At 45.4% G+C, this 143071-nt stretch overlaps 3 protein-coding genes, 1 long non-coding RNA gene and 2 other non-coding genes across 12 annotated transcripts; 2 read left to right on the top strand and 4 right to left on the bottom strand.

Annotated features, from left to right (window-relative positions):
• Positions 1 to 5291: 5291 nt before the first annotated feature.
• On the bottom strand, positions 5292 to 33187 carry EAPP (E2F associated phosphoprotein). Of its 2 annotated transcripts, XM_055291543.2 has the most exons (6): positions 32983 to 33187; positions 28943 to 29124; positions 27293 to 27388; positions 22639 to 22756; positions 17989 to 18099; positions 5292 to 5937 (listed from the first exon to the last, which is right to left on the bottom strand). In XM_055291543.2, exons 1-6 carry the CDS (start codon positions 33054 to 33056, stop codon positions 5661 to 5663), a joined length of 858 nt encoding a protein of 285 aa, XP_055147518.1. In that variant the 5' UTR covers positions 33057 to 33187; the 3' UTR covers positions 5292 to 5660. The 2 variants fall into 2 exon arrangements, with proteins under 2 accessions (XP_055147518.1, XP_055147520.1); XM_055291545.2 differs by lacking the exon at positions 22639 to 22756 and having other exon boundaries at positions 5794 to 5937; positions 32983 to 33168.
• A 6743-nt stretch (positions 33188 to 39930) lies between these two features.
• Positions 39931 to 40094, top strand: LOC129490924 (U1 spliceosomal RNA). Its single transcript, XR_008660393.1, has one exon. It is a non-coding gene; the product is annotated as a U1 spliceosomal RNA (small nuclear RNA).
• Positions 40095 to 41837: 1743 nt separating this feature from the next.
• Positions 41838 to 44589, top strand: LOC134737492 (uncharacterized). Its single transcript, XR_010122462.1, has 2 exons — positions 41838 to 42043; positions 44478 to 44589. It is a non-coding gene; the product is annotated as an uncharacterized lncRNA (long non-coding RNA).
• Positions 44590 to 47828: 3239 nt separating this feature from the next.
• LOC129490912 (U1 spliceosomal RNA) lies at positions 47829 to 47992 on the bottom strand. Its single transcript, XR_008660382.1, has one exon. It is a non-coding gene; the product is annotated as a U1 spliceosomal RNA (small nuclear RNA).
• A 5122-nt stretch (positions 47993 to 53114) lies between these two features.
• SNX6 (sorting nexin 6) lies at positions 53115 to 122275 on the bottom strand. 6 transcript variants are annotated; one of them, XM_055291540.2, is made up of 14 exons: positions 122146 to 122275; positions 121942 to 121989; positions 101474 to 101578; positions 100171 to 100281; positions 97724 to 97845; positions 95469 to 95592; positions 90020 to 90115; positions 84919 to 85024; positions 78199 to 78274; positions 73540 to 73579; positions 68132 to 68218; positions 60190 to 60349; positions 60022 to 60107; positions 53115 to 54878 (listed from the first exon to the last, which is right to left on the bottom strand). In XM_055291540.2, the coding sequence occupies exons 1-14, from the start codon at positions 122185 to 122187 to the stop codon at positions 54825 to 54827; spliced, it is 1257 nt and encodes a 418-aa protein (XP_055147515.1). In that variant the 5' UTR covers positions 122188 to 122275; the 3' UTR covers positions 53115 to 54824. The 6 variants fall into 6 exon arrangements, with proteins under 6 accessions (XP_055147515.1, XP_063502009.1, XP_055147517.1 ...); XM_063645939.1 differs by having other exon boundaries at positions 68132 to 68236; positions 122146 to 122231; XM_055291542.2 differs by lacking the exon at positions 100171 to 100281 and having other exon boundaries at positions 122146 to 122226.
• Positions 60997 to 62990, bottom strand: LOC129489229 (small ribosomal subunit protein eS19-like). Its single transcript, XM_055291551.2, has one exon. It carries the CDS (start codon positions 61492 to 61494, stop codon positions 61054 to 61056), a length of 441 nt encoding a protein of 146 aa, XP_055147526.1. The 5' UTR covers positions 61495 to 62990; the 3' UTR covers positions 60997 to 61053.
• Positions 122276 to 143071: the final 20796 nt, after the last annotated feature.

The raw sequence follows: 143071 nt of genomic DNA, 5'->3' as shown, positions 1-143071 counted from the left end.
TCAGCCTCTCTGAGTAGCTGGGACTACAGGCGCCCGCCACCACGCCCGGCTAATTTTTTTATATTTTTAGTAGAGACGGGGTTTCACCGTGGTCTCGATCTCCTGACCTCGTGATCCGCCCGCCTTGGCCTCCCAAAGTGCTGGGATTACAAGTGTGAGCCACCGCGCCCGGCCGAAACCTCGTCTTTACTAAAAATAAAAAAATTAGCTGTGCCTGGTGGCGAGCACCTGTAATCCCAGCTAATTGGGAGGTTGAGGCCGAAGAATCGCTTGAACCCACAAGGCAGAGGTTGCAGTGAGGTGAGATTGCACCACTGCACTCCAGCCTAGGCAACAAGAGGGAGACTCTGTCTCAAGAAGAAAAAAAAAGAAGATTGGAAAAGAACAACAGAATAAATGCAAGTTGACTAGAATGAAGGAGATGATACAGCTAAGATTAAAAATTAATGAAATAAGACTGAAATTCAATCAAGGAAGAAAAGAGAAGACATAAATAATAGAAAGGGAAAACGAAGGCACAACTACATATCCAGCAGATATTAAAGATAATGAGATAAAGGTATGAACGACTTTATTCAATAAATTTGAAAACATAGAAGAAATGAACAAATTCCTTTAAAATCCCGATAAATTGGCTAGGTGCGATGGCTCACACCTGTAATCTCAGCACTTTGGGAGGCTGAGGCAGGCTGATCACTTAAGGTCAGGAGTTCGAGACCAGCGTGGCCAACATGGTGAAACCCCGTCTCTACCAAAAAATACAAAAAATAGCCAGGCATGGTGGCACATGCCTGTGGTCCCAGCTCCTCGGGAGGCTGAGACAGGAGAATCATTTGAACCTGGAAAGCAGAGGTTACAGTGAGCCAAGATGTCACCACTGCACTCCAGCCTGGGCAACAGAATGAGACTCTGTCTCAAAAAAATTAATATTAATTACATAAAATCCTGATAAATCATCCTGATAAATGGTCATTTATCAAAATGAATTCAGAAAGAAAGAGAAATCTTTTTTTTTTTTTTTTTGAGACAGCTCTCGCTGTGTCACCCAAACTGGAGTGACACTGTGATTTGCTGCCTCACTTTTTTGTTTCTTTTTTTTCTTTTGAGATGGGCTCTGTTGCCCAGGCTGGAGTGCAGTGGTATGATCTCAGCTCACGGCAACCCCTACCTCCCGGGTTCAAGCCATTCTCCTGCCTCAGCCTCCCTGAGTAGCTGGGATTACAGGCAACTGCCACCACACCCGACTAATTTTTTTTGTTGTTGTTGTTTTTTTCTGAGATGGAGGCTTCCTCTGCTGCCCAGGCTGGAGTGCAGTGGTGTGATCTCAGTTCACTGCAACCTCCACCTCCCGGGTTCAAGTGATTCTCCTGCCTCAGCCTCCTGAGTAGCTGGGATTATAGGCACGTGCCACCATGGCCAGCTAATTTTTGCATTTTAGTAGAAACAAGGTTTCCCCATGTTGCTCAGGCTGGTCTCGAACTCCTGACCTCAGGTAATCCACCCGCCTTGGCCTTCCAAAGTGCTGGGATTACAGGTGTGAGCCACTGCACGTGGTCTGCTCCAGGTGATTTTTTTTTTTTTTGAGACGGAGTCTCACTCTGTCGCCCAGGCTGGAGTGCAGTGGCGCAATCTTGGCTCACTGCACGCTCCACTTCCCAGGTTCACGCCATTCTCCTGCCTCAGCCTCCTGAGTAGCTGGGACTACAGGCGCCCACTATCATGCCTGGCTAATTTTTTGCATTTTTAGTAGAGACTGGATTTCACCGTATTAGCCAGGATGGTCTCTATCTCCTGACCTCGTGATCTGCCCGCCTCAGCCTCCCGAAGTGCTGGGATTACAGGCGTGAGCCACTGTGCCCGGCCCAGGTGATTTTTTATTTGTGTTTGTATTATATAGAGATAGGGTCTCCCTGTTGCCCAGGCTGGCCTCAAACTCCTGGGCTCAAGGGATCCTCCTGCCTCAGCCTCCCAAAGTGCTACGATTATAGACATGAGCCACTGTGCTGGTCCAAAGTGATGTTATGGGTAAAACCACTGAGAACTTTCCAGTAGAAGTGGGATGAGGGTGCGATGGAGGACTGGTTGTTGGTTGGGGGGGACCTGGAATGGAAGTAAGGCTTGCCATGACAGTAATACAGAAGATCTTGCAAAGTATGACATGGCAAACACAGATTACAAGTAATAGACTGGTAGTGCTATTCTGCAGTGTATTACCTGGCTATAAATGGAAACATTTAAAGAATGTATAAAAAATAAAAATAGGCCGGGCAAGGTGGCTCATGCCTGTAATCCCAGCATTTTGGGAGGCCAAGGCAGGTGAATCACCTGAGGTCAGGAGTTGCAGACCAGCCTGGCCAACATGGTGAAACCCCATCTCTACTAAAAATACAAAATTAGCTCGGTGAGGTAGTGCATGCCTGTAATCTCAGCTACTTGAGAGGCTGAGGCAGGAGAATCACTTGAACCCAGGAGGCAGAAGTTGCAGTGAGCCGAGATCGTGCCATTGCACTCCAGCCTGGGCCACAAGGGCAAAACTCTGTCTCAAAAAATATAGATAAATAAAAAATAAAATAAAAAAATAAAAATAGAGGCCGGGTGCCGTCACGCCTGTAATCTCAGCACTTTGGGAGGCCGAGGCAGGTGGATCACTTGGGGCCAGGAGTTCAAGACCAGCCTGGCCAACATGGTGAAACCCCATCTCTACTAAAAATACAAAAATTAGCCAGGTGTCCCAGCTACCCAGGAGGTGGAGGTTGCAGTGAGCTGAGAGCTGAGATCACGCCACTGCACTCCAGCCTGGGCGACAGATCAAGATTCTGTCAAAAAAAAAAAAAAAAAAAAGGGCCAGGTGCAGTGGCTCACGCCTGTAATTCCAGCACTTTGGGAGGCTGAGGCAGGCAGATCATGAGGTCAAGAGATCGGGACTATCCTGGTTAACACAGTGAAACCCCATCTCTACTAAAAATACAAAAATTAGCCGGATGTGGTGGCATGTGCCTGTAGTACCAGCTGTTCGGGAGGCTGAGGCAGGAAAATCACTTGAACCTGGGAGGCAGAGGTTGCAGTGAGCTGAGATCATGCCACTGCACTCCAGCCTGGCAACAGAGCGAGACTCCATCTCAAAAAAAAAATTAATTAAATAAAATAAAAAATAAAAATGAAAAAATAAAGTATATATATTGCTTCCAATCAAATAGATATCAGTATATTATAAAAATTATGAAGTACAATAGCTATTTTTTTTTTTTCTGAGACAGAGACTCGCTCTGTCGTCCAGGCTGGAGTGCAGTGATGCAATATCAGCTCACTGCAAGTTCCGCCTCCTGGGTTCAAGCAATTCTCCTGCCTCAGCCTCCCAAGTAGCTGGGATTACAGGCACGTGCCACCAAGCCCGGCTAATTTTTGTATATTTAGCAGAGACGGGGTTTCACCATGTTGGCCAGGCTGGTCTCGAACTCCTGACCTCAGGTGATCTGCCCACTTCGGCCTCCCAAAGTGCTGGGATTACAGGCATGAGCCACCATGCCTGGCCTAAGTACAATAGGTATAAGACGTTGGAGATTCCTTAGAAACTATCAGTTTTCTGTCCCTACCTCATTCATACAAACACTCCATAACTGGTTCCAGCTCTCTTTACACATAGCTTGTAGAAAGCATAGAAGGGTAGGAGGTGAGGAAAACATCTTTTCTCTTATGGAATATGCAGAGGTCCCCCTCAAGCTTTGTTGACACCTGATCTCTGTAGGAGACTACTGCTCTTTTCTAGTATTTTCATTTTATAGATGAGAAAACTGGGCCTCAAAGGGACAGACTTGTCCAAGATTAGCATAGCAGAGCCTGAGTTAAAACACATTTTCTGGCTGGGCGTGGTGGCTCATGCCTATAATCCCAGCATTTTGGGATGCCGAGGCGGGAGGATCACCTGAGGTTGGGAGAAACAGCCCAAATCATATCATTCTTTCATTTTTAAGAGAGGGCCTCAATCTGTTACCCAGGCTAGAATGCAGTGGCATCATCAAAGCTCAAGTCAGCCTTGGTCTCCCAAGCTTGTGATCCTCCCACCTCAGCCTCCCAAGTAGCTGAGACTATAGGCACACACCACCACGTTCAGCTAATTTTTAATTTTTTTTTTTTTTTGTAGAGACAGGGCCTTGCTATGTTGCCCAGGCTGGTCTTGAACTCCTGGGCTCAAGTGATCCTCCCTCCTCAGCCTCCCAAAGTGCTGGAATTATAGTCATGAGCCACTGCATTCAGCCATATCATTCTTTTAAAGACTGAAAATACACAGACGCCTACAATGCAATTTCCCCTCAAGCTGCCACTGATGGTTTTTATATTAATACCCCAAAAAATTATATCTTGGTTGTTTGCAACAGAAGTAATAAATAGTAGGCACAAGAGGTGGCAGCAGAATTATTTTTCTCTTTTTTTCTTTTTTTGAGACAGGGTCTTGCTCTGTCACCCAGGCGGGAGTGGAGCGGCAAGATCTCGGCTCACTGCAACCTCCACCTCCCAGGTTCAAGTGATTCTCCTGCCTCAGCTTCCTAAGTAGCTAGGATTACAGGCGCCCACCACCAGACCTGGCTAATTTTTGTATATTTAGTAGAAATGGGGTTTCACCATGTTAGCCAGGCTGCCCTGGAACTCCTGACCTCAAGCGATCAGCCCAGCTAGGTCTCCCAAAATGCTGGAATTACAGGGGTGAGCCACCACGCCCGGCCAGAATTTTTAAGTCTAGTCAGAAAGGGAGGTTGCTTTCCCTTACCATAAATTTACATTTTAAAACGTGCATTCATTAAGTTTAGAATACTGGTAAGTGTACTCCTTTTCAGAAAAGGACCTTTATTACTGAAAGCATCTGACAGTACCTACTCCATGTAATTGTTTGTTTCTTTGTTGTTTTAAGACAAAGTCTTACTCTCTCACCCAGGCTGGAGTACAGTGGTATGATCTCAGCTCACTGCAACCTCAGCCGCCCAGGTTCAAGGAATTCTCCTGCCTCAGCCTCCCGAGTAGCTGGAATTACAGGTGCACACCACCACGCCCAGTTGGTTTTTCTATTTTTAGTAGAAACAGACAGGGTTTCACCATGTTGGCCAGGCTGGTCTCAAACTCCTAAACTCTTGAACTCCTGATCCACCCGCCTTGACCTCCCAAAGTGCTGGGATTACAGGCAGGAACCAAGGCTACTGGCCTACTCCACGCAATTGTTAACAGTTACTAAATACTGTCATTCATCATGTGGGGTGGGGGTGAATAAAGATACATCTTAGCAAAAACAATACAGACAATTCAGGAAAGAGTTTCCAGTTTAATTACATCAAAGCTATATCCAAAATAAAAATAACACTCAGAAACAAAGATTGCTTATAATTCTAGAACATTTTAATTCTAAAGAGCTTTAACAAAAAGCCCCAGTTTCCAAATGTTCATCAAAAACAGAATGAATATCAGTCCCATCAATAAGGGGGAAAATCAAAGAAAAAAAAAGGAGAGGGTGAGAGATGTAAGAGATGAATGAAGGTTGACAACTATTCTCCTTTAAAAAGAGAAACACTGCTTCCTCAGTGTCACTTAAGGATATGAACAGGCAGGAGGAAAGTAACTGTCCATATTTGCCTTATATACAGTATTGGGTAATTAAATGCCAGTTGGGCTGTTTAGGAATGGCTTGCTAAAACATTGAAAAAATGAAAGACTTCATCCTTGTCATAGACTGCCACTTCAGTGGAACATTCAGTGCACATGACTGGGTGATAGATTTCTTCTACATCTGTCTCTGCCTTCTCGGCAGCATCTTCCTGGTTAGACCTCATCTTCTTATGGACCCGCCTTTTCTTCCTGTTCTCTGAGGCTTTATATCTCAGAACCTCCTCTTTGTTAACAGAACAATTCATCACAAACATTGCTCTATACTGAGTTTTGTATGATTCATGCCTAAGAGAAAAATGAAATGGAGAATTGGGGTTTATGTTCTGTGTTAATAGTTTATCCATTTAGATAAAATTTGAGAATACCAAAAACTTACTGAAATACGAACCAAAGAAGACATAGGAACAAAACAGCCAAGTATAAAGAAATTTTAAACAGTTGTTTTAAGAATAATTAAAACTTGTGAACACAGCTCACTGCAGCCTTGAACTCTTAGCCTCAAGTGATCCTCCTGCCTCAGGCTCCCTGGTAGCTGGGATTACAGGCACAAGCCACTGCACCAGGCAGAAGAAACATTTTAGTATATAACAGTATAAAGAAGAAATGTATCCTCTTTCCTTCTGCTTTTTGAAAGTAACTTTTGGCTGGCGCGGTGGCTCACGCCTGTAATCCCAGCACTTTGGGAGGCCGAGGTGGGTGGATCACAAGGTCAGGAGATCGAGACCACGGTGAAACCCCGTCTCTACTAAAAAAAAAAAATACAAAAAATTAGCCGGGCGCGGTGACGGGCGCCTGTAGTCCCAGCTACTCCAGAGGCTGAGGCAGGAGAATGGCGTGAACCCGGGAGGCGGAGCTTGCAGTGAGCCGAGATTGCGCCACTGCACTCCAGCCTGGGCAGTCTCAAAAAAAAAAAAAAAGTAACTTTTATCTCAGGGGGAAAAAAATATTTGCTCTTCAAACTTAGACAAAAGTTGTTGGAAACTTGCCAGGTAATGTACAATAATCTTTGACTACTGTCTTTTCACATTGTGGCCTGAGACTCTGCCCTCTTCTCATTATAGATGGTGCCATTGTGGTCAACATTTTAGTAAAAACTACAGGTTTAAAAGCTTGAGGAGCTTCTGACTTTATAATGTCTACTCTTAGCTATTATATATTTAATCAGTCTAACGTAGGGGTCCCCAAAGCCCGGGCCACAGACCAGTACCAGCCTGTGGCCTGTTAGGAACTGGGCAGCACAGCAGCAGGTGAGCAGCGGGCAAGCAAGCATTACCAACTGAGCTCTGCCTCCTGTCAGATCAGCGGCAGCATTAGATTCTTCTAAGTGTGAACCCTATCGTGAACTGCGCATGCAAGGGATCTAGGTTGCATGTTACTTATGAGAATCTAACTAATGCTTGATGATCCAAGGTAGAACAGTTTCATCCAGAAACCATTCCCCCACTTTGTTCACCTCATATACGTAATATTTTCCTACTTATTTTCCCACTTAGTAAGTTGTTTTTTTTCCCCTTAGACCTCATGCAACAAAAATATCTATCTGGCTAAAAACAGTGAGCTCAAACTGTGCACTCACTAGCTCCCAATATTAATCTTCACCTTCACTACCACCATAACCACCAGGAAGTAAGAATGTGCAAGTGGGCACTTCTCAGGGAAAAATAATCTAAACTTTCAGAAATATCTTCAAACATAAATAGTTCTAGTTTCCTGTGTATGTGCTTGCATGACTATATCTGTCTCAGATCTCTAAGAATCCCTTATCACATGTTTATATTTTTCCCTTTCTCTGTATCTCTTGTGCATCAGAACAAATCATTTTTTCTAAATTTTTCCTTTTTTTTTTTTTTTTGAGACAAGGTCTCACTCTCTTGCCCAGAGCAAGAGTGCTGGAGTGCAGTGGCACAATCATGACTTACTGCAGGCTCTACCTCATGGATTCAAGTGATCCTCCCACTTCAACTTCTCAATTAGCTAAGACTACAAGCATACACCACCATGCGTGGCTAATTTTTTTCTTTTTGTAGAGAGGGGGGTCTCCCTATGTTGCCCAAGCTGGTCTCAAACTCCTGGCCTCAAGCGATCCTTCCACCTCAGCCTCCCAAAGTGCTGGGATTACAGGTGTGAGCCACCAGGCCCAGCCTAAACTGTTTTCTTAAAGAACACTCACCAGGCCAGGTGCGGTGGCTCACGCTTGTAATCCTAGCACTTTGGAAGGCCAAGGCAGGCAGATCACGAGGTCAGGAGATCGAGACCACGGTGAAACCCCATCTCTACTAAAAATACAAAAAATTAGCCGGGCATGGTGGTGGGCACCTGCAGTTCCAGCTACTCGGAGAGGCTGAGGCAGGAGAATGGCGTGAACCCGGGAGGCAGAGCTTGCAGTGAGCTGAGATCGCGCCACTGCACGCACTCCAGCCTGGGTAACAGAGCGAGACTCCGTCTCAAAAAAAAAAAAAAAAAAAAAAAGAACACTCACCAAGGAAGGCCGGGTGTGGTGGCTCACGCCTGTAATCCCAGCACTTTGGGAGGCTGAAGCAGGCGGATCACGAGGTCAAGAATTCAAGACCAGCCTGACCAACATGGTGAAACCTCATCGCTACTAAAAATGCAAAGATTAGCCAGGCATGGTGGCACATGCCTGTAATCCCAGCTACTCAGGAGGCTGAGGCAGGAGAATTGTTTGAACCCGGGAGGCGGAGATTGCAGTAAGTGGAGATCACACCACTGCACTCCAGCCTGGGCGACAGAGCGAGACTCCATCTCAAAAAAAAAAAAAAAAACACTCTAAGAAGTCTTAAATCATTTCCCCAAACTTTAAATAAAATTTTCATTAAAAAAAAAAATTACTCCATTGTATTGAAACCTTGCATTAATATGGAACATAATTTTCACCAAGGCCAATTAGATCATGAAGAAACTTTTGAATATAGGCACCCTGTGTTATGGTTTAACTGGAAGACAGGCAGCTTAAGTACAAAGACCTCATCTCATAAACATAGTCTGTGTTAACTTATATGCAAAACGCTTAAGGCTCATATGTACAGTAAAAAATTGTTGCAAATCATCATAAACCTCAAGCCAGCTAATAAGAATAAACTACAACTGGTTACTCATTAGTTCCTAAAACAAATCGACCACCCGTATCATTATTTATTTTCAGTTAATTTGATTCAGAACATGTACTAAGCCAGCCACTTATAAGGCTACTAATACAAGAAAAAATCATGCCTATAATCCCAGCACTTTGGGAGGCCGAGGTGGACAGATAGCTTCACACCAGGAGTTTGAAACCAGCCTGGCCAACATGGTGAAACCCCATCTCTACTAAAAATACAAAAATTAACCGGTGTGGTGGCACATGCCTGTAGTCCCAGCTACTCCAGAAGCTGAGGCACGGGGAGGCGGAGGTTGCAGTGAGCAGAGATGGTGCCACTGTACTCCAGCCTGGGCAACAGAGCGAGACCCTGTCTCAAAAAAAAAAAAAAAAAGGAACCCCTAATTTACAGGCCAATCAGATAAGAGGCATGGGTAACCTGGGGACCTCCTACTTACAATGGCATCTGAAGTGGTGGGGGCAGTCTTGTTAAGACTGATCTCTCAACCTGTGGGTTCTGCACTAACTCCAGGTGGTGTCAGAATTATATTGTAGGACACTCAGTGTCCATAGAAAATTGAAGATTGCTTGATATGGGGGGAGAAGCCCCACACATTTGGTGTCAGAAGTGCTGTGAGTAGAAATATAGTTTTTCTTTTAAGGTGTTATATCATTGTACAACACATATGCAGTTTCACCAAATCCTTATTAGCACTGGCAAGTGCTTTATTAAAAAAGCTACTAATAAAAATTTTTATCGATATATCATAGATGCACGTATTTTCAGGGGGTACATGTGATAATTTAACATATTCATATAATTTGTAAAGACCAAATCAGTGTAATTGAGAGATCCATCACCTTAAATATTTATTATTATTTCTTGAGACAAAGTCTCACTCTTACCCAGGCTGGAGTACAATGGTGTGATCTCAGCTCACTGCAACCCCTGCCTCTCAGGTTCAAGCGATTCTCCTGCCTCAGCCTCCCAAGTAGCTGGAATTACAGGCGCATGCTACTACACCCAGCTAATTTTTGTATTTTTAGTAGAGACAGGGTTTCATCATGTTGGCCAGGCTGGTCTCGAACTCCTGACCTCAGGTGATCCGCCCGCCTCAGCCTCCCAAAGTTCTGGGATTACAGGCATGAGCCACCATGCCCAGCCAATATTTATCTTTTCTTTATGCCAGAAACATTTGAATTACTCTCTTCTAGCTATTTTGAAATATACAATAACTTTCTTTACAATAGATTATTTTAAACTATAATTCATCCTGCTGATCAATGGGCACTTAGGTAGATATTTTGGCTCTTATAAATAGTGCTACAATAAACATGAGAGCACAGATATTGCTTTGATATATTGATTTCCTTTCTTTTGGATATATACTCAGTAGCAGAATTGCTGGATCATATGGTAGTTCTATTTTTAGTTTTTTGAGGAACTTCCATACAGTTTTCCATAGTGGCTATACTAATTTACACTCCCACCAACAGTGTTCAGGGGTTCCCCTTTCTCCGCTTCCTCACCAGCATCCCATATTCCCTGTCTTTTTGATAAAAGCCATTCTAAACAGGGTGAGATATCTCATTGTAATTTTGATCTCCATTTCCATGACTTCCATTTCCATCCATGATTAGTGATGTTGCACATTTTTTCATATACTTGTTGGCCATTTCTGTGTCTTCTTTTGAGAAAGAAGTTTTTTTTTTGAAGTTTGAGTAAAATTGGTATTTTGGTATTTGCTGGGATTACAGGTGTGAGCCACCGCGCCCGGCCAATTGTATTTCTTTTCTTTTTTCTTTTTTTGAGATGGAGTTTTGCTCTTGTTGTCCAGGCTGGAGTGCAATGGCGTGATCTCAGCTCACCACAACCTCTGTCCCCCGGGTTCAAGTGATTCTCCTGCCTCAGCCTCCCAAGTAGCTGGGATTACAGGAATGCACCACCACACCTGGCTAATTTTGTATTTTTTAGTAGAGACAAGGTTTCACTATGTTGGTCAGTTTTGTCTTGAACTCCTGACCTCAGGTAATCTGCCCACCTTGGCCTCCCAAAGTTCTGGGATTACAGGCATGAGCTACCGTGCCTAGCCTGATTCCTTGTATTTCAATGGTCTCAGTTGTTATGCCTTCTTTTCTATTTCTAATTTATTTGGGCCTTCTCTCTTTTTTTCTAAGAGGTTTGTCGATTCTATCTTTTAAAATTATCAACTTTTAATTTCATTAATCTTCTGGCTTGTTTGTTTGGGTTTTTTGGGGTCTCAATTTCATTCATTCCTGCCTTGATCTTTATTATTTCTTTCCTTTTATTTTATTTAAGTAATTTTTTTTTTGAGACACAGTCTCACTCTGTCGCCTAGGCTGGAGTGCAATGGTGTGATCTCGGCTCACTGCAACCTCTGTCTCTCAGGTTCAAGCGATTCTCCCGCCTCAGCCTCCTGAGTAGCTGGGATTAAAGGTGTGCGCCACCACACTTGGCTCATTTTTGTATTTTTAGTAGAGACAGGGTTTCACCAGGTTGGTCAGGCTGGTCTCAAACTCCTGACCTCGTGATCTGCCTGCTTTAGCCTCCCAAAGTGCTGGGATTACAGGTGTGAGCCACCATGCCCAGCCTCTTTCCTTCTATTAATGTTGGATTTGGTCTGTCCTTGCTTTTCTAGTTCCTTGAGGTGTACCATTAGATTATTTGGGTGAAATGTTCTGTAAATGTCAGTTAGGCTTCTTTGGTCTACTGTGTAGTTTAGCTCTGATGTTTCTTTATGGTTTTCTATCTGGATGATCTGTTCATTACTGACAGTGGAGTGCTGAAGTCCCCTACTATTATTGTATTGCAATACTAATACTGTATTGTATCTCTCCCTGTAGAATTTTTTTTTTTTTTTTTTTGAGATGGAGTCTCACTCTGTCACCCAGGCTGCAGTGCAATAGCATGATCTCGGCTCAATGCAACCTTCGCCTCCCAGCTTCAAGTGATTCTCCCACCTCAGCCTCCTGAGAAGCTGGATTACAGGTACCCACCATCATGCCCAGGTAATTTTGGTATTTTTGTGGAGATGGGGTTTCATCATGTTGGCCAGGCTGGTCTCAATCTCCTGACCTCGTGATCCACCAACCTCAGCCTCCCGAAGTGTTGGGATTATAGGCGTGAACCACTGCGCCCAGCCCCTTTGGATCTATTAATGTTTATATACCTGGGAGTTCCAATGTTGGCTGCATAGGTATTTATACTGTTATATAAATTCCTCTTGCTGAATTGACCCCTTTATATAGTAAACTTCTTTGTTTCCTTTTTACAGTCCTTGATTGTAGTCTGTCTTAAGGACAGCTATTCCTATACTGGTTTCCAGTTGCATGAAATATCTTTTCCCATTCGTGTTCAGTCCATGTGTCCTTACAAGTGAAGCAAGTTTCTTCTGGGCAGCATATAGTTGAGTCTTGTTTGTTGATCCATTCAGCCACTATCTACCTTTTAATTGGAGAAGTGAGTCCATTTACATTGTGTTACTACTGGTAAGTAAGCATTTGCTACTGATATGGCTTGGGTCTGTGTCCCTGCCCCAATCTCATGTCAAATTATAATCTCCAACATTGGAAGTAGGACCTGGTGGGAGGTGACTAGATCTTTGGGGCAGATTTCCCCCTCATGCTGCTCGTGATATTGAGTACTCACAAGATTTGATTGTTTAAAAGTATGCGGCACCTCCCCTCTCTCTCTTCCTCTTGCTCTGGCCATGTAAGATGTGCCTGCTTCCCCTTTGCCTTCTGCCATCATTAAAAGTTTCCTGGCCAGGCGCACTGGCTCACACCTGTAATCCCAGCACTTTGGGAGGTCAAGGCGGGTGGATCACCTGAAGTCAGGTGTTCAAGACCAGCCTGACCAATATGGTGAAATTCCACCTCTACTAAAAATACAAAAATTAGCCAGGAGTGGTGGTGTGTGCCTGTAGTCCCAGCTACTTGGGAGACTGAGACAGGAGAATTGCGTGAACCTGGGAGGTAGAGGTTGCAGTGAGCCAAGATCGTGCCACTGCACTAAAGCCTGGGTGACAAGCAAGACTCCCTCTCAAAAAAAAAAAAAAAAAAGTTTCCTGAGGCCTCCCCAGCCATGCTTCCTATACAGCCTGTGGAACTGTGAGCCAATTAAATTTCTTTCTTTATAAATTATCCAGTCTCAGGTATTTCCTTATAGCAGTGCAAGAGCAGACTAATACAACTACTGGCATTTTGCTGCTTTTTTTCTGGTTGTTTTGTAACTCTTCCCTTCTTTACTGTCTTCCTTTGTGATTAAGTGATTTTCTCTGGTAGTATGTTTTAATCCATTGCTTTTTGATTTTGGTGAATCTATTATAGGTTTTTGTATTATGGTTATCATGAAATCACAAAAAAAAAACTTACAGATATAACAAGGTTCTTTCTTTTCTTCTTTTTTTTTGAAACAGAGTTTTGCCCTTGTTACCCAGGCTGAAGTGCAGTGGCGCAATCTTGGCTCACTGCAATCTCCACCTCCCTGGTTCAAGTGATTCTCCTGCCTCAGGCTGCTGAGTAAGCTTGGATTACAGGTATCTGCCACGACTCCCAGCTAATTTTTTATGTTTTTAGTAGAGATGGGGTTTCACCATGTTGGCCAGGCTAGTCTCGAACTCCTGACCGCAGGTATCCACCTACCTCAGCCTCCCAAAGTGCTAGGATTACAGGCATGAGCCACCACGTCTGGCCCAGTTCTTTCTTTTCTCTATTTTTTTCTTCTTTTTTTGAGACAGAGTCTCACTCTGTCACTCAGGCTGGAGTGAAGTGGCATGATCTTGGCTCACTGCGACCTCCACCTCCTTGGTTCAAGCAATTCTCCTGCCTCAGCCTCCCCAGTAGCTGGGATTATAGGCACGCGCCACCACGCCCAGCTAATTTTTGTATTTTTAGTAGAGACAGAGTTTCACCATGTTGGCCAGGCTGGTCTTGAACTCCTGACCTCAGGTGATCCGCCCACCCCAGCCTCCCAAAGTGCTAGGATTACAGGCATGAGCCACCACACCTGGCCCTTTATTTCTGAGACAGTCTCACTCTGCCCCCAGGCTGGAATGCAGTGGTGCAATCTCAGCTCACTGCAACCTGTGCCTCCCAGGTTCAAACAATTCTCGTGCCTCAGCCTCCCAAATAGCTGGGATTATAGGCAAATGCCACGCTCAGCTAATTTTTTAATATTTTTAGGACAGAGGGGTTTCACCACGTTGGCCAGGCTTGTCTCAAACTCCTGGCCTCAAGTGATCCGCCCACTTTGGCCTCTCAAAGTGCTGGGATTACAGGATGAGCCACCACACCCAGCCTGGCATTTTTTTTTTTCATTCCAGTCCCTCCTGATATGTATGGTTTCCACTGAGAAGTCTGTTGCCAGATGAACTGTAGCTACTTTATATGTTATTTGCTTCATTTCTCTCGCTCTTTTCAAGATCTTCTCTTTGTCCATAATCTTTGGACAGTTTTATTGTTTTATTGTTATATGCCTGGGGGTGGTTTTATTTGAGTCAAATGTGTTTGGTGTTCTCTGGCCATAAATATCTCCTTCTCAAGTTTTGGAACATTTTCTGCTATTATTATTATAATTATTATTTTTGAGACCAAGTTTTGCTCTTGTTGCCCAGGCTGTTGTGCAATGGTGTGATCTCAGCTCACTGCAACCTCCGCCTCCTGGGTTCAAGCCATTCTCCTGCCTCAGCCTCCCGAGTAGCTTGGATTACAGGCATGCACCACCATGCCCAGCTAATTTGTTTACATTTTTAGTAGAGACAGGGTTTTACCATGTTGGCCAGGCTGGTCTCGAACTGCTGACCTCAGGTGATGCACCCACCTTCACCTCCCAGAGTGCTGGGATTACAAGTGTCAGCCACCATCCCCAGCTACTGCTATTATTTTTTTGAATAAGCTTTCTACCCCTTGCTTTTGCTCTACTCCCTACTGAGTACCAATTCTTAGATTTAATCTTTTGAGATAATATTTTATATCTTGTAGGAGATCTTCATCCCTTTTCTTTCTCCTCTGATTGTGCATTTTCAAACAGTCTATCTTTAAGCTCACTGATTCTTTCTTTTGCTGATCCTTTCTGCTGTTGAGAGCCTCTAATGAATTTTTTAGTTCAGCAAATGTATTTCTCAGAGTTCCCAGATTTCTTTTTTTTTTTTTTGAGATGGAGTCTCACTCCGTTGCGCAGGCTGGAATGCAGTGGCATGATCTCGGCTCACTGCAACCTCCGCCTCCTGGGTTCAAGCGATTCTCATGCCTCAGCCTCCCAAGTAGCTGGGACTATAGGCGCGTGCCACCATGCCCAGCTTATTGTTTGTATTTTTAGTAGAGACGGGGTTTCACCGTGTTAGCCAGGATGGTCTCAATCTCCTGACCTCGTGATCCGCCCGCCTCGGCCTCCCAAAGTGCTGGGATGACAGGCATGAGCCACTGTGCCTGGCCGAGTTCCCAGATTTCTGTTGTATTTTATTTTGTTCTTCTTTTAGAGACAGAGTCTGACTCTGCCACCCATTCTGGAGTACAGTGGCACAATCATGGCTCACTGCAGCCTTGACTTCCGAGACTCAAGTGATCCTCCTACCTCAGCCTCCAAAGTAGCTGGGTCTATAAGCGTATGCCAAGACACCAACTAAGTTTTTTTCGTTTTCTGTAGAGACAGAGTCTTACTACGTTGCCCAGACTGGTCTCAAACTCCTGGTCTCAAGCCATCCTCCCAGCTTGGCCTCCCAAAGTACTGGGATTACAGGTATGAGCCACTGTGCCCATAATTTTTTTTTAAAATTATTTCGATCTCTTTGTTAAATTTCTCTGATAAATTTCTGAATTGCCTGTTCTGTCTTGGAGATCACTCAGTTTTTTTAAAACTGCTATTTTGAATTCTTGGTCAGAGAGTTAACATATCACAGTATTGTGATATGTGATAAGGGGTCAGTCACTGACTCCTTGTTTTGTCCATTTGAAGAGGTCATGGTTCCATTTGCTACTGTGTCTTGTGGATGTAAATGTACGTCTTTGTATTGAAGGATTAGTTATTTATTCTAGTCTTCTCTGCTTTGCTTTTTTTGATTATTAGATATGTTCACCTAGAGATTCTTTGTAATTTGCAATTTGCATGTTGATATTCTTTTTCCTTTCTTCCCACTACGTCATTGCTTCCTTTTTGGCACCAGATGGCACTTTAAGCCTCAGTTCTAGTAAACACTGAGCATGCTGCCTGTTCCAAATGAAGCGGGGGGGTGGGTCCCAAAGAGGATAAGGATATCCCAGTAGGATGGGAATGCTGGCTAGGGGTTCACACTTGGGACCTGGCTTTGTCTCTGGCTATCCTTCTTTGTCTCTGGCTGTCCTCAGGGATATTTTTTCCTCCAGGCACTCTCAGTGTTTCCTATGGGTTGAGGCAGGGACAGATCTCTTACCAGAGAACTCGAAAAGGTAAAGAAGCTAGTTGTACACTTCAATCTTACTTTTTCTAATGTAGAAATCATGAGCTCAGGGAATTTTTCTGCTCACTTGGTGGCAGAGAGATTGTGGAGAAGGATAAGCAGATATGGAAGAACAATTCTCTTACTGTCTGCTTTAAGTTTTTTTCACTTCTCTGTGGCCCTAGAAACTGTCTCCTCCTTATATTGAGATCTGGGATACTGGTGGTGATAGCTTCAGTGCTGTATATTTGGTTTTGGTATTCTGCAGGAGGAAGGAAACCAGTTTGCTTCTATGCTGCTATTTTGCACTAGAAAAGATACCTTTTTTTTTTTTGAGAGAGAGATGGGGATCTCACCTTTGTTTTGTTGCCCAGGCTGGAGTGCAATGGTGGTCACAGCCCACTGCAGTCTTGAATTCCTGAGCTCAAGCCATCCTCTCACCTCAGCCTATTGAATAGCTAGGTCTACACGCATACATCACTAGACTCAGCTAATTTTTTTTTTTTTGCGACGGAGTCTCGCTCTGTCGCCCAGGCTGGAGTGCAGTGGCACAATCTCGGCTCACTGCAAGCTCCGCCTCCCGGGTTCACGCCATTCTCCTGCCTCAGCCTCTCCGAGTAGCTGGGACTACAGGCGCCCGCCACCACGCCCGGCTAATTTTTTTGTATTTTTAGTAGAGACGGGGTTTCACCGTGGTCTCGATCTCCTGACCTCGTGATCCGCCCGCCTCGGCCTCCCAAAGTGCTGAGATTACAAGCGTGAGCCACCGCGCCCGGCCTTTTTTTATTTTTTGTAGAGATGAGGTATCACTATGTTGCCTAGGCTGGTCTCAAACTCCTAGGCTCAAGTGATCGCCTTAGCCTCCCACAGCACTGGGATTACAGGCATGAGTCACTGTGCCCAGCTTTAAAAGTATAAAAGCTACATTTAATATAACTATATATAATCAAAATTAATTGTATAAAGATGAGTCACACAGCACCAAGAATCTAAGTACAGAACCTTATCAGAATTCCTGAATACCTCAAAAGTCTGTTTCTGGGCTGGGCACAGTGGCTCACGCATGTAATCCCAGCACTTTGGGAGGCCAAGGTGGGCAGATCACTTGAGGTCAGGAGTTCGAGACCAACCTGGCCAACATGGTGTGACCCTGTCTCTACTAAAAATACAAAAATAAGGCCAGGCATGGTAGCTCACACCTGTAATCCCAGCACTTTGGGAGGCCAAGGCAGGTGGATCACAAGGTCAGGAGTTCAAGATCAGCCTGGCTAAGATGGTGAAACCCTATCTGTACTAAAACTACAAAAATTAGCCGGGTGTGGTGGCAGGCACCTGTAATCCCAGCTACTTGGGAGGCTGAGGCAGAAGAATCGCTTGAACCTGGGCAGCAGAGGTTGCAGTGAGCCAAGATTGCACCACTACACTCCAGCCTGGGCGACAGAGTGAGACTTCATCTCAAAAAAACAAAACAAAACTATATATATATATATATATATATATATATATATATATATATATATATATGTATCTATATCTAGATCTAGATATATATACACACAAAAACTAGCCAGGCATGGTGGTGGCCACTTGTAATTCCAGCTACCTGGGAGGCTGAGGCAGGAGACTCGCTTGAACCCACGGGACGGAGGCTGCAGTGGGGCGAGATTGTGCCACTGCACTCCAGCCTGGGCAACAGAGCGAGACTCTGACTTCAAAAAAAAAAGTCTGCTTCTGATTTAAACAAAATATGTATGTGTGTGTGTGTGCGTGTGTGTGTGTGTGTGTGTGTCCTTCGTCCATTACCTTTGGCAATCAAGGCAAAGTGTGGTCATGCAGGCAGGACAATTCAAGACAGCATCACTATTTGGAACAGGCTGTTGTTGACGTGACCTCCGTGGTCCCAAACCATGGTAACTAGAACAGAAGAAGAAAGTGGGGAGAAAAACATATTAAAACCAGATCTTGGTTTCTAGTGTCATTTTCCAATAAAAAGAACCAGTACTCTTCAGAGAAATGGCTAATTCTAGGAAAGAGGAACACAAGATGAACCTGAAACATCTTTTAGTGCCAGAAAAGAAGGAAGTAATCAAGAAAACAAAAACAAAACAGTGAGGTGGTTATGACAAAGGGAAACAGGAGCCAACTGAACGAGTCACCAACTGCCAAAGCTGAAACAAACTGAGCAACAAAATAAAGTAGGATTGGATTACAACCCAAAGTATAAAATAAATACCCACGAGTCCATGCTAATATAAATGTACTGAATAAATAAATAAATGGGGGAGAAGAGACAAATCCCCATACAGAATTCTAAATAATCTATAAAGATGCTCTTCCCTCACAGTGGTGGAGTATAACTCTCTAGTCCTTAAGTCTGGGTTGGAGACAGTGACTTCCTTCCAAAGAGTACAGTATGGTAAGGCGGGGTAAAAGACTAACTTTACAGTAGAGAAAGTTAACACTGGTCAGCAAGGTGATCAAGGTCAACATCAACACACAAAACTCAGGTTGGTAGTATGTACTCTTGATATAATGTGATGAAAATGGCTCTCTACTTCTATGTTCTTACTCATAAAAATCCATAATCCCATCCTAATTATGAGAAAAAACAGCAGATAAATTCCAACAGAGGGGCCTCCTACATATACCTGATTAGTGCTCCTCAAAGTAATTAAGGGCAGTGAAAAGAAGGAAAGTCTAAGAAACTGACAGAGTCAAGAAGAGCCTAAGGAGACATGATAACTAAAAGTAATGTACTATCCTACACAGGATCCTCAAACAGAAAAACAACAGTACATAAAACTAAGGAAATGTTTTAAAATTATGGATTTTGATTAATAATGTATCAAGGCCGGGCACGGTGGCTCACGCCTGTAATCCCAGCACTTTGAGAGGCCAAGGCGGGCGGATCACGAGGCCAAGAGATCAAGACCATCCTGGCCAACATGGTGAAACCCCATCTCTACTAAAAAATACAAAAATTAGCTGGGCGTGGTGGCACACGCCTGTAGTCCCAGCTACTCAGGAGGTTGAGGCAGGAGAATCGGTTGAACCCAGGAGGCGGAGCTTGCAGTGAGCCAAGATCACACTACTGCACTCCAGCCTGGGTGAAAGAGCGAGACTCCATCTCCAAAAAATAAAAAATAAAAAATAAAATAATAATGTATCAATATTAGTCCATTAATTGTGACAAGTGTACCAAAAATAAAAGTCCATGAATTTTTTAAAAACAGTAAAGCTACATTAAAAAACAAGCACACAGGCTGGGCACGGTGGCTCACGCCTGTAATCCCAGCACTTTGGGAGGCTGAGGTGGGTGGACACAAGGTCAGGAGTTCAAGACCAGCCTGGCTAACATGGTGAAACCCCATCTCTACTAAAAATACAAAAATTAGCCAGGTGTGGTGGCGGGTACCTATAATTCTAGCTTCTTGGGAGGCTGAGGCAGAGAACTGCTTGAACCCGGGAGGTGGAGGTCGCAGTAAGCCGAAATTGTGACACTGCACTCCAGCCTGGGCAACAGAGTCTCGCTCTGTCCCAAAAAAACAAAAACAAAAACAAGCATAGAGCCAGGCTGGAATTACACCTGTAATCCCAAGCCAAGGTGGGCAGATCACTTGAGCCTAGGAGTTTGAGACCAGCCTGGGCAGCATGGTGAAACCCTGTCTCTGTAATAAAATAAAATAAAAAAAAGAAAATAAAAATAAACAAGCATAAACCGGGCATGGTGGCTCACACCTTTAATCCCAGCACTTAAGGAGGCCAAGGTAGGAGGGGATTGCTTGAGCCCAGGAGTTTAAGATCAGCCTGGGCAACACAGCAAGACCTCGTGTCTATTAAAAATTAAATTAGAAACAAAAAAAACAAGCATGCACTCAGGAGGCTGAGGCAGGGGGATCACTTGAGCCCAGGAGCTCAGGGCTGCATTGAGGTATGATAGCATCACTGCACTACAGTCTGGGCAACAGAGCAAGACCCTGTCTTTAAATTAAAAAAAAAAAAGACCGGGTACGGTGGCTTATGCCTGTAATCCCAACACTTTGGGAGGCCAGGGCGGGTGGATCATCTGAGGTTAGGAGTTCGAGACCAGCCTGACCAACATGGAGAAACCCTATCTCTACTAAAAATACAAAATTAGCCAGGCGCAGTGGCACATGCCTGTAATCCCAGCTACCCGAGAGGCTGAGACAGAAGAATCGCTTGAACCTGGGAGGAGGAGGTTGCGGTGAGCCAAGATCACATTTGCACTCCAGCCTGGGCAACAAGAACAAAACTGTCTCAAAAAAAAAAAAAAATGGCCTGGCACAATGGCTCACACCTGTAATGCCAGCACAGGAGGTGAAGACAGAAAGATCACCTGGGGCCAGGAGTTCAAGATCACCTTGGGCAACACAGTTAGACCTCTCTACTAAAAAAATTTTTTTAATTAGCCAGGTGGTGTGTGCCTACAGTCCCAGCTACTCGGAAGGCTGAGGTGGGAGGAGTGCTTGAACCCGGGAGGCGGTGTGTGCCTACAGTCACAGCTACTCAGGAAGCTGAAGCAGGAGGAGTGCTAGAGCCCAGAAGTTTGAGGCTACAGTGAGCTATAACTGCACCATTGCACTCCAGCCCAGGCATCTCTTAAAAAAAGGTGGGGGCGAAGGGTGTGGAACCAACACAAACATCCATCCCTCGGTGGATGAAAGGATAAACAAATTGTGGTATATACATACAATGGGATACTATTCAGTCATAATAAGTAGAGAAGTACTGACATATGCCAAAATGTAGATGAACTTAAAAAGCACTATGCCCTGTGAAAGAAGCCAGATACAAAAGGTCACATCCTGTATAATATCCCATTCATAAGAAATATCTAAAATAAGCAAATCCACAGAGACAGTGCACAGATCAGTGGCTGCCAAGGGGCTGAGGGGAAGGGTAGGGAAACTACCTAACAGTACAGCGTTTCCTTTTGGGATGATGAAAATGGTTGAAACTACATAAAATTGGTGGCTGTACAACATTGTGAATGGTATTAAATACCACTGAATTGTTCACTTTTAAAGTGGGTACTTTTGCTATGTGAATTTCATCTCAAAAAAAATTTTTAACTGCTCCTTGCAGAGCAAGGCTACCCCATAAGCAGTGTACCTAGAGTAGTCTCATCTCAATTTTTTTTTTTTTTTTGAGACATTCTCACTCAGTCGACCAGGCTGGAGTACAGTGGTACAATATCAGCTCAGTGCAACCTCCACCTCCTGGGATCAAGCGATTCTTGTGCCTCCAGAGTAGCTGTGATTACAGGCACACACCACCATGCCCAGGCAATTTTTGTATTTTTAGTAGAGACAGGGTTTCGCCATGTTGGCCAGGCTGGTCTTGAACTCCTGACTTCAAGTGATCCGCCCGCCTTGGCCTCCCAAAGTGCTGGGATTACAGATATGAGCCATCATGCCCAGCCTCATCTCAATTTTTAAAAATCAAATTTGTAAGTAGTTAAAAAGAACAATTTGCTAAATCCGCTCTTCATCCACAAAAGCTTTTTTTTTTTTTTTTTGAGACATGGTCTCATTCTGTTGGGAGGCTGGAGTGGAGTGGCGTGATCTCAGCTCACTGCAACCTCCACCTCCCAGGTTCGAGCAATTCTCCTGCCTCAGCCTCCTGAGTAGCTGGAATTACAGGTGTGCGCCACCACGGCCCCACTAATTTTTGTATTAGTAGAGACTCGGTTTCACTATGTTCGCCAGGCTGGTCTCAAACTCCAGACCTCAGGTGATCCACCCGCCTCGGCCTCCCAAAGTGGCTGGGATTACAGGTATAAGCCACCACCCCAGCCCATCCACATAAACTCTTAATCTCAAAGTAATTTAAAACAGCATCTGAAAAAAAACGTCAGTTTTTCTTGAGGGAGAGATTGACTAACGCAGCCTAAATTCAACGAGTTTAAAAAAAAAAAAAATTGTCGGGCCAGATGCGGTGGCTCACGCCTATAATCCCAGCACTTTGGGAGGCCGAGACGGGTGAATCACGAGGTCAGGGGTTCGAGACCAGCCTGGCCAACATGGTGAAACCCGGTCTCTACTAAAAATACAAAAAATTAGATGGTGTGGTGGCAGCCGCCTGTAATCCCAACTACTCAGGAAGCTGAGGCAGGAGAATCTCTTGAACGCGGGAGGCGGAGGTTGCAGTGAGCCAAGATCGCGCCACTGCACTCCAGCCCAGGTGACAGTGCAAGACTCCGTCTCAAAAAAATTAATAAGAATTTAAAAAATTTAAAAAAAATTGTCTCACTAAAATTTGCTGGTTATTTTCAAAATAAACTATTGAGCAGTTTTTTCCGCTTTTTTGTTTGTGTGTGTTGTGTATGTGTTTGTGTAAACATATACACATATATTCAAAATGTGAATGTAGTAAAAATCATCTTTCAATCTTTTTTTCTAAAGATTCTAAATATTAACTTTAAGTTCTTACCCCCTTCTCTGTGCATCAACCCAGGCCTGATCTCTGTTATCTTTTTCAGGATCATACAGTAATTCGTCATTTGTTGGAATCTTGTGTTGTTTCTTCTTTTTTTTCTTGGTCACCTGTACTAATTTTGAAAATGTTAGGATATGGCTAAGAATCATGTGTCAAGTTCACACTTCTTTAAATGAAGAGTCTCGTTTCCCAAGCTACACATTTATTTATATTTTCCCTAAAAAGTTAAAAAAGGGAGAGGCGCAGTGGCTCACACCTGTAATCCTAGCACTTTGGGAGGCCAAGGTGGGTGGATCGCCTGACGTCAGGAGTTTGAGACCAGCCTGGACAACGTGGCAAAACCCTGTCTCTACTAAAAATACAAAATTATAGCCAGGTGCGGTGTTCATGCCTGTAATCCCAGCACTTTCGGGGACCGAGACAGGCAGATCACCTGAGGTCAGGAGCTCGAGACCAGCCTGGCCAACACGGTGAAACCACCTCTCTACTAAAAATACAAAAATTAGCTGGGCACGGTAGCAGGCACCTGTAATCCCAGCTACTTGGGAGCCTGAGGCAGAAAAACTGCTTGAACCCAGAAGGCAGAGGTTGTAGTGAGCCGAAATTGTGCCACTGCGCTCCAGCCAGAGTGAGACTCCGTTTCAAAGAAAAAGAAAAAAATAAAATAAAATACAAAATTAGCCAGGCGTGGTGGCAGGCACCTATAATCCCAGCTACCTGGGAGGCTGAGGCAGGAGAATCACTTGAACTCAGGAGGTGGAGGGTGTGGTGAGCCAAGATCACGCCATCGCACTCCAGCCTGGGCAACAAGAGCAAAACTCCGTCTCAAAAAAAAAAAGTTAAAAAAAACCCTTCATCTAAACAAGGCTTGTCCAGGTAGGGTGCGGTAGCTCACACCTATAATCCTAGAGCTTTGAGGGGCTGAGACGAGAGGATCACTTGAGACCAGGAGTTCAAGACCAGCCTGGCCAGCATAATGAGACTCCATCTCTACACAAATAAAAATTAAAAATTAGCCAGGCACACCTGTAGTCCTAGCTACTAGGGAAGCTGAGCTGGGAGGATGGCTTGAGCCTAGGAGTCTGAGGATGTAGTGAGCTATAATTGCACCGCTGCACTGCTGGAGCCTGGGTGAGAGTGAGACCTATCTCTAAAAAAGTAAAAAATTTAACAAAAATTTAAAAAATAAAGTTCTTCTCCAACTAATAAGGCATTAAAATGACAGAGGAGGCAAAAATTGTTTATTTACCCAAAACTGTTACCTCAAGGACTAAGTTCAAACAATGAGAATTCAGAGACTCAAAAGAGCCACTCAACACAAGCCAAGAATAGAAACTCATGATGTATGAATATATACATAAAATGCTACTAAAATTAGAACAAAAATATTTCAAAAGCGAATTCAAAAAAAAAACAGTATGAGGTCAGACACAGTGGCTCATATCTGTAATACCAGCACTTTGGGAGGATCACTTGAAGCCAGGAATTCGACACCAGCCTCAGTAACAAAGCAAGACCCCATCTCTACAAAAAAAAAAAAAGAAAGGAAGAAGAAAAAAAAAAAAAAGAGAGAAAAAAAAAAAACTATGGCCATCTACATACACTAGACTTTTTGAATGTATTCTAGCAGGCAGGGAGTGGTGGCTCATGCCTGTAATCCCAGAACTTTGGGAGGCCAAAGTGGGCAGACAACCTGAGATCAGGAGTTTCAAACCAGCATGGCCAACATGGCGAAATCCTGTCTCTTCTAAAAATACAAAAAGTAACCAGGTATGGTAGCGTGTGCCTGTAGTCCCAACTACCAGGGAGGCTGAGACACCAGAATCGCTTGAACCCAGGAGGCAGAGGCTATAGTGAGCCAAGACTGCGTCACCGCACTCCAGCCTGGGTGACAGAGTGAGACTCTGCCTAAAAAATACATAAAAAAGGCTGGGTGCGGTGGCTCATGCCTGTAATCCCAGCACTTTGGAAGGCCGAGGCAGGCGGATCACGAGGTCAGGAGATCAAGATCATCCTGGCTAACACAGTGAAACCCCATCTCTACTAAAAATGCAAAAATTTAGCCGGGCGTGGTAACGGGCACCTGTAGTCCCAACTACTTGGCAGGCTGAGGCAGGAGAATGGCGTGAACCCAGGAGGCAGAGCTTGCAGTGAGCTGACGCCACTGCACTCCAGCCTGGGCGACAGATTGAGACTCCGTCTCAAAATAAATAAATAAACAAACAAATACATACATTCTAACAGGTCAATATTTAAGTAACAATGCATAAAAATATAATATTGTTCTTTACCACAGAAATTTGTTATTTGAATATTTCATTGTAATTACTGAAATAATTAGTTTTAGCTCTTGTTATGTTCAACCTTGCTAAAATTTTATAAAAATTCAATTTTGAGGCTGGGCACAGTGGCTCACGCCTGTAATCCCAGCACTTTGGGAGGCCAAGGTGGGCGGATCACAAGGTCAGGAGATCAAGACCATCCTGGCTAACACAGTGAAACCCCGTCTCTACTAAAAATACAAAAAATTGGCCGGGCGTGGTGGCTCATGCCTGTAATCCCAGCACTTTGGGAGGCCGAGACGGGTGGATCACTTGAGATCAGGAGTTCGAGACCATCCTGGCTAACGCAGTGAAACCCTGTCTCTACTAAAAATACAAAAAATTAGCCGGGCGTACTGGTGGGCGCCTGTAGTCCCAGCTACTCAGGAGGCTGAGGCAGGAGAATGGAGTGAACCGGGGAGGCGGAGCTTGCAGTGAGCCGAGACTGTGCCACTGCACTCCAGCCTGGGCAACAGAGCGAGACTCTGTTTCAAAAAAAAAAAAAAAAAATTAGCCGGGCGTGGTGGTGGGCACCTGTAGTCCCAACTACTCAGGAGGCTGAGGCAGGAGGATGGCATGAATCCAGGAGGCAGAGCTTGCAGTGAGCTGAGATCGCGCCACTGCACTCCAGCCTAGGAAACAGAGCAAAACTCTGTCTCAAAAAAAAAAAAAAAAAAAAAAGAAAAATTCAATTTTGAAGAACATAGGGGCTGATTAAAAAGCAACACATTGGCCGGGCGCAGTGGCTCACGCCTGTAATCCCAGCACTTTGGGAGGCCGAGGCGGGCGGATCACGAGGTCAGGAGATCGAGACCATCCTGGCTAACACGGTGAAACCCCGTCTCCACTAAAAATACAAAAAATTAGCCGGGCGAGGTGGCAGGTGCCTGTAGTCCCAGCTACGCGGGAGGCTGAGACAGGAGAATGGCGTGAACCCCGGGGGGCGGAGCCTGCAGTGAGCCGAGATCGCGCCACTGCACTCCAGCCTGGGTGAAACAGCGAGACTCTGTCTCAAAAAAAAAAAAAAAAAAAAAAGCAACACATTAAGAAAAATTCTGCAGGAGGAGGCCGGGTGCGGTGGCTCACACCAGTAATCCCAGCACTTTGGGAGGCTGAAGTGGGTGGATCACCTGAGGTCAGGAGTTCGAGACCAGCCTGGCTAACATGATGAAACCCCGTTTCTCCTAAAAAAACAAAAAATTAGCCAAGCATGCAACAGGCGCCTGTAATCCCAGCTACTTGGGAGGCTGAGACAAGAAAATTGCTTGAACCCAGGAGGTGGAGGTTGCAGTGAACCAAGATGGCGCCATTGCACTCCAGCTTGGGCAACAAGAGTGAAACTCCATCTCAAAAAAAAAAAAAAAAAAAAAATTCTGCAGTTGGATTAAAACATAGAAACTCTTTGCAGGCATGAAAACAAATATTGCTGCTATAGGGAACCTAAAGGAAGAGGGAGCAAAAGCCCTGAGGAGGGGAGGTATTGATTTGGGACACACTCTCTCTCACTCCCTAGGTACACCCAAGCAGCACCACTGTTGGTGCCATGTCCTCACATGCCTGCATCCCCAGGTTTTTTTTTTTGAGACGGAGTCTCACTCTGTCACCCAGGCTGGAGCGCAGTGGTGCGATCTCAGCTCACTGCAACCTCTACCTCCCTGGTTCAAGCAACTTCCCTGTCTCAGCCTCCCAAGTAGCCAGGATTACAGGTGCGTGGCACCAAGCCGGGCTAGTTTTTTTGCATTTTTAGTAGAGATGGGGTTTCACCATGTTGGCCAGACTGGTCTAGAACTCCTGACCTCAAGCAATCTGCCCACCTCTGCCTCCCAAAGTGCCGGGATTACAAGCGTGAGCCACCACGCCCAGCCCCCAGTTTTTCTTATTAATCAATCCTGCTTTTGTTTTCACATCAATGGCATCCACTTTATTTATTTTTTTTTTGAGACAGTCTCACTCTGTCGCCCAGGCTGGAGTGCAGTGGTGCGATCTCGGCTCACTGCAACCTCCACCTCCCAGGTTCAAGTGATTCTCCTGCCTCAGCCTCCCAAGTAGCTGGGACTACAGGCGTGCGCCACCATGCCCGGCTTATTTTTGTATTTTTAGTACAGATGGGGTTTCGCCAAGTTGGTCAGGCTGGTCTTAAACTCCCAACCTCAGGTGATCTGCCTGCATCAGCCTCCCAAAGTGCTGCGATTACAGGTGTGAGCCACCATGCCTAGCTATAATTTCTTAAAAGACCAAACTCAGAGGGAAATCCTAACATCCAATAATTGTTAGGCAAACTTTTTTTATAAAATGTAACTGCTAAACCTGGTAAATAGGTTACTTACCTGCTCTGTCTTCATCCTCAGAATCAGAATCAAAATATATATCATCGTAATACCTCGTCGGAGCTGTTGCAACTTTTCCATTTCCTGAGGAAGATCCTATTCAAACCAGAAGTAAAGTTTACAGACTAAATCACACATAATTCACAAGGCGAAAAACTCCATATATTCTTCCATCACCTCAAAGCAATATCAACTCATTCACAATCTCATTTGATGGTGACATATTTTGACATCAGTGAATTACTCGATGTCTATGCCCTATACAGTTACAGAGAACTGGCCCTCCTTAAAATGTTCCAAATCTTGAGAAAATTCTTCTCTCTCCCTTCCCACAAATCTCATTAAATAAAATAGCCATATCTTCAGGTTGCCAGCACACGTATCTCTACCTTTCAGTCATATAGTATACTGTGCAGAACATAGAACAAACATTTTGTTCTAAGAAACATTAGGAAACAGGAAGGCAGGAGGAATGAGTCAAGGACACATTGTTCTCCTCAGTTGTGCCCAAGGCCATGACATTACCTATACTTATGTCATCATATGCCCATATCCCTAATTCCCCTTAGTTAGCATCTGCTTTAGTTTTTATTATATTTTTATATGCTTTCAGATTTTGCCAGCTAATACATAGCATATCAGGGTGGAAATCAATGCTGAAGAGTGAAGAGTCCTACTGGCTTTTTTTTTTTTTTTTTTTTGAGACTGTGTCTCACTCTGTTGCCCAGGCTAGAGTACAGTAGCATGATCTCAACTCACTGCAACCTCTGCCACCCAGGTTCACATGATCCCCCTGCCTGACCCTCCGAGTAGCTGGAATTATAGGCACCTGCCGTCACGCCCGGCTAATTTTTTGTATTTTAGTAGAGACAGGGTTTCACCAGGTTGGCCAGACTGGTCTCGAACTCCTGACCTCAAGTGATCCACCCACCTCGGCCTCCCAAAGTGCTAGGATTACAGGTGTAAGCCACTGCACCCAGTCGCTACAGATTTTTTTTTTTTTTTTTTAGATGGAGTCTCGCTCTGTCACTCAGGCTGGAGTGCAGTGGCGTGATCTTGGCTCACTGCAAGCTCCGTCTCCTGGATTCACCCCATTCTCCTGCCTCAGCCTCCCAAGTAGCTGGGACTACAGGCACCTGCCACCACGCCCGGCTAATTTCTTGTATTTTTAGTAGAGACAGGGTTTCACGGTGTTAGCCAGGATGGTCTCGATCTCCTGACCTCGTGATCCGCCTGCCTCAGCCTCCCAAAGTGCTGGGATTACAGGCGTGAGCCACCGTGCCTGGCCCAAATTTTTTTTTTAAATTATCTGGGCACAGTGGTACACGCCTGTAATCTCAGTTATTCAAGAAACTGAGGTGGGAAGATCATTTGAGCCTAGGAGTTTTAGGCTACAGTGAGCTATGACACTGTACTCCAGCCTGGGTGACAGAATGAGACATTGAATCTAAAGTAATAAATAAATAAATAACTTTTTTTAAATGAGAAAAAGAAGACTGTAGCTCAGACTGCCAAATACATTTACTCCTTCATTCAATAAATATTTACTGAGCACCTATTGAAAGTGCTGGGGACACAGAAGAGCACAAATAAGATTCCTGCCCTTACAGAGCTTACAAAAATATATATAAAATTGAACCAAAAGTTTACCAGTTCCCAGAGAGGATAACTTGTCCTCCATTGTTTTCATGGTAGAATTTAATTCAGCTTCCATCTCCTTTTCAAATTCATCTTCACTAGATGATTCACTTTCTCCAGTAAGACATTCTCTGATGAGTTTTCGTTTTTGGTCAGGAGTTCCATGTAAAAGCACATCCACTTCATCCTCAGAGCTAGCATACATTTAAATCAAAAAGAATATGAATATTTAAAGATTAAAATAATTGGGTCGGGCGCGGTGGCTCACGCTTGTAATCCCAGCACTTTGGGAGGCCGAGGCGGGCGGATCATGAGGTCAGGAGATCGAGACCACGGTGAAACCCCGTCTCTACTAAAAATACAAAAAATTAGCCGGGCGTGGTGGCGGGTGCCTGTAGTCCCAGCTACTCGGAGAGGCTGAGGCAGGAGAATGGCGTGACCCCGGGAGGCGGAGCTTGCAGTGAGCCGAGATTGCGCCACTGCACTCCAGCCTGGGTGCCTGGGAGACAGAGCAAGACTCTGTCTCAAAAAAAAAAAAAAAAATTAAAATATTTAAAACTCCCAGCATCTCACTGTCCAACAACAATTTTAAGTATTACATGGTTGTATTTGATGTACTTATATATTACATATAGCTATTCTCAATAAGCCAGTTCTGCATATTTCCAATCTTTTTTAATTTTTTTTTTTTTTTTGAGATGGCATCTCACTCTGTCACCCAAGTTGGAGTGCAGTGGCATGATCTCAGCTCACTGCAACCTCCACCTCCCCGGTTCAAGCAATCCTCCCACCTCAGCTTCCCCAGTAGCTGGAACTATAGGCACATGCCACCATTCCCAGCTGTTTTTTTGTTTTGTTTTGTTTTTTAATTTTTGTCAAAATGGGGTTTCGCCATGTTGCCCAGGCTGGTTTTTTTGTTTGTTGGTTTGTTTCTTTCTTTTGAAACAGAGTCTCGCTCTTGTCGCCCAGGCTGTAGTACAGTGGCATGATTTCTGCTCACTGCAACCTCCACCTCCTGGGTTCAAGCGATTCTCCTGCCTCAGTCTCCCAAGTAGCTGGGATTACAGGATTCAGAATCCGTCTCAAAAAATACATAGATAGATATATAGATACATAGATATCCTGGTTGTGATACTGCACTACAGTTTTGTAGTATGTTAACACTAGAGGAAACTGGGGAAAGAGTACACAGGATCTCTCTGTATTATTTTTCTTTTTTTTGAGATGGGGGTCTCCCTGTGTTGCCCAGGCTGGAGTGCAATGGTGCCATCTTGGCTCACTGAAACCTCCGTCTCCCAGGCTCAAGCCAACCAACCGCCTCACCCTCCCGAGTAGCTGGGACCACAGATATGCGCCATCATACCAGCTAATTTTTTGTATTTTTGGTAAAGGCATGGTTTCATCATGTTGCTCAGGCTGGTCTTGAACTCTTGAGCTCAAGTGATTCTCCTGCCTTGGCCTCCCAAAGTGCTGGGATTACAGGTGTGAGCCACTGCACCAGACCTGTATTATTTCTTATAACTGAATGTGAATCTACGAAAACTTCAAAATAAAATGTTTAATTTTAAAAAACTGAATCACAAAGTGAGAGTTATTTTTTCTACAAATTTTCTTCAATCCTTGTGATTATTTCAACCAAAGTCTCAGTTTTCAGCACTGCTGGGAAAGGCAATAATACATCATGGACCCTGGATATGCAAGTTAAGTATGCTAAGAATGCAAGGTTCTGACCACTGTTCACTCCAGCCATTTCTCAGGATTGTGTTTGCAGCGAACAACCTTGAGGAATGAGATAATGTCTCCTTCCAGGACAAAGAGCAGATGTATTTACTGTCTGCTATGAAAGAGGTGGATTCTCCAAGCTCAAGTATTCTTTAGCCACGATGCCAACCCCCTGAATGTGCGGCATTCTTCTAGGACCCTCAGCGTAATACCTGTAGGGTTGACAAGCAAGAGCAAGCCACACAAACATGATGCTCATGCTGCTTGCTGTGCTATGTGTAGTCTTATCTTTGACCCAGGAGTCTCATGTCTTCGGTCAGCTACCGTGAAACAGTAACAGGCTACAATGTATTAGCTTATAATTAGTGTAAAATTAAATCCTGACAGACACTTCTCTAACACTAATCTCCCTTTTTAAAATAATAACCATTTGGCTCAGAGCCTACAACAGGCAATACTGATAACATTGTTTTGTTTTTATAATATTTATCTTTACAGTTACCTTACCAGTGGCAACTGTCACAGGATTATAAAGCTTCCTTAAAGAAATGATACAACAGGCCTGGCTCGGTGGCTCACGCCTGTAATCCTAGCACTTTGGGAGCCTGAACGCAGGCAGATTGCCTAAGGTCAGGAGTTCGAGACCAGCCTGGCCAACGTGGTGAAACCCCATCTCTACTAAAAATACAAAAAATAAGCCAGGTGTGGTAGCACATGCCTGTAATCCCAGCTACCCAGGAGGCTGAGGCAGGAGAACTGCTGGAACCCAGGAGGTGGAGGCTACAGTGAGCCGAGATTGCACCAGTGCACTCCAGCCTGGCTGACAGAGTGAGACTCTGTCTCAAAATAAATAAATAAATAAAAGTAATTGAGACATGCATATATATAAATATACCTCCTTTCACAGACAGGACCCATTAACTGAAACTCTTTTCACAGGGAATCCTGGTATCTATCCTCACTCCTGACAAAAGAAATCTTTTTTTTTTGAGACGAAGTCTGGCTCTGTCGCCCAGGCTGGAGTGCAGTGGCGCGATCTCGGCTCACTGCAAGCTCCGCCTCCCGGGTTCACGCCATTCTCCTGCCTCAGCCTCTCTGAGTAGCTGGGACTACAGGCGCCCGCCACCACGCCCGGCTAAATTTTTTTTTTTTTGTATTTTTTAGTAGAGACGGGGTTTCACCGTGGTCTCGATCTCCTGACCTCGTGATCCGCCCGCCTCGGCCTCCCAAAGTGCTGGGATTACAAGCGTGAGCCACCGCGCCCGGCCTGACAAAAGAAATCTTAACAGCAGTCTGATTTCCCATGCATCCAATGTCTCCCCATGACAATATGAGGAAACAATGTTATTTTTTTTTATTTTTATTTTTTAAGAAATGAGGTCTCATTATGTTGCCCAGGCTGTTCCTTTACTACTAGGCTTAAGAGATTCTCCAGCCTCAGCCTCCCAAAGTCCTGGGATTACAGGCATGGCCACCACACCCAGCCAACGTTGTTAATGAAAGCATGGCTTTACAGAAAGCTTCTTTGGGCAGAATGAATGTTTTAAAGTTTAAGAATAGGATCTGCTGACAGCTTAAGAAATAACTAAATTTGTGTGGAAATATCTTGGCAAAATAGCTTCAAGTTTCCCTGGTAGAATAAAGCCCACCCTTCTGGAAATCCCACGAACCTTCTTCTGTGCCTATCTCAGGTCAATATTCTCTACAATGCTCTGCCAAGATATATATACTTTATCTTATTACCCTTATTATACTACGAGCCTCTGGAAGACAAGGACCTTATGATTTACCTCTGTAGCTCAGAGCAAGCATAAAACAGTCCCTGTCAAAAAAAAAAAAAAAAAAAAAAAAAAAGCTGTTCAATATTCCCTTATTTCTGTTTATGGCAGTTTAGTCTTCAAGATGGAAACTTCACATTAAGTCCTGTAACCCTCACAACAAACATAGTGTGTTATACTATGTTATATAGATTATACAACTATGTAATTACAGTTCAATTTTACAGGTGAGTAATCGAGGATAAGTGACTTGCCTTCCGTCACTCTGCTACTAAGCTGCAGAGACAGGTTTCGATCTCATTGCTTTTGAAGATTTACACGCGGTCCCCCGTGATTCCGGAATATCCCTCTTCCTACAGGCGACATCGGCCCCGCCTCCCCCGGGGCTGCGCGACCCCATCAGGAAAGCCCTTTGGCCTCGCACAAGTGACAGGCACGACAGGCTCCCGAGCCGCTAGGGTCCGCATAGGCTCGGCAGGCGCAACGAATGGAGGCGACCAAAGCCAGGCCTCGACCCAAATCCTCGGGGGCCAGGGTAGGGCAGGGGCCCACCTGCTCAAAGCCGGCTCCTCGTCGCTAGGCTCTTCAACCGCGTAGGGGTCGTAGTCATCCGGCAGCCGGTTCATGGTGGCCTGCAGCGGCCTACACCGTCCACAAGCAATTTGCAGCTTCTCTGTTTACACTGCAAGTTCAGTCCCTAAAGCGACCCTGACGCCACTTCCGCCTGAACTTCCGAGTCTCCCTTGCGCGCCCGCGCAGACCGACAGCAGCGAGGGGGGCAGGTAGAAGGCGGGGAAGGGGCGGAGCAGGAGCGGAAAGGGGCGGGGACGGGACGGGGGCGGGTCTTAATCCCACCATTTTCTTCCGCAGCTTCTGCTTACAGGAAAATAGCAGCTACCTTGTCACCAAAAACAATAATGATGGGCACCCTCATAAGTGACAGTCTCTGAGGTGAACACGCTACATGCAGTGTCTCACCACCTACGAAGCAGGAATCTAGACGCTGAGGGATACACAGCCCGAAATCCAATAGATCCTCAGACACCAGCACCCGCATCCCTCCAACCTCGCCTCTAACACTTATGTCTTCCACACCGTGAGGCTCTCAACCTCTCCTTCACACCAGTCTGACTTCGGCCTCGACAATCTACGAAAAGTTATCTTTTCTCGTCATCTTCCCAGTCCCCACTTTTGCTCAGCCCTCAACTGATCCCACTCGATACTTGAGGGGAACAGGCAGATGACAGCCACTTGATCTCCATCCGGAGACTGCTTCCAACCTTGCATCTGAACCAAGAACTCGGGTTCCTGCCTCCTACCGAGACACTGTATCACCCTGGAAAATGTGGAGTAGCTGTCGTAAATCTACTCCTGTATTATGCTTTACAGTGCAGGTCTTAGTTTTTCTTTTTTCTCATTTCTTTTGAAATGGCATCTCGAACAAAGTCCACCAATCCCTGTACAAAAGAATGAACTGCTCCTCTGTGTGTACTTCACAGAAGGTGGAATCGGACAGAGGCAGGTTAGCGACAGTTATTCCTGAAATACAGGAGCAGAGTACAGTCTGTTGTGGTTTCCCGGATTCCGCGCCTAGCTCAGCCGATTAAGCATGAGACATATGCCATTGAGCCACTTAGTAGTTACGCGAGTGGATAGATTGGTATGTAGAGGGAAAGAGGTCTGCTGTAAAGAACAACACTTGTTTGTCTGTGGGGAAAGAAAAGTGGAATCCTTGAGGTGAAAGTTGGCATACAAACAGGATACTATCGCCAGTAGTTATATTACAAACATTATCGGCCTTTCTAATGTGAATGAACGTTAGAAACATTATTGTCATTCCTAGTTTAAAGTTAAGGTTGCGTGGTTGGATTTTTCCACTATCTTTTTCTAATTTTTCTACCATTTGGAGACCATAGGCATTTGGGCCTGTCACCCCTTGGATGGGTTCCTAGTTTGTTTACATTTTCCTGAACCCTCCTGAGCGCCTGTTCTTGGTCTAATCCCCAGTCGTGATGATTCCACACTTCCTCAGCAGCATGTTCTCTTGCCTCATTCGTGAGCTGGTCAGTGTTCCGTCTCTTTAACTGACATGTTCCCCAGTGCTGTTTGAACTGTTGAGTTTCCGTCGCTGGCTGAGTGCGTTTTGCCCTTCACGTAACCTTCACTGGTAAAAATAAGCCCATGTGATGTCCACCAGTGGATGAATGCTGGACCGAGAGCCCTAGCTTCCGGATCCAGGTCTAGCCCCTTCGTCTGCTGCTCTGTGGCCCAGGGCAGGTTTGCTTGACCTCTGCCTCAGTTCTCTCCTCTAAAGGACATATCGACCTACCTCACAGGGGTGTTGTGAGGATTAATAAATGTTGGTACTGTGCTCTGGAAATGTGAAAATGCTGTGTAAATGTTAAGAAATACTGAGTATGGGGCCAAAAGCTATACAGTGTTTCACTTAACCATTTGCTATTCGGCATTTACCAAGGTGGTCTTTTCTGGGGAAGGAAGTAGAGTGGAAGGTGCATCCCTTGGTCCCTGGTTTACATTGTTAGAGTGCTTATTGTGGGAACGCACTCTAAAAAGTGGGCGTAGAATGAAAGCAGCAGTCCAGTGGTCCTCCCTTTGCTGTAGTTTCACTTTTCTTGCTTCAGGTTACAGCAGTCACCTGAAATCTGAAAATACTAAATGAAAAACTCCAGAAACAATTTATGTTTTAAATTTTATGCTGTTCTGAGTAGCGTGATGAAATCTGTTGCCGTCCTACCTGGAACATTGAGTCATGCCTCTGTCCAGTGTGTCCATGCTGTATACACTGTCCCCCATCAACCGCTAAGTAGCTGTCTTGGTTGTCAACGTAACAGATCACAAGAAGATTGAGGTTGGGTGCGGTGGCTTACCCCTGTAATCCCAGCACTTTGGGGGTCCAAAGTGGGAAGATTGCTTGAGCCCAGGAGTTCAAGACCAGCCTGGGCAACTAAGCGAGATCCTATCTCTAAAAAAATTTTTAAACAACTTTTTGGCTGGGCGTGGTGGCTCACGCCTGTGATCCCAGCACTTTGGGAGGCCAAGGCGGGCGGATCACGAGGTCAGGAGATCGAGACCATCCTGGCTAACACGGCGAAACCCCGTCTCTACTAAAAATACAAAAAATTAGCCGGGCGTGGTGGCGGGCACCTGTAGTCCCAGCTACTCGGGAGGCTGAGGCAAGAGAATGGCGTGAACCCGGGAGGTGGAGCTTGCAGTGAGCTGAGATGGCGCCACTGCACTCCAGCCTGAACGACAGAGCGAGACGAGACTCCGGCTCAAAAAAAAAAAAAAAAAAAAATTAGCCGGGCGTGGTGGCGGGTGCGTGTAATCCCAGCTACTCGGGAGGCTGAGGCAGGAGAATCACTTGAACCCGGGAGGCAGAGGCTACAGTGAGCCAAGATCGCGCCACTGCACTCCAGCCTGGGCAACAAGAGTGAAACTCTGTCTCTAAATAAATAAAATAAAATAAGATAAAATAAAATAAAATAAAATAAAATAAAAAATGGCATGTAATATAAAAATGAGGGGAGAACGCTATTAGGTAGGATTTAACTTTGGCTACAGGTAACTAAAACAATGAGCAGCTTAGACAGGACTTAAATTTAAGGGGTAGCAGTTTGGGGCTGTCGGCCAGGCTATTCACCAGGCGGCCCCTCCTCCGTCTGCTCTACCATGCCAGGTGTAAGGTCTCCCGGCCATGATTGTTGCTTCCAGGTACCAAGGCGGCCGCTACACTCCACGCCTCAGTCTGAATTCCAGGTAGAAAAAGGGGGTAGGGACAAAGACTTCCTTCAAAAAGTGGCTTGGCCTTTTTAATCTCCTGGAGATGCCCTTTCCGGGGACGTGTGTCTAACTGGCCAGAACTGTGTTGTGTGATGAGGAAGTTGAGCTGTTTTAGCTGGGTGTGTTGATCCTGTGGACAAAATCGGGGTCTGTTAGTAAGACAGGAGTGGCCACTGCAGGATACCCTGCAAACAGCACAAAATGAGTCTGGACCTGAGAAACAGTAAAACTGACCTGTGATTAGAGGTTTAGTTTGTTGTTGTTGTTGTTTGTTTTTTGTGTGTTTTTTTTGGTTTTGTTTTGTTTTGTTTTTTTGTGACGGAGTCTCACTCTGTCGTCCAGGCTGGAGTGCAACGTCGCGATCTCGGCTCATTACAACCTCCGCCTCCTGGGTTCAAGTTTTTCTCCCGCCTCAGCCTCCCGAGTAGCTGGGATTACAGGAACCCGCCAACATGCCCAGCTAATTTTTGTATTTTTTAGTAGAGAGGGGGTTTCACCATGTTAGCCAGGCTGGTCTTGAACTCCTGACCTCAGATTATCCGCCCATCTTGGCCTCCCAAAGTGCTGGGATTACAGGCGTCAGCCACCGCACCCAGCCCAGAATTTTTTTTTTTTTTTTTTTTAATTATTTTACATCAGAGGCCGGGCACGGTGGCTCACACCTGTAATCGCAGCACTTTGGGAGGCCGAGGAGGGCAAATCACGAGATCAGGAGATGGAGACCATCCTGGCCAATATGGTGAAACCCCCGTCTCTACTAAAAATACAAAAATTAGCTGGGCGTGTTGGCGCGCACCTGTAGTCCCAGCTACTTGGGAGGCTGAGACGGGAGAATCACTTGAACCCGGGAGGCGGAGGTTGCAATGAGCCGAGATCGCGCCACCGCACTCCAGCCTGCTGACAGAGCGAGACGCCATCTCAAAAAAAAAAAAAATATATATATATACATAAAAATATAAATTTATATTTATAAATATAAATTTATATATAAATATATATCTATATCTATATCTATATCTATCTCATTAGAAGAAAATCAAATGAGTCTAGAGAGTTGGTTGTGGCCCTAGGACTTGTAACAGGACACGTAAACTCTGGGGCTGAGGCTGCCATTGTGGGTGGCCTTTGGGGGTTCTATGCGCTGATGCTGAGCAAGCAGAGAGAAGCAAGAGTTTGGAGCAAACGGAGAGAAGCAGGGAGGCTTTCCGTGACCCCCTTGTCTAACATGTTAAGCCCTCAACCACAGCCTTTTCTCTCCATGCCCTCTTCTCTATCCGTTGGTCCACGTTTTTCCCCCTTCTGCTTCATATTATTGCTTGTCTGCTCACTGTCCGTCTCCCCGTTCCATTTCTCTGTTGCTTCACGAAAAGACCACCCTCAAAACGTAAGGGCTTTGCAACAACAATGATCATTCATTTGTATCCCAAGTCCGCAGTTTTGATGTTCTGCTCCCTGATGCCTCGGGTCTCGGCTGGGGATTGAAACTGTTTCCACGCATTTCTCTCCACAGAGCCTCGGGCTTCCTCACGACACGGCAGCCTGGGTAGTCAGCCTTCTTCCATGGCGGGGCAAACCTCCAAGACGATTCCGGGAGACCCGGATGGGAGCTGTAAGGATGCCTCCGACCCAGCCTCGGGAGACCCTGGACATCACTTCTGCCACATGCCGTTGTGCAAGGTAGTCACTAAGGCCAAACCAGATCCAAGGAGAGGGGAATTGGACTCTACTTCTCAATGGGAGAAGTAGTAAAGATAAGAAACTTCTCAGGTTACTGTCCAAAAAAATCAGCTGGGCGCGGTTGCTCACGCCTGTAACCCTAGCACTTTGGGAGGCCGAGGCGGGCGGATCACCTGAGGTCAGGAGTTCAAGACCAGCCTGGTCTACTAAAATACAAAAATTAGCCGGGCGTGATGGCGGATGCCTGTAATCCCAGCTACTCGGGAGGCTGAGACGGGAGAATCGCTTGAACCCGGGAGACGGTGGTTGCAGTGAGCCGAGATCACGCCACTGCACTCCAGCCTGGGCGGCTGAGCGAGATTCCGTCTCAGAAAAAAAAAAAAAAAAAAAATCGAGGACGGCTCACCATCTAAGCATAAAACGAAGGTTGAACAGATTACATAGAATATCTCAGATCGTGTGAGTTGACTATAAAACGTAACAGTGGCCAGACGTGGTGGTTCCCGCCTGTAATCCCAACACTTTGAGAGGCTGAGGTGGGCAGATCACCTGAGGTCGGGAGTTCGAGACCAGCCTACCAACGTGGAGAAACCCCGTGTCTACTAAAAATACAAAATTAGCCGGGCGTGGTGGCGCATGCCTGTAATCCCAGCTACTCGGGAGGCTGAGGCAAGAGAATCACTTGAACCCGGGAGGCGGAGGTTGCGGTGAGCCGAGATCGCGCCATTGCACTCCAGCCTGGGCGACAAGAGCGAAACTCCGTCTCAAAAAATAATAATAATGATAATAATACAAATAATAATAGTGTATTTACAGATTTTCCCGTGTTTAAAAATGGTTTGTTGTCCAGCGTTATACACTTAACTCGACCAGTGCACGGTTTGCATAGTGGACAACTTTGTACTTTGTCCTGATTTTTTTTCCCTCAAAGTAAGAGGCTTGATTCCCGCCCCCCCGACTCCACCCGGCCCCCCTCCTTTAGGTTTTCCTAGGTTTCGTCGCCGCGTATCTTAGTTACAGCCATTTCTGACAGGCCTACCGGGGAAGATGCTCAAGGAAAACGATGTTCTGTCAAGCCGCTTGGGGAAATCTTAGTGCTTAATGTTTAACCGGGGGGAGGAGGGGAACCTCATAATAGCTGTGCCCTGTGGGGAAGACTTCTGTTGGGCTGGCGAGAAGAGAAGGGGCCGAAACTTGCTTTTTGCTGAAAGGAAGGTGGGCCCAAACCCGAGCCCTGCCCGGCCCAGACGCTGGGTCCCTCGGGGACTGGGCGGTGGGGCCGCAAGCTCGCTCTCTCCCTCTCTCTCTCTCTCTCTCTCTCCCCCCCTCTTTTCTTCCTTCTCTCTCTCTCTCTCTTCTCTCTGTCACTGTCTCTCTCTCTCTCTCTGTCACTGTCTCTCTCTCTCTCTCTCTGTCACTGTCTCTCTCTCTCTCTCTGTCACTGTTTCTCTCTCTCTTCTCTCTCTGTCACTGTCTCTCTCTCTCTCTCTGTCACTGTCTCTCTCTCTCTCTGTCACTGTCTCTCTCTCTCTCTGTCACTGTCTCTCTCTCTCTCTCTTCTCTCTGTCTCTGTCTCTCTCTTCTCTCTGTCACTCTGTCTCTCTATGTCTTCTCTCTCTCCTCTCTCTCTCTCTCGTCCTCTCAGGTCTCCCTTTCAGGTCCCAGACTCCCGGCCGCGCGCCCACTTGCGCCCACCCAGCCCCGGAGACACCCAGGCCTGTCCCGCGCCGTCAGTAGGTCCCCGGTCCGGGAGCGGGAGAGACCGGAGCGCCGGGGACTACCCCAGCGGGGGCGTGGCGTATGCAGATGAGCACGGCGCGCGGAGGCTGCCGGTCACGCTCGGCCTGGGACCCCCACGTCCGGCGCGCGATATCCGAGTGCTGTCGGGGGCCTTCTCCTAGCGGCGAAGGTGGAGCGAGGGGGCTGGAGAGGGTGAGGGGGCTGGGGCCGCACGAGAGAAGTGACCGTGTGTTGAGAGTGTGGTGGGCGCGAGGGTATGAGAGGAAGCCGCCGCACCAGCTCATACTTACCTGGCAGGGGAGATACCATGATCACGAAGGTGGTTTTCCCAGGGCGAGGCTTATCCATTGCACTCCGGATGTGCTGACCCCTGCGATTTCCCCAAATGTGGGAAACTCGACTGCATAATTTGTGGTAGTGGGGGACTGCGTTCGCGCTTTCCCCTGACTTTTGAAGTTGAAAAGTAAGTTATAGTTGCGGGTGGCTTTCTGGACCTGGAGTGTTTGGTGTTGTGAAATGCGAGGGGGTGAACACGGCTCGTTTCTGCTTTTTGTGTGTAGTTTCGTGTGGGGGGACTGCTGCTTCTCTTCCCACCCTGTGGAGAACCGTTTAGCAACGGGTTAGTTATGCTGTTGGTTTCTGTTCTTCCGGGTATTCTCGTGGAAACGTCACGATCTCGTTCTGTCTCCACCTCACAGCCACGTTTTTCTTGCGAGTTTGGGGTGTGTAGGCAAAAAGCCACACCTACTTTCTCTTCTCTGGGGAAAATACCCCAGGATCTGTTAACCGCTGGCAGAAACGACAGAATACGTATGGGTAATTAATCCTGCTACAGGCAAGTATCCATAGGCTTAGAAGTTTAGGAAGGACCTGTCGGGGTTGAGTTCCTCACCGAGGGGGGAGATCGAGTCCGTGGGAGCTGCTGATCCCACCCGGGCAGGTGCTGGGCTTGGTGGCAGCAGGGTCTTCTGGAAGGACTAGAACGGAGTCATCGCACTCCCAAAGAGAAGCAGGCGTGTCATGCATGACAGTGAAGGCCGGACTACGAGGCCCTCAAGAACAGGAGACTCTGGGTCCTCGCTAACGGCCTTGGGAGACCACGCAAGACTGGTCAGAAAAGCCATGTAGAAAGGCTTTTCATGGGCCAGGCGCGGTGACTTAGGCCTGTAATCCCAGCACCTTGAGAGGCCGAGGCGAGCGGATCACTTGAGGCCAGGAGTTCGAGACCAACCTGGGCAACATGGTGAAACCCCCGTCTCTACTAAAAATACAAAAATTAGCCGGGCGTCGTGGCGCGTGCCTGTAATTCCAGAGGCTGAGGCAAGAGAACTGCTTGAACCCGGGAGGCGGAGGTTGCATTGAGCCGAGATGGCACCCCTGCACTCCAGCCTGGGCGACAGAGCAAGACTCCGTCTCAAAAACGGAAAGAAAGAAAAAGGCTTTTCATGAATGCTTTCAGGAGAGTCTCCTGACAGCCTCTGTACATGTCCCCAGGAGGAAACAAGAGACTCTGATGTTCAGGGCCACCATCCTGACATGGACCTTTCCTCCAATTATAATGTTGCCATTTTGCTGTCTTAAGACCCTTATGTCCAAGCCTTCCCAGACTTCAGCACCCCCGGGATATGTGTAATAGAAGGGTAAATACAGGCCAGGCGCGGTGGCTCACGCCTGTAATCCTAGCGTTTTGGGAGGCCGAGGCGAGAGGATCACTTGAGCCCAGGAGTTGGAGACCAGCTTGGGCAACACAGCAAGAGATCTCGTCTCCAAATTAAAACAAACCAAACCAAAACAAAACAGAAGGCAGGAGGAGGCTGCAGTGAGCGGTGATGGCGCCACTGCACTCCCACCCGAGTGACAAGAGCCTGCCTCAAAAAAGAAAAAACAAAAACATGTGCCCCTGGTGCCATAAGGAAAAGAGACATTTCCCCTTCCTTTGAGGCGTGAGTCTCTGCTTTTCGAGGCAGGGTCTCTCTCTGTCACCCAGGCTGGGGTGCAGTGGCGTTATCCTAGCTTACTCACTGCAGCCTCGAACTCCTGGGTTCAAGCGGTCCTCCGGCCTCAGCCTTCCTCCTTAGCTGGAACCACAGGTTTGCGTTACCACACATGGCTAAGTGGCTAATTTTATTTATTTATTTTTTTTTATTTTATTATTTATTTATTTTTTTTTTTTTTTTTTTTGTAGAGACGGTGTCTTCCTATGTTGCCCAGGCTGGCCTCGAACTCCTGGGCCCAAGCGATCCTTCCTCCTCGGCCCCCCAAAATGCTGAAATTACGGGTGTCAGCCACCACGCCTGGCCTACGTGAGTCATCTTAACAGCTAAATAAGCCTCTTGCCAGTTTTACAACCTAGGAAGGTTTTCCCTTGAGGGCCTTGAAGCCACCGACTCAAAAGGTAAATATCAAGGAAGATAGTGTCCCCCTGTCTCCTTTCTGTCTCTGGGAATTTACTTATGTATTGATTGATTTATATTTATTTACTTTTTTTTTTTCTTTTTTGAGACAGAGTCTTGCTCTGTTGCCCAGGCTGGAGTGCAGTGGCGCAGTCTCGGCTCACGGCAACCTCCACCTCCCGGGTTCAAGTGATTCTCCTGCCTCAGCCTCTCAAGTAACTGGGATTACAGGCGCGTGCCACCACGTCCAGTTAATTTTTGTATTTTTAGTACAGACGAGGTTTCACCATGTTGGCCAGGCTGGTCTCAAACTCTTGACCTCAGGTAATCTGCCCGCTTCGGCCTCCCAGAGTGCTGGGATTACAGGCGTGAGCCACTGCGCCCGGCCTCTATCTCTGGGAATTTAGCCTAGGTGGCTGGCTCCAAGTTGTCACTACCTCCTTGTCATGGAGGTATCAGAGGCTTTATTTTCCCTTTGGGTAAAGGCAATTAATAACACACCTGACCGCTGCAATTACCAGGTGAATTGAGGATGAACTGTGTGTAGCAAATGGTGCTGTTTCTTTCTTGAGGACAAATCCTTGACAACATGTATTTTAGGGCTTGCATCTGCCTACCTATGTAAAGGGGTGACATTTCTTGGGGATATAAACGGAACTGTCGGCCGGGCGCGGTGGCTCACACCTTCAATCCCATCCCTTTGGGAAGCCAAGGCGGGAGGGTCACTTGAGCCCAGGAGTTTGAGACCAGTCTGGGCAACTTAGGGAGACTTCCCGTCTACTTAAAAAAGAAGAAAAAAAGAAAAAAAAAGAAAAATTGCAGTTGTGTACCCAGAAGTCCCAGAGTCTCCCACTGATTTCCTCAGCAGTTTGTTGAGGCTTTCTCAGAATTTACTGGCATAGAGCCGGGAGCAGATCAAAATTCTGCCCAGGTCTTAGCCCACCTTTGTCTCAGCTCTCTTACTGACTATCCAAACTCAAGTTAGGCAAAAAGTGGCAGGGTAGGCCGGGTGCGGTGGCTCACGCCTGTAATCCCAGCACTTTGGGAGGCCAAGGCGGGCACATCACCTAAATCAGGAGTTTGAGACCAGCCTGGCCAACGTGGCGAAACCCCGTCTCTACTAAAATTACAAAAATTAGCTGGGCATGGTGTTGTGTGCCTGTAATCCCAGCTATTTGGGAGGCCGAGGCTCACGAGAATCGCTTGAACCCAGGAAGCGGAGATCTCCCTGCAGTGAGCCGAGATCGCACAACTGCACTCCAGCCTGAGCAATATAGCGAGACTCTACTAAGATTTGGGGACAGTCTAGAGAAAGAAGAAACGAGGAAAGGCTAAACTGCTGTGCTAGCTGCTCACAACTAAGGGGAATTAGTTCCTACTCTGGACCCCCTATGAGGGGAGCAAAGGAAACGGGAAAACCTTTTAAGTCATTATTGCAAGGGCCAGGAGGGCAGAAGGGGGATTGTAGAAAGAGATTCCAGAGGGCTGGGCTCAGCGGCTCACGCCTATGACCCCAGCACTTCGGGAGGCTGAGGCGGGCGGATCACGAGGTCAGGAGATCGAGACCATCCTGGCCAACATAGTGAAACCCCGTCTTTACTAAAAATACAAACATTAGCTGGGCGCAGTGGCGCGCTCCTGTAGTCCCAGCTACTCGGGAGGCTGAGTCAGGAGAATGGCATGAATCCGGGAGGCGGAGATCTCCCTGCAGTGAGCTGAGATCGTACCACTGCACTCCAGCCTGGGCAACAGACCTAGACTCCGTCACAAAAAAAGGGGAGGGGAGGGGAGAAAGAGAAAAAAAAGGAAAGAGACACCAGAGAATGCAGAAGTCGCCGGGACCAGGGAATCAGGAGAGCCCAAAAGGACAAAACTCTCAGCTGAAAAATAATTGTTAAATATCGCAAAATTGACAGATTGGGGGAGTCTCAGCAGGGGAAACAGGAGAACCAACGCTACGTGTCAATAACTTCTTCAGCCCAAAAAATAGCCTTACCTTCTCTGATAGATACAGGTGCTACTTCCCCCCGCCCCGAGACAGAGTCTTGCTCTGTCACCCAGGCTAGAGTGCAGTGGCATGATCTTGGCTCACTGTACCCTCTGCCTCTCGGGTTCAGGCGATCCTCCTGCCTCAGCCTCCCGAGTAGCTGGGATTACAGGCGCCCACCACCAGGCCTGGCTGATTTTTGTATTTTTAGTAGAGACGGGGTTTCACCATGTTGGCCAGGCAGGTCTCAAACTCCTGACCGCAAGTGATCCGCCCGCCTCCACCTCCCCAAGTGTTGGGATTATAGGCGTGAGCCACTGCCCCCGGACCTTTGGGTGCTACTTATTCTTCAAGTTCCTCTGAAATTTCCCGATTTTCATCTGGTGATAGATCAATGCAGGTTGTTGATTTTCCGGGTAAACTTTCTACTTGTTACTTTTCGCTGGCAGTTCCCATACAGATAGGCCCTCTGACTGAGGAAAATGTGTTCTTTCATTCTCTTGATTCTCCTGTAAACCTACTGGGAAGACACCTGTGTAAATTAAAGACTACCTACCATCATCTGCACTCTGGATGGAATACTTTGTGGAGCTCCTTGGAGAAAGAGACACCTAGTTGGTACTTGTATGCCTTCTGAAAGAAAAGGGGTATGGCAGAGAGAGAGTTTCACAGTGGACTGGAAAAGCATCCGGGCTGAAACAAATTGGTGCATGTATGACGTTGGACCTTAGGGAATAATGATGCTATTTGGAGAGAGAGAAACAGTAACTCACCAAAGGGATAAACCATGGTCACGTATAAAATGATATCCTTTGTAGAGAACTCAATTTGACGGAATAAAACCGGTTATACAACAATTAAACGACAAAACCAACAACAAAAAAATAGGAGCTTATTTAAAAAGGGCACTTGTGGCCGGGTGCGGTGGTTCAAGCCTGTAATCCCAGCAACTTTGGGAGGCTGAGCCAGGAGGACCACTTGAGACCAAGAGTTTGAGATTAGCCTGGGCAACATAGGGAAACCGGTCTCTATTTATAAAAATAGTAATAGAAGAAGAAGAGAAAGAAAGATTAAGGCCAGGCGTCCTGCTTCATGCCTGTAATCCCAGCACTTTGGGAGGTCGAGACAGGAGGATCACTTGAGGTCAGGAGTTCGAGACCAGCCTGGCCAACATGGTGAAACCCCATCTCTACTGAAAATACAAAAATTAGCTGGGCCTGGTGCTGCATGCCTGTAATCCCAGCTACTCGGGAGGCTGAGGCAGGAGAATCGCTTCAATCGGGGAGGCGGAGGCCGCAGTGAGCCGAGATCGCGCCACTGCACTCCAGCCTGGGCGACAGAGTAAAAACTCCGTCTCAAAAAAAAAGAAGGAAAAAAAAAAAAAGAAAACTGAGGCTGGGAGTTTTTGCCCACTGACGTTAAGTGCGAAACCGCCTCAGTAAGAAATCGTGACAACTTTCGTTTGTCGTGTCTTCCTGAGTAAAAGTGACATGAACCACCTCAGAATATCTAGTAGCCAAATGTAGTGACGCTGGAAGGAAAACTCAAGAGTCTTGAGTTTGAAGAAAGGAAGCCGGGTCCCCTTCAGCCGCAGCCACGCGGCGCCCCTCCCGGGAGCCCCAGAGTAGGGATCAGACGCCGTTCGGCCTTCTCCCCGTGGCACTGGAGCCCCCCCTCCCCGCCCCCGCCCCCCGCCCCGCCACCCCCTCCCCACCCCGGCCCGCACACAGGGTGGCGCCACAAAGTACCCTCTGGTCATTTCTGACGTGGACTCAAGAAATTGCCCGTTTTGTGATCAAACAAGATAACCCGATAGGGGGCGGTGGCTCACGCCTGTCATCCCAGCACTTTGGAAGGCCAAGGTGGGCGGATCGCTTGAGCCCAGGAGTTCGAGACCAGCCTGGCCAACATGGAGAGACCCCTTCTCCACAAAAAATACAAAAATTAGCCGGGCGTGGTGGCTGACACCCGTAATTTCAGCATTTTGGGGGGCCGAGGAGGAAGGATCGCTTGGGCCCAGGAGTTCGAGGCCAGCCTGGGCAACATAGGAAGACACCGTCTCTACAAAAAAAAAAAATAAATAAATAAATAAATAATAAAATAAAAAAAAATAAATAAATAAAATTAGCCACTTAGCCATGTGTGGTAACGCAAACCTGTGGTTCCAGCTAAGGAGGAAGGCTGAGGCCGGAGGACCGCTTGAACCCAGGAGTTCGAGGCTGCAGTGAGTAAGCTAGGATAACGCCACTGCACCCCAGCCTGGGTGACAGAGAGAGACCCTGCCTCGAAAAGCAGAGACTCACGCCTCAAAGGAAGGGGAAATGTCTCTTTTCCTTATGGCACCAGGGGCACATGTTTTTGTTTTTTCTTTTTTGAGGCAGGCTCTTGTCACTCGGGTGGGAGTGCAGTGGCGCCATCACCGCTCACTGCAGCCTCCTCCTGCCTTCTGTTTTGTTTTGGTTTGGTTTGTTTTAATTTGGAGACGAGATCTCTTGCTGTGTTGCCCAAGCTGGTCTCCAACTCCTGGGCTCAAGTGATCCTCTCGCCTCGGCCTCCCAAAACGCTAGGATTACAGGCGTGAGCCACCGCGCCTGGCCTGTATTTACCCTTCTATTACACATATCCCGGGGGTGCTGAAGTCTGGGAAGGCTTGGACATAAGGGTCTTAAGACAGCAAAATGGCAACATTATAATTGGAGGAAAGGTCCATGTCAGGATGGTGGCCCTGAACATCAGAGTCTCTTGTTTCCTCCTGGGGACATGTACAGAGGCTGTCAGGAGACTCTCCTGAAAGCATTCATGAAAAGCCTTTTTCTTTCTTTCCGTTTTTGAGACGGAGTCTTGCTCTGTCGCCCAGGCTGGAGTGCAGGGGTGCCATCTCGGCTCAATGCAACCTCCGCCTCCCGGGTTCAAGCAGTTCTCTTGCCTCAGCCTCTGGAATTACAGGCACGCGCCACGACGCCCGGCTAATTTTTGTATTTTTAGTAGAGACGGGGGTTTCACCATGTTGCCCAGGTTGGTCTCGAACTCCTGGCCTCAAGTGATCCGCTCGCCTCGGCCTCTCAAGGTGCTGGGATTACAGGCCTAAGTCACCGCGCCTGGCCCATGAAAAGCCTTTCTACATGGCTTTTCTGACCAGTCTTGCGTGGTCTCCCAAGGCCGTTAGCGAGGACCCAGAGTCTCCTGTTCTTGAGGGCCTCGTAGTCCGGCCTTCACTGTCATGCATGACACGCCTGCTTCTCTTTGGGAGTGCGATGACTCCGTTCTAGTCCTTCCAGAAGACCCTGCTGCCACCAAGCCCAGCACCTGCCCGGGTGGGATCAGCAGCTCCCACGGACTCGATCTCCCCCCTCGGTGAGGAACTCAACCCCGACAGGTCCTTCCTAAACTTCTAAGCCTATGGATACTTGCCTGTAGCAGGATTAATTACCCATACGTATTCTGTCGTTTCTGCCAGCGGTTAACAGATCCTGGGGTATTTTCCCCAGAGAAGAGAAAGTAGGTGTGGCTTTTTGCCTACACACCCCAAACTCGCAAGAAAAACGTGGCTGTGAGGTGGAGACAGAACGAGATCGTGACGTTTCCACGAGAATACCCGGAAGAACAGAAACCAACAGCATAACTAACCCCTTGCTAAACGGTTCTCCACAGGGTGGGAAGAGAAGCAGCAGTCCCCCCACACGAAACTACACACAAAAAGCAGAAACGAGCCGTGTTCACCCCCTCGCATTTCACAACACCAAACACTCCAGGTCCAGAAAGCCACCCGCAACTATAACTTACTTTTCAACTTCAAAAGTCAGGGGAAAGCGCGAACGCAGTCCCCCACTACCACAAATTATGCAGTCGAGTTTCCCACATTTGGGGAAATCGCAGGGGTCAGCACATCCGGAGTGCAATGGATAAGCCTCGCCCTGGGAAAACCACCTTCGTGATCATGGTATCTCCCCTGCCAGGTAAGTATGAGCTGGTGCGGCGGCTTCCTCTCATACCCTCGCGCCCACCACACTCTCAACACACGGTCACTTCTCTCGTGCGGCCCCAGCCCCCTCACCCTCTCCAGCCCCCTCGCTCCACCTTCGCCGCTAGGAGAAGGCCCCCGACAGCACTCGGATATCGCGCGCCGGACGTGGGGGTCCCAGGCCGAGCGTGACCGGCAGCCTCCGCGCGCCGTGCTCATCTGCATACGCCACGCCCCCGCTGGGGTAGTCCCCGGCGCTCCGGTCTCTCCCGCTCCCGGACCGGGGACCTACTGACGGCGCGGGACAGGCCTGGGTGTCTCCGGGGCTGGGTGGGCGCAAGTGGGCGCGCGGCCGGGAGTCTGGGACCTGAAAGGGAGACCTGAGAGGACGAGAGAGAGAGAGAGGAGAGAGAGAAGACATAGAGAGACAGAGTGACAGAGAGAAGAGAGAGACAGAGACAGAGAGAAGAGAGAGAGAGAGAGACAGTGACAGAGAGAGAGAGAGACAGTGACAGAGAGAGAGAGAGACAGTGACAGAGAGAGAGAGAGAGACAGTGACAGAGAGAGAGAGAGAGACAGTGACAGAGAGAGAGAGAGAGACAGTGACAGAGAGAGAAGAGAGAGAGAGACAGTGACAGAGAGAGAGAGAGAGACAGTGACAGAGAGAAGAGAGAGAGAGAGAGAAGGAAGAAAAGAGGGGGGGAGAGAGAGAGAGAGAGAGAGAGGGAGAGAGCGAGCTTGCGGCCCCACCGCCCAGTCCCCGAGGGACCCAGCGTCTGGGCCGGGCAGGGCTCGGGTTTGGGCCCACCTTCCTTTCAGCAAAAAGCAAGTTTCGGCCCCTTCTCTTCTCGCCAGCCCAACAGAAGTCTTCCCCACAGGGCACAGCTATTATGAGGTTCCCCTCCTCCCCCCGGTTAAACATTAAGCACTAAGATTTCCCCAAGCGGCTTGACAGAACATCGTTTTCCTTGAGCATCTTCCCCGGTAGGCCTGTCAGAAATGGCTGTAACTAAGATACGCGGCGACGAAACCTAGGAAAACCTAAAGGAGGGGGGCCGGGTGGAGTCGGGGGGGCGGGAATCAAGCCTCTTACTTTGAGGGAAAAAAAATCAGGACAAAGTACAAAGTTGTCCACTATGCAAACCGTGCACTGGTCGAGTTAAGTGTATAACGCTGGACAACAAACCATTTTTAAACACGGGAAAATCTGTAAATACACTATTATTATTTGTATTATTATCATTATTATTATTTTTTGAGACGGAGTTTCGCTCTTGTTGTCCAGGCTGGAGTGCAATGGCGCGATCTCGGCTCACCGCAACCTCCGCCTCCCGGGTTCAAGTGATTCTCTTGCCTCAGCCTCCCGAGTAGCTGGGATTACAGGCATGCGCCACCACGCCCGGCTAATTTTGTATTTTTAGTAGACACGGGGTTTCTCCACGTTGGTAGGCTGGTCTCGAACTCCCGACCTCAGGTGATCTGCCCACCTCAGCCTCTCAAAGTGTTGGGATTACAGGCGGGAACCACCACGTCTGGCCACTGTTACGTTTTATAGTCAACTCACACGATCTGAGATATTCTATGTAATCTGTTCAACCTTCGTTTTATGCTTAGATGGTGAGCCGTCCTCGATTTTTTTTTTTTTTTTTTTTCTGAGACGGAATCTCGCTCAGCCGCCCAGGCTGGAGTGCAGTGGCGTGATCTCGGCTCACTGCAACCACCGTCTCCCGGGTTCAAGCGATTCTCCCGTCTCAGCCTCCCGAGTAGCTGGGATTACAGGCATCCGCCATCACGCCCGGCTAATTTTTGTATTTTAGTAGACCAGGCTGGTCTTGAACTCCTGACCTCAGGTGATCCGCCCGCCTCGGCCTCCCAAAGTGCTAGGGTTACAGGCGTGAGCAACCGCGCCCAGCTGATTTTTTTGGACAGTAACCTGAGAAGTTTCTTATCTTTACTACTTCTCCCATTGAGAAGTAGAGTCCAATTCCCCTCTCCTTGGATCTGGTTTGGCCTTAGTGACTACCTTGCACAACGGCATGTGGCAGAAGTGATGTCCAGGGTCTCCCGAGGCTGGGTCGGAGGCATCCTTACAGCTCCCATCCGGGTCTCCCGGAATCGTCTTGGAGGTTTGCCCCGCCATGGAAGAAGGCTGACTACCCAGGCTGCCGTGTCGTGAGGAAGCCCGAGGCTCTGTGGAGAGAAATGCGTGGAAACAGTTTCAATCCCCAGCCGAGACCCGAGGCATCAGGGAGCAGAACATCAAAACTGCGGACTTGGGATACAAATGAATGATCATTGTTGTTGCAAAGCCCTTACGTTTTGAGGGTGGTCTTTTCGTGAAGCAACAGAGAAATGGAACGGGGAGACGGACAGTGAGCAGACAAGCAATAATATGAAGCAGAAGGGGGAAAAACGTGGACCAACGGATAGAGAAGAGGGCATGGAGAGAAAAGGCTGTGGTTGAGGGCTTAACATGTTAGACAAGGGGGTCACGGAAAGCCTCCCTGCTTCTCTCCGTTTGCTCCAAACTCTTGCTTCTCTCTGCTTGCTCAGCATCAGCGCATAGAACCCCCAAAGGCCACCCACAATGGCAGCCTCAGCCCCAGAGTTTACGTGTCCTGTTACAAGTCCTAGGGCCACAACCAACTCTCTAGACTCATTTGATTTTCTTCTAATGAGATAGATATAGATATAGATATAGATATATATTTATATATAAATTTATATTTATAAATATAAATTTATATTTTTATGTATATATATATATTTTTTTTTTTTTTGAGATGGCGTCTCGCTCTGTCAGCAGGCTGGAGTGCGGTGGCGCGATCTCGGCTCATTGCAACCTCCGCCTCCCGGGTTCAAGTGATTCTCCCGTCTCAGCCTCCCAAGTAGCTGGGACTACAGGTGCGCGCCAACACGCCCAGCTAATTTTTGTATTTTTAGTAGAGACGGGGGTTTCACCATATTGGCCAGGATGGTCTCCATCTCCTGATCTCGTGATTTGCCCTCCTCGGCCTCCCAAAGTGCTGCGATTACAGGTGTGAGCCACCGTGCCCGGCCTCTGATGTAAAATAATTAAAAAAAAAAAAAAAAAAAAATTCTGGGCTGGGTGCGGTGGCTGACGCCTGTAATCCCAGCACTTTGGGAGGCCAAGATGGGCGGATAATCTGAGGTCAGGAGTTCAAGACCAGCCTGGCTAACATGGTGAAACCCCCTCTCTACTAAAAAATACAAAAATTAGCTGGGCATGTTGGCGGGTTCCTGTAATCCCAGCTACTCGGGAGGCTGAGGCGGGAGAAAAACTTGAACCCAGGAGGCGGAGGTTGTAATGAGCCGAGATCGCGACGTTGCACTCCAGCCTGGACGACAGAGTGAGACTCCGTCACAAAAAAACAAAACAAAACAAAACCAAAAAAAACACACAAAAAACAAACAACAACAACAACAACAAACTAAACCTCTAATCACAGGTCAGTTTTACTGTTTCTCAGGTCCAGACTCATTTTGTGCTGTTTGCAGGGTATCCTGCAGTGGCCACTCCTGTCTTACTAACAGACCCCGATTTTGTCCACAGGATCAACACACCCAGCTAAAACAGCTCAACTTCCTCATCACACAACACAGTTCTGGCCAGTTAGACACACGTCCCCGGAAAGGGCATCTCCAGGAGATTAAAAAGGCCAAGCCACTTTTTGAAGGAAGTCTTTGTCCCTACCCCCTTTTTCTACCTGGAATTCAGACTGAGGCGTGGAGTGTAGCGGCCGCCTTGGTACCTGGAAGCAACAATCATGGCCGGGAGACCTTACACCTGGCATGGTAGAGCAGACGGAGGAGGGGCCGCCTGGTGAATAGCCTGGCCGACAGCCCCAAACTGCTACCCCTTAAATTTAAGTCCTGTCTAAGCTGCTCATTGTTTTAGTTACCTGTAGCCAAAGTTAAATCCTACCTAATAGCGTTCTCCCCTCATTTTTATATTACATGCCATTTTTTATTTTATTTTATTTTATTTTATTTTATCTTATTTTATTTTATTTATTTAGAGACAGAGTTTCACTCTTGTTGCCCAGGCTGGAGTGCAGTGGCGCGATCTTGGCTCACTGTAGCCTCTGCCTCCCGGGTTCAAGTGATTCTCCTGCCTCAGCCTCCCGAGTAGCTGGGATTACACGCACCCGCCACCACGCCCGGCTAATTTTTTTTTTTTTTTTTTTTTGAGCCGGAGTCTCGTCTCGCTCTGTCGTTCAGGCTGGAGTGCAGTGGCGCCATCTCAGCTCACTGCAAGCTCCACCTCCCGGGTTCACGCCATTCTCTTGCCTCAGCCTCCCGAGTAGCTGGGACTACAGGTGCCCGCCACCACGCCCGGCTAATTTTTTGTATTTTTAGTAGAGACGGGGTTTCGCCGTGTTAGCCAGGATGGTCTCGATCTCCTGACCTCGTGATCCGCCCGCCTTGGCCTCCCAAAGTGCTGGGATCACAGGCGTGAGCCACCACGCCCAGCCAAAAAGTTGTTTAAAAATTTTTTTAGAGATAGGATCTCGCTTAGTTGCCCAGGCTGGTCTTGAACTCCTGGGCTCAAGCAATCTTCCCACTTTGGACCCCCAAAGTGCTGGGATTACAGGGGTAAGCCACCGCACCCAACCTCAATCTTCTTGTGATCTGTTACGTTGACAACCAAGACAGCTACTTAGCGGTTGATGGGGGACAGTGTATACAGCATGGACACACTGGACAGAGGCATGACTCAATGTTCCAGGTAGGACGGCAACAGATTTCATCACGCTACTCAGAACAGCATAAAATTTAAAACATAAATTGTTTCTGGAGTTTTTCATTTAGTATTTTCAGATTTCAGGTGACTGCTGTAACCTGAAGCAAGAAAAGTGAAACTACAGCAAAGGGAGGACCACTGGACTGCTGCTTTCATTCTACGCCCACTTTTTAGAGTGCGTTCCCACAATAAGCACTCTAACAATGTAAACCAGGGACCAAGGGATGCACCTTCCACTCTACTTCCTTCCCCAGAAAAGACCACCTTGGTAAATGCCGAATAGCAAATGGTTAAGTGAAACACTGTATAGCTTTTGGCCCCATACTCAGTATTTCTTAACATTTACACAGCATTTTCACATTTCCAGAGCACAGTACCAACATTTATTAATCCTCACAACACCCCTGTGAGGTAGGTCGATATGTCCTTTAGAGGAGAGAACTGAGGCAGAGGTCAAGCAAACCTGCCCTGGGCCACAGAGCAGCAGACGAAGGGGCTAGACCTGGATCCGGAAGCTAGGGCTCTCGGTCCAGCATTCATCCACTGGTGGACATCACATGGGCTTATTTTTACCAGTGAAGGTTACGTGAAGGACAAAACGCACTCAGCCAGCGACGGAAACTCAACAGTTCAAACAGCACTGGGGAACATGTCAGTTAAAGAGACGGAACACTGACCAGCTCACGAATGAGGCAAGAGAACATGCTGCTGAGGAAGTGTGGAATCATCACGACTGGGGATTAGACCAAGAACAGGCGCTCAGGAGGGTTCAGGAAAATGTAAACAAACTAGGAACCCATCCAAGGGGTGACAGGCCCAAATGCCTATGGTCTCCAAATGGTAGAAAAATTAGAAAAAGATAGTGGAAAAATCCAACCACGCAACCTTAACTTTAAACTAGGAATGACAATAATGTTTCTAACGTTCATTCACATTAGAAAGGCCGATAATGTTTGTAATATAACTACTGGCGATAGTATCCTGTTTGTATGCCAACTTTCACCTCAAGGATTCCACTTTTCTTTCCCCACAGACAAACAAGTGTTGTTCTTTACAGCAGACCTCTTTCCCTCTACATACCAATCTATCCACTCGCGTAACTACTAAGTGGCTCAATGGCATATGTCTCATGCTTAATCGGCTGAGCTAGGCGCGGAATCCGGGAAACCACAACAGACTGTACTCTGCTCCTGTATTTCAGGAATAACTGTCGCTAACCTGCCTCTGTCCGATTCCACCTTCTGTGAAGTACACACAGAGGAGCAGTTCATTCTTTTGTACAGGGATTGGTGGACTTTGTTCGAGATGCCATTTCAAAAGAAATGAGAAAAAAGAAAAACTAAGACCTGCACTGTAAAGCATAATACAGGAGTAGATTTACGACAGCTACTCCACATTTTCCAGGGTGATACAATGACCACAGAGTTAAAAACTATCACTGTTATCGCTTTTTATTTTACAATAATTGGTTTAGTCTACAAGTTTAAGGCAAACATACTAATGCATTTGCTTTTCTTCAGAAATCATACTTATAAAGATTACATAAAATCTGTCCCAAAACTTCTAAGAAATATTCAGTAATTAAAAATAAGTCTGATTAAGATGCTTTACCAGGATACATGAATGAACTAAGGTGGTATATGCTTTTAAAAACAAAATTAAAAAAATTCAAAAAAGGCAATCTTTATCTTGTTTGAACAATGCTTTCTGAAAAGGTTAAACTTCAGAAATTATTTAAAGGTAAGTAAGATTGGCAGCCATAAGGAATACTATTTATAAAATAAACAGAGTTATAGAGGCTACTTTAAAGAATGAACTTTGGACTTCTGAGTATGACGAGTGCACGATGATGGACCACTGTGGTGGGGAACACAGTGCGGCATCACAGCACACAGACTGGCATCGCCTGGGCGTGCGCTGCTCCATGTTTCTCAGAAAAAGAGGAGTTGATGCACTTTTTCAGCTGCTTTTTGATTGTTTCCAGTGAGCATAAATGCTTAACATCATTAAGAAAACAAAAGTAAAATTTGAAGGAAGGCAGCCCTTTTTAACAGGAAGGCAGAGTGTGGCTTATGTGTCTCCATTTAACACTGCCAGGCAGTTCTGCAGCAACTGTAGATTACCCTAAAAAAGGAAGAAAAAATAAATTACAAATTTTATTTCAAACAATTCAGAAGACTCCTACTGAAAATACAGTTAGAAACCACATAAAATATAGTGTTAGAGGCTGGGCGCGGGGGTGCACGCCTGTAATCCCAGCATTTTGGGAGGCCAAGGCGGGTGGATTTCAAGGTCAGGAGATCGAGACCATCCTGGCTAACATGGTGAAACCCCATCTCTACTAAAAAATACAAAAAATTAGCTGGGCGTGGTGGCATGTGCCTGTAGTCCCAGCTACTCGGGAAGCTGAGGCAGGAGAATGGCGTGAACCCGGGAGGTGGAGCCTACAGTGAGCCGAGATCGCGCCACTGCACTCCAGCCTGGGTGACAGAGTGAGACTCCGTCTCAAAAAAAAAAAAAAAAAAAAAAAAAAAGAAAGAAAAAATATATAGTGTTAGAAGTCATATGACTTCATCGATATATTAGAAATTTAAAAACAGCCATTCATTATATACACATAAAATTACATAATTTGTTTCATATACAATAATACTTTCTACATACCATATTCTTCAGTAAATTTTTTTTTTTTTTTTTTTTCTGAGATGGAATATCACTCTGTTGCCCAGGCTGGAGTGCAATGGCACCATCTCAGCTCACTGTAACCTCCGCCTCCTGGGTTCAAGTAATTCTCCTGCCTCAGCCTCCCCAGTAGCTGGGATTACAGGCGTCTGCCACCATGCTCAGCTAATTTTTGTATTTTTAGTAGAGACGGGGTTTTGCCATCTTGGCCAGGCTGGTTTTGAACTCCTGATCTCAGGTGATCCGCCTGCCTCAGCCTCCCAAAGTGCTGGGATTACAGGCATGAGCCACTGCACTGGCCTTTGTTTTGTTTTGAGACGGAGTCTTGCTTTGTCACCCAGACTAAAGTGCAGTGGCATGATCTTGACTCAATGCAACCTCCGCCTCCCGAGTTCAAGTGATCCTCCTGGCTCAGCCTGCTGAGTAGCTGAGATTACAGGCACGTGCCACAGGCTGGCTAATTTTTTGTATTTTTAGTAGAGACGGGGTTACACTATGTTGGCCAGGCTGGTCTTGAACCCCTGACCTCACGTAGTCTGCCCGCCTTGGCCTCCCAAAGTGCTGGGATTACAGGGGTGAGCCACGGCACCCAACCTTCACTGTAGGATGTTTAACAGCATTGTTGGCCCACCATGTACTGATAGTAACCATAGAACACCCAGTTGTGATAACCACAAATGTCTCCAGATATTGCAAAATGTCCTTTGGGGGGCAGAATCACCTCTGGTTGAGTACTACTGTTAATAGAACAGTTATGAGAAATATAAATACAGAGAACTCAGGTCAGAAAGAACTTGAAAAAGTATAGAATCTGGCCAGGTGCGGTGGTTCACGCCTGCAATCCCAGCACTTTGGGAAGCCGAGGTAGGTGGATCACCTGAGGTCAGCAGTTTGAGACCAGCCTGGCCAACATGGTGAAACCCTATCTCTACTAAAAATACAAAAATTAGCTGGGCGTGGTGGTGCACACCTGTGTCCCAGCTACTCGGGAGGCTGAGGCAGGAGAATCGCTTGAACCCGGGAGGCAGAGGTTGCAGTGAGCTGAGATCACGCCACTGCACTCCAGCCTGGGGCAACAAGAGTGAAACTCTGTATCAAAAAAAAAAAAAAAAAAAATATATATATATATATATATATATATAAAAATATATATATATATATATATAATCTGGAAAGTGGACACTGACATCAATCTATAGGAGGACTCAGCAAACTTTTTGTGTAAAAGGCTAAATAGTAAGTATTTTAGGCTGTTTCAACAACTCCAGTATGCTATTACGTAAAAGCAGCCACAAAGCATAAATGAATGAGCTTGGCTGCATTCCAATAAAATTTTATTTATGGGCCGGGCGCGGTGGCTCACGCTTGTAATCCCAGCACTTTGGGAGGCCGAGGCGGGCGGATCACGAGGTCAGGAGATCGAGACCACGGTGAAACCCCGTCTCTACTAAAAATACAAAAAATTAGCCGGGCGCGGTGGCTGGCGCCTGTAGTCCCAGCTACTTGGAGAGGCTGAGGCGGGAGAATGGCGTGAACCTGGGAGGCGGAGCTTGCAGTGAGCCGAGATTGCGCCACTGCACTCCAGCCTGGGCGACAGAGCGAGACTCCGTCTCAAGAAAAAAAAAAAAAAAAAAAAAAAAAAAATTTTATTTATGGATACTTAAATCTGAATTTCATAATTAGTACATTTAATACATGTCATGACATATTCTTTTTTTTTTTTTTTTTTTGAGAAGGAGTCTTGCTCTGTCACCCAGGCTGGAGTGCAGTGGCGTGATCTCGGCTCACTGCAAGCTCCACCTCCCGGGTTCACACCATTCTCCTGCCTCAGCCTCCCGAGTAGCTGGAACTACAGGTGCCCACGACCACGCCCGGCTAATTTTTTGTTATTTTTAGTAGAGACGGGGTTTCACCGTGTTAGCCAGGATGGTCTCGATCTCCTGACCTCGTGATCTGCCTGCCTTGGCATCCCAAAGTGCTGGGATAACAGGCGTGAGCCACTGCGCCCGGCTGACATATTCTTCTACCTTAAAAAAAGAAAAAAAAAAACCCAACCATTTAAAAATGGGAACACCTGGCCGGGCGCAGTGGCTCACGCTTCTAATCCCAGCACTTTGGGAGGCCAAGGCGGGCGGATCACGAGGTCAGGAGATCGAGACCACGGTGAAACCCCGTCTCTACTAAAAATACAAAATAGTTAGCCAGGCGTGGTGGCGGGTGCCTGTAGTCCCAGCTACTCGGAGAGGCTGAGATAGCGCCACTGCACTCCAGCCTGGGTGACAGAGCGAGACTCCGTCTCAAAAAAAAAATAATAATAAAATAAAATAAAAATGGGAACACCATTCCTGGCTCACAGACTTTACAAAAGCAGATGGGCCGTAGTTTGCCAACCCCTGACCTATAGCAAAACTTCTGGTAGTTCATGACCTCTTTAATTTTTAGACACAGAATCTCACTCTGTCGCCCAAGCTGGAGTGCAGTGGCACAATCTCGGCTCACAGCAACCTCCACCCCCCGGGTTCAAGCGGTCATCTCGCCTCAGCCTCCACAGAAGCTGGGATTACAGGCATGCACCACCATTGCCCGGCTGATTTTTTGTTTTTGTTTTTTTTTTGAGACAGAGTCTCACTCTGTCTCCCAGGCTGGAGTGCAGTGACACGATCTTGGCTCACTGCAAGCTCCGCCTCCCGGGTTCACGCCATTCTCCTGCCTCAGTCTCCCAAGTAGCTGGGACCACAGGCGCCCACCACCATGCCCAGTTTTTTGTATTTTTAGTAGAGATGGGGTTTCACCGTGTTAGCCAGGATGGTCTCGATTTCCTGACCTCGTGATCCACCCGCCTCAGCCTCCCAAAGTGCTGGGATTACAGGCGTGAGCCACCGCGCCCGGCTGATTTTTGTACTTTTAGTAGAGACGGGGTTTCGCCATGTTGGCTAGTGGTCTCAAACTCCTGACCTCAAGTGCTGGGATTACAGGCGTGAGCCACGGTGCCTGGCCTCTCTTTTAAAAAAAAGAAAAACAATGAATATTAGAAACCATCTCAGGCTCAGTAAGAGTAATAATGCCAAACTTATCAAAACATTTTGACAGGGTTATTAGACCAAGAAATCAAAAAACAAAAATAGCAAATTTTTTTTTTTTTTTTTTTTTTGAGACAGTCTCGCTGTCGCCCAGGCTGGAGTGCAGTGGCGCGATCTCGGCTCACTGCAGGCTCCGCCTCCCGGGTTCATGCCATTCTCTTGCCTCAGCCTCCCGAGTAGCTGGGAATACAGGCGCCCGCCACCTCGCCTGGCTAATTTTTTGTATTTTTAGTAGAGACGGGGTTTCACTGTGTTAGCCAGGATGGTCTTGATCTCCTGACCTCCGGATCTGCCCGCCTCGGCCTCCCAAAGTGCTGGGATTACAGGCGTGAGCCACCGGGCCCAGCCTGTTTTTATTAAGAAAGACTTTTTAAAAAACAACTAGTCAAAAAATGATACTGGTTTCCATATTAGGTATCAGATTCTTTCAGAGCTGACCATTGGAGATGTTATAGATATTATTTTTACTTTAATTAAATAATCTTTAAAATCCCTCTCAATTCTAAGATTCTCTATTCTTAAAATTACTCTAAGGTTTAGGCCAAACTTTATATTAACTAGAAGAAGAGGCTTAATTCAAAGTAAACAACTAATGTAAAAAAAGACCAGAGGGCCAGGCATGGTGGCATAAATCTGTAATCCCAGCTACTCGGGAGGCTGAGGCAGGAGGATTAACTGAGCCCAGGAGTTTGATGCTATCCTGGACAACATAGCAAGACTCCAGCTCTAAAACATAATTAAATACATTAAAAAAAAACCTGGCTGGGCATGGTGGCTGATGCCTGTAATCTCAGCACTATGGGAGGCCGAGGCGGGTGTATCACCTGATGTCAGGAGTTCGAGACCAGTCTGGCTAACATGGTGAAAACCCTGTCTCTACTAAAAATACAAAAATTAGCTAGGTGTGGTGGCACGCACCTGTAGTCCTAGCTACTCGGGAGGCTGAGGCAGAAGAGTTGCTTGAACCTGGGAAGCAGAGGTTGTGGAGGTCTCAAAACAAAACAAAACAAAAAAACCCCAGACTAGCCAGGTACGGTGGCTTGTGTCTGTAATCCCAGCACTTTGGGAGGCTGAGGCAGGAGGATCATTTGAGGATGGGATTTCGAGATCAGCCTGGCCAACATGGTGAAACCCTGTCTCTACTAAAAATACAAAAATTACCCAGGTGTGGTGGCACATACCTGTAATCCCAGCTACTCAGGAGGCTGAGGTGTGAGAATCGCTTGAACCTGGGAAGCAGAGGTTGCAGTGAGCTGAGATCGTGCCACTGCACTCCAGCCTGGGCAACAGCACGAGACTCTGTCTCAAAAAAACAAAACAAAACAAAAAACCCCAGACCAACTATTTTGAAGCAGTGAAATAATCTTGGAAAATGTAATTCCAGTTCAGGAATAGTTGTCACAGTATCCCTATGAGAATTGACATTAAAGAATTATCAACGTCATAAGTGATTCATTTCTAAATTACATGTAACTTAAATTATTAAATCTTTATTACAACACTACCTTTGCATGCTTCAGTTCTAACTCTGCCAGTTCCACTAAATTTTTTCTGAATGCAGCAACTCTTCTTGTCTTAAAATCTATAAGTTCTGTGAACAAGAAATTAGGATTATTTAATTTACATAATAGTCATAAAGCATACCTTGTGATTAAAGGTTAACTTAACAGTACCTTGTTTTGCAGACTCAGATATTTTTTCAAATTTCTGACAACATAATTGTTGGGAAGTTTCGGCCTGCAGAACATCTTTATTTTTTGCTCTTGCTTTATCCAGTGCTTTATTAGCATTTTCATAATCCACTAGTGACCTAGACCTTCGATACAGGAGATCCTATAAAACAGAATGCTTCACAATAGTATATATACTGCATGTTTCCAGTAGTCACACCCAGCCACTGTCACCACCACCACAACCATCAGAGCTAACACACAGTGCATACCACATGCCAGTTACTCCAAATTTTTTTTTTTTTTTTTTTTTTTTTTTGAGGCAGAGTTTCGCTCTTGTGGCCCAGGCTGGAGTGCAATGGCGTGATCTTGGCTCACCACAACCTCTGAAGTTATTTTATTTATTTATTTATTTATTTATTTATTTTTAAGACGGAGTCTCGCTCTGTCACCAGGCTGCAGTGCAGTGGCGCAATCTCAGCTCACTGCAACCTCCGCTTTGCGGATTCAAGCAATTCTCCTGCCTCAGTCTCCCGAGTAGTTGGGACCACAGGCGCACGCCACCACGCCTGGCTAATTTTTGTATTTTTAGTAGAGATGGGGTTTCACCATGTTGGCCAGGATGGTCTCGATCTCTTGACCTTGTGATCTACCCACTTCGGCCTCCCAAAGTTATTCTAATTTTTAAAGATGTTTGTAGAGACGGGGCCTCACTGTTGCCCAGGCAGGTCTCAAACTCCTGGCCTCAAAGTGATCCCCCTATTTCGGCCTGCTAAAGTGGATTACAGGCACGAGCCACTGCACTCAGCCTGTTTTGTTTTGTTTTTTTAACGAATGAAGCAATTTATTAACCCAGCATGGTTTGTTCTAATGCTTCTTGTTGGCAACTGCCACCTGTCCGGCGATTCTGTCCAGATCTCTCTGTCCCTGAGGTGTCAGTTTGCAGCCCCCATCTTGGTCCTTTTCCACCATTTTTAGCCCCTCCAGGGCTTGGAGGACCCGGTGGGCCACACTTCTGGAGCCTCGGCTAAAGTGGCCAGGCATGACGCCATTTCTCTGACGTGCCCCATAGATCTTGGTCATGGAGCCAACCCCAGCGCCACCCCGGAGGTACAGGTGCCACGCCGTGGAAGCAGCTTGCGTGTAGAACCAGTTCTCATCGTAGGGAGCAAGCTCTTTGTGCTTGGCCAGCTTGACGGTGTCCACCCATTGGGGGACTTTCAGCTTCCCAGACTTTTTGAGGAAGGCTGCCAGAGCTCTGACGAACTCCTGCTGGTTCACGTCTTTTACAGTAACTCCAGGCATCATGCGGCCCGGCCTGCGAGCTGCCAGCCAGGGGAAAGGGCTCAGCCCATTTTTTAAGTAGCAGCTTTAATGAGATAGTCCATGTACCACATAACTCACAATTTAAAATATGTAATTCAATGGTTTTTAGCAAGCTCACAGAATTGAGGATCACCATAATCGATTTTAGAACACTTTCATCACCCAAAAAGAAATCCCATGCCCATTAACAGCCACTTGCCATTTCTCCATGTGTGCCCATATCCCCATATCCCTAGGTGACTGCTAATTTGCTGCCTACTACAGATTTGCCTATTCTGGACATTTTTTTTTTTTTTTTTTTGAGATGGAGTCTCACTCTGTTGCCTAGGCTGGAGTGCGGTGGTGTGAACTCAGCTCACTACAACCTCCACCTCCCGGGTTCAAGCGATTCTCCTGCCTCAGCCTCCTGAGTAGCTGGGACTACAGGCGTGTGCCACCAAGCCCGGCTAATTTTTGTATTTTTAGTAGAGATGGGGATTCACCTATTCTGGATATTTCATAAAAATGGAATCGTGATTTTTGTGCCTGGCTTCTACCACTTAACATGTTTCAAGTTCATCTATGTTGTAGCACAAATCAATATTTCACTCCTTTCTATTGCTGAATAGTATTTCACTGTATGGCTATATCACATTAATTCATCAGTTGATAGGCATTTGGTTTATTACCACTTTTTGGATATAATTAATAATGCTGCTGTGAACATTTGCATACAAGTGTTTATGTGGACATGGTTTCATTTCTCACTATTAAGGAATGAAATTGCTGAGTCATATGGTAACTCTACATCAAACCTTTGAGAAACTGCCATATGGTTTTCCATAGTGGCTGAACATTTTACATTCCTACCAACACCATATGACAGTTCAAATTTCCTCACTCACATCCTTGCCAACACTTATTATCTGTTTTTTTGGGTTTTTTTTTTTGTTTTGTTTTTGGTGATGGAGTTTCGCTATTGTTGTCCAGGCTGGAGTGCAATGGCATGCTCAGCTCACCGCAACCTCTGCCTCCTGGGTTCAAGCAATTCTCCTGCCTCAGCCTCCAGAGTACCTTGGGATTACAGGCATGCGCCACCACACCTGGCTAATTTTGTATTTTTAGTAGAAATGGGGTTTCTCCGTGGTCATGCTGGTCTTGAACTCCCGACCTCAGGTAATCTGCCCGCCTCTGCCTCCCAAAGTGCTGGGATTATGGTGTGAGCCACCGTGCCTGGTCTTATCTGTTTTTTGTTTTTTTTAAATGAAGGCCACCTTGTGGGTATAAAGTGGTATCTCACATTTTTTTTTTTTTTCCTGAGACTGAGTCGTGCTCTGTCATCCAGGCTGGAGTGCAGTGGTGCGATCTCGGCTCAGGGCAACCTCTGCTTCCCAGGTTCAAGCAATTCTCCACCTCAGCCTCCCGAGTAGTTGGGATTACAGGCGCCTGCCACCATGCCTGGCTAATTTTTTTGTATTTTTAGTAGAGACAGGGTTTCACCATGTTGGCCAGTCTGGGTCTTGAACTCTTAACCTCGTGATCCACCCACGTCAGCCTCCCAAAATGCTAGGATTACGGGCATGAGCCACCACACCTGGGCTTCTCTCTTTTTTTTTTTTTTTTGAGATGGAGTCTCGCTGTGTCACCCAGGCTGGAGTGCAGTGGCGCGATCTTGGCTCACTGCAAGTTCCGCCTCCCGGGTTCACGCCATTCTCCTGCCTCAGCCTCCCGAGTAGCTGGGACTACAGGCGCCCACCACCACGCCCGGCTAATTTTTTTGTATTTTAGTAGAGATGGCGTTTCACCGTGTTAGCCAGAATGGTCTTGATCTCCTGACTTCGTGATCCGCCCCCCTCGGCCTCCCAAAGTACTGGGATTACAGACGTCAGCCACCGCACCTGGCCCCAGCCTTCTCTTTTTATTGAGTTTAAGAGTTCTTCATATATTCTGAGAATATAAATTGTGTTACATCCAGACAATGGAATATTATTCAGCACTAAGAAGAAATGAGCTATCAAGCCATGAAAAGACATAGAAGAGGCCAGGTGCAGTGGCTCACGTCTGTAATCCCAGCACTTTGGGAGGCCACGGCAGGTGGATCACGAGGTCAGGAGATTAAGACCATCCTGGCTAAAACGGTGAAACCCTGTCTCTACTAAAAATACAAAAAATTAGCCTGGCGTGGTGGTGGGCGCCTGTATTCCCAGCTACTTGGGAGGCTGAGGCAGGAGAATGGCGTGAACCCGGGAAGTGGAGATTGCAGTGAGCCGAGATCGCGCCACGGCACTCCGGCCTGGGTGACAGAGTGAGACTCCATCTCAAAAAAAAAAAAAAAACAACAAAAAACGGAAAGACACAGAAGAAACTTAAGTGCATGTAACTAAATGCAAGAAGCCAATCTGAAAACACTATATACTACATGATTCCAACTATATAACATTCTAGAAAAAGTAAAACTATGGAGACAGTAAGAAGATCAGTGGCTGCCAGGGACTGGGGGAAAGGAGGATGAATGGAGAGGGCACAGAGGATTTTTAGGACAACAAAAATACTATGTACAATATTATAATGGTGGGCACATATCATGCATCCATAGCACATTTCTTTTTATTACTGAGTACTATTCCATTGTATGGCTATATAACAACGTGTTTATCCCATCATCTATTGGATATTTGTGTTGTCAATTTTCAGCTGTTACAAACAAAGCTGCTGTGAACACCTGTATGGACATATGCTTTCATTTCTTTCTTTCCTTCTTTTCAATAGAGATAGGATCGGGCTATGTTGCCAGGCTGCTCTTGAATTCCTGGCCTCCAGCAATCCTTCTGGCTTGGCCTCCCAAAGTGTTGGGATAACAGGGGTGAGCCACCACGCCCAGCCCTGCTTTCATTTCTCTTAGGTAAATACCTAGAAGTGAATTGACTGGATCACTGGATAGTATATTTCGTCTTTTAAGAAACTATGAAAGTTTTCCAAGGAAGTGCACCACATTCTTATTAACAGTACATGATGATTTAAGTTGCTATGTATCTTTGCCAGAATTTTTCTCATTTTATCCATTCTAACTAAGGTGTATAGTGGTACCTTGTTGTAGTTTTAATTCTGACAACTAAATTTTAATTATTTCTTAAAGTTACTAAGAAATTGTTATCTATTAACGACCACATTTGGCTGGGAACAGTGGCTCACACCTATAATCCCAACACCTTGGGAGGCCGAGGTGGGCGGATAACTTGAGCCCAGGAGTTTGCAACATAGTGAGACACTTGTCTCTGCAAAAAATTAAAACAAAAAACAACCACATTTGATAATTTAAAGTCTCCAAAGTATTTTAGCACTGTCCATCCAATGTAAATAGTTTATAAGATATAATTTGATATGAACAGTGTATTTATAAGTACCTAAGAATTCAAAGTTAAAGGGTTATAGATAACTTAATAAAAATTATCAGCATCAGTGATCAGGTGGGAATTTTGTGTACAATATCTCAATTCACAAATTAACATTGAATTTGGGTTATCTGATCCACTAAGTTTTCAGTGCTTTTCAGTTATTTGTGTTACTTTTTTTTTTGAGATGGAGTCTCGCTCTGTCACCCAGGCTGGAGTGCCACGGCGTGATCTCAGCTCACTGCAAGCTCCGCCTCCTGGGTTCATGCCATTCTCCTGCCTCAGCCTCCTGAGTAGCTGGGACTACAGGAGCCCACGAGCACGCCCGGCTAATTTTTTGTATTTTTTAGTAGAGACGGGGTTTCACCGTGTTAGCCAGGATGGTCTTGATCTCCTGACCTCGTGATCCGCCCACCTCAGCCTCCCAAAGTGCTGGGATTACAGGTGTGAGCCACCGCGCCCAGCCTTGTGTTAACTTTTTTTTAAAGACAAGGTCTTACTCTGTTGTCTAGGCAAGAGTATACAGTGGCAATCATGGCTCACTGCAGCTTTGAACTCCTGGGCTCAAGCAATCCTCCTGTGTCAGTCTCCCCTGGGACTACGGGAATACACCACCATGGCCTAGCTAATTTTTAAAACATTTTGTAGACACAGAATGTCATTTTGTAGACACAGAATGTCATTTTGTTGCCTAGGCTGGTCTTGAACTCCTGGCCTCATGTGATTTTCCCACACTGGCCTCCCTAAGTGTTGGGATCACAGGCATAAGTCACAGTACCCAGCCAAAAAAATTTTTTGAGGCCAGGCGGGATGGTTCATGCCTGTAATCCCAGCACGTTGGGAGGCTGAGGCTGGTGGATCACTTGAGGTAAGGAGTTCGAGACCAGCTTGGCCAACATGGTGACCCCGTATCTACTAAAAATACAAAAATTATCTGGGCATGGTGGCGAGTGCCTGTAGTCCCAGTTACTCAGGAGGCGGAGACAGGAGAATGGCTTGAACCCAGGAGGCAGAGGTTGCCATAACCCAAGATCACACCACTGCACTCCAGCCTGGGCAACAGGGTGAGACTCTGTCTTAAAAAAAAAAAAAATTGTTTTTGGTTAGTGTTTTAGTCTTGCACACAGCTTTTCTTTTTTTTTTAATTAATTATTTTTTTTGAGACGGAGTCTCGCTTTGTCACCCAGGCTGGAATGCAATGGCACGGTCTCAGCTCACTGCTACCTACCTCCCGCTCCTGGGTTCAAACGATTCTCCTGCCTCAGCCTTTGGAGTAGCTGTGATCACAGGCGCCTGCTACCATGCCTGGCTAATTTTTGTATTTTTAGTAGAGACGGGGTTTCACCACGTTGGCCAGGCTGCTCTCGAACTGCTGACCTTGTGATCCACCCTCCTCGGCCTCCCAAAGTGCTGGGATTATAGGCGTCAGCCACTGCACCCGGCAGCACATGGCCTTTTAAAAGGAAACATGAGTTGCCTTATAAAAAAACATATTTTTGTTTTATGGCACTCTCACGCTCAATGGAGGACTTGCATAGACCAAATTAGAAATCCTTTTGCGGCCGGGTGTGGTAGCTCACGCCTGTAATCCCAGCACTTTGGGAGGCCGAGGTGGGGGGATCACGGGGTCAGGAGTTCAAGACCAGCCTGGCCAATATGGCGAAACTCCATCGCTACTAAAAATACAAAAATTAGCTGGGCGTGGTGGCGGGCGCCTGTAATCCCAGTTACTTGGGAGGCTGAGGCAGGAGAATCACTTGAAGCCGGGAGGCGGAGGTTGCAGTAAGCTGCAATCAAGCCACTGCACTCCAGCTTGTGTTAACAGAGCTAGAGTCTACCTCCAAAAAAAAAAGGAAAAGAAATCCTTTCGCAATATGTGACTCATGCCTGTAATTCCAGCACTTTGGGAGGCCAAGGCATGCAGATCACCCGAGGTCAGGAGTTTGAGACCAGCCTGGCCAACATAGGAAAATCCTGCCTCTACTAAAAATACAAAAACTAGCTGGATGTGGTGGCACATGCTTGTAATGCTAGCTACTCAGGACGCTGCAGCAGGAAAACCGCCTGAACCCAGAAGCAAGAGGTTACAGTTGGGTGACAGAGTGAGACTCCATCTCAAAAAAAAAAAAAAAAAGAAAAGAAAGAAATCCTTTAGCAATACAACTGTTATTCCAGGGTTTTACTTGTGTTTTCCAAGACATTTTACCTGAAGAAATATACCAAATTCATTTTTTTTTTAAGACGGAGTTGGGGTTTCTCCATGTTGGTCAAGCTGGTCTCGAACTCCCGACCTCAGGTGATCCTCCCGCCTCGGCCTCCCAAAGTGCTGGGATTACAGATGTAAGCCACTGCGCCCGGCCAGCTCTTTTTTCTTTTTATTTATTATTATTATTTTTTGAGACAGAGTTTCACTCTTGTTGCCCAGACTGCAGTGCAATGGCATGATCTCTGCTTACTGCAACCTCCACCTCCTGCGTTCAAGCAATTCTCCTGCCTCAGCCTCCCGAGTAGCTGGGACTACAGGCGGCCACCACCATGCCCGGCTAATTTTTATATTTTTAGTAGAGATGGGGTTTCACCATGTTGGCCAGGGTGGTCTCGAACTCCTGATCTCAGGTGATCCACCCGTCTCAGCCTCCCAAAGTGCTGATTAATTAGAGGCATAAGCCACCATCACCGGCCTCATCTTTTTTTTTTTGAGATGGAGTTTCGCTCTTGTTGCCTAGGCTGGAGTGCAATGGCACATCATGTGATCTCAGCTCACTGCAACCTCCGCCTCCCAGGTTCAAGTGATTCTCCCACCTCAGCCTCCCAAGTAGCTGGGATTACAGGCACCTGCCACCACGCCAGCTAATTTTTGTATTTTTAGTAGAGACAGGGTTTCATCATGCTAGCCAGGCTGGTCTTGAACTCCTGACCTCAGGTGATCCTCTGGTCTCGGCCTCCCCAAGTGTTGGGATTACAGGCGTGAGCCACCACACCTGACCACAAATTCATTTTCTTAAAGTTCTAGATTATATCAGAAATATAATAATAAAGAGGAGACTTTTATGTGGGGTTTCCCACATGAAATATGTACAATTATACACATATATACAATTTCTAAAAGGAGAAATAAAATTCATATTTGAAAATATAATTTAAAATCATATAAAGGAGATAAATCATCATTAACAATCTGAAGTCTAACAAACTCTCAAGAAATGGCTGTTTGTAAAATGGCTCATTTAAAAAAAGATTAAAATTACCTTAGCAGCTTGAGATTCTCTTAAGTAATATTTTAAAAGATCAGAAAGTTTGAGGTCTTCATCAGCAGACACTCGTGCTTCTATTTTCTGAAAAGAAGGAAAAAACTGAATATTTAATCAACAACTACATTCTACTCAGTGGTTTCCTTCTTACTTAATTTCCTACTTAATTTTAACTATTATTATAGTTTAAAAAATTGAAGTTTTAACTATAGTATTCCATTCCTATTTTATCGAGTTTTCCTTCCCTTTTTGCTTCTACTAGCCTGTTACTTTTCTTTGCAACTCTCACATAAAATGAACAGAATAAGGATCAGATCAAATGAGACTCATGAGTTTATGGAAGGACACCATATTTTTTTTTTTTTTTGAGACAGAGTCTTACTCTGCCACCCAGGCTGGAATGCAGTGGTGCAATCTCGGCTCACTGCAACCTCTGCTTCCCAGGTTCAAGCAATTCTCCTGCCTCAGCCTCCCGAGTAGCTGGAATTACAGGCATGCACCGCCACACCTGGCTAACTTTTGTATTTTTAGTAGAGGAGGTGTTTCACCACGTTGGCCAGGTTGGTCTCAAACTCCTGACCTCAAGTGCTCCTCCTGCCTCAGCCTTCCAAAGTGCTGGGATTACAGGTGTGAACCACCATGCCCAGACTCTATAATGAGTTTCAATATGATCTTTTACCTTCATTAATATTTTCTCAGGCTAGGTACGGTGGCTCATGCCTGTTATCCTGGCACTTTGGGAGGCCGAGGCGGGCGGATCATGAGGTCGGGAGTTCGAGACCAGCCTGACCAACGTGGTGAAACCCCGTCTCTACTAAAAATACAAAAATTAGCCAGGCATGGTGGTGCATGCCTATAATCCCAGCTACTCAGAAGGCTGAGGTTGCAGTGAGCCAAGATTGAGCCACTACACTCCAGCCTGGGCGACGGAGTGAGACTCTGTCTCAAAAAAAAAAAAAAAAAAAAAAAAAAGGTATTTCTTTCTTTTTCAGACGGAGTCTCGCTCTGTTGCCAGGCTGGAGTACAGTGGCATGATCTCAGCTCCCTACAACCTCCGCCTCCTGGGTTCAAGCAATTCTCCTGCCTCAGCCTCCCTAGTAGCTGGGATTACAGGTGCACATCACCAAACTTGGCTAATTTTTTTGTATTTTTTTTTTTTAGTAGAGACGGGGTTTTGTCTTGTTAGCCAGGCTGGTCTGGAACTCCTGACCTCACGTGATCCACCTACCTCGGCCTCCCAAAGTGCTGGGATTACAGATGTGAGCCACTGTGCCCAGCCTCTATTCATTTCAATTGTAATTGATATGTACACATAATTTTAAAGGAATGAAGGCTTGCAATGGCAGACTAGGTAATTCAATCTAATCCTCCTGCTGAGGACAACCAGAAAATGCAGTCAAAGCATTAGTAAAATGTGCCTGAAGACACCACAGAGTAATAACCAGAAGTGGTATGTTCGAGGTGAGATGGAAGGGGAAGTAGCCATGTCAGACTAAAAAGATACCTCTTCAGTATGACGGGACAGAGGATGAAAAAAATTTATTATATCAACCAAATGCAATACATGGGACCTTGTTTGTATCCTGACTCAAACAACCTCTACTATAATAAAAAGCCATTTATGAGACAATTGGGAAAATGTATATACTGGATATTTGCTGACATTAAGGGGGGATCATTAGTAACAGTATTGACTATATTAAAAATAATTCTTATACTAAAAAAAGAGACAGGTATGCATAAAGGACACAAAACAGAATGAAGACGGACTTTTTGGAATGTAAGAACTTTAAGCAATGTAGAAAATGTCAATATTGGCCAGGTGCAGTGGCTCACATCTGTAATCCCAGCACTATGGGAGGACAAGACAGGTGATCATTTGAGGTCAGGAGTTCGAGACCAGCCTGGCCAACATGGTGAAACCCCCGCCTACACAAAAATTAGCTAGGAGTGGCAGCACATGCCTGTAATCCCAGGTACTTGGGAAGCTGAGGCATGAGACTCACTTGAGCCCAGGAGGCAAACGTTGCAGTGAGCCAAGATCGTGCAACTGCACTCCAGCTTGGGTGACAGCAAGACTGTCTCAAAACAAACAAACAAAAAAAACAAAAGGGAAAATGTTAATATTCAGAAACCTGGGTGATGCATTACAGGAATTCTTGTACTATTTTCTGCAACTTTTCCATAAGTCTGAAATTATCGCCAAAATAAAAAGTTAAAGTAAGGCCGGCACCTTAATAAGGCTCATGCCTGTAATCCTAGCATTTTGGGAGGCTGAGGTGGGTGGAATACCTGAGGTCAGGAGTTCGAGGCCAGCCTGGCCAACATGGTGAAACCCATCTCTACTAAAGTACAAAAATTAGTTGGGCATGGTGATGTGTACCTGTAATCCCAGCTACTTGGGAGGCTGAGGCAGGAGAATCACTTGAACCCGGGAGGCGGAGGTTGCAGTGAATCAAGATTATGCCACTGCATTCCAGCCTGGGTGACAGAGTGAGATCTGTCTCAAAAAAGAAAAAAAAAAAAAAGTTAAGGGGCCAGGTGTGGTGGCTCATGCCTGTAATCCCAGCACTTTGGGAGATCAAGGTGAGTGGATCACGAGGTCAAGAGATCAAGACCGCCCTGGCCAACATGGTGAAACCCCATCTCTACTAAAAATACAAAAATTAGCTGGGCATGGAGGGATGCACTTGTAGTCCCAGCTACTCTGGAGGCTGAGGCAGGCAAATTGCTTGAACCTGGAAGGCAGAGGTTGCAGTGAGCCAAGATCGCGCCACTGCACTCCCTCCAGCCTGGCAACAGAGCGAGACTTTATCTCAAAAAAAAAAAAAAAAAAAAAGGTTAAACTAAAACAACTATACACCTACCAGAATGACAAAAATTATAAAGGTAGAAAATACTAAGTTTTAACAAGCTTGCAGAACAACCTAAACGCTCATACTCATTCTTGTGGGCATGCAAATTGGTACAATCATTATGGGAAAGTTTTGCAGTTTCTGCTGAAGCTTTTCACATGGTTATTGTATGATCCATCAATTCCCCTCCTAGTTATATATACCCAACAGAATTGTATATTTGTGTTCAGCAGTATTGTTATAAAGAAGCCCAAACTAGAAACTATCCAAATGCCTATCAACAGTAGAACAGATAAACAAATAAACTACTATACCACAAGAATAATAAAGGAACCAGGCCAGGTGGCTCATGCCTGTAATCTCAATGCTTTGAAGGGTGAGGCAGGAATATCAAAAGAGGCCAGGAGTTCAAGACAAGCCTGGGCAATGTAGTGAGACTCCCTCTCTACAAAAATTAGCCAGGCATGGTAACACACATCTGTAGTCCTAACTACTTGGGAAGCTGAGGCAGGAGGATGCTTGAGCTCAAGAGTTTGAGGCTGCAATGAGTTATGATCATGCAAGTGCACTCCCGCCTGGGCGACAGAGTGAGACCCCATCTCTAAAACAAAAAGAATAAAGGAACCACATCTATGTGCAACAACATGGTTTAATCCTTTGAATATAATGTTGAGCACATGAAACAGACATAAAAGAATATAAGCCGGGCACAGTGGCTCACACCTGTAATTCCACCACTTTCGGAGGCTGAGGCAGAATGACTACCTGAGGCCAGGAGTTTGAGACCAGCCTGGGCAACACAGCAAGACCCTGTCTCTACCAAAAAAAAAGAAAAAAAAAGAAAAATAATACATGTTGCAAATGCATTTATATCACATATAAAAATAAAAAAGGGGCCGGGCCAAGCACACTGGCTCATGCCTGTAATTCCAGCACTTCGGGAGGCCAAGGCAGGCAGATCACTTGACATCAGGACTTTGAGACTAGCCTGGCCAACATGGTGAAACCCTGTCTCTATTAAAAAATACAAAAATTAGCCTGGCGTGGTGGCACATGCCTGTAACCTCAGCTACTCAGGATGCAAGAGAATCGCTTGAACCTGGGAGGTGGAGGATGCAATGAGCTGACATCGTGCCACTGCACTCCAGCCTCCAGCCTGGGTGAAAGAGCAAGACTCCGTCTCAAAAACAAACAAACAAAAAACAAAACAAAAAACCCGAATCTCTACTGGCAGTGCCTTGAAAGGCAGCTGAAGAGATGAGGAGGAGGCAGGTCATGTGGGTTGCTGGTAATTTTCTATTTATTTTCTTTCTTTCTTTGATACAGGGTCTCTGTCACCTAGGATGGAGTACACTGGCACAATCATGACTCACTATAACCTTGACCTCCTGGGCTCAAGAATCTTCCTGCCTCAGCCTCCCAAGTAGTTAGGACTACAGTTGTGCGCCACCATGCCTGGCTAATTTTTGGTAACTTTTGTAGAGAGGGAGTCTCGCTACATTGCCCAAGCTGGTCGAACTCCTGGCCTCTACTGATCCTCCCACCTCACCCTTCAATGTATGGGATTATGGGCGTGACCCACCTGGCCTGGTTCCTTTATTCTTATTGGTATATAGTATTTAATTAATTTGTTTATCTGTTCCAGAAGGTACTTTTTTTTTTTTTTTTTAAGAGACAGGGTCTCACTGTCACCCAGGATGGAGTGCAGATGCACGGTCACAGCTCACTGCAGCCTCAAACTCCTCAGCTCAAGCATCCTTCCTGCCTCAGCCTCCCAAGTAGGACTACAGGTTTGCACCACCACACCTGACTAATTTTTAAACGTTTTGTAGAGACGGTGTCTTGCTATGTTTTCCCAGGCTGATCTCAAATTCCTGGACTCAAGAGATCCTCCTGCCTCAGCCTCCCAAAGTGCTGAGATTACAAGTGTTAAGTCACTGCACACAGAAGAATATGAACTTTTATACAAATACTTAAAGGCAATAACAAAAAATGAAATTTCCTGAAAAACTCCCAATGGAATCGAAATCTGTTTCATCATCCTTCTGAAGTACACTCATCTTCCTCAATAGAGTTAAACAGAACCATAGCAAGTTAAATATTACCACATGCAGAGATCTAAATCGCCAAACAGTTAATAGTGATTACTCTTTATTTTTCTTTGAGACACAGTCTCGCTCTGTCGACAGGCTGGAGTGCAATGGTGCGATCTCGGCTCACTGCAACGTTGGCTTCCCGGGTTCAAGCGATTGTTGTGCCTCAGCCTCCTGAGTAGCTGGGACTATAGGCATGCGTCATCACGCCCAACTAATTTTTGTATTTTTAGTACAGACAGGGTTTCACCATGTTGGCCAGGATGGTCTTGATCTCTTGACCTCGTGATCCGCCCACCTCGGCCTCCCAAAGTGTTGGGATTATAGGCATGAGTCACCGCGCCCAGCCAATAGTGATTACTCTTTCAAAAAAATTTTATGAATTGTGGTAAAAACCTTTAACATGAGCTCTCTGGGCACAATATTATGCAGTGTATCTCTGTAATTCAGTACTTACTCTTGTTTTATCGAACAGTTCTGAAACTTTGAGAAAAAACCTGGAAAGGAAAATATTTTCATCATATGCTACATTCAAAGTAATTTTCCATTTCAAATGTATGAGAATATGCTCCCAAACCATATTAATAACACCTTGTCTCATTGCAATTATATTCAATAGCCTTATTAACTAGACTTCACTTAGTTTGACAAAAATCTCCCTGTACTTCTACCAACAAAACAGATTACTTGAAATCTGTTTACAGATAGACTATCTGTTCATTTGATTTTTTTTTTTTTTGAGATGCAGTTTCACGCTTGTTGCCCAGAATGGAGTGCAATGGCGCAATCTCAGCTCACCGCAACCTCCGCCTCCCGAGTTCAAGCGATTCTTCAGCCTCAGCCTCCCGAGTAGCTGGAACTACAGGCGCCCGCCACCACGCCCAGCTAATTTTTGTATTTTTAGTAGAGATGGGGTTTCACCATGTTGGCCAGAATGGTCTTGACCTCTTGACCTTGTGTTCCGCCCACCTCGGCCTCCCAAAGTGCTGGGATTACAGGTGTGAGCCACCACGCCCCGCCCTGATTTTTTTTTTTTTTTTTTTTTTTTTGAGACAGAGTGTGGCTCTGTTGCACAGGCCAGAGCACAGCAGCGCAACCTCAGCTCACTGCAACCTCTGCCTCCTGGGTTCAAGTGATTCTCCTGCCTCAGCCTCCTGAGTAGCTGGGATTACAGGCAGCTGCCCCCATGCCTGGCTAGTGTTTGTATTTTTAGTAGAGACAAGTTTTCACCTGGTTAAAAATGGGCCAGGTGTGGTGGTGCACACCTGTAGTTCCAGCTATTCGGGAGGCTAAGGTGGAAGGATGGCTTGAGTCCAGGCTCATCTTGGACTCCTGATCTCAAGTGATCTGCCCGCCTTGGCCTCCCAAACTGCTGAGATTACAGGTGTGAGCCAGAGTGCCGGGCCCCACTTCAAGACGACAGCCTAAGCCATACATTAAACGTGTTTTTGTTGCTGTTGTTATTGAGACTGAGTCTTGCTTTCTTGTCCCAGCTGCAGTGCAGTAGCGCCATCTCGGCTCACTGCAACCTCAACCTCCTGGGTTCAAATGATTCTCCTGCCTCAGCCTCCTAAGTAGCTGGGATTACAGGTGCCCACCACGCCTGGCTAATTTTTGTATTTTTAATAAAAATGGGGTTTCACCATGTTGGCCAGGCTGGTCTCGAACTCCTGGCCTCAAGTGATCTGCCCACCTTGGCCTCCCAAAGTGCTGGGATTACAGGCGTGAGTCACCGTGCCCACTCAACAAAATTTATCAAGATTCATTTTAGCAAATAGGCTGAGGCAAGCAGCTCACTTGAGGCCAGGAGTTTGAGACTAGTCTGGGCAACACAGTGAAACCCTGTCTCTACTAAAAATACAAAAAATTAGTGGGGCACGGTGGCATAATCCTGTAATTAAACTACCCTTTAATAGTCTGGTGTTTGGCCGGGCACGGTGGCTCACGCCTGTAATCCCAGCACTTTGGGAGGCCAAGGTGGACGGATCATGACATCAGGAGATGGAGACCATCCTGGGTAACACAGTGAAACACCGTCTCTACTAAAAATACAAAACAAAATTAGCCAGGCGTGGTGGCACATGCCTGTAGTCCCAGCTACTCGGGAGGCTGAGGCAGGAGAATGGTGTGAACCCGGGAGGTGGAGCTTGCAGTGAGCCAAGACTGCACCACTGCACTCCAGCCTGGGCAACAGAGTGAGACTTCGTCTCAACAACAACTACAAAAAAAATAGTCTGGTGCTGGGATATTTTTTAGTTAGTATCAGCATTTGACAGATAAACTATTAGTTAAAAGTGAAAATAAATTCTTAAGTAGAAATTGGTTATTCATTTTTTTCTTTTTCTTTTTTTTTGAGATGGGCTATCATTCTGTCACCCCGTTCTGGTGCAAACCTGTGGTCCCAGCTACTCAGGAGGCTGAAGCAAGAGGATTGCTTGAGCACAGGAGTTCAAGGCTGCAGTGCTCTATGACTGCACCTGCAAATAGCTACTGTATGCCAGCCTGGGCCACACAGCAAGACCCGCTCTCAAAAAAAAAAAAAAAAGGGCACAGGTTCAAGTATTCTGTAAAATATGTAATTAAAATGACATTATAAATGAATTAGGGCAAATACTACTCCAAGCAAAAACAATCTTATGAACTTTGCTTTCACTCAAAAGAACTTGCTTTGACAGATTTACGTTAAGAGAACAGATGGCAAGGTTGACTTTTATTCCTTCTTCCTGATAAGAATTAACTCTTTGGGAAACTGGCTTTTTTTTTTTTTTTAAGATGGAGTTTCTCTCTTGTTGCCCGGGCTGGAGTACAATGGCGCAATCTCGGCTCGCTGCAACCTCTACCTCCCAGGTTCAAGCGATTCTCCTGCCTCAGCCTCCCGAGTAGCTGGGATTACAGGCATGCGCCACCACACCTGACTAATTTTGTGTTTTTAGTAGAGACGGGGTTTCTCCATGTTGGTCAGGCTGGTCTCGAACTCCCAACCTCAGGTGATCCGCCTGCCTTGGCCTCCCAAAGTGCTGGGATTACAGGTGTGAGCCACTGTGCCCCGCCAGTGGCATTTTAATTAGTGTAAGCTATCATACCTTGCTTTGCCAAAAAGCGTGACTTTTAAATATCTGAGACAGAATATACCAGACAAAAGGTCAAGGATGTGGTTTAGAGAAAGGCATGGACTATGAAAATAGTTTTCCTTCTTAAAAATATGTTTAATTTTTAGTTTTTTTGAGATCAAGTCTTGCTCTGTTGCCCAGGCTGGGGTGCAGTGGTGTGATCTTGGCTCACTGCAATCTCTGTCTCCCAGGTTCAAGTGATTCTCACGCCTCAGCCTCTCAAGTAGCAGGGATTACAGGTGTGCACCACCACGTCTAACTAATTTTTGTGTTTTTAGAGATCGTGCCACTGCACTCCAGCCCGGGTGACAGAGCAAGATACCGTCTTGCCAGGGGTGGGTGGCGGGATCAATTTGACCTCCAACGAAATATATAAACACATATACATACATACATATATATTCTAATTCCCAAATGGCAGTTCTTATTTATAAGCTTTATCAAAACTTAAGAACACTAACGTAAATTCTGTTCTTCCACTCTCTTACACACACATCAGCCCATTTTCATAAATAAAACACAGTTAGAGGAGGAAGAAAAAATATATATATAGAGAGAGTAAAGTCGATTTTTATTTCTCAGATTTAAAAAATAGGACAGAAAGGGAAGAGAAAAAATATCAACACAAATTTTTTTTTTTTTTTTTTGAGACGGAGTTTTGCTCGTTGCCCAGGCTGGAGTGCAATGCTGTGATCTCGGCTCAACACAACCTCTGTCTCCTGGGTTTAAGCGATTATCCTGCCTCAGCCTCCCAAGTAGCTGGGATTACAGACACCTGCCACCACACTTGGCTAATTTTGTATTTTTACTAGAGACAGGGTTTCTCCATGTTGGTCAGGCTGGTCTCGAACTCCTGACCTGAGGTGTTCTGCCCGCCTCGGCCTCCCAAAGTGCTGAGATTACTGGCGTGAGCCACCATGCCCAGCCCTCAACCCAAGTTTTTAAAGGAGGTCCTTATTATCAATGTGTTTTGACAAAAATATTCCAAAAGTTTTGTATTGGAAGTATTGTTGGCCGGGAGAAGCGGCTCACACCTGTAATCCCAGCACTTTGGGAGGCTGAGTCGGGCAGGCCACTTGAAGTCAAGGGCTTGAGACCAGCCTGGCCAATATGGTGAAACCCTGTCTCTACTAAAAATACAAAAATTAGCCAGGCATGGTGGCAGGCACCTGTAATCCCAGCTACTTTGGAGGCTGAGGTGGGAGAACTGCTTGAACGTGGAAGGAGAATGTTGCAGAGAGCCATGATCATGCCACTGCGCTCCAGCCTGGGTGACAGAGTAAGACACTGTTTCAAAACAAAAACTAAAATAAAAACCAAAAGTATTGTGTGCGTCCAGGCTGCCAATAGAAAATTCTCTCTGCTTTATTTATATTTCATATATATTTTTTGAGACAGTCTTGCTCTGTCACCCAGGCTGGAGTGCAGTGGCATGATCTTGGCTCACTGCAACCTCCACCTCCTGGGTTCAGGTGATTCTTGTGCCTCAGCCTCCCGAGTAGCTAGCTGGGCTTACAGGCACACACCACCCACACCTGGGTAATTTTTGTATTTTTTGGTAGAGATAGGGTTTAGCAATGTTGGCCAGGTTGGTCTTGAACTCCGGACCTCAGGTTTTCCACCTCCCAAAGTGCTGGGATTACAGGCATGAGCCACTGTGCCCAGCTATATTTCATGTTTTATTTATTTATTTTTTTGAGATGGAGTCTCACTCTGTTGCCCAGGCTGGAGTGCAAAGGTGGGATCTCAGCTCACTGTAACCTCCCCCTCCCAGGTTCAAGCAATTCTCCTGCCTCAGCCTCCTGAGTAGCTGGGATTACAGGTGTACGTCACCCCGCCTGGCTAATTTTTGTATTTTTAGTAGAGACAGGGTTTCAACGTGTTGGTCAAGCTGGTCTTGAACTCCTGACATCTTAATCTGCCCACCTTTGCCTCCCAAAGTGCTGGGATTACAGGCGTGAGACACCGGGCCCGGCCTATTTCACGTTTTAAATTAGAATACTTACTTGCATATATCTGTAGAATCCTGAGTTCCTAAAGCATATAATGAAGAACCAATTCTATTGTAATCATCTGCAGCACCTATGGAGAAAGTTTTAAGAATTTAGTATACCTATTCATTGATTTAAAAATACTTACTGAGCAATTACCTCTCAAACAATGTGTAATATGAGACACTCCAGTAAAGAAAATAACACAAACGACAGGCATGGTGGCTCATGCCTGTAATCCCAACACTTTGGGAGGCTGGGGCAGGTAGATCACCTGAGGTCAGGAGTTTTGAGACCAGCCTGGCCAACACGGTGAAATCCCATCTCTACCAAAAATAAAAAAATCAGCCAGGTGTGGTTGCGCGTGCCTGTAATCCCAGCTACTTGGGAGGCTGAGGCAGGAGAATCATCTGAACCCAGGATGCAGAGGTTGCGGTGAGCCAAGATCACACCACCGCACTCTAGCCTGGGCGACAGAGCGAGACTCCATCTCAAACAAAAAAACAAACTGGAGGTCAGGAGCAGTAGCTCACGCCTGTAATCCCAGCACTTTGGAGGGCCGTGGCAGGTGGATCATGAGGTCAGGAGATTGAGACCATCCTGGCTAACATGGTGAAACCCCGTCTCTACTAAAAATACAAAATATTAGCCGGGCGTGGTGGTGGGTGCCTGTAGTCCCAGCTACTTGAGAGGCTGAGGCAGGAGAACGGCGTGAACCCGGGAGGCGGAGCTTGCAGTGAGCCGAGATCACACCACTGCACTCCAGCCTGGGCAACAGAACAAGACCCTGTCTCAAAAAAAAAAAAAAAACTGGAAAGCAAGAAGTATAACTTTCTTCATTAATAGACATGACATGATCACCTATGTAGAAAATCGTAAGGAATCTACAAAATAGTTACTAGAATTAACAAGTGAGTTTATTTAGCAAGGTTGCAGGATATAAGATCAATGTTGAAAAAATATGCTGTGTTTCTATGTATTAGCAAAGAACAATTTGAAATTGAAATTTTAAAAAACATAACATGGCCGGGCGCGGTGGCTCATGCCTGTAATCCCAGCACATTGAGAGGCTGAGGTGGGCGGATCATGAGGTTAGGAGATCAAGACCATCCTGGCTAACATGGCGAAACCCCATGTCTACTAAAAATACAAAAAAATTAGCCGAGTGTGGTGGCAGGCACCTGTAGTCCTAGCTACTCGGGAGGCTGAGGCAGGAGAATGGCGTGAACCCGGGAGGTGGAGGTCGCAGTGAGCCAAGATCTTGCCACTGCACTCCAGCCTGGGTGACAGAGTGAGACTCCATCTCAAAAAAACAAACAAACAAAAAAAACAAAGGCATATAAGATTTTGGAGACAAAAATCCTGGGCGATAGAGCTAGACTCCATCTCAAAACAAAACAAAACAAAACAAAAAAAACCCCAAAAAAACCATTTATTTATTTGGAGACAGGGTCTCACTCTGTTGCTCAGGCATGAGCACGGTGGCATGATCATGGCTCACCGCACTCTCAAGCTCCTGGGCTCAAGTGATTCTCCCACCTCAGCCCCCCGAGTAGCTGGGACCACAGGCACATGCCACCACAATTGGCTAATTTTTTTTTGGCAGGGGAGGGATAAGGCCTGACTCTGCCATCCAGGCTGGAGTGCAGTGGTGGGGTCTTGGCTCACTGCAACCTCCGCCACCCGGGTTCAAGCAATTCTCATGCCTCAGCCTCTCAAGTAGCTGGGACTACAGGGGCACGCCACCATGCCCAGCTAATTTTTGTATTTTTAGTAGAGATGGGGTTTCTTTTTTTTTTTTTTTTTTTTTTTGAGACGGAGTCTCGCTCTGTCACCCAGGCTGGAGTGCAGTGGCACAATCACAATCTCGGCTCACTGCAAGCTCTGCCTCCCGGGTTCACGCCGTTCTCCTGCCTCAGCCTCCCGAGTAGCTGGGATTACAGGCGCCCACCACCACGCCCGGCTAATTTTTTGTATTTTTAGTAGAGACAGGGTTTCACCGTGCTAGCCACGATGGTATCCATCTCCTGACCTTGTGATCCGCCCGCTTTGGCTTCCCAAAGTGCTGGGATTACAGGTGTGAGCCACCGCACCCAGCCAGAGATGGGGTTTCATCATGTGGGCTAGGCTAGTCTCGAACTCCTGATTTAAGGTGATCCCTTCCCTTGGCCTCCCAAAGTGCTGGAATTACAGGCGTGAACTAACATACCCGGCCTATTTTTTTTGCAAAGATTGGGTTTCACCATGTTGCCCAGGCTGGTCTCGAACTCCTGAGCTCAAGCGATCCACCCACCTCAGCCTCCTAAAGTGCTGGAATTACAGGTTTGAGTCACTGTCTCCAGCCTAATAAAACATAACACTTATAATAGCATAAAAAACCAAATAATCAGGAACCAATCTGACTAAAGACATATAAGATCTATACAATGAAAATTACAAAACACTGCTGAGATAAATTAACGAAGACCTAACTCAGTGGAAATATGCTATATTAATGTATCAGAAGGATCAATATTGTTAAGATGTCAATTCTCTCCAAATTAATCTACAGAATCTACACAATCCCAATCAAAATCCTAGCAGGCACTTGTGTAGAAAAAGACAGGTGATTCTAAAATTCATATGAAAATATAAAGATTCTAGGGCTGAGGGCAGTGGTTCACACCTGTAATCGCTCCCTCCTTTGGGAGGCTGAGGCAGGTGGATCACATGAGGTCAAGAGTTCGAGAGCAGCCTGGCCAACATGGCAAAACTCTGTCTCTACTAAAAATGCAAAAATTAGCCAGGTGTGGTGGCATGCATCTGTAGTCCCAGCTGCTCAGGAGGCTGAGGCACGAGGACTGCCTGAACCTGTGAGGCGGAGGTTGCAGTGAGCCAAGATCACGTCATTGCACTCCAGCCTCCAGTCTTGGTGACACAGTGAGATTCTGTCTCAAAAAAAGGAAAAAGAAAATATAAAGATTCTAGGGCTGAGGGCGGTGGCTCACGCCTGTAATCCCAGCACTTTGGGAGGCCGAGGTGGGCAGATCACCTGAGGTCAGGAGTTTGAGACCAGCCTGGCCAACATGGTTAAACCCCATCTCTACTAAAAATACAAAAATTAGCCAGGCTTGGTGGTGGGTGCCTGTAATCCCAGCTATTCATGAGGCTGAGGCAGAACTGCTTGAACCCAGCAGGTGCAGGTTGCAGTGAGCTGAGATCACGCCACTCACTCCAGCCTGGGCAACAGAATGAGACTGTCTCACAAAAATAAAAAACAAAACAAAGATTCTAAGAAGGGTCAAAAACAACTTTGATAAATAACAAAGTTGGGATTGGGCGCAGTGGCTCACACCTGTAATCCCAGCACTTTGGGAGGCTGAGGTGGGCGGATCACTTCAAACCTGGAGTTCAAGACCAGCCTGGGCAATATGGCAAGACCCCATCTCTAATAAAAATACAAAAATTAGCCAGGCATGGTGGCACACACCTGTAATCCTATGGGGAAGGTCGAGGCATGAGAATCACTTGAACCCAGGAGACAGGGGGGCAGTGAGCCGAGATTGTGCCACTGCACTCCAGCCTGGATAGACAGAGAGAGATTTTGTCTAGGGGGAAAAAAAAAAAATGGAGTCTTGTGGCTCATGTCTGTAATCTTAGCCCTTTGGGAGGCCAAGGTGAGAGGACTGCTTGAGTCCTGGAGTTCAAGACCAGCCCGAGCAACATAGCAAGACCCTGTCTCTACCCCCTCAACAACAACAAAAATTAGCCAGGCATGGTGGCGCATGCACTCATCCTGGGTGACAGGGCGAGACCCTGTCTCAACAACAACAACAAAAAAAACCAACAAGAATAAAGCTGGGGCCAGGAGCAGTGGCTCATGCCTGTAATCCCAGCACTTTGGGAGGCTGAGGTGGGCAGATTACGAGGTCAGGAGATTGAGACCATCCTGGCTAACATGGTGAAACCCTGTCTCTACTAAAAATACAAAAAATTAGCTGGGCGTGGTGGCGGGCGCCTGTAGTCCCAGGTACTCAGGAGGCTGAGGCAGGAGAATGGCGTGAACCCAGGAGGTGGAGCTTGCAGTGAGCCAAGATTGTGCCAGTGCACTCCAGCCTGGGCGACAGAGCAAGACTTCGTCTCAAAAAAAAAAAAAAAAAAAAAAGAAAAGAATAAAGCTGAGCGAAGGACACAAGAAAAGATGTTGAATCTCAACAGTCATTAGGACAATACGAATCTAAACCACACTGAGTTACCACCACTGACCTACTTGAATAAGTTAAAAAGATTTCAAATTCCACTGGGGAAAAAAAGACTGACTATCCTTGTTGGCAAAGATGTGGAGCAACTGGAACTCTCATGCCCTGCTCATGGGAATGCAAAATGGTACAATCATTGTGGAAAAAAAATTTGGTAGTTTCTTAAAAAGTTAAATATTCATTTACCACATGACTCTGGCATTCTACTTCTAGGTATTACCCAAGAGAAAGAAAGCATATCTGTACAAAAAGTTATATAGAAATTGCTCACATAAATTGTATCTGTAATAGCCAAAGCTAGAAATAAATAATTGTTGTATATCCATTCAATGGAACACTACTTAGCAACAAAAAGAAATGAACTATCGATATACACAACAACTTGGATGAATCTCAAAATAGTTTTTTGAGTTTCAAAGCCAGACAATAAAGAATACATACTGTATGATTCAATTTATATAAAATACTAGAAAATACAAACTATAGTGACCGAAAGCAGATCAGCGGCTGCCTGGGGATAGGGCAGGAGGCAGAGATTTCAAAAGGCCACAAGAAAACTTTGGAGGGTGATGTGTCTGTTCATTATTTTGATTGTGGTAAGGATTTCACACATGCCAAAACTTACCAAATTGTACACTTTGATTACTGCAGCTTACTGATATCAATTACACTCAACAAAGCTGTTAAAAAAAAACCCTCACTGGTCTATTTTGCACATTGAGTGGTTCTTTTACATATATGATTTTGTAGCATTATGCACTTGGCCGTTTAGAAAACATTGGTCCAATGAATTATGCAGATGTTCTAAGTGGTGACACAATTCAATGTACAATTTGTAAAAAAATCACATTCACTAGTATCATCATCAATCTCTATATAGGTCTTTATTGGCCTATCTAGCCAGGCATGGTGGCAGGCGCCTATAATCCCAGCTACTTGGGAGGCTGAGGCAGGAGAATTGCTTGAACCTGGGTGGCAGAGGCTGCAGTGAGACGAGATCGTACCACCGCACTCCAGCCTGGGCAACAGAGACTCCGCCTCAAAAGAAAAAAAAAAATTGCAAGTGCATGGCAGGGAAGAACATAGAGACTAGTCCAGTATCTACTGGGAAGTAAGCTCGTGGTCAGAGAGAGAAAGTTTTCCAAAATTCTAATTATTGCTTGAAGCTTGACTTATCATTGGCAACAAATACTATCTTTGTTTTCCTTGAAATAACTGATTGATTTTTGGCCAGGTTCCTGTAATTTAAATAATTAGTTGATTTTTGAGAAAACATTTGCCAAATATTCATAAACGGTTTATCATTCTTTAAAGTAGTGTTCTATGAAAAAATTAGCTAGTTCAATCACAACTCAATCACTAAAATGCTTTTCTAGAGAACCATCACACTTGAGTATGTAGCCAAAGTGCTTTACACATACCTCCTATTTCATCACTCAGAATATTTAAAAATGTATACTCAAGGGTAGAGATTACAATCAATTTTTACTGTTTCATCAAGGGCATTCTTAAGTGAAAGTCACGTTTTAAAAATTGCAAGTGGTCAGGTGCGGTGGCTCATGCCTGTAATCCCTGCACTTTGGGAGGCCAAGGCAGGTGGATCATGAGGTCAGGAGTTCAAGACCATCCTGGCCAAGACTGTGAAACCCCATCTCTATTAAAAATACAAAAATTAGCAGGGCGCGGTGGCAGGTGCCTGTAATCCCAGCTATTTGGGAGGCTGAGGCAGGAGAATTGCTTGAACTCGGGCGGCTGAGGTTGTTGCAGTGAGCTGAGATTGCACCGCTGCACTCCAGCCTGGGCGACAGAGACTCCGTCTCAAAAAAAAAAAAAAAAAAATAATAATAATAATAATGCAAGTGCATGGCCAGAAAGAATAGAGACTACTAGTCCAGTTTGTTGCCACTGACTTGATTTGTATGTAATTACGCAGCAGCAGCTTTATCCATCATTGGTGTAAATGTCAACACGGTGAAAAAGGCAAAAACTATCATAGTATCATTATAAAAACAGTTGTTGTTTTGTTGCTGTCTAGACAGTCTCACTCTGTCACCCAGACTGAAGTGTGGTGGTATGATCAATCACAGCTCACTGCAGCCTTGACCTCCCAGGCCCAAGGCATCCTCCCACCTTAGCTTTCCTAGTAGCCGGGACCACAGCCATGCGCCACCACGTCTGGCTAATTTTATTTTTTATATTAGGCTGGTGCAATACAAACAGGGTCTTACTCTGTTGCTAAGGCTGGTCTTGAATTCCTGGGCTCAAGTGATGTTCCCGCTTCAGCCTCCGAAAGTGTTGTGATCACAGGCGTGAGCCACTGTGCCCAGCTGAAAATAGTTTTGACCTCACAGGCTCACTATGAAAGGGCCATGGAGCCTAGGCTCCAACAGACCAGTTTGAGAACTACTGCTCTATATTAAGACTTTTTCAAACTATAATATGCACTTTATAATTATTCCATTAAAAGATATAAGCTTTAGCCACAGAAAAATCTTACTTTTGTGGGATCTTGTCATTCTATCAGATTTAGCAGATGCATCCTTAACTCGGTTATGATATTCCAAAAGAAATGTTCGTTCATGCTCAAAGAAATCATCTACATCCTATAAGATCAAAAGAAAATATAAACTTTCTTCACTTATTTGCTTTAGTTTTATATGTAAATAACTTTATCATTATAAATATAAAAGATCATCAGTAAAATAGCACAGCTATCCTCAGTCAGATGTTATTATACTAATTTCACCAACAAGGCTTTAATAGACATGCATTTCTATCTATCAGGTAAGAAATCTTCTACAACTTTGTAACTGAAGGCTTAGTGCTCCCCATATAGGTCCAAGTTCACATGCTGTACTCTCTTTTTTTTTTTTTTGAGATGGAGTCTCACTCTGTCACCCAGGCTGGAGTGCAGTGGCGTGATCTTGGTTCACTGCAACCTCTGCCTCCCGGGTTCAAGCAATTCTCCTGCCTCAGCGTCCCAATAGCTGGGACTACAGGTGCGCACCACTGCACCCAGCTAATTTTTTTTCTTTTTATTTTTTAGGCAGAGTCTCGCTCTGTCACCAGGCTGGAGTGCAGTGGCGCGATCTCAGCTCACTGCAACCTCAGCCTCCTGGGTTCGAGTGATTCGTCCTGCCCCAGCCTCCTGAGTAGCTGAGACTACGGGCAAGCGCCACCAAGCCCAGCTAATTTTTTTTTTTTTTTTTTGTATTTTTAGTAGAGACAGGGTTTCACCATGTTGGTCACGCTGGTCTCGAACTCCTCACCTCATGATCCGCCCACCTCGGCCTCCCAAAGTGCTGCAATTACAGATGTGAGCCACCGCGCCCAGGCTAATTTTTGTATTTTTTAGTAGAGACAGGGTTTCACCATGTTGGCCAGGCTGGTCTCAAGTTTCTGACCTCAAGTGATCCACCCGCCTCGGCCTCCCAAACTGCTAAAGTGTTGGGATTACAGGCGTGAGCCACTGCACTTGGCCTTACATATTGTACTCTGAAACATGTTCTTATTTATGATCTGCCTCTACAATTTTGCTCTTCAATAAACATATTATTGCCAGCAGAAGTGATCAATTGCTTTTAAGGAAAAAGAAAACAATTCTGGTGGACAGAAGTGAAAATCTATTTTTCTTAGCCTGTTATATATTCTACTGGCCATTCCTGAAGGCTATCTAGCCTTAGTCATTAAGGCCCTTTCTGACTGCACTGAGGAACCTGGCCAAACTATCGGAGAGCAATAATAACATTAACCACTGTCTTCAACCTTTTTTTTAAAATTATTATCTTCAGACAGAGTCTTGCTTTGTAATCCAGGCTGGACTGCAGTGGTGCAAACATGGCTCACTGCAGCCTCAACCTCCCTGGCTCAAGCAATCCTCCTGACTCAGCATCCCAAGTAGCTGGGACTACAGGTGCATGCCACAACGCCAAGCTAATTTTTGTATTTTTTATAGAGACAGGGTTTTGTCATGTTGCCCAGGCTGGTCTTAAACTCCTGAGTTCAAATGATCCACCTGCCTCAGCCTCCCAAAGTGTTAGGATTCCAGGAGTGAGCCACTGCACCTGGCACAAAAATAAAATTAATAGTATTTTACTCCCTTCTACATTACCAATCATTAAGTGAAAAAGCATCAGCTGACAGGATATAATTGGAGACCCATATCAACAGAACACAAGCAGCAAGAGTTAGTACTGACAAAATTTCACTGAATCTGTAATTCAGCTGGATACAGTGGCTCACACCTGTAATCCCAGCACTTTGGGGAAGCCGAGGTGGGCAGATCACTTGAGCCCAGGAGTTCAGCCTGGGCAACACGGCAAAACTCTGTCTCTACAAAAAATACAAAAATGGCCGGGCACGGTGGCTCACGCTTGTAATCCCAGCACTTTGGGAGGCCGAGGCGGGCGGATCACGAGGTCAGGAGATCGAGACCACGGTGAAACCCCGTCTCTACTAAAAATACAAAAAATTAGCCGGGCGTGGTGGCGGGCGCCTGTAGTCCCAGCTACTCGGAGAGGCTGAGGCAGGAGAATGGCGTGAACCCGGGAGGCAGAGCTTGCAGTGAGCCGAGATAGCACCACTGCACTCCGGCCTGGGCGACAGAGCGAGACTCCATCTCAAAAAAAAAAAAAAAAAAAAAAAAAAAAAAAAAAAAAAAAAAAAAAAAATGACCTGGGTGTGATGGCATGTATCTATAGTTCCAGCTACTTGGGAGGTTGAAGTGGGAGGATTGCCTGGGATCCTCCCTGAAGTGGGAGGCAGAGGTTGCAGTGAGCCGAGATTGGGGCACTGCACAGCAGCCTAAGGCAACAGAGCAAGACCCTGTGTCTCAAAACACAAAATAAAATAAAAAATAAATATTAAAATAAAATTCATAATTCATAATACGTAACAGTTCTCTCTCTTTCACCCAGGCTGGAGTGCAATGACACAATCTTGGCTCACTGCAACCTCCGCCTCCGGGGTTCAGGCAATTCTCCTGCCTCAAAAGCCTCCCGAGTAGCTGGGATTACAGCCATGCGCCACCATGCCTGGCTAATTTTGTATTTTTAGTAGAGACAGGGTTTCTCCATGTTGGTCAGGCTGGTCTCGAACTCTCGACCTCAGGTGAGCCGCCTGCCTTGGCCTCCCAAAGTGCTAGGATTACAGGCGTGAGCCACTGTGCCCGGCCACAGTTTTCTTAATTGTAAAAATATGGATAAAACTAACTGGCAGGGTTGTTGTGAAGATCACATAAGAAAATGTGGGCTACCAATCAACACATTATAAGTGTTTAAAAATGTTATTACTCTATTAATAAAATTATCAAAATTATAATCAACATAGTGGTTTACATTTAATGGCTAAGAAAAATGGTTATTAATGCATAAGCAGCATCAAATGGAAGTAAGCTGAGTCCTTGGAAAGCAGCCACAGAACATGCACTGTCAAGTATCCACTGACCTGTCTCTGAAAAATCAGAGTATAAATCAAATAATACTCTACACACCGATTTTATTATGGATGTGTCTATAAAAACAGGCAATGATGACAAAACAGCATTCCTTTTTTCCTAGTATTTGCTTGATAATATAAACATTTTTCTCATATTTTAATCGTAAGAATCTTCAGATAAATCAACTCTCATACCATTTTTAGAACATCATTAAGAAAAATATAGGTGTTTTTGGCCGGGCGTGGTGGCTCACGCCTGTAATCCCAGCACTTTGGGAGGCCGAGGCGGGCGGATCACGAGGTCAGGAGATCGAGACCATCCTGGCTAACACGGTGAAACCCCATCTCCGCTAAAAATACAAAAAATTAGCCGGGCGAGGTGGCGGGCGCCTGTAGTCCCAGCTACTCGGGAGGCTGAGGCAGGAGAATGGCGTGAACCCAGGAGGCGGAGCCTGCAGCGAGCCGAGATCGCGCCACTGCACTCCAGCCTGGGCGACAGAGTGAGACTCCTCAAAAAAAAAAAAAAAAAAAAAATATAGGTGTTTTTGGCTGGGCGCAGTGGCTCACGCCTGTAATCCCAGCACTTTGGGAGGCCAAGGTGGGCGGATCACGAGGTCAGGAGATGGAGACCATCTTGGCTAACACGGTGAAACCCCATCTCTACTAAAAATACAAAAAAATTAGCTGGGTGTGGTGGTGGGCGCCTATAGTCCCAGCTACTCGGGAGGCTGAGGCAGAATAGTGTGAACCCAGGAGGCGGACTTTGCAGTGGGCCAAGATCGCGCCACTGCACTCCAGCCGGGGCGACAGAGCGAGACTGTCTCAAAAAAAAAAAAAAAAAAAAGAAAAGAAAAGAAAAAAGACAAATATAGGTGTTTTCCACACATATTATTTCATTCAATCTTTTTAATAAGTAAGTAAGGTAGGTAGTATTATTAACCCTATTTTGAAAATGGAAAATCTGGCTGGGCGCAGTGGTTCACACCTTTAATCCCAGCACTTTGGGAGGCCGAGGCAGACAGATCATGAGGTCAAGAGTTCGAGACCAGCCTGGCCAATATGGTGAAACCCTGTCTCTACTAAAAATACAAAAATTAGCCAGGCGTGGTGGCATGTGCTTGTAATCCCAGCTACTCAGGAGGCTGAGGCAGGAGAATTGCTTGAACCTGGCAGGCGGAGGTTGCAGTGAGCCAAGATTATGCCACTGCACTCCAGCCTGGGCAACAGAGCAAGACTCTATCTCAGAAAAAAAAAAAAGAGAGAAAATGGAAAAACTGAGATCCAGAAAAAGAAAAGAAAGTAACTTTTCCCAAGGACAACAGAGACAGGGTCTCACTGTCGCCCAGGCTGGAGTGCAGTGGCAAAATCTTAGCTCACTGCAACCTCCGCCTCCAAGGTTCCTCAGCCTCTCGAGTAGCTGGGATTACAGGCACGCAGGACTACCACCCAGCTAATTTTTGTATTTTTAGTAGAGACAGGGTTTCACCATGTTGGACAGGTTGGTCTCGAAAACTCCTGACCTCAAATGATCCACCCACCTTGGCCTCCCAAAGTGCTGGGATTACAGGCGTGAGCCACCATGCCCGGCCTCAATTGAGATCTTCTAACTCCAAAGCTGAACCTAGGTCTGCCCCTAACATTTCCAAAGCTAAATATTAAATGTAAAAACAGAAGCAGTACCTCTTGGTATACTCTGCAGCTCTGTCTGTCCTGCATCTAGGAGGACTTCATGTGCATGTGGGTGGACATTCCAAATTGCACACTGTCCCTCCCCTCCACCCACCTGCCCCATGGTAACCCCTTAACCACTCATGGAATACATATGAATGGCATAAACTCAAGAAGTTGCCCACGTAGGAAATGCAAGGCTTGGGATTTGGGTAGGGAAACGGGGGATTCTAGAAACCTGGAACCTGGTCTGATGTGAAGGGAAGGGGTGTGGGCTCCAGTTGGGCAAATTCCCTTGCCTTAAGACTTCTCATCCGTTGCAGAAGGGAATGCTCTAAAGAGAGGAATCTAGGTCAGGGAGATTCCTCCTGTTCATAGGACTAAAGATCTAACCATCCACATGTCTTTTACTCTAATTCTGCACATCTGAAATCTCAATCTCCCTTTTAAAAGAAGTCTCAACTAATACCACAGTTAATCAAATAAAATCTTACCTTTACTCCTGAAACGATTACTCCATCTGCTGATTTAACCATGTTTTTAAAGAAGTCTTCAAGTTTCTCTTTTTTATTTTTTCCTCGCACACTCAACTGAAAGAAAGGTAATTTAACATTTTTTAAGGTTACAAATGGAAAGCAGTGCCTCCTTTATTCTTTGACATTTAAATGGCAATCTCAAAAGGATCCTAGTTTTTAATATTAATAAAGTGGCAATTTCATCATGCACATCAATGATTTTCAAATTTTAGGGCATAAAAAAGCAGTTTGGTAATAACATAGATATTCAGGACTCTCAAAGATTCAGGTTCAGCTGGTCTACAAGAAGGCCTAGATATTTCACATTTTACGAGCATATCTGATAATTCTGTTGCAAGCAGCCCTCTCACCATATTTTGTCAAACACTGCTATATAAAATTTTAATAGACAAAATTTTAGCTCACGAGTTCCTTTAAACGTGAAATTTACTGGGGCATAATATACCATTGTATGATTCTGCAATAACTCTGAATATATATCCTACACATTTGAAACTCTGAACTCATCCAAGTATCTCTTGTCTGGCTTTTGGGGTCAGCAATTTATAGCACAAGGGACACAAAAAAGATGACTTTGAACATGAATGGTTATCCAAGGGCAAAACCAACAAGCAGCAGCTAACTCTCTGATTCCTAGCACTTGCTGTATCAGGGTGCCCCATAAAGGAGCAATCCATCTAATTCCCGTATGCTTCCATTGCTTCAATGCCCAACTTTATGTAAATGACTCACAGATCTCTATCACTACCTGCTATGGTCTGAATGTATGTGTCCCCCTAAAATTCATATGGTGAAAAAAAAATTTTTTTGAGACACTGTCTCCCTCTGTCATCCAGGCTGAAATGCAGTGGCGTGATCTTGGCTCACTGCAACATCTGCCTTCTGGGTTCAAGGAATTTTCCTGCCTCAGCCTCCCGAGTAGCTGGGACCACAGGCATGTACCATCATGCCCGACTATTTTCAGTATAGAGATGGGATTTCACTGTGTTGGTCAGAGCGGTCTTGAACTCCTGACCTCAGGTGATCCAACCACCTTGGCCTCCCGAAGTGCTGGGATTACAGGCGTGAGCCACCACGACTGGCCCATATCTTGAAGCTTAACCCCCAAGGTAATGATAATTAAGAGGTGGGCCTGAGCCAGGCACAGTGGCTGGTGCCTGGAGTCCCAGCTACTTGGGAGGCTGAGGTGGGAGGATCATTTGACGCCAGGAGTTTGAGGCTGCAATGTGCTACAACTGCACCTGTGAATAGCCACTGCATTTCAGCCTGGGCAATACAGCAAGAGTCCACCTCTTAAAAATAGGTGGAGCTTTTGAGAAGTGATTAGGTCATGAGGGCGGAGCCTTCATAAATGGGATTAGTCCTTATAAGAGGCTGAGGGAATGTTACCCTCTTGCCCCTTCCTTCTGCTATGTGAGGACACAACACAAAGGGCCACCTATGAAGCAGAGGGCCCTCACCAGACACACGATCTGCTAGCACCCTGATCTTGGGCTTCCCATTCTCCAGAACTGTAAATGATAAATTTCGTTGTTTATAAATTACCCAGTCTAAGGTATTTTGTTATAGCAGCCAAACAGACTAGAATACTACCCATAAGCTCTTTCCTTAACCTTATATGTTATATCCAATTGCCCACATCATTTCCTTACATGGAGACTGTAACTGTAACTTCACATTAGTTGAGTCTAACACAGTGCTCATTATAATCTAATCTCTGGGCTGGGCATGGTGGCTCAAGCCTGTAATCCCAGCACTTTGGGAGGCCAAGGCTGGTGGATCACCTGAGGTCAAGAGTTCGAAACTAGCCTTGACCAACATGGTGAAACCCTATCTCTACTAAAAATACTAAAATTAGCTGGGCGTCATGGCATCCGCCTATAATCCCAGCTACTAGGGAGACTGAGGCAAGAGAATCTTTTGAACCCAGGAGGCAGAGGTTGCCATGAGCCAAGATTGCGCCATTGCATTCCAGCCTGGACAATAAGAGCAAAACTCCATCTAAAAAAAAAAAAAAAAAAAAAAATTAGCCGGGCATGGTGAAACGTGCCTGTGATCCCAGCTACTTGGGAGGCTGAGGCTGGAGAATCGCTTGCACCTGGGAGGCAGCGGTTGCACTGAGCCGAGATCGCACCACCGTACTCCAGCCTGGGCAACAGAGCAAGACTCTATCTCAAAAAAAAAAAATCTCATCTCCAAAATTTCTGTCTTCCCTCTTTGATTTGTGGCCTCTTCATCCGAACACTCTGACTCCGACATGTTCCCTAAAATTCCATACTTCTCATTAAAATCTTGAAATTTTTATAACTTCTTCCTTTTTCTCATAACTCAAATTCTAACAGCAAATGACTTAAAACTGTCCCTTTCCACACCTACTCTCCTAGTTAAAAGTCTTCATCATCTCTTTCCTAGACTGAAGTATTAGTTAATAATTCTCATCTTATTCCAATCCATTCTGTTGCCTGGGACAGCTTTCTAAAATCAAATTTTGAGCATCTCACCCTTACTCAAAAACTTTAGTTTCTTTTCTTTTTTTCCTCTTTTGAGACAGCATATCACTCTGTCATCCATGCTATGGCACAATCGCAGCTCACTGCAACCTCCGCCTCCCACATTCAAGTGATTCTCATGTCTCAGCCTTCCAAGCAGCTGGGATTACAGGCAAGTGCCACCATGCCCAGCTAATGTTTGTGTTTTTAGTAAAGACGGGTTTCACCACGTTGCCCAGGCTGGTCTTGAACTCCTGGCCTCAAGTGAATGCCTTGCCTCAGCCTCCCAAAGTGTTGGGATTACAGGAATCAGCCACCGCACCCGGCATTTTTCTTTTTTTTTTTTTTTTTAAAACAGAGACAGGGTCTCACTATGTTGCCCAGGCTGGTCTCGAACTCCTTGGCTCAAGCAATGCTCCTGCCTCAGCCTCCCAAAGAACTGGGATTAAAGGTGTGACTTACCACACCTGGCCCAAATTCTTTGATCTTGAGGTTAACCTGTACATGAGCACTATGCTGTATTTATTTTCTGCGAAAATTATGAATTAATCTTGTCATCCAAACACAGTTTCCAAGATTTGTATCAGTCATTCAGTAAAAAATTTTTTGCCAGCACTATGAATGAAGAAATCTTTAAAGTGCAACCACCTTGGCCGGATGCGGTGGCTCACACCTGTAATCCCAGCACTTTGGGAGGCCAACGCAGGCAGATCACCTGAGGTCAGGAGTTTGAGACCAGCCTGACCAACATGGCGAAACCCTGTCTCTACTAAAATACAAAAATTAGCCGGGTATGGTGGCTACTCAGGAGATGGAGGCAGAGGAATCGCTTGAACCTGGGAGGCAGACGTTGTAGTGAGCTGATACAGTGCCATTGCACTCCAGCCTGGGCAACAGAGACTCTGTCTCAAAAAAAAAAAAAAAAAGAGTTTTTGGGCAGGGAAGGAAAAAATAAGGGGGGATCAGCACCAATGGTCAGTTAAACAGATCCAGAGTCAATAATTTACCCAAATCTGGAATTCTTTAGCTCAATCACCTCCTTGGAATTCTCTACAAGGCTTCAGAAGACTCCAAACTCAAATTTAAGAAACATTAGTTAATGTGATAACCGTATTTCTTTCTTTTTTTTTTTTTTGAGACAGAGTCTCGCTTTGTCACCCAGGCTGGAATGCAGTGGCACGACCTTGGCTCACTGCAACCTCCGCCTCCCGGGTTCAAGCGATTCTCTTGCCTCAGTCTCCCAAGTAGCTGGGACTACAGGCATGCACCACCAAGCCCAGCTAATGTTTGTATTTTAAGTAGAAACGGGGTTTCACCATATTGGCCAGGCTGGTCTCAAACTCCTGACCTCGTGATCCACCCACCTCGGCCTCCCAAAGTGCTGGGATTATAGGCTGAGCCACCGTGCCTGGCCCCTACTTCTTAAGAGGTTTGCAATTAAGGATTACAAAAAAAATCAGTATCCCTTGTAGTAACATGATTTTTTCATTTTTTATTTTTATTTCTTGAGATGGGAATTTCACTCTTGTCCCCCAGGCTGGAGTGCAATGGCACGATCTTAGCTCTCTGCAACCTCCGCCTCACAGGTTCAAGTGATTCTCCTGTCTCAGCCTCCCGAGCAGCTGGGATTACAGGTGCCCGCCACCATGCCCAGATAATTTTTGTATCTTTAGTAGAGATGGGGTTTCACCATGTTGGCCAGGCTCGCCTCAAACTCCTGACCTCAGGTGATCTGCCTGGCTAGGCCTCCCAAAGTGTTGGGATTACAGGCATGAGCCACCATGCCTGGCTAGTAACATGCTTAACTATCATTCTGTCAATTAATCTACTCAAATTCTACTGAAATAACTGCATTACTACTGAAAAAGTGTCACTTAAACTACCTTGAAAAATACAAACAGGCCAGGCGTGGCTCACGCCTCTAATCCCAGCACTTTGGGTGGCTGAGGTGGGTGGATCACCTGAGGTCAGGAGTTCCAGACCAGACTGGCCAACATGGTGAAACTCCGTCTCTACTAAAAATACAAAAATTAGGCCGGGCGCAGTGGCTCATGCCTGTAATCCCAGCACTTTGGGAGGCTAAGGTGGGCGGATCACCTGAGGCCGGGAGTTGGAGACCAGCCTGACCAATATGGAGAAACCCCGTCTCTATTAAAAATACTAAAATTATCTTGGCATGGTGGCGCATTCCTGTAATCTCAGCTAGTCTGAAGCAGAAGAATCGCTTGAACCAAGGAGGCAGAGGTTGTGGGTGAGCCAAGATCACGCCGTTGCACTCCAGCCTGGGAAACAAGAGCGAAACTCTGTCTCAAAAAAAAAAAATTAAAAAAAAAATTAGCTGGGCATGGTGGCATGCGCCTGTAGTCCCAGCTAATCGGGAGGCTGAGGCACGAGAATCACTTGAACCTGGGAGGAGGAGGTTGCAGTGAGCTGAGATTGTGCCACGGCACTTCAGCCTGGACGACAGAACAAGACTGTCTCAAAAAAAAAAAAAAGAAAAACACAAACATTCTAAAAAAAAAAGGCCTTGAGCCTTTTCTAACTACTCTTGCCTTTTCCAATGACTCTTTAAAAAGGAAACTTGGGCCGGGTGCGGTGGCTCACGCCTGTAATCCCAGCACTTTGGGAGGCCAAGGTGGGCAGATCATGAGGTCAGGAGATCGACACCATTCTGGCTAACACTGTGAAACCCCATCTTTACTACAAAATAGAAAAAATTAGCCTGGCGTGGTGGCGGGCGCCTGTAGTCCCAGCGACTAGGGAGGCTGAGGCAGGAGAATGGCGTGCACCTGGGAGGCAGAGCTTGCAGTAAGCCAAGATCATGCCAATGTATTCCAGCCTGGGAGACAGAGCGAGATTCCGTCTCAAAAAAAAAAAAAAGAAAAGAAAACTTGACCACCAATCAATGTGATACTCACATCTTGATTATATTCCAAGAAGACATGGAAATTTAAATCTTTTCTCAAAATAGGATGTGCTGCCACACGACACAGGAACACTTCATGCATCGCAACTGTCTTCTTGAATATTGCCAAATATTCACTAGAAACAATATACAAAATTAAAGGTAAAAAACTCCATCAAATAAAAAGTCACCTGCAACCATTTTTTCCAGAAAATACTCTGGATTATTCCAAATGCAAAATTAGAGATACAAAGATACAATTCATGTAAACAAGGGTTTTAGTTGAACTGTTAATACATAAAACCCAGCTCTGAAAAAGGTTTCATGCCAGTTAATAATATTTATATCTAAATGTTAATATTTTTAAGTTTTACAAATTTTTCTTACTTTTGCGAGTTGATGTTAAAGTTAACTATAGGGCTGCTTGTTCTCAGCTCTACAGAAAGTATGCTACAAATTATTTGATAGATCTTAATGATTCAATATCTAATTACTGCTTTTAAACAACTTAGTACAAAAAAAATTAAAACCCAAACCTCAGTGAGCATATTTTCAACGTTAATAATTATTTTCATCTAATTACCCAAACATACAAGAAACACACCATGAAGAAACTGATTTTTTTTGCCATTACACCAAAGAAATGTGTTTAAAATATTTTAATACCAGCAGTGAATCCCAGAGATCACAAAGTAACACGTCAGTTTGGGGGAAAAAAAAAAAAAAAACATTCAAGGAAAAGGCCTGATATTCTTGCTTCAACTACGTGCAAGAAGGATAAGTTTTACATACCAGCAAACCAGCAGGACCAATGTTGGGAGAAGTTTGATCTCTGTGAGGGTAGTCATTCAGTGAAGACAAAAAAGAAGGATGCAGAGGATGGAGGTAGCAGTAGAATAAACCCAAGGTTCTCTGTTATCCAACCCCTAACCAGACCACAAAAGAATCATGATCAGGGCTACTGGAAAATCACAGATTCTTTGATATTAATGTGCTCTGCTCATTTCCAGTTTTCAGTCTTATAAACTTTGAATATATATCTGCCTGCTATCAGACCACTGCTTGCATCCAAGACCTGCTTTGCTGATTCATCTTTTCAAGAGTTTAGCATCCTGAAGAGGAGTATAGTAGCAGTGTGAATATATAACTAAAAACTAAAACTAGCGGAGGGAGAGAAGAGGAAATGCACGAAGGGAAGAAATGACCAGAAAAAGTGACAGAGGTGATAACTAAGGAAAATTATTTCCTTGTACAACTCTCAAAATAGAGAAACATATTCAGCAAATCCAAAAGTACTCCAAATGTTTAATGAAAGGAGAAAGATTCTGTGTTTTCAGCAAATACACTAAAAACGAAATATGGGTTGAGTATCCCTACCTGAAAATCTGAAATTCAAAATACTCCAAAATCTGAAATTTTTAAAACAAAGACATGATGCTCAAAGGAAATATTCATCAGAACATTTCAGATTTCAGATTAGGGATGCTCAACCAGTAAGTATAATGCAAATACTCCAAAAAAAAAATTAAAATCCAAAATGCACTCCCAGGCATTCTGCATAAGTGATAGTCAACCTGTACATAATTTCCCTTTCTTCTTTTCTCTGCCTGTGGCTTCTGCCCAAAGGGAAAAGAATATAGAAGCAAAGTAACTAGAGAATAGTTAAAAACTGTTTTTCATTAAATGACTATTAGTTTCATATATACTAGAAATGTATTAGATTCTTGAAAAAACTGTGATAATTCACACTACATACATATGCAGTTTTTAAGAAAACAGAATATATGCAGTTGCTCAGTACATTCTCTTTTGAGAAATATGGCAATATGTCCATATTGAAAAAAGAGAACTAGGTTGGTAGTGACTAAGGCTTTGTAAATAGAAAAAAAAAAACAACAATGACTATTCTACTTTAAAAAGTCATGTTCTCTATTTATTTTTCCCCTAAGTCCAAAGACAGACTGGACCTTTTACTTTTTTAAAAGAAGCTTTTGGATCTTTCACTTTCAACTTTCAGGGTCTATTTCAAACATGAATTTAAATAATTTTACAGTGGAGACAATTATTCTATAATTTTCCTGTAGGCTCTGATCATGATCATTAATACTGGTTGCATGACTTAAACCTGCATCTTCCAGAAAGGGTCTCCATGGTGAAACAATTAAAATGATGGGATATCAGAAAACAACAAAAAAGGCATTAAAGCAAGCACAATTAACAAAGGCAACGACAACCAAAAAAAAATAAAAAAATAAAAAAATCACATACGCTTCCAGTTCCTGTTTCATCTTTGTGAATTCTTCCTTCGTCATTGACCCTTCTCCTTCACCAAGCTTCTGTAGTTTTTCCCTTGAAGCATCAAAATCAGGTCTTGGTGGTGCTGGTGGAATCTGTAACAAGACCAAATCACTAATTTTAAGGAAATTTTCATTTCTTGAAGCATTGTACTACTGCCACCATAAAAGACTGTGTCTGGGAAAGCTAAGGGTATCCAGAATGAGCTAAACACCAGGAACACCCAAATTCAGATTGGAGAACTTGACTAGTTGTAGAAATTAAGTTTAGGCCAGGCGCAATGGCTCACGCCTATAATCCCAGCACTTTGGGAGGCCGAGGTGGGCGGATCACCTGAGGTCAGGAGTTCAAGACCAGCCTGGCCAACATGATGAAATCCCATCTCTACCAAAAATACAAAAATTAGCTGGGCCTGGTGGCAGGCGCCTGTAATCCCAGCGACTCGGGAGGCTGAGGCATGAGAACTGCTTGAACCCGGGAGTTGGAGGTTGCAGTGAGCCAAAATCGTACCGCTGCACTCCAGCCTGGGTGATAGAGGAAGACCCTGTCTCCAAAAAAAAAAACTTATCTAATCTTTCTTTCTTTTTTTTTTTTTTGGAGATGGAGTCTTGCTCTGTTTCTCAGGCTGGAGTAGCTGGGATTATAAGCACGCGACACCACGCCCAGCTAATTTTTGTATTTTTGGTAGAGACGGCGTTTTGCCACGTTGGCCAGGCTGGTCTTGAACTCCTGGCCTCAGGTGATCCACCCACTTCAGGCTCCTAAAGTGCTGGGATGACAAGCGTGAGCCACCGTGCCTGGCCTAGTTAACCTCTTAAAGACACTTCCAACTCTTCTTTTTTTGGGGGGGGGGGGGATGGAGTTTTGCTCTTGTTGCCCAACCTGGAGTGCGATGGCATAATCTTGGCTCACTGCAACCTCTGCCTCCTGGGTTCAAGTGATTCTCCTGCCTCGGCCTCCTGAGTAGCTGGGATTACAGGCAGGCGCCATCATGCCTGGCTAATTTTGTATTTTTAGTAGAGATGCGGTTTCTCCATGTTGGTCAGGTTGGTCTCAAACTCCTGACCTCAGGTGATCCACCCACCTCGGCCTCCCAAAGTGCTGGGACTACAGGCGTGAGCCACCGTGGCTGGCCGAGACTTCCAACTCTTAAGTATCTGTCCAACTACGGTTTTTTCTTTTTCTTTTTTGAGACAGAGGCTCGCTCTGTCACACAGGCTGGAGTGCAGTGGTGGGATCTTGACTCACTGCAACCTCTGCCTCCCAGGTTCAAGCAATTCTGCCTCAGCCTTCCGAGTATGTGGGATTACAGGCACCTGCCATAACGCCTGGCTAATTTTTAAAAATATTTGTAGTAGAGACGAGGTTTCACCATCTTGGCCAGGCTGGTCTTGAACTCCCGACCTCGTGATCCACCCACCTCGGCCTCCCAAAGTGCTGGGATTACAGGCATGAGCTACCGCGCCCAGCCCCAACCATGGTTTTAAAACCAGTATGGTTTGTAACATCTCCTTAATCCCTAGGACAAGCCCATTTCAATTCTAACAAACGGTAAGATATTAAGTTTAAATGAGGGAACGTAACATACCCCATATGCCCTAAGAAAACACTTCAGGATAAAAGGTGGTAATCAAACGTGTTTCATAACTGACAATTTAAAAAAACATATCAGGTTGAGCGCGGCGTTTCATAACTGACAATTTAAAAAAACATATCAGGCTGAGTGCGGCGGCTCATGCCTGTAATCCCAGAACTTTGGGAGGCCAAGGCAGGGGGAATCACCTGAGGTCAGGAGTTCGAGACCAGCCTGGCCAACATGGTGAAATGCCATCTCTACTTAAAAAAACAACAACAAAAATTAGCCAGGCATGGTGGTGGGTGCCTGTAATCCCAGCTACTCAGGAGACTGAGGCAGGGGAATCGCCTGAAACCAGGAGGCAGAGGTTGCAGGGAACAAACATCACGCCACTGCATTCCAGCTTGAGCGACACAAGTGAGACTCTGTCTCTAAAAAAACATAACAGGGCCAGGCACGGTGCCTCATGCCTGCAATCTCAGCACTTTGGGAGGCCAAGGTGGGCAAATCATCTGAGGTCAGGAGTTCAAGACCAGCCTGGCCAACATGGTGAAACCCTGTCTCTACTAAAAGCACAAAAATTAGCTGGGTGTGTTGGTGCACTATTGTAATCCCAGCTACTTGGGAGGCTGAGGCAGAAGAATTGCTTGAACCCAGGAGGCAGAGGTTGCAGTGAGCCGAGACTGCGTCACTACACTCCAGGCTGGGCAACAGAGTGAGACTCCAACTCAAAAACAAAAACAAAACAAACAGTTCACAAAAAATACTGAACAAGATTCCAAAACATAATGAAGTACCTAAAACCTCCTAGAAAATGGAATTAAAATGGAGTCTCAATACTTACGATATAACCTGCATAGTCTTCATTTTCAACAAAGGAATCATGAAGCCAGATAAATTCCTCATGTTGCCGAACAACTGAAAACTCGTTTTGTTTAAAATTTGGCAATGAACTCTGTAAAGATAGAGATTTTCTTGAATAACAATCAAATTTACACTAAAAAGTTTTTTTGAAACTGGGTCTTGCTCTGCCACCAGGCTGGAGTGCAGTGGAACAATCTTGGCTCACTGCAGCCTCAACCTCCCAGGCTCAAGCAATCCTCCCACCTCAGCCTCCCGAGTAGCTGGGACTATGGGTATGAACCACACCTGGCTAATTTGATTTTTTGTAAAGATGAGGTCTCACTAAGATGCCCAGGCTGGACTTGAACTCTTGGACTCAAGCGATCATCCTGCCTCGGCTTCCCAAAGTGTTGGGATTACAGGTATGAGCCACTGTGGCCTTAAAAAGTTTTTAATAAATATTTTCTATCATTAAAAAAAATTCATCTTATTTCAAGATCATTAGTGCCCTTTAAAGTCTACCATAAAACTCTGAGCGATCTGGACAAAATTATCTTCGGACTGTTGGGAAAGTAAGTTGACAGACTTATATTGTACTGCTACAGTTACTTAAAAGTTATGTCATTAATATATATCAAACTCAACTATTCAAACAAAGGAAAGAAACCTGCAATCTGAAAATGTGCTCAAGAACTGAAATCTAATAAAAATAATAATTTGTGGCTGGGCACAGTGGTTCACGCCTGTAATCCTAGCACTTTGGAAGGCCAAGGTGGGTGGATCACCTGAGGTCAGGAGTTCAAGACCACCCTGATCAATAAGGTGAAACCCCGTCTCTACTAACAATACAAAAATTAGCCGGGCATGGTGGCTTGTGCCTGTAGTCCCAGCTACTTAGGAGGCTGAGACAGGAGAATTGCTTGAACCCAGGAGGCGGAGGTTGCAGTGAGTGAGCCAGGATCACGCCACTGCACTCCAGCCTGGACAACGGAGACTCTGTCTCAAAAAAAATAGTAATAATAATTATTTGTAAGACAGTAATTTGACTAACAGAAAGAACAATGAAATTGAAAGTAACAAGAATGGTAAAAGATACTAATAAAAATTTGGAAAAAAATTAAATTTGCCTTCTGTCTAGGTTCTGATTCTCAGAATATTAATCTAAAAAAAGTACATTTTCCTACACCTATTTTTGTTAAAATAGTCTCCTTCCAATTATGTTTAAAACCCAAGTCCCGGTCAACATATCACATATGTATTATAATAAATGGCTAAAATAATAGAAAGTACAAAATCACATTTACCTTTGTGTGAACAGTGAATTTTACTTTATCCCGCTCACTAAGAGCATCAGAAATGTCCACCTGCAGAGCAGCATCACTTTGAAGATCTACATTTATTGCTTTAAGCTAGAAAAAAACCAGTATCTTAATGAAAATCATGTGCTTTTATATAATTTCATTTTTTCTCTCAGACAAGACAATGCAAAAACAAAACAAAAATAACAAGATTATTAAGTCTAAGAGGTACTCATGTCCATTTAACATACATATTATATACATTTTGAAGCAGCTGCTTTGGGCAACGCTATTAACCTTAATTCTATAGTATTCAATTCTAGAATTTTCATTTTATAGTATTCAACTATATTCTGCTTTACGTAAGTCACTGAGCTAATCACGATTTATTATAGTTTAGTCACAGTTTATTTCAAAAAGAAAACTCTTTTCAGCCAGATGTGATGGCTCACGTCTATAATCCCAGCATTTTAGGAGGCTGAGGCAGGAGGACTGACTGAGCCCAGGAATTCAAGACCACCCTGGGAAACATAACAAGACCCTGTCTCTACAAAAATTAAAAAAAAAAAAAAAAAAAAAAAAAAAAAGCCAGATATGGTGGTGCACACCTGTGGTCTCAGTACACAGGAGGCTGAGGCAAGAGGCTTGCTTGAGCCTAGGTCAAGGCTACAGTGAGCAGTAATCGTGCCACTGCACTCCAGCCTGGATGACAGACCAAAACCATCTCAAAAAAAAAATCTGTCTCAAAAAAAAACCAAAAAACCTATTTTCCAAGAAAGTGGTCCATCTAAGTTCAAGTTCTCTAAAATTAAGGAATGTGTCTGCCTTGAAGCACAAGAAAAATAAAAAGACTATCAAGCAACAATTTTAACTCCTGCCTCTCTATATTCAGGAATATACAATGAAACTATGAAATATATTAATGTAAAGTACTAAGAAAAATACTAACATACAGTAAGTACTCAATAAATAACTCCATAAACTACATTTGAAGAAATAAACATATTCCCTATTTAGTGCTTCCACTTTCTCATCTATGAGAAGACTCTTCTACTTATAATTTTTAAACTTCATCTGTTTTTCTTACTCTTTAAACAATAAATACTGTAACTTGTTTGGGTAATTTTGAGACTTAGGAAAGAGTCAAAACACTCAAAGATAAGTCTTAGCCAGCTGCAAAGACATGAAATAGACTGTTTCAAAGACAGTACTCTAGTTGTAAAACCTACGACTTAGAGAATCTCACCTGGTCATTAGTATCTCAAATTTTAATTATATTGTAAATGAACAAAATGCTGAATGCAAATACAAAATTGTTTACTCAATGATTTCAAATATATATATACATATATATATAAAATTTTATTTTTTGTTTTTGAGACAGGGTCTCACTCTGTTACCAAGATTGGAGTGCAGTGGTGATCTCTGTTCACTACAACCTCTGACTCCCGGGTTCAAGTGGTTCTCCCACCTCAGCCTCCTGAGTAGCTGGGATTATAGGCGTGCGCCCCCACATCCAGCTATTTTTGTAGTTTTTGGTAGAGAAGGGGTTTTGCCACGTTGGCCAGGCTGGTCTTGAACTCCTGATCACCCACCTTGGCATCCAAATTGCTTGAGCTCAGGAATCTGAGACTAGCCTGGCCAACACGGAGAAACCCCATCTCTACAAAAAATACAAAAATTAGCCGGGCACATGTTGTACACCTGTAGTCCCAGCTACTTGGGAGGCTGAGGTGTGGGGAATGGCTTGAGCCCAAGAGGTGGAGGTTGCAGTGAGCCGAGATCATGCCACTGCACTCCAGCCGGGGCAATAGAGCCAAACCCTGTCTCAAAAAAAAAAAAAAAAAAAAAAAAGGGAGGGGGGGCCGGGTGCGGTGGCTCACACCTATAATCCCAGCACTTTGGGAGGCCAAGGCAGGTGGATCATGAGGTCGAGAGATTGAGACCATACTGGTCAACATGGTGAAACCCCATCTCTACTAAAAATACCAAAATTAGCTGGGCATGGTGGCGCACACCTGTAGTCCCAAGCTACTTGGGAGGCAGAGGTTGCACTGAGCAGAGATTGTGCCACTGCACTCCAGCCTGGCAAAAAAGTGAGAATCCATCTCAAAAAAAAAAAAAAAAAAGAAATCTATTTCCTTTTTTCTTTTTTGGAGACGGAGTCTCGCTCTGTCACCCAGGCTGGAGTGTAGTGGCGCAATCTCGGCTCACTGCAAGCTCCGCCTCCCGGGTTCACGCCATTATCCTGCCTCAGCCTCCCGAGTAGCTGGAACTACAGGCGCCCACTACCACGCCTGGGATGTATTTTTTTTAGTAGAGACGGGGTTTCACCGTGTTAGCCTGGATGGTCTCGATCTCCTGACCTCGTGATCCACCTGCCTTGGCCTCCCAAAGTGCTGGGATTACAGGCGTGAGCCACCGTGTCTGGCCTCCTTTTTTTCTTTAATCATATTCAGGCGCTTTTTGTTTTTTTAAATAGAGACAGGGTCTCACTATGTCGCCCAGGCTGGTCTTGAACTCCCAAGCTCAGGCAATCCTTTCACCTTGGCCTCCCAAAGTGCTGGGATTACAGACGTGAGCCACTAAGCCAGGCCAGGCCACTTTTAAGATGTTTATTGTGGTAGGCTGAATAATGGCTCCCCAGGAGGTATCTACATCCAAATTCCTAGGAGCTGTAAATGTTACCTTATATGTCAATAAATGACTTTGCAGATGTCATTCAATTATGGATTTTGAGATGGGGATTTTGAGATTATCCTGGATTATCCAGGTGGGCCTTAAAGGCAATCACGTCATCTTTTTTTGAGATGGAGTCTCACTTTGTCCCCTGAGGTTGGAGTGCAGTGGCCCCATCTTGGCTCACTACAACCTCTGCCTCCCATGTTCAAGTGATTCTCCTGCTTCAACCTCCTGAGTAGCTAGGACTACAGGCACGTACAACCAGGCCTAGCTAATTTTTGTATTGTTAGTAGAGATGGGGTTTTGCCATGTTAGCCAGTCTGGTCTTCAACTCCTGACCTCAGGTGATCCACCTGCCTCAGCCTCCCAAAGTTGTTGGGATTACAGTCATGAGTCACCACGCCAAGCCAGGATGTTATCTTTATATATAAAAGGCAGAGGCCAGGCACCACTGGTGGCTCACGCCTGTAATCCAGGCACTTTGGGAGGCTGATGCAGGCGGATCACCTGAGGTCAGGAGTTCGAGACCAGCCTGACCAACGTGGAGAAGCCCCGTCTCTACTAAAAATATAAAATTAGCTGGGTGTGGTGGCGCATACCTACAGTCCCAGCTACTCGGGAGGCTGAGGCAGGAGAATGGTGTGAACCTGGGAGGTGAAGCTGGCAGTGAGCTGAGATCACGCCACTGCACTCCAGTGACAGAGTGAGACTCTATCCAAAAAAAAAAAAAATTTTGACACAGAAAAAAATACTCCAATAACTAATGAGAAGGTCATGTGACCATGGAGGTAGATTAGAGTAATGCAGCCACAAACCAAGGACTGCTGCTGCTGGTAGCAACTGAAAGCCGGAGGAGGCAACGAATTCTTCCCTAGAGCCTCCGGAGGGAGAGCTGGCCCTGCCAGGTTGACATCCTGACTTCTCTGACTTCAGCTCAGTGATACTGATTTCTGACTTCTGGCCTTCAGAACTGTGAGAGAATAAATTTATGTAGTTTTAAGCCATCAAGTTTGTGGTAACTTGTTACAGCAGCCGCAGGAAACTAGTCCATTTATCATACAGGTTTTGGAATAGTAACTGTAGCATTTCTCCACTTCTTACGTTTTCATTGCTTAGTCTAGCATTTCCAAAACACACCTAATAAGCATCAACCTTGTTGCTTGTTAAAAATATAGAATCTGGCCGGGCACGGTGGCTCACGCCTGTAATCCCAGCACTTTGGGAGGCCGAGGCGGGCGGACCACGAGGTCAGGAGATCGAGACCATCCTGGCTAACACAGTGAAACCCCGTCTCTACTAAAAATACAAAAAAATTAGCCGGGCGTGGTGGCGGGCGACTGCAGTCCCAGCTACTCCGGAGGCTGAAGTAGGAGAATGGTGTGAACCCGGGAGGCGGAGCTTGCAGTGAGCCAAGATCGTGCCACTGCACTCCAGCCTGGGCAACAGAGCGAGACTCCATCTCAAAAAAAACAGAATCTGGGGCCGCATGTGGTGGCTCACGCCCGTAATACCAGCACTCTGGGAGGCCAAGGTGGGTGGATCACGAGGTCAGGAGTTCAAGACCAATGTGGCCAAGATAGTAAAACCCCGTCTCTTACTAAAAATACAAAAATTAGCTGGGCCTGGTGGCAGGCACCTGTAATCCCAGCTACTCGGGAGGCTGAGGCAGCGAACCGGTTGAACCTGGGAGGTGGAAGTTGCAGTGAGCTGAGATGGTGCCACTGCACTCCAGCCTGGGAGACAGAGCGAGACTCCGTCTCAAAACAAAAACAAAAACAAAAACAAAAAAAACAGAATCTGGCCAGGTATGGCAGCTCACACCTGTAATCCTAACACTTCGGGAGGCTGAGGCGATTGGATCACTTGAGCTCACGAGTTCAAGACCAATCTAGGCAACATGGCAAAACCCTGTCTCTAAAAAAACCCAAAAACAATAACCAAAACAAAAATTAGCCCAGCCTGGTGGGACACACCTGTAGTCCCAGCTACTTGGAGGGCTGAGACAGGAGGATTGCTTGAACTCAGGAGGTCGAGGCTGCAGTGAGCCAAGAAACTGCCAATGCACTCCAGCCTGGGTGACAAAGTGAGACCCCGTCTCAAAAAAAAAAAAACTTCAAAACCAGAAACAGAATCCCAGGCCTATCAAAACAGGAACGTCAGGCAAAGGCCCTTAAAATCTGTAACTGAATACACCAGCAGACATTGTCAGGATTTTCCTTGCCTTTATATTCTGTCAAAATTTCCTCTCAGCTGTTAATATGTTGTTCTTAATATTTATATGAAATATTTTGGCCAGCCAAGGTGGCTCATGTCTGGAATCCCTGCACCTTGGGAGGCCAAGGTGGGAGGATCACTTGAGCCCAGGAGTTTGAGACCAGTCTGGGCAATATAGCAAGACCTGTCCGTCTACAAAATAAAAAAATTAGCTGGGCATGGTGGCCCACATTTGTAGTCTCTGCTACTCAGGAAGCTGAGGCAGGAAGATCAAGAGTTTGAGGTTGCAGTGAGCTATGACTGCACCACTGCACTCCAGTCTAGGTAACACAGTAAGACCCTATTTCAAAATTTTTTTTTCCAGATTCCTATCTCTATGTACACTTTTGCTTTCAGATTTTTTTTTTTTTTAACTACTGATCTATCAGTTTGGAAGCATACCTTTCACAGATATCTACATTTGAGAAGATGTTATTTATTCTTCCAATTTAAGATTATTCCAAGTTATTAAAACAGTTCTTTCTCTTCCATTTCCTTATCCTTCTATACTAAATATACTGTTTCCCTTTATTGTTTAGTTTTTTTTTTTTTGATAGCACAACACTTGGTTTCTTAAATTGTAACTTTTAGCTATATAAAATATCTCTGTACTATCCACTTAACAGTTTTGGTCTTGAATTCTACTTATTTAGGCATAACTTACATACAATAAAATAGATTTTCAGTATATATTTAAAGAGTTTTAACAAATATATAGGCCACCTACCATACTCACAGGCTTAAGTGATCCTCCTGATTCAGCCTCCTAAGCAATTGGGACCACAGGTGTACACCACCACATCTGGCTAATTATTATTATTTTTTAAGAGATAGGGTCTCCCTATGTTGCCCAGGCTGCTCTCGACCTCCTGGACTTAAGTGATTCTCCCACCTCAGCCTCCCAAACTACTGGGATTATAGGTGTAAGCCACCACACCTGGCTAAATTCTCTCTTGTATACCTTATTAAAGCATGTTATCCATTTATATATTGCCTTAAGAGCTATTAACTCAATCTACCATTTGTCTTTTCCTTTTCTTTTTTTTTTCCTTGAGACAGAGTCTCGCTGTGCTGCCCATGCTGGAGTGCAGCAGTGCAATAATTGCTCACTATACTGTCAAACTCCTGGCTTAAGCAATCCCCTCCCTCCTCGGCCTCCCAGAGTGTTAGGATTACAGGCGTGAGCCTGTAACAGGACTTATGACTGGCCTATTTCTATCCTATTTCTAATAAACAAGATGTATAATGAAAAAGCCAGTCCCCAAAATAAAATCACCCCCCACCATCAGTATAAAATATCACTGAAAAGTTAACATGCTATCATGGTTCATCAATTCTAGATGCATATTTGTTATAACATATCTGAAATAGGAATGTCTTTTTTTATTTTTATTTTTTTGAGGTGGAGTCTCGCCCTGTCACCAGGCTGGAGTGCAGTGGCGTGATCTTGGCTCACTGCAATCTCCACCTCCCAGGTTCAAGTGATTCTCTTGCCTCAGCCTCCTGAGTAGCTGGGATTACAGGCATGCGCCACCACACCCAGCTAATTTTTGTATTTTTAGTAGAGACGGGGTTTCACAATGTTGGCCAGAATGGTCTTGATCCCCTGACCTCATGATCCACCTGCTTCATTCTCCCAAAGTGCTGGGATTACAGGTGTGAGCCACCATGCCTAGCCAGGAATGTCTTTCAATTGATGACAAATTACAATTTAACTAGCAACATTTTTTTTTCTTAGTGGTACATAAAAAAAGATAGTCTTTCAATCAACTGCACCTTAAATCTGATACAATATACTATAGGTTTTTTTATTTTAAAGAGACAGTCTTGCACTGTTGCCCAGGTTGGAATGCGGTGGCAGGATCATAGCTCATTTTAACCTCAAACTCCTTGGGCTCAAGCGATCATTCCATCTCAGCCTTCCAGGTAGCTGGAACTACAGGCGCATACCACCATGCCCAGTTAATTTTTGAGATGGGATCTCACCATGTTGCCCAGCCTGGTCTTGAGCTCATGGGTTCAAGTGATCCTCCCCCTGACCCCGTTTGGTTTCCCGAACCACTGGGATTACAGGTGTGAGATTTAGTGTTCATTAGATAAAATGTACACAAATTGTCCAGGCAGATTTTCTTCTCAGTTTAGCAAAAAGTCAGTCATTTTAGAGGGTTTTATTAAGGACCGGAGTCAAGCAACTTGCGTTTCATAAAAATTTAATCGGCTGGGTGTGGTGGCTCATGCCTGTCATCCCAGCACTTTGGGAGGCCAAAGCGGGAGGATCACAAGGTCAGGAATTTGAGACCAGCCTGGCCAACATGGTGAAACCTTGTTTCTACTAAAAATACAAAAAAGAAAAAAAAAAGTAGCCGGGCATGGTGGTGGGCGCCTGCAATCCCAGCTACTCAGGAGGCTGAGGCAGGAGAATTGCTTGAATCCAGGAGGCAGAGGCTGCAGTGAGCCGAGATCGCACCACTGCACTCCAGCCTGGTCAAGAGAACAAGACTGTCTCAGGTAAAAAAAATTTAATCAACTTTCTGCAACGAATGAGTTCAGTTTTAAGAAATTTCTAACTAGAGTACATTCAATGGCTTAATCTTTTTCTGGAACAATAAACATTGGACTGTCTTTTGTCAGAGGCTGACTAGGTTAAACATTTGTGTCACTGGTCAAGAGAAAGATTATAACAAAAAAAATATGGATTAAGTAACATAAATGTAGTATCATTAGAAGAACAATTTAAAGACCCTGACCTGTGACCTGTTGTTCCACATATAATTACTTAGTAAAAGGCTGGGCACGGTAGCTTATACCTGTAATCCCAGTACGTTGGGAGGCCAAGGCAGAAGGATCACATGTGGCCAGGAGACCAGCATGGGCAACATAGTGAGATCTAGTCTCTACAAAAAATTTAAAAATTAGCTGGGTATAATGGTGCACATCTGTGGTCCCAGCTACTCAGGAGGCTGAGGCTGCAGTGGGCTGATTGTGCCACTGCACTCCAGCCTGGGTGACAGAGTGAGACCCTGTCTCAAAAAAAAAAAAAAAAAAAAAAAAAGACGTGGGCCAGGTGCGGTGGCTCACGCCTGTAATCCCAGCACTTTGGGAGGCCAAGGCAGGCGGATCATGAGGTCAGGAGATCAAGACCATCCTGGCTAACACGGCGAAACCACATCTCCACTAAAAATACAAAAAATAAGCCGGGCGTGGTGGCAGGCACCTGTAGTCCCAGCTACTTGGGAGGCTGAGGCAGGAGAATCGCTTGAACCCAGGAGGCAGAGCTTGCAGTGAGCTGAGATTGCACCGCTGCACTCTAACCTGGGGGATAGAGCAAGACTCCGTCTCCAAAAAAAAAAAAAAAAAAAGACTTAGGAAGACATTCACTACTAGTTACTATACTGACTAGTGTACTATGAAGTATCTAGCTTAGAACATCCCTAAGAAGTCAGTTGTTCACATTTTGACAGCAAAGCAAATGTAGAGAGATGGATGAGTGGATGGGATGGGGCAAAGAGGAAGGAAGAAAGAAAATAACTTTGACTCTTAAAATAGTCTCCCAACTGATCTCTTACTTTAGCCCTTGCCCCTTATACATTTATTCCCTACAGGGCCACCACTATGATATCATTAAACTAGAAATCATTTCTCTGCTTAAAATCTAAGGAGTTTCCACTTGAAGAAAAGCTGAATACCTTACAGTGGCCTACCAGGCACTATAAAATCTCCATCTGGTATCATCTAATTTACCACTCCTCTGGCTCACTATAGTCCTGCCATGTGGCCTCCTTTTCTCGGGGAGGGGTGGGCAGGGGGGAGGGAGTCTTGCTCTGTCGCCAAGGCTGGAGTACAGTGGTGCGATTTCGGCTCACTGCAACCTCCGCCTCTCTGGTTCAAGCAATTCTCTTGCCTCAGCCTCCCTAGTAGCTGGAATTACAGACGTGCGACACCACGCCCAGCTAATTTTTGTATTTTTAGTAGAGATGAGGTTTCACCATGTTGCCCAGGTTGGTCTCGAACTCCCAACCTCAGGTGATCCACCCACCTTGGCCTCTCAAGTGCTGGGATTACAGGTATGAGCCACTGCACCTGGCCCTCCTTGTTTTTAGAACACACAAACATGCTGCTGTCTCAGGGAGTCTTTGCACCTGCTGTTTCCCTCTGCCTGAAACACTGCCCCCAGATACGTATCTGCACAGCTCACTTCCTTCAAGTCCTTAAGTCTTCCTCAGGAAGGCCTTTCCTAGCCACCCTATCTAAAAGTGCAGCTCAAACCATCCTCCCCTCCCAGCCCAAAAATCCCTACTCCTCCCTCATTTTTCTTCACAATGCTTATTCAAAACCTAATATACTTTACTTTTTAAAAATGTCTCTTCATGACTGTAATTCAGCTCCATGAAGACACAGGTTTTTGTCTGTTTTGTTCATTGCTATATTCCCAATGGAAGTTCTTGACAAATATTTGTGGAATGTAAAGGAGGGAAGAGGAAAGAAAGGTGGTAACCACAACTGGGCTACAAAACTATTTTCAGGTAATTACAGTACGATCAATTAAAAACCCCATGATAGAAGTAAAATTTGATTGGCCGGGCGCAGTGGCTCATGCCTGTAATCCCAACACTTTGGGAGGCCGAGGTGGGCAGATCACGAGGTCAGGAGTCCGAGACCAGCCTGGCCAACATGGTGAAACCCTGTCTCTACTAAAAATACAAAAATTAGCTGGGTGCAGTGGTGCATGCCTGTAGTCCCTGCTACTCGGGACGCTGAGGCAGAAGGATCACCTGAACCCAGGAGGTGGAGGTTGCAGTAAGCTGATATCACACCACTGCACTCCAGCCTTGGTGACAGAACACAACTCTGTCTCGAAAAAAAAAAAAAAAAAAAAAAATATATATATATATATACACACACACACACATAGAGAGAGAGAGATAGAATAAATATAAACGCTTGACTCTCTAGGCAATACAGTAATATGCGGCTATTTAATAAACTTTTTTTTCAGCACTTATACGCAAACAACTGTCCCAGGTATTGTGGAAGATTTAAAGTGAACAAAAAGCCCTGCCTTCAAGAAATATGTTTGCGATGACGAAGACAATCAATCTTAAGTAATATAAAATTAACTGCTTCCTGCTTTCTCCCCACCACTTTTACCACATGTACAATGTAACCTCATCAACACCTCCAGTCCTGTGATCTTTCCATTTATTTCCAGTCTGTCGGCACTCCCTCTGCTTCACTCCTTTTCCAATCCACTCCACGAATGCCATTCCAATACCTTTCCTGCTGGTCCCTTCAACTCTCACTGCTCTTTTACCATACCTGGCTCACAAATTCCCATACTCAGGATCTACTTTTATTTATTTATTTTTTTATAGAGATGAGGTCTCACTATGCTGCCCAAGCTAGACTTGAACTCCTGGGCTCAAGCAATCCTCCCACCTTAGCCTCTCAAATGCTGGGATTACAGGCATGAGCCACCTGGCCTCAAGATCAATATAATCTTCAACATTTACATTTGGGCTGCTGAGTATGGCTAGAGAAAAGTCACCATTGTTTGTACTGTTCCATTTCAAATTAATGGTCTCCAAATTGCATATGCTCTTTGAAAACCACTCAGCAGTCCAGTCCTGTTCAGCTCTGCTCAGCTCCCCTTTAGATTCCCTGCAGCAACAATTCCAACTTTTACTACCACATTACACCCCACCCTCAACAAGTGAACTTGCCTCCTTCAGCCCAGAGAAATAAATGCCAGCAGCTGTTTATTCTCTCAGGCCCACCAACACACCTTTTTACAAATAAATTTTGCCTCACAGCTGGTCATTGGTGGCACATGCCTGTAGTCCCAGCTACTTGGTAAGCTGAGGTGGGAGGATCACTTCAGCCCCAGGAAGTCGAGGCTGCATTGAGCTGTGATGGTGCCACTGCATGCCAGCCTGGGCAACAGAGCAAGACTATGTCAAAAACAAAAACAAAAACAAAATTCTTTACATGAGTACCTAATTTCCAAACCAATGATATTTTTCAGTCTTCTTGCCCTCTCTGCAGTATTCTGCCTTGGTATTATTCTGACCACTCCTTTCTTAAAACTATCTCAACTTTTTAAAAAAAATCATTATTTTTAAAACTGGAGATGGGGCCGGCTGTGGTGGCTCATGCCTGTAATCTCAGCACTTTGGGAGGCTGAGGCAGGAGGATCACTTGAGGCCAGGAGTTTGAGACCAGCCTGGGCAACATGGCGAAACACTGTGTCTACTAAAAATACAAAAATTAGTTGGGCGTGGTGGTGCACGCCTGTAATCCCAGCTACTCAGGAAGCTGAGACACAAGAAACTGCTTGAATCCGGGAGGCAGAAGTTGCAGTGAGTTGAGATTGTGCCACTGCACTCCAACCTGGGTGATAAAGTGAGACTCTCCCTCAAAAAAAGAAAAAAGAAAATGGTGACGGGCATCTCACTCTGTCACCTAGGCTGGAATGCAGTCGTACAATCATAGCTCATTACAGCCTCGAACTCCTGTGATCAAGCAATCTTCCCGCCTCAGCCTCCCAAGTAGCTAGGACTAAATGAATGTGTGACCACACCCTGCTAATTCTTAGTTTTTGTAGAGACAGGATCTCTCTACAGATCCCAGACTGGTCTCAAACTCCTGGGCTCAAGTGATCCTCTTGCCTCAGCCTCTCAGAGCGCTGGGATTATAGGCATGAGCCATTGCGCCAGCTTCTCTCAACTTCTGAAGTCTCCTCTGATTCGCCTCCTACCCCTCTCAGCGCCATTAAGCAATCATCTTTGCTCTGGTCCTTAAATGCTGGTTTCCCTTGGGTGCTAGCTAATGTTGGAAATATCAGCCATTCTCAACTAATAATTCCTAATTATATCTCCAATTCAGACTTTTTATTCTAAGTTCCCAATTTGAATTTCAAGTTACCAACTAGACATAGCCACCTGGATGTATTCGCTTATTAAACAACTGAGTGCCCTCAATGTATCAAGCACTGTCCTACATGTTAGGGAGACAACAGTGAAGAGACACAACCCTCAACCTTACAGATCTTACATTCTAGTTTGGTGGGGGCGGGTTAGATGCCTCACAGACACTTTAAATCCAACATACCTGGAACCAGACTTAATGACCTAACCTCTAACCCTGCTCTTCCTTCCTATATTCTATGTTTTCTCCTTCTCCCTTGCCCAGCCCATGTATTACTTATTCAGTCACTATGTCCTGTCTATTCTATCTCCTAAACATCTCTTTACTACATCCCTTCCTTCATCCCTCTTCCACTGCCTTGGTTCTACCTTTGTCATTTCTCATCTGGACTGTTGCATTAGCCTGTTAACTGGTTTCTTTGCTTTCTGAAAGGAAGCATCAATCTATCCTCTATATTAGAATAATCTACAATGCTATTTTCACCTGGGCATGTCTTTCCCTTTTGTTTTTTTTTTTTTTGAGATGGAGTTTCACTCTTGTCGCCCAGGCTGGAGTGCAGTGGTGTGATCTTGGCTCACTGCTACCTCTGCCTCCCGGGTTCAAGCGATTCTCCTGCCTCAGTTTCCCTAGTAGCTGGGATTACAGGCACTCACCGCCATACCTGGCTAATTTTTTTTGTATTTTTAGTACAGTTGGGGTTTTGCCACATTGGCCAGGCTGGTGTTGAACTCCTTACCTCAGGTGGTCTGCCCACCTCGGCCTCCCAAAGTGCTGGGATTACAGGCATGAGCCACTGCACCCGGCCTGGGCATGTCTTTCCTAGCTTAAAATTCCTCAGTACTGGCCAGGCACGGTGGCTCACGCCTGTAATCCCAGCACTTTGGGAGGCCCAGGTGGGCGGATCACGAGGTCAGGAGATCGAGACCTTCCTGGCTAACACCATGAAACCCCATTTCTACTAAAAATATAAAAAAAAAAAATTAGCCGGGCGTGGTGGCAGGCGCCTGTAATCCCAGCTACTCGGGAGGCTGAGGCAGGAGAACGGCGTGAACCCAGGAGGCGGAGCTTGCAGTGAGCCGAGATCGTGCCACTGCACTCCAGCCTGGGCAATAGAGCAAGACTCTGTCTCAAAAAAAAAAAAATTCCTCAGTACTTCCCACCGCCTGGAGTCTTTCACTATGCACTATATACTCTGTCTGTACTAGCTGCATGTACCTTTGCAACCTCTGCTCCAGTAAGAACAGGTGCTCTAGGAGGAACCAAATTACCAACACATGCCATCCTCCCTGTTGGAAAGCAGACCAATAGCACAGTGGTTAAGAGCCAGGCCCTAGAGCCAGATTGCCTATCTGACTACAGCTCCTACTGGCTGTATGACCTTGGGCAAGTTATTTAATGTCTCTGCAACTCAGTTTTGCTTTCCCAAATAGGAATAACAGTAGGTGTATTTCATAGGGATTTGAGAATTGAGTTTATAAGTAAAGTCCCTGACATGCAGTGAATGCTATGTAAGTGTGTAATTATCATTATGTCTTTACTACTACCCCTTCCCCTAAAGTTGAACACTTTTACTTTGTACTCCCATACACTTTATCACAAGGGATTATAACCCTATCTCCTTCACTACACTGTGATGGTCTCAGGGCAGGAACTTTGTCTTATTCATCTTTTTAATCCTCAGCCAACATAATATATGTCACATTTTTATGTGAAATAACTATCAATAAATGTGGCATGTGTTTAAGCTAAAAAGTGTGCAGGTGCAAAACAAAATGCCAGCATCTGGACCAAATTCAAGTTGAATTTCAAGTGAAAGAAAAGGTGAGGGGAAAAAAAAACACTGAAATGCATGCATAAAACAGTCAAGTGTAGATGTACTTGGGCAATGGGGAGTAGACTAGAATATAGGGGAGGGGATATTAAGAAATGAAGCCAGTGAGAAAAGGTTAGGAACAGAGTTGAATGTTAGCCTAAGGAGTTTGGACCTTACCCTCCAAAAAAATGGGGTCCAAGGAAGTCCTTTTCACTAAGGTGCTATATGGTTTAATCATTTTAGTAATATAAGTAATTTGACGACTGAATTGGAAAGTAGAAAGACTAAAGACAGAGACTAAGGAGAGGTATTGCTACAATCCAAGCAGGAAGAAGCAAGGAGCTTAAATGGGACCATGCACATGAAAGATGGGATAAACAACTTTTCCAAGGTGAAATTAACTGGCCTCAATGACTGTTCTGATATAAAAATGAAGGATATGACTCAGAGTTTCTTGCCGGCACAACTGGAAAGTGATGCTATTAATGAAGATAAGGAATACAGAGGTAGGAGCAAGGCTAAGAGTACAGGAGAACAAGCAGTTACTTCACCTAAAGTAATTCTTGAAAACAATAAACATATTATTTAGAATTGAAATCAAGTGCAAAGAGAATCATGCCATCACTCTGGCATGCACTGTTCTTATTTAACAAGCACATCAGAAAAAAAATGTGTCCAATTCAAAGGGCTCATTTGTTTACTAAATAATATGTTACTGTCTTTTATTTGGGGAAGAAAAACCTATTATATAGAGGTAGGGCTAAAGAGATGAAAATGTGGCCAATATTTTTCAATACTATGTATTCTTGAAGCCTGCTTTTTAAATTTCTCACAAAACAGTATTTTCCTTTTTTTTTTTTTTTTTTGAGACAGTTTCGCTCTTATCGCCCAGGCTGGAGTGCAATGGCATGGTCTTGGCTCACTGCAACCTCTGCCTCCTGGGTTCAAGTGATTCTCCTGCCTCAGCCTCTCAAGTAGCTGGGATCACAGGCACCAGCCATCACGCCCAGCTAATTTTTGTATTTTTAGTAGAGATGGGGTTTCACCATGTTGGCCAGGCAAGTCTTTAACTCCTGACCTCAGGTGATCTCCCCATCTCGGCCTCCCAAAGTGCTGGGATTATATGCATGAGACACTGTGCTAGGCCAAAACAATGTTTTCTTAGGGCGCTAAGATTCTGTTCTAATCGAAATATCATGATGAAAATGTACGGATGCTTAAAGATTTATTTAAAAACACTAACTTTAATTTCGCTTACTTGTAGCCGGATGCCGTGGCTCACGCCTGTAATCCCAGCACTTTGGGAGGCTGAGGCGGGTGGATCATGAAGTCAAGGGATCGAGACCATCCTGGCCAACATGGTGAAACCTCATCTCTACTAAAAATACAAAAATTAGCTGGGCGTGGTGGCGTGTGCCTGTAGTCCCAGCTACTCAGGAGGCCGAGGCAGGAGAATAGCTTGAACCTGGGAGGCGGAGGCTGCAGTGAGTCAAGGTTGTACCACTGCACTCCAGCCTAGCGACAGAGCAAGACTCCATCTAGACAAAAAAAAAAAAAAAAAAAAATTTGCTTACTTCCTGCTTTACATGAAATGCTAGTTATTATTTTTGAATGTGCTGTCCCCTTTGCAACTCATATCAATATGTACTTCATGCTTTTTCTCTGTCAAAACTCCCTTTTCGAGACAGAGTCTCGCACTGTTGCCCAGGCTGGAGTGCAATGGCATGCTCTCAGCTCACTGCAACCTCCGCCTCCTGGGTTCCAGTGATTCTCCCGCCTCAGCCTCCCGGGTAGGTGGGTTACAGGTGCCTGCCACCATGCCCAGCTAATTTTTTGTATTTCTAGCAGGGACAGGGTTTCACTATGTTGGTCAGGCTGGTCTCGAACTCCCAACCTCGTGATCCACCCGCCTCCGCCTCCCAAAGTGTTGGGATTACAGGAGTGAGCCACTGTGACCGGCCAAAACTCCCTTTCTTAAAAGGCTCAACAAGATGATCTAAACTAAAAATGCAATGCCTAAAAGTTCTAATTATGGTAATCTATTTCTATCAGGACAAACACAATGTAAGGAAATTTAAACAGGCCAGATATTTCTATTCCTAAAATGAGGAAACAGTAGGATAACTTTGTGCAGCAGTAATCAAATTTCAGTGCACAAACAGAGAACTCCTTGGGCGCTTGTCAAAAAAGCAGTTATCGGCCGGGCGCGGTGGCTCACGCCTGTAATCCCAGCACTTTGGGAGGCCGAGGCGGGCAGATCACCTGTGGTCAGGAGTTCGAGACCAGCCTGGCCAACGTGGTGAAACCCTGTCTCTACTAAAAATACAAAAAAATTAGTCAGGCGTGGTGGCAGGCACCTATAATCCCAGCTACTCAGGAGGCTGAGGCAGGAGAATCACCTAAACCCGGGAGGTGGATGTTACAGTGAGCCAAGATCACGCCATTGCACTCCAGCCTAGGCGACAGGAGTGAAACTGTCTTTAAAAAAAAAAAAAAAGTTATCAGCTGGGTGCAGTGGCTTACGCCTGTACTCCCAGCACTTTGGCAGGCTGAGGCAGGTGGATTACCTGACGTCAGGAGTTCAAAACATGCCTGACCAATATGGTGAAAACCCTGTCTCTACTAAAAATACAAAAATTGGCTGGGCATGATGGCATGTGCCTGTAGTCCCAGCTACTCGGGAGGCTGAGACAGGAGAACTGCTTGAACCCGAAGGCGGAGGCTGCAGTGAGCCGAGATCATGCCACTGTACTCCAGCCTGGGCAACAGAGCGAGACCCTGTCTCAAAAAAATTAAAAAAAAAAAAAAAAAATGCAGTTATCTGCCCGTACGTAGAGGTGGGGCTGAAGAGATTAAAGTGTGACTAACAGTTTTCAATACTGTATATTCCCTACCCTAAGAGATTCTGATTTAGTGAGGAGGTGACACCCAGAAACTTTCACTTTGATTTTCAAACGCCCTAGGTAATTCTAATGCAAGTATTTCGAGGCCATTTTAAGAAACCTGTGCAGTGGCTCTGATATCAGAAATGTGGTTTAAAGTCCCGCTCTCCCATTTGTTGCTGTGTGACCTCAGACTACTAACTTAGTTTCTCTGAAGTTCGGATTTCTCATTAGAAAAAGGGGGATACTAAAGGCTTTAGAGGGATGATGAAATATAATGAAATATAAATATAATGAAACAATGATTATGCTGTGCCCACCTATAATTATATAATTATTATGATTCACCCAGTTCCACGGGAAAAAAATAAGGAAGAACTGGGCAAGTGTACATATCCATCCTGATGTTCTAAAAGCGTTCTAATTCATGTTTTTTTCCATTTCCATATTAAAATTTTCATCTACAGGATTCTATAAGAACATCTCAGTCAGGCGTGCTCTTTTGTCTTCCTCTCCCTTTAATTTTTAATACATGAAAAAGTTTCTTGGGCCAGGCACGGTGGCTCATGCCTGTAATCCAAGCACTTTGGGAGGCTGAGGCGGGCAGATCACAGGGTCAGGAGATCTAGACCATCCAGGCTAACAAGGTGAAACCCCGCCTCTACTGAAAAAAAAAAAAAATGCAAAAAATTAGCCGGGCATGGTCGCGGACTCCTAGTTCTGGACAAATTACTTAAGGGCTTCCAGTTCCATGAGCAAATCTTCCTGAAGGCATAAAGCCATGAACACAAATATTCACCAAAAAACACTTTTCACATCATCAACATACTCAAAAATTAATATTTTTAATGAACATTATTAAGATCCTCCAAGAAAGCAAATCCTGTTTGCTTGTGCTAGTAGACCCCAAAAATAGGACATGAAGTTATCTAAAGGTCATATGCTTTATATTTAGAATAATCAGTTTAATTGAGCTCTAATCAACTCCTCTCACTTCATTAAGTAACTCTGCTAGTTTCCCCTATTTTAAAATCCAAAATACAATTTTTAAATTTTTTTTTAGAGACAGGACCTCACTCTATCACCCTGGCTCTCTCAAGCCATAGCTCACTGTTCTCAAGCTCTCGGCCTCTCAAATAGCTAGGACTACAGGTATATACCACCAAGCCTGCCTAAGTTTAAAAAAAAAATTGTTGGCCAGGCGCCGTGGCTCACGCCTGTAATCCCAGCACTTTGGGAGGCCAAGGTGGGCAGATCACGCGGTCAGGAGATCGAGACCATCCTGGCTAACACAGTGAAACCCCATCTCTACTAAAAATACAAAAAAAATTAGCCGGGTGCGGTGGCAGGCACCTGTAGTCCCAGCTACTAGGGAGGCTGAGGCAGGAGAATGGCGTGAACCCAGGAGGCAGAGCTTGCAGTGAGCCAAGATAGCGCCACTGCAGTCTGGCCTTCTGGCCTGGGCAACAGAGCGAGACTCCATCTCAAAAAAAAAAAAAAAAAAAAAAAAAATTGTTTTTTCTTTCTTTCTTTTTTTTTTTTTGAGACGGAGTTTTGCTCTTGTTGCCCAGGCTGGAGTGCAGTGGCGCAATCTCAGCTCACTGCAACCTCCACCTCCCAGGTTCCAGTGATTCTCCTGCCTCAGCCTCTGGAGTAACTGGAATTACAGGCATGCGCCACCATGCCCAGCTAATTTTTGTATTTTTAGTAGAGACAGGGTTTTACCATGTTGGTCAGGCTGGTCTCGAACTCCTGACCTCAGGTGATCCACTCACTTCAGCCTCCCAAAGTGCTGGGATTACAGGCATGAGCCACGATGCCCCGTCTTAAAAATTTTAGGTAGAGATGGGGTGTTGCTATGTTGCCCAGGCTGATCTTGAATTCCTGCCTTAAACAATCCTCTTGCCTCAGCCTCCCAAAATGCTGGGATTACAGGTGTGAGCCATTGTGCCTGGCCGAAACTAAAAATTTTACCAACTAGTAATTCTATATGATGCTTTTGCTCTAACCTGAAATTCTAAATAATGCCTTTGTTTACACTGAGAAATTAATTTATAAAAGTATGCAGCATCTTCTCCATCTTTCTTACTATTTAAAAGCTCGGCTGGGCACAGTGACTCACGCCTATCATCGCAGGAGGATCACTTAGGCCCAGGAGTTTGACACTGGCCTGGGCAACATGGTGATACCCTGTCTCTATAAAAACAAACAGGCCGGGAGTGGTGGCTCACGACTGTAATCCCAGCACTTTGGGAGGCCGGGGTGGGCAGATCACGAGGTCAGGAAATCGAGACCATCCTGGCTAACACGGTGAAACCCAGTCTCTACTAAAAATACAAAAAATTAGCCGGGCATGGTGGCAGGCGCCTGTAGTCCCAGCTACTCGGGAGGCTGAGGCAGGAGAATGGCATGAACCCGGGAGGCGGAGCTTGCAGTGAGCCAAGATAGCGCTACTGCACTCCAGTCTGAGTGACAGAGCAAGACTCCGTCTCAAAAAACCAACAAACAAAAACCTAGCTAGGCATGGTGGCCCGTGCCAGTAGTCCCAGCTACTTGGGAGGCTGAGGTGGGAGGTGCACTTAAGCCCAGGAGGTCAAGGCTGCAGTGAGCTATAACCATGCCACTGCACTCCATTCTGGGCAACAAAGTGAGATACTGTCTCATAAAACCAAATAAATAAATAAAAGCTTTATAAAAGTCATCAGTTCATACTAACTACCTCATCTGTTATTACAAACAGCAATAACATCCCACAATATTTTATCACCTACCAAATATGCACTAACAGATGTCTCTCTCACATTAAAACGGATAAGAAAAAGAAAAAGGGAAAACTGAAGTGCAGGCTGTGAAATGTGAAGGAACCATGGAACCTTGCTGAATGGTAATTATCATATATCAACATTTTCCAAGTGCTCACTTGTACAAGGGACTATAAAGATTACCACCCTTCAGCCAAGGAAAAAGGGGGTGGAGAGTGGGGTGGGAGGGAGGAATCAGAGCCCGGAAGGCTCTTTCTGAAGTAGAACGCAACTAACCTCAGAACACCAAGGGTAGAATGGAGGTTATCAAAGGCCTGGCGGGGTGTGTATGTGGGGGGTGAGGGGATGGAGCGTAGATGTTGGTCAAAGGGTACATACTTGAAATTTGCTTAGATCTCAAATGTTCTCACAAAAAAAACTGGTAACTAGGTGATGTGATGGATATGTTAGGTTGACTGTGGTACTCATTTCACAATGTATTCGTGTATTAAAATATAATGTATACCTTAAGTATATACAATTATCAACAGTATTTGTCAATATACCTCAAAGAAGCTAAGGGGAATAAGGAAATCCTGCCAAAGACAGGATTTGTTGGATATTAGAAAAAGTAAAGATACCACGGGCCACCTGCACTTTGCATAATCTAGTAGAGCACCGGTCAGGAGTTGATTCGGCTACTGTAAAAATCCTTGCAAAATGGTAACGTAGACTACACCCATACTATTTGAGAGAGACAGAAGGGTGGGCAGGAGCGAGTTCGCGATGTCCACACCGGGTGAAAACTGAGGGTGCCGCTGGGAAGGTCCGAGAATGCGTTTTAATGGCCCCAAAGTGGCGAGGGAGGGTGGGGGCGTTCCAGCTCCCGCCTCCACTTCCACTTCGCCACCTGCACCCCGCCCCAGGTGGGAGTGGGGGTCCACCAGAAGGCCCGAACAGCGGCGGAGGGCACGAAAGCGCCGTGGGTCCCCGGGAATCGGAACCTAGCGGCCCCCAGGGAGGAAGGGCTGCGGGAGGGTGGGGCGCGGTGCAGCGAGGAAACCGAAAGGAGGACTACGGGGAGGGAGTGCCGCGCGGCTGGGGACCCCTCCCCGTACCACACCCGTGGACCCAGGTTGGGGAGGAGGGTCCTGCGAGCCAAAGGGAGGCAGAACTTACTCCGCGGTCCTCTTCTGAGAGGAAGTCCGGGCCGTCGTCCAGGCCTTCCTGTGGGGTCGGCGGGCACGGCGCGCCGGGGAAAAGGATGAGATGGGGGAGACACAAAAAGAGACATTAGTGCCAGGCTGGCGCGGTCCCCGCGCTCGCCCCGCGCCCGCCGTCCCCACCGCGCTCCCGGGACTCGGCGCCGCGGAGAACACCCACCATCATGGCTGCTCCGAGGCGAGGGCCGGCGCAGGCGCGCATCCCCCTGCTGCCGGAGGGAGCCGGCGGCCAGGAGCGGGGCGGGGCGGGGCGAGGCGGGGGCGGAGGCGAAGGGGCGGGGCCTAAGGGCGGTCCCGCCCCGTCCCCGGCGCAGAACGCTTGAGTCCGTGAGCAAGGAAGGTTAACACCGCCTTCCGTCCAAGGTCAAGGCACCGAAGTCGGGAGCGCCTGAAGACCCAGACCTCATGGCTGGGGGCACCTCGCGGGCTCTGACCAGGGAAGGGCCAAAGGCCGCCCAGGGAGCTCTCCAGTTCCCCTGCCCCGAGGGCTCCAGCGAAAAACGATGCAGGCGCCCTCCGGAAGCCATAATACATCATCTGGTCTTTGTATTATGCCACACGATAATTAATCACAATTAACATCATTTTGCCTATGGAAGTTGCTGGAAACAAGGACCTTCACACAGTCAGTAATCAGGGACTATAATCAAGCTTTTACTGCTGGCGAGGTAATAACTACCTCAGAGTTTGGGGCACTAATGGTTGCGAACTATAAAAATGAGCTGTTTTTATTACAAAAATATTCCTTTCCTTTGTTCGAAGAAATTTCCCCACACCTACTGTAACTGTCCAGGTGGTTAGCATCACACGGGATCCATAGGCATTTCAAATAACAGGAGAAAATCATACTTAATCCTAGAATCCACATGTTCCTGAGCTTGCATTCAGTTAAGGAAAGGCATCTTCAGATGTTCAGACCAGAAACCCTTAACCTATTGAAATCCGTACTCTAGGGGCTGGGCGCTGTGGCTCACGTCTGTAATTCCAGCACTTTGGGAGGCCAAGGTGGGCGGATCACCTGAGGTCAGGAGATCGAGACCATCCTGGCCAACATGGTGAAACCTCATCTCTACTGAAAATACAAAAATTAGCCAGGCGTGGTGGCGCGTTCCTGTAATCCCAGCTACTCGGGAGGCTGAGGCAAAATAATCGCTTGAACCTGGGAGGCAGAGGTTGCAGTGAGCCGAGATTGCACCACTGCACTCCGGCCTGGGCAACAGAGCAAGACTCTGTCTCAAAAAAGAAAAAAAGAAATCCTTATCTCCCTTACTCCTCATATCCAACCAAATCCTATGGCTTCTACAATTGATTGTCCTCCATACCTCTTTAATTAGTCCAATTTTTCCAATTCTCACAGCAATTACCATCACCGTCAACTCTTGTCTACACCTTTGCAATACTCTCCTGACTCTACTATTTTCCATCACTCTCTCCTATTTTACACACTGCTGCCAGTTTTCCTCCTAAAACACAGATATTGATGATTATGCTACTACCCTGTTCAGTAATCTTTACAAGCCCCCATTACATAACTATTCAATTCCTCAGCCTACGATTTCAAGCCTTCTACATTTGAATCCCTCTCTACTCTGCTAGGCCCTCCATCCTATTTTATTGAAGTGAAGCTCTCAAAACAATATTAAACTTAACTGATATTTTAGCCGGACGCAGTGGCTCACACCTGTAATCCCAGCACTTTGGGAGGCCAAGGGGGGCATATCATCTGAGGTCTGGAGTTGAAGACCAGCCTGGCCAACATGGTGAAACCTCATCTCTACTAAAAATACAAAAATTAGCTGGGTGAGGTGGTGCGCACCTGTAATCCCAGCTACTCGGGAGGCCAAGGCAGGAGAATTGCTTGAACTCGGGAGGCAGAGTTTGCAGTGAGCCAAGATCATGCCACCACACTCCAGCCTGGGTGACAAAGACTGCGTCTCAAAAAGAAAATAATAAATAAAAATTAAAAATTTAAAAAACCACGTAACTGATATTTTCATAAGAACTTCTTGTAGCTTTCATTTTGTATGTAAGGAGAACTGAAGTATAGAAAGGTTAAGTTACTGCTCCAACAAAGGTTACTCTACAAAATGTGGGGGAGGGACTTTATTTTTTGTCTTTTGTTTCTTGTTTCCCAGTGCATTGTGGTGACTACTAAAGTAGTCTTTTTCACTGGGAGTCACGAGGCATCATGTGGTGTCATTGTAGTGTGATGAAGTATCAGGAGGAATGTTCCAGTAATTTGTTACTGACTAAAAGTGCCACTATTTCCTATTGGTTTGTTTTTAGATTAAAGGTAATGTCTGCAAAGCTCTTCCTAGGTGGAGAGAAAGAAGTGGAGCTACAATAAATGAGGGGGATTTACATACAACTGATAGGAAGGCCAAGTGCGTCCTTGTGGACAAAGGTTGAGAAGTGCCACAGAGAACCACCTGAAATGCCTCCTATCATTAACCAAGGGTTTTAAATTTCAATATTTAAATAAAGTCCATCCTGGGCGTGGTGACTCACCCCTGTAATCCTAGCACATTGGGAGGCTGAGGTGGGAAGACTGCTTGAGCCTAGGTGTTGAAGACCAGCCTGGGCAACATGGCGAAACCCTATCTCTACAAAAAATACAAAAATTAGCCGGGTATGGTGGCACACACCTATGGTCCCTGCTACTTGGGAGGCTGAGGTGAGAGGATCACTTGAGCCCAGGGAGGCTGAGGCTGCAGTGAGCCATATCGAACCACTGCACTCCAGCCTGGGCAACAGAGTGAGACCCTATCTAAAAAAAAAGAAAAAAAAATTAAACAAAGGCCAGAAACATTGTAATTCCCAAACGCCAAAACTTTAAAATCATTAGTTATGAAAAAAAGAGGCAGGATCTAAAATACCAGTAACTCAACTAAAATTATCAACAAAGGCATGGTAATTACTGCAGCTATAATTCATAGCTGAAAACTCACACGAGTACAGAACCCAATCTTGAAACCATAAACTTGTTAATTAATACCAGAGCTTTCCTTTCTGAGCAAAGGTCTCCAGCTATATTTTGTGAATGATAAAAAGGAATTGTCAGTAACTGATTCTAACAACTGTCAAAAGGCCAAGTTATAGAAATTAAGGAATTTCAGAAGAAAAGAAGTTAAGAAAAGTTTACATGACAGATTTTTCTGCTACTGATAAAATAAAGAAGATATTAAAGGTGAACCACTCTTCTAATATTTGTAACCAAATAATCAATTTTTCATTTTGTTTTGATAGATTTCTATGAAATTATCTACTTCTATGCAAATGTAATGAACTAATTATGCTGAATTGCTGTCTGATTACTTAATAGATTTAGCTACACTAAAGTAAAATGTTATGATTGTGAATAGTTAATAGTGTGCTTCAAAAACAAATGTATTGAAAGATTTTAGAAAAGAGTAAAATTTTAGAGAATAATGAATGTTATTTTTAAATTTTAAAAATAAAAAATAGTACTTGCTTTGAACATTTTTGTCAAACAAAAATCAAATTTTTTCTAGAAAAAAATTTTAATATAAAATGACAATCATTTAGTTATAGAAGAAAAATGTTTAATTCCTTTCCTTTTATTATGTTCTGATCAAAGAAGTTTTCACCAAAATATATTTTTGCCAATTTCTCACTTCCTCAAATTCTAGAAGATCCCTTTTTGTTTTGGATAACCTGTGGATCCTAGTTTTTTCCTCCTACTCCACAGGAGTTATGCTACAGTAAAATTCTCTATAGGAATATTGCTGAACTCTGTTATTTCCAAGATGTACTATATTAATCAGGATGCCTTTAGCTGCAAGTAACAGATAACATCAATTCAAATAAACTTGAGCAGTAAGGAAATTTGTTATTTTACCACCACCAGCACCACAACAACAACAAAATCAAGAAACTAGGTGTTTCTGGGCATAGTACAACCAGTGGGTAATGGGGTGTCATCAAGGACCCAGATTTCTTCCAACTCTCCACTCTGCCACCTTCAGTAACAACCTCATTCCAAGGCTGGTTCTCTTCATGATCCAAGATTACTTCAGTATTTCCAGGTTTTACATCTTGACATAACAACATCCACAAGCAGAAAAAAAAAAAAAAAACCCTGCCCAGGCTGGGCGCGGTGGCTCATGCCTGTAATCCGAGGCCAAGGCGGGTGGATCACGAGGTCAGGAGTTCAAGACCAGCCTAGGCAACATGGTGAAACCCTGTCTCTACAAAAATTTAGGGGGCGTGGTGGCACATGCCTGCAATCCCAGCTACTCGAGAGGCTGAGGCAGGAGAATGGTTTGAACCTGGGAGGCAGAGGTTGTAGTGAGCCCAGATTGCGCCACTGCACTCCAGCCTGGGTGGTAGAGTGAGAGACTCTGTCTCAAAAAAAAAACTCCCCCACCCACAAAAAAAAACCCTGCCCAGAAGCGACCCCTCCCTCTCATATACTTCTCGTATTTCATGGACTAGAAATGGGTTACCTCCTCACTCTTAAACAATCCCTGGCAAGGGGACTAATATAACCATGACTGGCTTAGAGTCTAAGACTTCGCCCAATCAAGATTTACCCCTGTGGTTGGATGCAGTGGCTCACGCCTGTAATCCTAGCTGCTTGGGAGGCCAAGGTAGGAGGATCACTTGAGCCCAGGAGTTCGAGATCAGCCTGGGCAACAAAGTGAAACCGTATCTCTACAAAAAATTAGCTGAGCATAATGGTGTGCGCCTGTAGTCCCAGCTACTCAGGAGCCTAAGGTGGGAGGATCACCTGAGCCCAGGAGGTTGACGCTGCAGTGAGCCTCGATCACACCACTGCACTCCTGCCTGGGTGACAGGGTGAGACCTTGTAATAGATTTAGCTACATGAAAGTAAAATCTTATGATTGCAAATAGTTAATAGTGTGTTTTAATAGTGTTTTAAGTGTTTTACTTAATAGTGTTTTAAATTTTTATTTATTTCAAAATAAATGTGTTTTAAGTGTTTTATTTGTGTTTTAAATGTTTGTTATTTATTTCAAAATAAATACATAAGCAATAATAAAAATTTTTAAATAAAAAAATTGGCCAGGCATGGTGGCTCACACCTGTAATCCCAGCATTTTGGGAGGCCGAGGCAGGCAGATTACCTGAGCTCAGTAGTTCACGACCAGCCTGGGCAACACGGTGAAACCCTGTCTCTACTAAAAATACAAAAAATTAGCTGGGTGTGGTGGCATGCGCCTTTAGCCCCAGCTACTTGGGAGGCTGAGGCAGGAGAATTGCTTGAACCCGGGAGGCAGAGGTTACAGTGAGCCGAGATCGTGCCACTGCACTCCAGACTGGATGGCAGAGCAAGACTTCGTCTCAAAAAAAAAAAAAAAAAGAAAGAAAGAAAGAAAAAATTAACCAGGAGCGGTAGTCTCAGCTATTCAAGAGGATGAGACAGGAGGGATCCCTTGAGCTCAGGAGTTTGAGATTATAGTGAGCTATGATCCTGCCACTGCACTCCAGCCTGGGTGACAGCGTTGAGACCTGACCCTTAAAAAAAAAAAAAAAAAAAAAATTTACCTCTGGGCCTGCAACTGGGGTTAGCCTTCCCAAACCAAAAGAAGAATGTCGGCCAGGCGTGATGGCTCACACCTGTAATCTTAGCACTTTGGGAGGCCGAGGCGGCTGGATTGCCTGAGTTCAGGAGTTCGAGAACAGCCTGGGCAACACGGTGAAACTCCGTCTCTACTAAAATACAAAAAATTAGCTGGGCATCACAGTGTGCACCTGTAGTCCCAGCTACTCAGGAGGCTGAGGCAAGATAATTGTTTGCACCCGGGAGGCGGAGGTTGCAGTGAGCTGAGATCGTGCCACTGCACTCCACCCTGGGCGACAGAGCGAGACTCCGTCTCCAAAAAAAAAAAAAAAAAAAGAAGAATGTGAGCACCTGTATAAAACTGGAGTTGTTGGCTCACGCTTGTAATCCCAGCACTTTGGGAGGCCGAGGCGGGCGGATCATGAGGTCAGGAGATCGAGACCACGGTGAAACCCCGTCTCTACTAAAAAATACAAAAAATTGGCCGGGCGCGGTGGCTCAAGCCTGTAATCCCAGCACTTGGGAGGCCGAGGCGGGCGGATCACAAGGTCAGGAGATCGAGACCATCCTGGCTAACACGGTGAAACCCCGTCTCTACTAAAAAAATACAAAAAATTAGCCGGGTGCGGTGGCGGGTGCCTGTAGTCCCAGCTACTCGGGAGGCTGAGGCAGGAGAATGGCGTGAACCCGGGAGGCGGAGCTTGCAGTGAGCCGAGATGGCGCCACTGCACTCCAGCATGGGGGAGAGAGCAAGACTCCGTCTCAAAAAAAAAAAAAATAAAAAAAAATACAAAAAATTAGCCGGGCACGGTGGCGGGCGCCTGTAGTTCCAGCTACTCGGAGGCTGAGGCAGGAGAATGGCGTGAACCCGGGAGGCGGAGCTTGCAGTGAGCCGAGATTGCGCCACTGCACTCCAGCCCGGGCGACAGAGCGAGACTCTGTCTCAAAAAAACAAAAAAAAACAAAAAAAAAAAACAACAAAAAAACTGGAGTTGTGAGAAAGGAAAGGAGGGGAAAGGAATGTGGGGTAGAAAGCACCAATGTCTCTTATAAATACCAAATAAACATTTTTAAGGCCAACAAGAGGTCATGGTACAATAGCAATCAAAAAAGACATATTGGCCAGGCACGGTGGTTCACGCCTGTAATCCCAGCACTTTGGGAGACCAACATGGGCAGATCACAAGGTCAAGTGATGGAGACCATCCTGGCCAACATGGTGAAACCCTGTCTCTACTAAAAATACAAAAATAGCTGGGCATGGTGGCACACACCTGTAGTCCCAGCTACTCGGGAAGCTGAGGCAGGAGAATCGCTTGAAGCCAGGAGGCAGAGGTTGCAGTGAGCCGAGATGGCGCCATTGCACTCCAGCCTGGTGACAAAGTGAGACTTTGCCAAAAAAAAAAAAAAAAAAAGAAAAAAGACGTATTATCTGACACTGTCCAAATTTATTAGATGCAATAGGCCTGATAAAATGAATAATTCATAATCCACTAGTTGGAGAAAATCACTTTTCATGTTTTGGCAAATATCCTCTTAAATGTTTCCTGTGCCTATGCCTCAGATAGTATTTTTCTGGCGTAATCAAGATCAACATATATATTACTAAGTATATTTCTATTCTTCAGCATGAGGTTTTTTTTTTTTTTTTTTTTTTTGAGACAGAGTCTGGCTCTGTCGCCCAGGCTGGAGTGCAGTGGCGCGATCTCGGCTCACTGCAAGCTCCACCTCCCAGGTTCAAGAGATTCTCCTGCCTCAGCCTCCCAAGTAGCTGGGACTACAGGTGCCCGCCATCAGGCCCAGCTAGTTTTTTGCATTTTTAGTTGAGACGGGGTTTCACAGTGTTAGCCAGGATGGTCTCAATCTCCTGACCTCATGATCCGCCCGCCTCGGCCTCCCAAAGTGCTGGGATTACAGGCATGAGCTACCATGCCCGGCCCAGCATGAGTTTTTTTTTGTTTGTTTTTTGTTTTTTTGTTTTTGCGATGGAGTCTTGGTCTGTCGCCCAGGCTGGAGTGCAATGGCAGAATCTCAGCTCATTGCAACCTCTGCCTCCTGGGTTCATGCCAGTCTCCCAACTCAGCCTACCGAGTAGCTGGGATTACAGGCACCCGCCATCATGCCTGGATAATTTTTGTATTTTTTAGTAGAAACAGGGTTTCACCATGTTGGCCATGCTGGTCTTGAATGCCTGACCTCAGGTGATCTGCCCGCCTCGGCCACCCAAAGTGCTGGGATTACAAGCATGAGCCACTGCACCCCGCCAAATACGTATTTCTTGAAAGACCAGTGACTTCGAACTTTTGTTTGTTAATTTCATATTTGTTATTTCTTCTTTTATAAATTAACTATTTCTGCTTTTTTCTTTTTTTTTTTGAGACGGAGTCTCTCTCTGTTGCCCAGGCTGGAGTGCAGTGGCGCGATCTCGGCTCACTGCAAGCTCCGCCTCCCAGGTTCACGACATTCTCCTGCCTCAGCCTCCCCAGTAGCTGGGACTACAGGCGCCCGCCACCACGCCTGGATAATTTTTTGTATTTTTAGTAGAGACGGGGTTTCACAGCGTTAGCCAGGATGGTCTCGATCTCCTGACTTCATGATCCCCCTGCCTTGGCCTCTCAAAGTGCTGGGATTATAGGCGTGAACCTCCGTGCCCGGCAACTATTTCTGTTCTTAGCCTATATATTTTACTGTTACTTTGTGAAATCTCTTTATATATTAAACATAAAAGCCCTTTGTGCTGGGGATGGGGGCCCATGCCTGTAATCCCAGCACTTGGGAGGCTGAGGTGGGAGGATCGCTTGAACCCAGGAGTTCCAGACCAGCCTGGGCAACATAATGAGACACCATCTCTTTTTTTTTTTTTTTTTTTTTTTTTTTTTATTATACTTTAGGGTTTTAGGGTACATGTGCACAATGTGCAGCTTTGTTACATATGTATCCATGTGCCATGTTGATTTCCTGCACCCATTAACTCGTCATTTAGCATGAGGTGTATCTCCTAATGCTGTCCCTCCCCCCTCCCCCCACCCCACAACAGTCCCCGGAGCGTGATGTTCCCCTTCCTGTGTCCATGAGTTCTCATTGTTCAATTCCCACCTATGAGTGAGAACATGCAGTGTTTGGTTTTTTGTCCTTGCGATAGTTTACTGAGAATGATGTTTTCTAGTTTCATCCATGTCCCTACAAAGGACACGAACTCATCATTTTTTACGGCTGCATAGTATTCTATGGTGTATATGTGCCACATTTTCTTAATCCAGTCTATCGTTGTTGGACATTTGGGTTGGTTCCAACTCTTTGCTATTGTGAATAGTGCCGCAATAAACATACGGAGACACCATCTCTTAAAAAAAAAAAAAAAACAACCAAAAATTAGCTGGGCGTGGTGGTGCACACCTGCAGTCCCAGCTACTCAGGAGGCTGAGGTGGGAGGATCATTTGAGCCCAGGAAGTCAAAGCTGCAGTGAGCTAAGATCCCACCACTGCACTCCAACCTGGGTGACAGGGCAAGACCTTGTCTTTTGTTTAAAAAAAAAGAAAGAAAGAAACCCTTTGTTAGGCATGATAAAGTTATATTTTATTTTAATTAATTAGTTTATTTATTTTTTGAGATGGAGTCTTCCTCTGTTGCCCAGGATGGAGGGCCATGGAGCGATCTCAGCTCACTGCAACCTCCACCTCCTGGGTTCAAGTGATTCTCCTGTCTCAGCCTCCCGAGTTGCTGGGACTACAGGCACATGCCACCATGCCTGGCTAATTTTTGTATTTTTTTAGTAGAGACAGGGCTTCACTATGTTGGCCAGACTGGTCTCGAACTCCTGAGCTCAAGTGAACGTCCTGCCTTGGCCTTCCAAAGTGCTGGGATTACAGGCATGGGTCACCGCAGCCAGCCTGCCTTTTAATTTTAGATCATGATGTTATTTCAGGAAAACTCTTTTTTTTTTTTTTTTTTTTTTTCTGAGACGGAGTCTCCTCTGTCGCCCAGGCTGGAGTGCAGTGGCGCAATCTCGGCTCACTGCAAGCTCCACCTCCCGGGTTCACGCCATTCTCCTGCCTCAGCCTCTCCGAGTAGCTGGGACTACAGGCGCCCACCACCACGCCCGGCTAATTTTTTGTATTTTTAGTAGAGACGGGGTTTCACTGTGGTCTCGATCTCCCGACCTCGTGATCCGCCCGCCTCGGCCTCCCAAAGTGCTGGGATTACAAGCATGAGCCACTGCGCCCGGCCGGAAAACTCTTTTAAGCCATGTTTTTCCTCTGTTCTCACATCACCACAACAATAATCAGCATAGAAGACTTCTATGACCAAAGGTGTTTGAGTTTTTCCTCACACACCAAGCAGTGGACACCAGCTGGATGTTCTCCAATTCAATTCTGACACTATCTACTTGGAGATAGTGTCAGATCCCACAAGTTGAGGGCTCAGTCCCCAAGACACCAGGTGCCCCAGTTGCACCTTTGGATCTTCTGACTGACTGGCTTCAAGTTGGAGTTCCCTATTTGAGTTTGTTTAATTTGCTGGAGTGGTTCACAAAACTTAGGGAAACACTTACTTACGTTTACTGGTTTATTATAAAGGATATTACCAAGGACGGAGATGAAGAGATGCGTAGGGTGAGGTATGGGGAAAGGGGCGAAGAGCTTCCATGCCCTCCCTGGGCATACCACCCTCTAGGAACCACCACATGCTCAGCTATCTGAAAGCTCTCCAAACCCTATCCTTGTGGGTTTTTACGGAGGCTTCATTACATAGGGATGATTGACAACCATGCAGAAATGTGACTGGACAAAAAGCACATGATCGAAACCTAACAAGGCCTGTCCAGATTTTTCTTGGCCTCACTGTGTAACATTCCTTCTTCTAGGGTATGGGCGGGGCGTCTTTCTGGAATGAGGGCTTTTAACCCACAATCAGATTAGAGTCCTGCCTTGGGCAGGTGAAAGAAGGACTGGAAAAGGTCAGAAAGAGATTGTTTCCTGAGGCCTAATGTACCCCAACATTACAACAAGGACTATAGGAGTTATGAGTCAGGAATTGTGCATGATGTATATATCACAAAACCACAGATGTTTTTGACATGCACAAGTTTTTAAAGTTAATGTAGTTAGATCCGTGAATCTCCTTTAGGATTTTTTTTTAATTTAAACTTTTTTCTTTTTTTGTAGAGACAAGGTCTCTCTATGTTGCCCGGGCTGATCTCCTGGCTCAAGTGGTCCTCCTGCCTCAGCCTCCCAAAGTGCTAGGATTACAGACATGTGCCATGGCGGCCAGCCTAGATTTCTCTCTCTCTCTCTTTTTTTTTTTTTTTTCTTTTTTGATGTAGAGCCTTGCTCTGTTGCCCAGACTGGAGTGCAGTGGCACAATCTCGGCTCACTGCAACCTCCACCTCCTGGGTTCAAGCCATTCTCCTGCCTCAGCCTCCCGGTAGTTGGGACTACAGGTGCATGTCACTATGCCCAGCTAAGTTTTTTGTATTTTTAGTAGAGATAGAGTTTCACTGTGTTATCCAGGATGGTCTCAATCTGCTAACCTCATGATCTGCCTGCCTTGGCCTCCCAAAGTGCTAGGATTACAGGCGTGAGCCACTGCACCCAGCCCTAGATTTCTTATTTTAGTGATAATGCCTAAAAAGACCCTGCCTACTCCAAAATTACATAACTACCTACTGTTTATTTTGCTAGTAACTATTTTTTTTCTTTTTTTGAGATGGAGTTTTGCTCTTGTTGCCCAGGCTGGAGTGCAATGGCACAATCTTGGCTCACTGCAACCTCTGCCTCCTGGGTTCAAGCAATTCTCCTGCCTCAGCCTCTCGAGTAGCTGGAATTACAGGCATGCACCACCACGCCCGTCTAATTTTGTATTTTTAGTAGAGACAGAGTTTCACCATGTTGGTGAGGCTGGTCTCGAACTCCCAACCTCAGGTGATTCACACACCTCGGCCTCCCAAAGTGCTGGGATTACAGGCATGAGCCACCACGCCCAGACTTCTAGTAACTTTTTGATTGAACATTATTGACTTCAATTAATGGACCAAATCAGATGAACAAAATAATTTTGTCAACCTTATCATTCCTCCATCTCCCCCATGATTCAAACATTAAAAAATAAAAGCTGGCCGGGCGCAGTGGGTCAAGCCTGTAATCCCAGCACTTTGGGAGGCCGAGGCGGGTGGATCACGAGGTCAGGAGATCGAGACCATCCTGGCTAACACGGTGAAACCCCGTCTCTACTAAAAAAATACAAAAAATTAGCCGGGCGCGGTGGCGGGTGCCTGTAGTCCCAGCTACTCGGGAGGCTGAGGCAGGAGAATGGCGTGAACCTGGGAGGTGGAGCTTGCAGTGAGCCAAGATCGCGCCACTGCACTCCAGCCTAGGGGAGAGAGCAAGACTCCGTCTCAAAAAAAAAAAAAAAAGGCAAACCACATTTTATTTAAATAAATCAATAAGCAAGCAAGCACTATATCTGGAAGGTCAAAAAAGTAAAAATCATGTTTCAGCAGATTGAGGGTGGAAAAGCTAATGTTCCAGAGATTTACATCACTCTTAGAGAAATAATCAACTTCCACTTCCCTGGGATTCAGACCTAGGAATCAGTGCCAATAGTGAAACAGCTTATCTTGGTGCCTGGAGACCAAGGGGAGAAGTGACATGATCTCTACAGAAACCAAATCTCTGAGCACATGTAGATTTATTGATTAATGTCGGTACCTCTAATTATATTTGGAAGGATTGTATCTGGAAGCTAAAGACTGTTGAACTGTAACACACTTACTTTCGCCTATTTTTAACGGAAATTCCTAAAGGGAGAGACATAGAGGACAGTTTAATTTTGCCCCGTGCCTAGAACAACAGCAGCATTCTATTAAATCATTTCTAAATTACATTTCAATATGATGATTTTATGACCTCATTCCTCCATCATGCAGCTGCAGTGGAGGCACAAGAGATAAGACCTGGAGAAAATGTGGGAAAGAAAGAGCCTAAAACATGACACTCATAAGTGGTCAGCAAAATTAATATAAGGGCTCATGGCCAGGCATGGTGGCTCACGCCTGTAATCCCAGCACTTTGGGAGGCCAAGGTGGGTGGATCACGTGAGGTCAGGAGTTCAAGACCAGCCTGGCCAACATGGTGAAACCTTGTCTCTACTGAAAATACAAAAATTAGCTGGGTGTGGTGGCACATGCCTGTAGTCCCAGCTACTCAGGCGGAGGTTGCAGTGAGTCGAGATGGGGCCACTGCACTCCAGCCTGGACGACAGAGTGAGACTCCATCTCAGGAAAAAAAAAGGAGGTGGGGCTCAAATCGAAGATTCCCAAAGCCCCTCAATTACCTTTCAGAAGAATTATACCGAGAAATAACTCTATTTTTTAAGTCACAAAAGCATCTAAAATATTTCATTTCCCAAAATTCTATTTTTAGTCATATTGCTAAGAATACACCCACTGTGCAATATGAGACTTAGTTGTGTTTTTTTCAATCATAGGAAAAGAATGTTTTAAAATTTTACAAAATTGTTGGACTCTGTGCAGGAAGTAATCCACTATTTCTCTTTAAGAATTTCGACTGGGCATATAGTTGGGCGCGGTGGCTCATGCATGTAATCCCAGCACGTTGGGAGGCTGAGGTGGGCAGATCACGAGGTCAGGAGTTCAAGACCAGCCTGACCAACATGGTGAAACCCTGTCTCTACTAAAAATACAAAAATTAGCCAAGCATGGTGGCACATGCCTGTAATCCCAGCTACACAAGAGGCTGAGGCAGAAGAATCGCTTGAACCCGGGAGGCAGAAGTTGCAGTGAGCCAAGATCGCGCCACTGCACTCCAGCCTGGGTGACAGAGTAAGACTCCGTCTCAAAAAAAAGAAAAAAAGGAAAAAAAAAAAAGGAATTTTGACTGGGCGCAGTGGCTACCACCTGTAATTACAGCAATTGGGCACAGTGATTCAGACCTGTAATCACAGCATCTCAGGAGGCTTAGGTGGGAGGATAACTTGAGGCCAGGAGATAGAGGCCAGCCTAGGCCAGCTAGGGGCAGCCTAGCAAGACTCCATCTCTCTAAAAAAATTTTTTTTTAGTTAGCTGGGTTGTAGTGACATGCACCTGTACTCCTAGCTACTTGGGAGGCTGAGGTAGGAGGATCACTTGAGCCCAAGTTCAAGGCTTCAGTGAGCCATGATCATGCTACTGCTCTGCAGTCTGGGCAACAGAGTGAGACTGTGTTTCTAAAAAGAAAGAAGAAAGAATTCCTGCCTTCAGAATAAAGAATACACTTCCCCCAAATAAAACATCTACTGCTTCTCTAGAGTTGTTACCTCCCCTTTTCCTTCCATGTGTGTATGTGTGAAGTGTGTGTGTGTGTGTGTGTGTGTGTGAAGACTTTTCGCTTCCACTTTTTCCTGTATTTTGGAATCTAGATTTTTAAAAAATTATCTTTATGATCACTGTCAAAAATGGAATTTTTTGCCAGGCATGGTGGCTCACGCCTGTAATCCCAGCACTTTGGGAGGCCAAGGCAGGCAGATTAGGAGGTCAGGAGTTCGAGACATGCCTAACCAACACGGTGAAACCCCATCTCTAAAACAAAACAAAACAAAACAAAAAAACACAAAAATCAGCTGGGCGCAGTGTAATCCCAGCTATGCTGGAGGCTGAGGCAGGAGAATTGCTTGAACCTGGGAGGCAGAGGTTGCAGTGAGCCGAGATGGTGCCACTGCACTCTAGCCTGGGTGACAGAACGAGACTCTGTCTCAAAAAAAAAAAAAAAAAAAGAATGAATTCATATCATATTAACTTTTAGAGGTAGGTGGCTTGTTTGTTTGAGACAGGGTGTCACTCTTGTCACCCAGGCTGGAGTGCAGGGCATCATCATGGTTCACTGCAATCTTGACCTTCAACTTCCCAGGCTCAAGTGATCCTCCTGCCTCAGCCTCCCAAGTAGCTGGGACCGCAGGAGTCTGCCAACACAACTAGCTAATTTTTAAATTTTTATTTTTATTTGTTAAGAGATGAGCCTCTCCATGTTGCCTAGGTTGGTCTCGAACTCCTGGGCTCAAGGGATCATCCCGCCTTGACCTCCCAAAGTGTTGGGATTATAGGCGTGAGCATCTGGTGCAGGCTCCACTTCTAATTTTAGTTCTCTTGCTATTTCCACATCTGCAATTACTTCCTCTACTGAAGTCTTGAATTGCTAAAAGATTCTGATTACTTTTAAGAAAAAGAAGCTTTTAAATCCATGAGGATTGGAATCAACTTCTTTCAAACTTTCATTTAATGTTGGTATTTTGACCTCCTCTGTGAATCCTGAATGTTCTTAAGGGTATCTAAAATGGTGAATCCCTTCCAGAAGGTTTTCTTTTTTTTTTTTTTTTTTTGAGACAGAGTCTCGCTCTGTCGCCCGGGCTGGAGTGCAGTGGCGCAATCTCGGCTCACTGCAAACTCCGCCTCCCGGGTTCACGCCATTCTCCTGCCTCAGCCTCCGAGTAGCTGGGACTACAGGCGCCCGCCACCGTGCCCGGCTAATTTTTTGTATTTTTTAGTAGAGACGGGGTTTCACCGTGGTCTTGATCTCCTGACCTCGTGATCCGCCCGCCTCGGCCTCCCAAAGTGCTGGGATTACAAGCGTGAGCCACCGCGCCCGGCCAAGGTTTTCAATTTACTTTGCCCAGGTCCATCAGAGGAATCATATATATGACAGCTATAGCCTTATGAAATGTATTTCTGAAATTATAAGACTTTAAATTCAAGATTACTCCTTGATCCACAGGCTTCAGAATGGCTATTGTGTTCAAAGGCATGAAAACAATATTAATCTCCTTGAACATCTCTAACGGAGCTCTTGGGTGACTAGGGGTATTGTCAATAAGCAGTAATATTTTGAAAGAAATCTCTTTTTCTGAGCAGTAAGTCTCAATAATGGGCTTTAAAAATTCAGTAAACTGGCCGGGCACGGTGGCTCACGCCTGTAATCCCAGTGCTTTGGGAGGTTGAGGTGGGCAAATCATGAGGTCAGGAGCTTAAGACCAGCCTGGCCAACATGGTGAAACCACGTCTCTACTAAAAATACAAAGAATTAGCTGGGCATAGTGGTGGGTGCCTGTAATCCCAGCTACTCTGGAGGCTGAGGCAGGAGAATCTCTTGAACCTGGGTGACAGAGGTTGCAGTAAGCAAAGATTGGCGCCACTGTACTCCAGCCCAGTGACAGAGTGAGACTGTGTCTAAAAAAAAAAAAAATTCAGTAAACTGGCCAGGTGCTGTGGCTCATGCCTGCAATCTCGGCACTTTGGGAGGTTGAGGCAGATGGACCACTTGAGCCTAGGGGTTTAAGATCAGCCTTTGTAACATGGTGAAACCCCATCTCTACCAAAAATACAAAAGTCAGCCAGTCTCATAACCCGGTCTCTAAATAAATAAATAGATTAAAATTTTTTAAAAATTAAAAAATAATATTCAGTAAACCATACTGTAAACAGATGTGCTGTCAGCCAGGCTTTGTCGTTTCGTTCCATTGATAAAGCATAGGCAGGCTAGATTTAGCATAATTCTTTTTTTTTTTTTTTTTTTTGAGACGGAGTCTCCTTCTCTCGCCCAGGCTGGAGTGCAATGGCACGATCTCGGCTCACTGCAACCTCCTCCTCCCAGGTTCAAGCGATTCTCCTGCCTCAGCCTCCTGAGTAGCTGGGATTACAGGCACCCACCATCATGCCCAGCTAATTTTTGTACTTTTGTAGAGACGGGGTTTCACCATGTTGGTCAGGCTGGTGTTGAACTCCTAACCTCAGGTGATCCGCCTGCCTCGGCCTCCAAAGTGCTGGCATTACAGGTGTGAGCCACTGTGCCTGGCCGATTTAGCATAATTCTTAAAGGCCCTAGGATTTTGGAATGGTAAATGAGCATTGGCTTCAATTTAAAGTTACCAGCTGGTTTAGTCCCCAAGAAGAGAGCTTCTTTTTGAAGCCAGGCATTGAGTTCTCCTCTCTAGCTGTGAAAGTCCTAGATGGCATTGTTTTCTAACAGAAGTCTATTTTGTCTATATTGAAAATCTGTTTAGTGTAGCCACCTTCATCAGTTATCTTAGATCTACTGGATAACTTGCTACTTCACCTTACACTTTTAAGTTACAAAGATGACTTCTTTCCTTAAACCTATGAACCAACCTGTGTTAGCTTCAAAATTTTCTTCTGCAGCTTCCTCATCCCCTCTCAACCTTCACTGAATTGAAGAGAGTTAGGGCCTTGCTCTGGATTAGGCTTTGGCTTAAAGATAATATTATGGCTGGTTTGATCTTCTATCCAGACCACTAAAACTTTCTCTTTATCAACAATAAGGCTGTTTCACTTTCTTTTTGTGTGTTTGTTTGTTTGTTTGTTTGTTTGTTTTGAGGCGGAGTCTCACTTTGTCGCCCAGGTTGGAGTGCAGTGGCACGATCTTGGCTCACTGCAACCTCCACCTCCCAGGTTCAAGCAATCCTCCTGCCTCAGCCTCCCAGGTAGCTGGAACTATAAGTATGTGCCGCCATGCCTGGCTAATTTTTGTATTTTTAGTAGAGAAGGGGTTTCACCACGTTGGCCAGGCTGGTCTCGAACTCTTGACCTCGTGATCCACCCGTCTCAGCCTCCCAAAGTACTGCAATTACAGGTGTGAGCCACCGTGCCTGGTGTAATTTTTAAATTTTTTGTAGAGATGGTTCTCCCTGTGTTGCTCAGGCTGGTCTCTATTTTCTGGGCTCAATCAATCCTCCCTCCTCGGCCTCCCAAAGGGTTGGGATTACAGGCGTGAGACACTGTGCCTGGCCTTTTAAAATTGTTTGTGGAGACAGGGTCTCACAATGTTGCTTAGGCTGGTATGAAAGAACTTGAATACCTATATTTTAATATGATTTCCTTCTTTTATAACCCTAGTTTATGCATTTAATCATTTTTCTGGAATCCTGCAAAATACCTGACCAATACTCCTCAAAACTGTCAAAGTCATGAAAAAAAGGGAAGATTGAGACACTACCACAGACCAGAGGAGACAACTAAATACAATGTGGTTTCTTGGATTAGATCCCGGAACAGAAAAAGGACATTGGTGGAAAAACTAGCGTCAGTCTGGCATCTAGTTAATAATAATGTACCAATGTTAGTCTCTTACTTTCAGGAAATGTGCCATAGTATCGTAAGATGACTACTTTAGGGGAAACTGAAACTGAGTGAGGAGCATATGGAAACTGTACTTACTATCTTTGCAACTTGTTCGTAAATCTAAAATTATTGCAAAATAAAAAGCTTATTTTAATTTTATTTTTTTTGAGACAGGGTCTCACTCTGTCGCCCAGGCTGGAGTGCAGTGGCGCGATCTCACCTTACTGCAACCTCCGCCTCCTGGGTTCAAGCGATTGTCCTGCCTCAGCCTCCCGAGTAGCTGGGATTACAGGTGCCTGCCACCATGTGTGGCTAATTTGTGTATTTTTTAGTAGAGACGGAGTTTCAGCATTTTGGTCAGGCTGGTCTTGAACTCCTGGCCTCAAGTGATCCTCCCGCCTCAGCCTGCCAAAGTGCTGGTATTACAAGCGTGAGCCACCGTGCCTGCCCTAAAAAGCCTATTTTTAAACAAGCATTATTCTGAGAAGGGATTCAGGCATCTACAGCACAAAAGGATTCAGAATGCTTGCCATAGAGCTGCAGATACTGTTGAGTGAGAGCAGAGAGAGCACCAGGATCAAACGGACAGTCTTGTGGGCCAAAGCCTGGCAGCAGGAACATCACTTCTGCCCAGATAGGTCCTGTGGCCCATCCTGAGGCAGTGAGTGTGGGAACTGTAACCCCTGATCTGGGCAGCAATAACCCTGAACGCTGGAAGGGGCACATGCCTCAGCTAGCCACCTGCCACCTGCCACGTGAGTTCAAGGAGATCCTTTCCATCAATCATGGCTTAATAGGAAACAGATGACAAATTAAGCTGATTCAAGGAGGTTTATTTACAAGGAAAAAAAGTTCGAAGTTGAAGGTAGGGATAATGCAGGAAATCAGGGTCAGCAGAAATCCCAAAGAATTTAAATCTCCTGAAGGGCAGAAATAACTCCACCATAGCAGTAGCATAGTAAGAAGTCCTTAATGGACCCCCAACACCCCCAACAATAGTTTTTTTTTTTTTTTTTGAGATGGAGTCTTGCTCTGTCGTCCCGACTGGAGTGCAGTGGTGCAATCTCGGCTCACTGCGAGCTCGCCTCCTGGGTTCACGCCATTCTCCCGACTCAGCCTCCCAAGTAGCTGGGACTACAGGCACCCGCCACCACGCCTAGTTAATTTTTTCTATTTTTTAGTAGAGACGGGACTTCACCGTGTTAGCCAGGATGGTCTTGATCTCCTGACCTCGTGATCTGCCTGCCTCGGCCTCCCAAAGTGCTGGGATTATAGGTGTGAGCCACCATGCCCAGCCTACCCCAACAATAGTTTTAACTGAATTTCAGTAAAATGGAATTGGCCAATCACAGTGGCTCATGCCTATAATTCCAGCACTTTGGGAGACCGAAGTAGATAGATTGCTTGAGCCCAGGAGTTTGAGATCAGTCTGAGCAACATGGTGAGACCCTTCCTCTACAAAAAATTCAAAGAATTAGATGGGGGTTGCACGCACCTGTGGTCCCAGCTACTCAGGAGGCTGAGAGGGTGGGAGAATAGCTTGAGCCCGGGAGGCAGAGGTTGTAGTGAGCTGAGATCACCCCATTGCACTCCAACCTGAGGAACAGAGCAAGACCTTATCTCAAAAACACAACAACAAAAGAAGTAAAAAGCTGGGGGATATAAAGCAAAACTGACCTTGAGTAGAAAAGTTAAAGAATGACTTTTTTTTTTTTTTGAGACGGAGTCTCGCTCTGTCACCCAGGCTGGAGTGCAGTGGCGCAATCTCGGCTCACTGCAAGCTCCGCCTCCCGGGTTCACGCCATTCTCCTGCCTCAGCCTCTCCGAGTAGCTGGGACTACAGGCGCCCGCCACCACGCTCGGCTAATTTTTTGTATTTTTAGTAGAGACGGGGTTTCACCGTGTTAGCCAGGATGGTCTTGATCTCCTGACCTCGTGATCAGCCTGCCTCGGCCTCCCAAAATGCTGGGATTACAGGCGTGAGCCACCGCACCCGGCCCAGTTTAAAAAATTTAAAGGCAAGATGGCAAATTTTTCTTTTTTTTTTTTGAGATGGAGTCTTGCTCTATTGCCCAGGCTGGAGTGCAGTGGCACGATCTCGGCTCCCTGCAACCTCCACCTCATGGGTTCAAGTGATTCTCCCACCTCAGCCTCCCTAGTAACTGGGATTATAGGCGCCTGCCACCATGCCTGGCTAATTTTTGTATTTTTAGTAGAGACGGGGTTTTGCCATGTTGGCCAGGCTGGTCTCAAACTCCTGACCTCAGGTGATCGGCCCGCCTCGGCCTCCCGAAGTGTTAGGATTACAGGTGTGAGCCACTGCGCCCAGCCAGGATGGCAAATCTCATTGCTCTTGCTCCATTATGGTGGAAAGCAGAAGTCCCAGGAGCCATATTCCAGTTACAGATATGTTACTTTTTCCCCTGAGCAAGTTAGTTAATCTCTTAGACCTCACTTCCTCAAATGATTTTAAATGACATTTATACATGTATAATACATATATCAGCTTCATAGAGGTTCCCAAGCCCTTTGGAACTCAAATAACATTTGGTTCAAATACCTGTTTTCTCAGAGGATACTCTGGGGTTTGGTTTCCTCTTGGCGTTCTGTGGTTCTGAAATCTTGCTTCCAGCAATGCTAGGGCTCCGGTGCTCCGTGTCTCTCCTTTCTTTTCGTCACCTTGTCCTCTCACTGGCACTGGAGACTGCCTCAATCTCTTCTCTGTGAAGCACCACTCATCCAGACTGTATTATTGTTGAAGGAAGAGAGCCACAGAAAGGGGATGACATTCTGGGGCAGACTGACCTAATTTGGATTTTAACATTTCTTAACTTAAAAATTCCTGGTCCATTCCCATTTATGGAGAAATCATTCTGCGTCTCTTCCATTCAGGCTGTAGCCTCTAGGCATTGTGCTGGGTCCCTCTTAGGGTCACTACTGGTCCTTATAGTGCCTTTGTGCACATTTAGAAAAAGGCACCCTAAGCTGGGCACTGTGGCTTATGCCTGTAATCCCAGCACTTTAGGAGGCTGAGGCGAACGGATCACCTGAGGTCAGGAGTTCGAGACCAGCCTGGGCAACATGGCGAAACCCTGTCTCTACTAAAAATGCAAATATTAGCCTGGCGTGGTGGCGGGCACCTGTAATCCCAGCTACTTGAGGCAGAAGAATTGCTTGAACCCAGGAGGCAGAGGTTGCAGTGGCTGGGCAACAGAGAGAGGCTGTGTTTCAAAAGAAAAAAAAAAAGGGTACTACATTCGGGAGGCCTCACAACACACGGCCAGATTGCAGCCCCAGTGCCTCCTCACCTGGCTAACTTACTTGTCTCAATCCCTTAGATTCTAATTTATTTCTTACAGAGTAGTTTAACTCTTTCTTTACTTGCCCCAAGCCATCAAACTTATTCCCAAAGGGCC

This window comes from Symphalangus syndactylus, chromosome 9 (assembly GCF_028878055.3).
Source record: "Symphalangus syndactylus isolate Jambi chromosome 9, NHGRI_mSymSyn1-v2.1_pri, whole genome shotgun sequence".
NCBI classification, from domain to species: domain Eukaryota; kingdom Metazoa; phylum Chordata; class Mammalia; order Primates; family Hylobatidae; genus Symphalangus; species Symphalangus syndactylus.
Note: the sequence above shows the minus strand (reverse complement) of the source record. Positions and strands in the feature narration are given on the sequence as shown.

Excerpts from the sequence above, each read along its gene's own strand:
- EAPP (XM_055291543.2), bottom strand. The coding sequence starts at position 33,056 with ATGAACCGGCTGCCGGATGACTACGACCCCTACGCGGTTGAAGAGCCT. Across the intron at positions 27,389-28,942 it reads GTTATCCTCTCTGGGAACTG|GATCTTCCTCAGGAAATGGA; the intron begins GTAAACTTTTGG and ends TGGTTTGAATAG. Across the intron at positions 5,938-17,988 it reads CTTTGCCTTGATTGCCAAAG|GCATGAATCATACAAAACTC; the intron begins GTAATGGACGAA and ends TTTTTCTCTTAG.
- LOC129489229 (XM_055291551.2), bottom strand. The coding sequence starts at position 61,494 with ATGATGCCTGGAGTTACTGTAAAAGACGTGAACCAGCAGGAGTTCGTC.
- SNX6 (XM_063645939.1), bottom strand. The coding sequence starts at position 122,187 with ATGCGCGCCTGCGCCGGCCCTCGCCTCGGAGCAGCCATGATG. Across the intron at positions 90,116-95,468 it reads TCTTGGAATATAATCAAGAT|TTGAGTGTGCGAGGAAAAAA; the intron begins GTGAGTATCACA and ends CCTTTCTTTCAG. Across the intron at positions 85,025-90,019 it reads TAATCGTTTCAGGAGTAAAG|GATGTAGATGATTTCTTTGA; the intron begins GTAAGATTTTAT and ends TTGATCTTATAG.